Genomic DNA, 139,713 nt, shown 5'->3' on the forward strand with positions numbered 1-139,713 from the left:
CACTACTGGGCATATATCCTGAGAACACCATAATTCAAAAAGAGTCCTGTACCACAATGTTTACTGCAGCTCTACTTACAATAGCCAGGACATGGAAGCAACCTAAGTGTCCATCGACAGATGAATGGATAAAGAAGATGTGGCACACATATACACTGGAATATTACTCAGCCATAAAAAGAAACTAAATTGAGCTATTTGTAGTGAGGTGGATGGACCTAGAGTCTGTCATACAGAGTGAAGTAAGTCAGAAAGAGAAAAACAAATACCGTATGCTAACACATATATATGGAATCTAAAAAAAAAAAAAGGTTCTCAAGAACCTGGGGGAGGACAGGAATAAAAACACAGATGTAGAGAACAGAACTGAGGACACAGGGAGGGGCAAGGGTAAGCTGGAATGAAGTGAGAGAGTGGCATGGACATATATACACTACCAAACGTAAAATAGATAGCTAGTGGGAAGCAGCCACATAGCACAGGGAGATCAGCTCGGTGCTTTGTGTCCACCTAGAGGGGTGGGATAGGGAAGGTGGGAGGGAGATGCAAGAGGGAGGAGATATGGGGATATATGTATACGTATAGCTGATTCACTTTGTTATACAGCAGAAACTAACACACCATTGTAAAGCAATTATACTCCAATAAAGATGTTAAAAAAAACTTAACTTGCCATCAACCTAAAATAGACTGATTATATATATATATATATTATTATTATATTATTATATATATTATATATATATATAAGCTGTTACATGTGAGCCTCATGGTAACCACAAGGCAAAACCTATTAGATAAACCAAAAACAATGAGAAAGGAATCTAAGCATAACACTACAGAAAGTCCTTCAAATCACAAGGAAAGAAAGCAAGAGAGGAAGAAAGGAACACAGTGGAACTACAAAACAGCCAGAAAACAAATAACAAAATGGCAATAAGTACATACCTATCAATAATTACTTTAAATGTAAATTATGATTAACGTTTAAATGTCTTATGATGCAAATGGAAACCAAAAGAAAGCTAGGATAACTACACTTCATCACACAAAATACACTTTAAAACAGACTAATAAAAGACAAAAATGAGCATTACATAATGAAAAAGCAGTCAATCCAACAAGAAGACATAACATTTATAAATATTTATGCACCCAACATAGGTGCTTAACACACCCAAAGGGAGAAACTGACAGCAATACAATAACAGTTGGGGAACTTTAACACCCCAATTATATCAATGGATAGATCATCCAGACAGAAAATTAATAAGGAAACACTGGCCTTAAATGACACATTAGACTAGATGGACTTAATAGATATATATAGAGAGAACATTCCATCCAAAAGCAGCAGTACATTCTTCTCAAGTGCACAGGGAACATTCTCCAGGATACATCACATCCTAGACCACAAAACAAGCCTGGGTAAATTTAAGAAGATTGAAGACATATTAAGCATCTTTTCTGACCACAGTGATATACAGCTAGAAATCAATTACAAGAAAACTGGAAAAATTACAAATAGGTGGTGATTAACAACATGCTCCTGAACAACTAATGAGTCAACAAATAAATCAAAGGAGAAATTTGAAAATACCTGAGACAAATGAAAATGGAAATACAACATAGCAAAATCTCTGGAATACATTAAAGGAGTTCTAAGAGGGAAGCTCATAGAGATACAGCCCTACCTCAAGATACAAGAAAAATCTCAAACAATCTAACTTTACACCTGAAGGAACTAGAACAAACAAAACCCAAAGTTAGTAGAAGGAAGGAAATAATAAAGATCAAAGTGGAAATAAATGAAATAGAGACTAAAACAGACATAGAAAAAATTCAGTGAAACTAAGAGCTGGTTCTTGGAAAAGATAAAATTGACAAACCTTTAGATAAGCTCACTAAGAAAAAAGAGAGAAGGCTCAAATAAATTCAGAGGTGAAAGAGGGGAAATTACAACTGATACCAAAGAAATACAAAGAATCACGAGACTACTATGAACAATTATATGCCAACAAATTGGACCTTAGAATTAGCCCAAATTAAAAAAAATGGATAAATTCCTAGAAACATACAATCTTCCAAGACAGAATTATGGAGAAATAGAAAATTTCAATAGACTGACCACTAGTAAGGAAACTGAACAGTAATCCAAAAAAACTCTCTACAAACAAAAGTCCAGGACCAGATGGCTTCACTGGTGAATTCTACCAAAAATTCAAAGAAGATTTGATACCTATCCTTCTCAAACTCTTCCAGAAAACTGAAGAGGGGCGAATGCTCCCAAATTCATTTTACAAAGCCAATACTACCCTGATACCAAAACCAGACAAGGATACCACCAAAAAAGAAACTACAGGCCAATATCCCTGGGCATAGATGCAAAAATCCTCAACAAAACATTAGCAAACCAAATTCAACAACACATTAAAAGGATCATACACCATGATCAAGTGGGGATTTATTCCAATATGCCAAGGATAGTTCAATACCCACAAATCCATCAATGTGATATACCACATTAGCAAATGGAAGAATAAAAATCATATGATCATCTCAATAGATGCAGAAAAAGCATTTGGCAAAACCCAACATCCATTTATCATAAAAACTCTCAACAAACTGGGTATGGATGGAACATACCTCAACACTATAAGGCCAAATACAACAAGCCCAGAGCTAACATCATACTCAACAGTGGAAAATTAAAACCTTTTCCCTTAATATAAGGAACAAGACAAAGGTGCACAGTCTCACCCCTCTTATTCAACGTAGTACTGAAAGTCCTAGCCAGAGCAATCGGGCGAAAAAAGAAATAAAAGGCGTCCAAATTGGAAAGGAAAAAGTAAAATTATCACTATTTGAGACAACATGATTTTATAGAGAGAGAAAACCCTAAACCATATGATATAGCAATTTCACATTTAGGTACTCATGCAAAAGACCTGAAAGCAGGAACTCAAACAGATACTTGTATACCAATATTCACTGCATTATTCACAATAGCCAAAGGTTAAAACAAGTGTCCACCAACAGATAAAGGGATAAACAAAATGTGTTACAAAGATACAATGGACTATTTATACACCATAAAAAGTAATGAAGTTCTGACTAATGCTCAACATGGATGAACCCTGAAGACATTATGCTGAGTGAAATAAGCCAGACCCAGGACAAATATTTGATTTCACTTATATGAGGTACTTGAGAAGTCAAATTCATAGAGAGAGAAGTAGAACAGAGGATATCAGGGCTGGGAGGAGGGCAGTTATAAAATGAGGAGTTATTTAGTTGTGGCTCGCCTGGCTCCTTAGTTGCAGCTCTCCTGGCTCCTTAGTTGCAGCTTACCTGGCTCCTCAGTTGCGGTATGCGAACTCTTAGTTGTGGCATGCATGTGGGATCTAGTTCCCTGACCAGGGATCGAACCCAGGCGCCCTGCATTGGGAGTGCAGAGTCTTAACCACTGTGACACGTGAGCCACAACTAAGGAGCCCACGAGCCACAACTAAGGAGCCCACCTGCTGCAACTAAGACCTGGTGCAACCAAATAAATAAAATAAATAAATACATGTTTTTTTAAAAAAAAAGAAAAGAAAAGAAGGAGTTACTGTTTAATGTACAGAGTTTCTATTTGGTACGATAAAAAGTTCTGGCAACAGACAGTGGTGATGGTTACACAACACTGTGAATATATTTAATACCACTGAATTCTACACTTCAAAATGGTTTAAATGGTAAATTTTATGTTCACCGTCCACATTTCTGTGATAAATTTCACCACCATTCAAAAAACCTGAAGGATTACAAATAACAACAAAAGGCAGAAACAGTCTTCATTGTGTGACATGCACTAGCACATTCATTCTACAGCTGGAGACAACTTTCAATGTGCACATTCTCAGAGCAGAGAGACAGCTGTGGGCCTTAAAGATGGACCCCTGCCCTGCCCACCTGAGCCTGGACTTGAAAAGTATCCAAAGACTTTCTAACAGGTTCATTGGCTCCACCTTCTGAGGCCACACTCTTCCCAAAGAATGCTGTATCCTATCCTGTCTCCTACACTGTATCAGGGTCTATACTGGAGACCCTACGCTGGTCAGAGAGGCCCTTCTGAAGCTGTCTAAGCATCTACATCATGGAAGAAAACAGAGTGAACTTCAACTTCAGGGCTTCTCAGAAAATCAGCAAGCCTACAGAAGTACTGACCAACCTTTTCCATTCATATTCATGTCATGGCAAAATACAGCTACAGAATCAGTGGAACGGGCACATTTACAACTTTTATTAAAATGCTTCCTTTGCCCATCGTCTGACTCCAGGCCTCGGCTGCTTTTCTTCAAGTCCCAGACTTGTGATGCCATGCTTGCTACTCTAATTAATTTTAAAATTCTCTGGAATAAGTGATAAACATGGGGCTATATACGTATCTGGGATGAGATGAACTCCTTATAACATTAGGCTTATCCCAGTTCATGCCACGAGCAGACACAATGACCTGCATCCTAGCAGGATGGGCTCCTCTCAGATGTCACAGAAGACAGACTAGATTGGTAATGAGAAACTGAACAGCAAGAAACTGCCCTGATCACCAGTCGAGGGGTGGGGGGGGGGGGTGAAGTCTGGCTGTTGACATGGCAGGTGTCATGCCTTTACATACAAACTGACAGCACCAAGGGGAAAAAGTTCCTTAACTTAATAAATAGAAAGGGAATTCTTTAAAATTTAAAGACATATGTACCTTTTTGAATTATGGTTTTCTCAGGGTATATGCCCAGCAGTGGGATTGCGGGGTCAGGTGGGAGGGCGAAGCTGAGGGGAAGTGAGAGTAGCATCGACATATATACACTACTGACTGTAAACAGTTGGCTGGTGGGAAGCAGCCGCTTAGCCCAGGGAGATCAGCTCCGTGCTTTGTGACCACCTAGAGGGGTGGGATAGGGAGGGTGGGAGGGAGGCTCAAGAGGGAGGGGATATGGGGACACGTGTATGCATATGGCTGATTCACTTTGTTGTGCAACAGAAACTAACATGGTATTGTGAAGCAATTATACTCCGATAAAGATCTATTAAAAAATATATATGGGGGCTTCCCTGGTGGCGCAGTGGTTGAGAGTCCGCCTGCCGATGCAGGGGACACGGGTTCGTGCCCCGGTCTGGGAAGATCCCACATGCCACGGAGTGGCTGTGCCTGTGAGCCATGGCCGCTGAACCTGCGCGTCCGGAACTGTGTTCCGCAACGGGAGAGGCCACAACAGTGAGAGGCCCGCGTACCGCAAAAGAAAAAAAAAAAGTACCATTTTATTGATTTGGGTTTTTTTTTTTAATAAATGTATTTATTTATTCTTGGCTGCACTGGGTCTTTGTTGCTGCGCGTGGGCCTCCGTTAGTTGTGGCGAGCAGGGCCACTCCTTGTTGCGGTGTGCAGGCCTCCCATTGCGCTGGCTTGTCTCGTCGCAGAGCATGGGCTCTAGAGTGCAGGCTCAGTAGTTGTGGCGCACGGGCCCAGATGCTCCGCGGCATGTGGGATCTTCCCAGAGCAGGGCTCAAACCCATGTCCCCTGCACTGGCAGGCAGATTCCTAACCACTGCACCACCAGGGAAGTCCCTGATTTTTGTTTCTGATTTTAAAATTCACAAGAGACCTCAGATACTGCCACGTACATGCTTTTATGCATACTTTTTAAACTGAGTTTTCTTTAGAGCTTTAGATGCAAAAAAAGTGAAGAACCCATTTTCCCCTTGACCTTCATAAGAAGAGCAAAAATATTAGAAAGGCTAGTCACTCCTTAAAATTGGCCTTAAGTACTTTTCCTGTGATATACATTCAAAACATGTATTTGACATATGTTTCTTTTTTTTTCATATCTTCATTGGAGTATAATTGCTTTACAATGGTGTGTTAGTTTCTGCTGTATAACCAAGTGAATCACTATACATATACGTTTATCACCATTTCTCTTCCCTCTTGTGTCTCCCTCCCACCCTCCCTATCCCACCCTCCCTATCCCACCCCTCTAGGTGGCACTGAGCTGATCTCAGTGTGCTATGCGGCCGATTCCCACTAGCTATCTATTTTACATTTGGTAGTGTTTATATGTCAATGCTACTCTCTCACTTCGTCCCAGCTTCCCCTTCCCCTTCCCTATGTCCTCAAGTCCATTTTCTACATCTGCATCTTTGTTCCTGTCCTGCCCCTAGCTTCTTCAGAACCATTTCTTTTAGATTCCATATATATGACATGTTTCTTGCTTAAGGAGTTTTCATAAGAACTCTTGCTATCCTTAGCACTTTAAAATTAGGAGGAGGAAAAACGTATCCTTCTTAATCACATCCATCTACTAATTACCTAAACTGTGCAACATTCATGGGTTTGGCCCGGTTTCATTTTTCTCTATAAGCCACTGATCCCATCTTTGGCAGGAAAAAGACCCTGCATTTCTAGAGGCAGCACAACTAATTATACTAGTTTATCTCCTGTTACCTTATCAAACAAATAACCAAAATGAAAATGATACTATGCTAGAAAAGAACAAAAACACAACATTCTCAATTTTATTTGCCAATCAACAGGACCTACAGAGCCACACAGCACAGATGGACCAATTTCTGCCTCCGTGAATTTTAAACTGCCTTCTACAACATTTCTCTGGTTCTGATGAGCCAGGTTCCACAATATGTCGGCTCGTGAAATTCAAGCAACTGTGCCTTCCTGTAAGCTCCTTCGTTCAGCCTCAGCCATAAACTGCACATTGCTGACAAAAGAAACATGAAGTTATTCCAAACTGCCAGCAAGCAGAAACAGCATACGAATGTGTATGGGACGCCTGCAAGTGTTTCTGCTCCTACAGGATGCCCAGAGACCACGGGCCTGCAGCGTCATCCTGAGGGACACAGCATGCGCTGCTATGCCTCTAGGAGTGCCAGAGAGGGAACCGCACTCACACGTTGTGACACCTGTGAGAAACGGAGCACATCCTCCTCTGTTCTCTGTGGTTGAGAAGGACACATGATGAGGGGCCTGGTACACATACCCGTGCACATTGTTTAAAGAACTCCAAGCAGCTGCATGTGCTCTAATCTATGAGGCCCTTGTCATGATACTGTTAGAGAAAAACTGGACTCCTGAGCTCATAGCCAAAGGACGCAGAACAATGTAAGGAGGGTTTTTTCCACCAACCACGGGCGTATGCATTGTAATATATACCTTCCTAACATCAAGTTTATAATATTTCAGAAAACAATAATTGTAGCACACCAATGATTCTTCTGACTTTCTTTACTCAAAAATAAAAGAGGCACAAAAATATAGAACTAAAATGTCCAATATCATCTGAAATAGCAGGTTCACCAAAAGATTTAAAGGTAAACTTGAACTGGTGGGGGGAATTAATTATCATTATTAGAGAGCCGAATGAACTGTTTTTCAAGAAAGGTATCTCAGGAAAACGCTGACCAACGGGGTAGGCGGTTATTCAACCTTCCGCTTTTAGGGGGAACCGACAGGTCTCAGGGTCTCCTGGGCAGCAGGAGCCACTCTGAGAAGGCCCTCTTCCGGATGCAGCTGATGTGGGTCTTCACGGAAGAATAGACCCTTTCTCAGGCTCACCTCCGGCAAAATTAACCCACCACCCACAAGCACGTTCACTTCCAGGAGCAAGTCAGGTGGGCACATCTCAGGACACAGCCGTCTCTAGGCATCACATTTGCTATCTGTAACACATGGCACACGGCTGGTGGCTTTAGAAGACAAAGTGGGGACCCAGGGAGAGGATGCCGGCGCTGAGCACCCTTACGCATCACGCTCCAGAGTGCGCAGGTCCTCCAGGAGCTCCTGGGCCACGGCCTGCAGGTGAGGGTTGCGGCTCTTGGCCATGGCCAGGATGCGCTGCAGGGGCAGGGAGCTGCGGATCTCCGAGGCCGTCCTGGAGAAGACTTCTGGCTCCAGCACCACAGACTGGACAAGGCGCAGCACGTGAAGACACACCTCTGTGTCCGGGTCTAGGGGGAAAGAGGTGACACTTCTGGTTAGAATAAAACCTACAGGGACCTTGGGGCAGAATCCACCCCTCAGGGGTTCTTGGCCTCTGAATGATGGATGTGACAGTTTAGTAAACTATGAGCTGACCCCAAACAGTGTCACTTCCTGATGTAAAAGCTTAGCTCATAAGAGGAGCGTGACAATGGCATCCTCTAGTAACATCCCACCTTCAAATATCACAGCCACATAACTCTAAATGCTGAACTGAAAATATGAGGGCTTTTCATGTAGTTTTCTGTAATTCTGCCCAGTTATAAGCTTGCTTTGAGAGGTATTACTTCCTTGTCACTCCAAGTGCCGCAAAGCCCCGAGAGACCACATACACATATGGCATCTCTTCAGGCCACTGAGTTCCGCAAAGTCACAGCTGCAACACTCAAAGCGAATTCCGTTTTCCCGTGTGAATGCTCTCTGGAGTTACAGAGCCTGGCAGCCCTGCATATACTGTAGCAGCCACTAAAAAGCAGCTGGACTGAAACGACGGCCCAACACAAGTTATAACCTTTAACCGCCGGGGATCCAATTCTCCTCACCACGTCTCTCTCCTGGGAGCCTTTAACATGCCACTGATTCTTGATTAGATATTGTAATTGGAACCAGACTCAAAATCAGTACCTCCTTCTTAGCACTACACTTGAAAAACCTTTTAAGAACCTTTTAAAACCTTTAAAAACCTTTTAAGTGGACTGAGAGAGTAGACTGAGCAAACCCTCAGTGGGAACTGCCACAGCACCAAGGCCCCCGGAGCCCTTCCCCACTGAACGAGAGCTACCAGGGCTCAGTGAAGACTGCTGTGTTGGGAAGCGGAAAAAAAACCCTGTCCTACCCTGGGCCCAGACCGCTGAAGTGCTCCTATTCGGGGGAAGGGGAAGGAAACTTGCTCTGGCACAAAAACTGCCAAAGACACAGGCAGAGCGGCTGCCACAGGGAGGAGGACAGGATCACGGGGAAGGCGCCACTCAGATGCAGGTGGATGGGAGCCGAACCAAAACAACAGAGAACTCCCCTGCGTCCTCCAGCGGCCTAGCAAAAGCAGTCTACGGCAGCAGCGGGAGGGGCAAGAGGATGGAAGGAGACCCCTCCTGAGGCACAGACCCAAAGGGAAGGCCCGCAGCTGGGGTGGAGACTGACAAAGGACTCTGGCAACTCAGTCCTCACCCGCAGCACAAGGAAGGAGAAGACTGGAAACCAGCGGCACAGAGGTCACCACAGTGACAAAACCCACACCAGCCCAACGCCCACACCGACAGCCCCACAGAACAGGAGGTGTAAACACTCTCTGTGTACTTCATTCTCTCCTGCAGAGGTTGGCGCACTGTGGCCCAAGGGCCAAATCCAGCCCAGGAGCTGTTTCTGCACAGGCTGTGAGCTAAGGTTGGTTCTTACATTTTAAAGAGTTATCTTAAAAGAAAACAAAACAGAAGAATAATATGCAACAGAAACCACACATGACGCTCAAAGCTCAAAGTACTTAATAGCTAGCTCATTACAGGAAAAGTTTGCTGACCTCCGCTCTACTGCCCTCCACACAATGCCCAACACTCAATCAGAAATTACAATGACAAAGCAAGGGAAACAAAACCCCACTGCAGTAATAAAGTAATCAGCAGAGCCAGACTCAGAGATAACCCAGATTTAGAAACAATTAGAAAAGGAATCTGAAATAAATACGATTAATAGATGGGAAAGCACTGCTTTAGGGTTCTTGCAGTATACCTGAAGCAGTACAATGTTATTTAAAGATTTTTAATGTTTCAATTGAAAATCTTCAACTAACTGTGATTAATTAATATAATTAATTAATCACAGTTAATTAAAGATTGTATTGTAAACCCTAGGGAAAATACTAAAAAGAGTTTTTAAAATGTAAATGATAAGCCAACAGTGCAGATAAAATAGAATATTAAATAATCCAACAGCGGATAAAAAAGAGGAAAAAAGAAACAACTAGAAATATTTCTGTATTTCTATATACATTAGATGAAAACTGTATAAATACACTGATTAAAAGACAGAGAATGCACAAAACGTCAAGACCCAATTATACATTGTCTACAAGACACCCAAGATAAATATAAAGACACAGGTTAAAAATAAAAGAATAAAATCATGCCATGCAAACACTAATTAAAAGAGGTCTGCAGAGCCTATATTATTATCAGACAAGGTGGACTTCAGAGCAAAACATATTACCATGGATAAGGAGGGATTATAATTGTATAATTACAACTGTATAATTATAAAGAAGTGAATGCATCAAAAAGACACGACAGTCTTAATTAGGCGTGTACCTAACAACAGAGCTTCAAGAGAAACAAAGCACAACATGCTAGAAATCCAAGGCAAATACATTCACAATCAGAGGTTGGAAACTTTAATGCTTTTATTTCCATTACTGATTTTAAAAAAGAAAGAAAATCAGTGAACATACAGAATCCCTGAACAACACTCTCCACCAACTTGACCAAATATACATTCAAGAGGATTCAAAGTACGTTCTGTGATCACAAGGGATTAAGTTAGAAATAACAGAAATATATAATGAATAACAGAAAATAACAGAAATACAAAATAAATAACAGAAAAATATGTGAAAATATCTCCAAATATTTGGAAATAAAACAACATACTTCTAAATAATGTATGGATCAAGAAGGAAGTCATAAGGAAAACTAGGAAATACTTTGAATGAAATGAAAATGAAAACACAGTATCATAATTTATAGATGCAGTTAAATCGCCGCTTATCAGGGGAAATTATAGCACTGAATGCTCATATTGGAAAAGACCAAAGGTCTCAAATTAGTTACCTTAGCTTTCATCTATAAAAAAAAAAAGAAAAAATCAAACCCAAAACATGCCAAAGGAAGGTAATAATAAAGAGCAGAAATCAATACAAATGAGGACAAATAAAAAGCAACTGGGGAGAAAACAGTAAACCCAAAAGGTGACCCTGTTAAAAAAAATCTATAAAATTGATAAAACTCTAGCCAGGCTACACAAGGAAACGGGGAAGGAAGAAAGGACAGACACAGATTACAAATTTGGGGAATGAAAGAGGAGAAATCACTATAGAACCTACAGATATTAAAGGAATAATAAGGGAATATTATGAAGAAATTTGTGCCCATAAATTTTGCAACTTGGATGGAATGGACAAACTGCTTGGAAGACATAAACTACTAAGATTCGTTCAAAAAAAGAATCTCTGGAGCAGGCGACATTAGGCACAATTGAAGATGGAGGTTCTGTCTGGAAAACACATTGGATTAAGCTAAAACATACCCACAAATTCTAAGATGCTCCTTCTTCCCCTCCTCCGTTCCTAGAGTTGGATGAGTCTTCTCTGGGCAATCTGAGCAACCCAAGAGGAAACATCTAAAGATACTGACCTGTGGGTTCCCAGTGAATGGCTGAGAATGGCTGAGCCAGCTCACACTACAGTGAAGTTCACAAGCCCCACTCACATGCTCAGGGCTTCCAATTGGCATTATAAATCCCACCCTTAAACACAAGCACAAAACGATGCATTACCAGACACCTGAGAAGAAGATAATTATCATTTTCAACAAAAACAAAAGGAGGACAAAAGAAAGACTAGGCAATGAGAAGAAAACTTTTTTTAAACTTTATTAATCTCCTCCTCAAAGAGATTTTTTAAAAAGTTGTATTATCCATTAAGCAAGAATGGGATGCTAGTTTTTTAATTCCAAAAAATAAAAAGGCAGCTGGAAATTAAGTGCACGATAGTAGAAATGAAGACTTCAATAGGCAGTATGGAAAATAAAGTAGAGGAAATCTCTCTAAAGCGGTACGAAAGACAAAGGGATGCAAACACTTCCAAAAAAACTGAGGAGGAGGGAATGCCTCCTAACTGATTTTATGAAGCCTATATTGCCCTGATACCAAAACCAGGCAAGGACAACACAAAAAAGAAAACTGCAAGCCAATATTCTCTGATAAACACAGATGCAAAAATCCTCTATAAAATACTAACAAACTAAATACAAAAAATACATTAAAAGGATCATACACCACAATCAAGTGGGATTTATTCCAGGGATGCAAGAATGGTGCAACATCTGCAAATCAATCAATGTGTTACATGACTAATAAAATGAAAGGTACAAATCATATGATCATCTCAGTAGATGCAGAAAAAGCACTTGACAAGATTCAACATTAACTTATGATAATAACTCTCAATAAAATGGGTAGAGAAGGAGCATAACTCAACATAACAAAGGCCTATGACAAACCCATAGCTAACACCATACTCATTGGTGAAAAACCGAAAGCTATCCCTCTCTAAGATCAGGAAGAAGACAAGGATGCCCACTCTCACCACTCGTATTCAACATACTATTGGAAGTCCTAGCCAGAGCAATTAGGCAAGTAAAAGAAAATAAAAGGCATCCAGTTTGCAAAGGAAGAAATAAAACTGCCACTGTTTGCAGAAAAATGATTTTACATAGAGAAAACCCTAAAGAGTCCACACACACACAAAAAAAACTGTTAGAAATAATAAACAAATATAGTAAAGTTCCAGGGTATAAAATCAATATTAAAAGATCTGTTGGGTGTCTTTACACTAAGAACAAACTATCAGAAAGAAAAATTAAGAAAACAATCCCATCTGCAATTGCAACAAAAAGAATAAAGTACCTAGAAATAAATTTAACCAAGAAGATGAAAGACCTGTCCACTGAAAACAATAAGACACTGTTGAAAGAAACTGAAGAAGACACAAAGAAGTGGAAAGATATCCCATGCTCATGTATTGGAATGTTATACATTGTTAAAATGTCCATATTACCTAAAGCAATTCCTATCAAAATTCCAATGACATTTTTCACATTAATAGAACAAACAATCCTAAAACTTATATGGAAACACAAAAGACCCTGAATAGCTAAAGCAATCCTGAGAAAAAGAAAAAAGCTGGAGGTATCACATTCCCTGATTTCAAATTATGCTACAAAGCTATAGTAATCACAACAGTATGGTTTGGGCAGAAAATCAATGGATAGATAGATCAATGGAACAGAATTGAGAGCCCAGAAATAAACCCACACATAATATGGAAAAGTAATTTACAACAAAGGAGCAAAAAACATAAAATGGAGAAAGGATAGCCTCTTCAATAAGTAGCGTTAGGAAAATTGGACAGCCATATGCAAAAGAATGAAACTAGACCACTATCTCACACAACACACAACAATCAATTCAAAATGGCTTAAAGATTTGAATGTAAGACCTCAAACCACAAAACTCCTAGAAAAAAAAGACACAGTACATTCTTTGACATTGGCCTTAGCAATATCTTTCTGAATATGTCTCCTCAGGCAAAAGGAACAAAAGCTAAAATAAACAAATGGGACTACATCAAACTAAAAACTTATGCATAGCAAAGGAAACCATCAACAAAAAGAAAAGGCAACCAACCAAATGGAGAAGATATTTGCAAAGCTTATATCTGATAAGTGGTTAATATCCAACATATATAAAGAACTCATACAACTGAATATAACACATACTCACACACATAAAAACCTGATTTAAAAATAGGCAGAGGAGCTGAACAGACATTTTTCCAAAGAAGACATACAGATGGCCAATAGGCACATGAAAAGATGTTCAACATCACTAATTACTAGGGAAACGCAAATCAAAACCAAAATGAGATACCACCTCGTGCCTGTTAGAATGGTTATTATCAAAAAGGCAAGAAGTAAGTGTTGGTGAGGATGTAGAGAAAAGTAACTCTCATGTACTGTTGGTGGGAATATAAACTGGTGCAGCCACTCTGGAAAACAGTATGGAGGTTCCTGAAAAAATTAAGAATAGAACTACCAAATGACCCAGCTAGTCCACTCCTGGGTATTTATCCAAAGAATAGGAAAACACTAATTTGAAAAGATAGCTGATCTCCTATGTTCATCACAGAATTATTTACATTAGCCAAGATATGGAAACCTAAGTGTCCACTGATGGATGAATGGATAAATAAGATGTGATGTGTGTGTGTGTGTGTGTGTGTGTGTGTGTGTATATATAATATATGTGTGTGTATATATAAATATATACACACACACACAATGGAACACTACCCAACCATAAAAAAAGATGAAATCTTGCCATTTGAGACAATATAGATGGACCTTTAGGGTATTATGCTAAGTGAAATAAGTCAAAGACAAATACTGTACAATTTCTCTCATATGTGCAATTTTTTAAATGAACAAACCAAGCCAAACAAAAACAAACACAGATACAGAGAACAGAGTAGTGGTTACCAGAGGGGAAGTGGGTGGGGAAGAGAAAAATGGGTAAAGAGGGTCAACTGTATGGTGACAGAGGGAAACTAAACTTTTGGTGGTGGGTATGCTGCAGTATATGCAGAAGTCAAAATATAAATTTGCACTCATGAAACGTATAATGTTATAAACCCATAAAAAATAAATAACTAAATCTCTTTTAGAGAAAAAAATTCCTATTGGCATTTTTTCCAGTGTTTGTCATTTTTTTAAAAAATTTAAAAATTTAAAGAATTTTTTTTATTGAGGTATAGTTGATTTACAATATTAGCTTCAGGTGTACAACACAGTGATTCAAATTTTTATAGATGATGCTCCATTTAAAGTTATTATAAAATATTGGCTATATTCCCTGTGATGTAAAATATATCCTTGTAGCTTATTTATTTTATACATAGTAGTTTGTACCTTTTAATCCCTACGCCTATCTTGCCCCTAACCTGCCCCTCTCCCCACTAGCAACCACTATTCTTTTCTATATATCTGTGAGTCTGTTTCTGTTTTGCTATATTCATTCATTCGTTGTATTTTTTAGACTCCACATATAAGTGATAAAACAGTATTTGTCTTTCTGTGGCTGACTTACTTCACTAAGCATAATGCCCTCCAGGTTCGTTATCCATTCATCTGTTGATGCATACTTACGTTGCTTCCATATCTTGGCTACTGTAAATAATGATGCTATGAACATTGGGATACATATATCTTTTTGAATTAGTGTTTTTGTTTTCTTCAGGTATATACTCAGGAGTGGAATGGCTGGATCATGGGCTGGTTCTATTAGGTTGGCCAGAAAGTTCCTTCCCTTGTTTGAACGAACTTTCCGGCCAACCCAATATCTTGAGCTTTGAGGCACCTCCATACTGTTTTCCACAGTGGCTGCACCAATTTATATTCCCAGCAAGCATACAAGAATTCGCCTTTCTCCACATCCCCACCAACATCTGTTATTGGTGGTCTTTTTGATAATAGCTGTTCTGACAGGTGTGAGGTGATAGCTCATTGTGGTTTGGTTTGCACTTCTCTGATGATTAGCAATGCTGAGCATCTTTGCATGGGCCTATTGGCCATCTGTATGTCTTCTTTGGAAGAATATCTATTCAAGTCTTCTGCCCATTTTTTAATTGGGTTCTTTGTGTTTTGATATTGAGTTGTATGAGCTGTTTACATATTTTGGATTTAATCCGTTATTAGTCATATCATTTGCAAATATTTTCTCCCATTTAATAGGCTGTCTTTTCATTTTGTCAACAGTTTCCTTTGCTGAGCAAAAGCTTTTAAGTTTAATTAGGTACCATTCGGGGTTTTTGTGCTTTTGTTTCCTTTGCCTTAGGAGACAGATCCAAAAAAATATTACTATTATTTATGTCAAAGAGAGTTCTGCCTATGTTTTCTTCAAGGGGTTTTATGGTTTCCAGTTTTACATTTAGGTTTTTAACCCACTTTGAGTTTATTTTTGTATATGGTATAAGAAAATATTCTAATTTCATTCTTTTACATGTAGCTGTCCAGTTTTCCCAGCACTACTTATTCAAGAGATTGTCTTTCTGCCATTGTATATTCTTGCTTCCTTTGTCATAGATAAATTGACCATAAGTGTGTGGCTTTACTTCTGGGTTCTCTATTCTGTTCCATTGATGTGTCTCTTTTTGTGCCAGTACCATACTGTTTTGATTACAGTAGATTTGTAATATAGTCTGAAGTCAGGGAGTATGATTCCTCCAGCTCCATTATTCTTTCTCAAGATTGTTTTGGCTATTCAGGGTCTTTCTGTTTCCATACAAATTTTAAAGTTATTTGTTCTAGTTCTGTGACAAATGCCATCAGCAATTTTGATGGGGATTGCACTGAATCTGTAGCTTGCCTTGGGTAGCATGGAAATTTTAACAATATTAATTCTTCCAATCCATTAACATGGTATATCATTCCCAACTGTTTGTGTTGTCGTCAATTTCTTTCATTAGTGTCTTACAGTTTTCAGTGTACTGGTTTTTACCTCCTTCATTTTATTCCTAAGTATTTTATTCTTTTTGCTGTGATTGTAAATGAGATTGTTCCCTTAATTTCTCTTTCCTATCGTTCCTTGTATAGAAATGTAATAGATTTCTGTATATTAATTTTGTATCCTGCAACACTACCAAATTCATTGATGAGTTCTAGTAGTTTTTTGGTGGTGTCTTTTCTGTGTACATGCATCATGTCATCTGCAAACAGTGACAGTTTTACTTCTTCCTTTCCAATTTGGATTCCTTTTATTTCTTTTTCCTATCTGATTGCTGTGGCTAGGACTTCCCCAATCAGTATTTTTATTTGACATACTGGGGAAAAGTGTCAGCTTAACAATATAGAATCTTCTCAGCCAAAAAAGGGTTTATCTTTCCATTTATTCAAGTTTGTTTATCTTCATCAATAGAATTTTCAATAAAAGATTAAAAAAAAAATAAGCAAAGAGATGAACAACAGGAGAAAAAGAAGAGAGGCCCAACACCAAATATTAGATATTCCAAAAAGAGAAAACTGTGTCAGCAGATAGGAGGAGATCACTCTATAATGATTCAGTAATTCAGAATAATTTTTTAAAGATTCCTAGAATCAAAAGATTTGTTTCTAAACTGAAAGGTCCCTTTCAGTTTCCAGCAAAATTGATAAAAGTTACATCTAATACACCAGGCGTATCAACATAAAATTTAAGTTCAGAAAGTGAAACAAAGAGAAAAATCTACAAGTTTCTAGAGGGAAAACACACCATATACAAAGAATCAGGAATCAAAACTTCTCAACACTGGACATTAGAAGATAATGGAAGGTTGCTTTCAAAATTCAGAAATAAAAAGTAATTCTAACCTGGAATTCTATACCCAGCCAAACTCCATTATAGGTGAGGTAAAATAAAGACATTTCAGATATAAGATATCTTAGAAATTCTGTCTCCTCAATTATACTTCAAAAACAAACAAACCCATAGAAAAAGATCAGATTTGTGGTTACCAGAGGCAGGGAGTACAGGAAGGGGGAATTGGATGAAGGTGGTCAAAAGAACAAATGTCCAGTTATAGGATAAATAGGTACTAGGGATATAATGTACAACATGGTAAGTATAATTTATACTGCTGTATGCTATATATGGAAGTTAAGAGGGAAATTTCTAAGAGTTCTCATCGTAAGGAAAAAAATTTTTCTATTTCTTTAATTTTGTATCTGTATGAGATGATGGATGTTCACTACACTTACTGTAATCATTTCATGATGGATGTAAGTCAAATCATTATGCTGTATACCTTAAACTTATACAGTGCTGTATGTCAACTACATCTTAATAAAACTGGAATAAAATTGTTTTAATTAAAAAAATAAAATAAAATAGGGCTTCCCTGGTGGCGCAGTGGTTAAGAATCCGCCTGCTAATGAAGGGAACACAGGTTTGAGACCTGGTCTGGGAAGATCCCACATGCTGCGGAGCAACTAAGCCCATGAGCCACAACTACTGAGCCTCTGCTCTAGAGCCCGTGAGCCACAACTATTGAGCCCACGTGCCACAACTACTGAAGCCTGTGTGCCTAGAACCCGTGCTCCGCCACAAGAGAAGCCACTGCAATGAGAAGCCCACACACCGCAACGAAGAGTAGCCCCTGCTCACCACAGCTAGAGAAAGCCTGTGCACAGCAACAAAGACCCAACACAGCATAAAATAAATAAACTTACAAAGAAAAAAAACCCCACAATAAAATAACCCCTGTCAGACTGGCTAAGGTGAAGAAGGCTGACAGTAGCAGGGGTGGTGAGAATGGAAAGGAGGCAGAAGGCTAACATGCTGTAGGTCAAATTTACACTGGGTACAACCATCTTGGAAAACAGCCCTGCACAAGCTATAGAGTTGAAGACACACTTCCATAGATCAAAACTTCCATTATTTTTTAAAAATATATTTATTTATTTTATTTATCTATTTTCCTTATTGTTTTGGCTGCGTCGGGTCTTAGCTGCGGCCTGCGGGACCTCTCCATGGCACACGGCCTCTTCTTTGCGGCACTCGGGCTTCTCTCTAGTTGTGGCGTGGGTTTTCTCTCTCTAGTTGTGGTGCATGGGCCCAGGGCACATGGGCTCTGTAGCTGTAGCATGCAGACTCCGGAGCATGTGGGCTCTGTAGTTTGTGGCACACAGGCTCTCTCGTTGAGGCGTGCGAGCTCAGTAGTTGTGGCGCGCGGGCTTAGGGGTCCCGTGGCACGTGGGATCTTAGTTCCCCAACCAGGGATCAAACCCGTGTCCCCTGCATTAGAAGGTGGATTCTTTACCACTGGACCACCAAGGAAGTCCTGAAACTTCAATTTTTTTAAACAGACACCCAACAGGAAAATATGCACGATTACCATAGACAGGCACAAGAATTTCTGGTGCAGCATTATTTGTAAAACCCGCAAACCTGAAACAAGTCAAGTGTCCAATCCAAATGGTAAATGGATAAACTCATATAATGAAATATTATACAGCAGTGGTTCTCAACCAGGGTGGGGCACTTAGCCCTGCAGGGAACATGTTTGGTGGTCACAACTGGGGGCGGGGGTGCTACAGGCACCTAGTGGTGATACGGCAATGAACAGGCAACAGCACCAGGAACCTACAAACAAAACGTAAATGAGGACGCCGACACAAAACATGAGACTCCCCTGACGTCAGGTTCAGTGCAGGAGGGAGCAGCAGGGGTCAGGAGGGACAAAGGGATCCCCGCGTGCTGGCGACTTCCCACTCCTCAGCCTGGTAGTTTTAATAAGTGCTCCTCGCAACAGTTCTCTCAGCTTGGCCTGTATGTCTTGTGTATTCTTCTCTAAATATGTTACACTTGTTAAACTTATTTTGATAAAGGAAGGAAGGGAAAGAGGAAGAAAGGGGAGAAGGCAAGGAGGGGGAGAGAAAGAAAAATAACAACTTGCCAAAGTCAATCCAGAGACGCTCTTCCCAGGCCCCCCAACTCCTGCGGTCCACCCCGCCTACCCACTCGGGCCCACACGGATATCTCTCCTCCCTGGACCCCTGCTCTGCTGGGAGTGCCACTGCCTGGCTCAGGTCCCAGCCTGACCACTTGATCCCTGGGTGGCATTAGTAGTGACCTCACAGGGCCGGTGAGGGGATGATATAGTGAAATGCATGTAACAAGCTCAGGATAAGGCCTGGCACGGAGCAAGCACTCGGCAATGTTAGTTATCGTCAGCATCTCATTAAGTACTCTGGACCATCTCAAATCAGTTCTTTTAAGGCTTGCCTTCTGTGATGGTCAATTCTATGTGTCAAATCGACTAGGCTAAGAGATGCCCAGAGCTGGCAAAACATTATTTCTGAGTGTGTCTGTAAGGGTTTCCTTGGAAGAAATCAGCGTTTGAATCCACAGACCAAGTAAAGAAGGTCACTCTCCCCAGTGTGGGTGGCGTCGACAATTCACTGAAGGCCTGAATAGAACAAAAAGGCAGAGGAAGGGTGAATTCGCTCTGTCTGCTTGAGTGGGACGTCCATCTTCTCCTGCCCTTGGACATGGCGCTGCTGGTTCTTGGGCCTTTGCACTTGGGACTGAACTACAGCACTGGCTTTCCTCGTTCTCTGGCTTGCGGACAGCAGATCATGGGACTTCTCGGCCCCCATATAAATCTCCTCATATCTATCGATCTATCTATCCCACTGGTTCCATTGCTCTGGAGAACCCTAATACACGTTCCCTGCAAATTTCAAGTTCTTGAACGTGGGAGACAAGGCAGTAACCCTCAGAGAACCAGAGCCAGGGCTACGCGCACCCCGGATGCTCACTGGGAGTCTCTGCAGACCGGCTGACACTGCGCCTGACACCCGGCACGTGTGCTGTGCAAAGCCTGCTGGTCCGCAGAGATGCACCTGCACCACAACGAGTCCCATTGTATGCAAAGTGCATCCAGTTTCCCAGGCAGGCAGGAGAGCCGTGGTTCATACCCTGCAGAGGGGCCTCTGCTCCTGGGAGCATGGCCCAGACTGACTGTCTGTTAGACCCAAGTCTGACCGTGGACAGATTCTGAGAAGAAATAATGCCAAACATGCCTTCACAATAAGCTACACGCCACGCAGCAGCTCAGCCAGCCAAGAAATGAAATACTTACTTGGTTTTCCTTTGTTGCTTGTAGGCCTTTTTTCCTTAAGTTAAAGAAATAGGTGCCTTGAATATTAAACCATTAGGTACAAATATCTCTAAGGCCACCAGTGTCATCAACTAAAATCTAAGCAGAAGTAACTCAATTCGTGCCGTGTACACTATTTGTTCCAAGTGACAAGTGAGCATTTTAGAAACTCTTTTACTGTTTCACGTCCTCTATGAATCTTTCTGGCCGTCCCTGCACTGCCCCCCCAGCGTCAGCTGGTGACATCTCTCGGCGCTCACAGCACCACCAGCCCTCACCTAAATGCAAACGTATGCAACTCGTAAGAGAAACGACACTGAGGATTTCTCTACAATTACTTCTCTGTGGTAAAGGATTTCTTCCTTGATCCTTCACTGGATCAAGGAAAAAATCCCATCAAAATTAAACAAAATCCAACTTCACAAATCAACCAAAACTTGTTCTCTGATTCTCTAACCAGGAGATAGTTATTGAGCCTTCACGGTTAAGACAGATCAGACTCATGACATTTAATATCACCACAGAAGCCTCATCCTGAAACAGCATTTGAGTCCCTTTAGCACTCGAACATAAACCGAACATAAACCAGCGAGCAAACACTTCTCCTCCTGGCGGGCATCTCAGCACCCCCCTGCCGCCTGGCTCCACCCGCGCATGAGCTCTCAGAGCCCAGCTCCTTGCCCTGTCTTCCCTCAGACAGCGGGTGAAAGACAAGCCTACACGCCTGGGGAGCCTGGGGAAATGAGCAGTCATCTGGATGAGCGAGCAGGGAAAAAGGGAGGGCGAGCGTGCTGTGGCTTGCTTGGAGTCAACTATAAAAAGAGAGCTTGATAAGACATGAATTTCAAGGTGACTACAAAAGGTTTGACCATAGAATCCTGTTAAATTACAAGAACAATTAAAATATAATTCGATTTTTAATTCCTCTCCACGAAAATCTAATCTACTGAATGCAACAAAACCAAACAGAAGGAAACCGGTCCCTCCGTCAATACAGTTCAATGTGGCACGAGAGCCTGGGGGTCAGCAGCTGCCCACTCCCTGGCTCCCAGAGCTGGCTCTCCCTCCCAGGCAGGGCATCTCCAGGGCACTTCAGAGCAAGGAGAGGAACCATCCTACCAAGCTCCAGAACTCTCACAACCCAGAGCCTGCTCTCCACCGAAGCAGTCAGCTGGGAGGGCTTCAGCTTCGTTCCAGAAATACCGTCACTGTTCAGAAGGTTTCTGGAATGCCTCCTGGAATTGCCTTCAGAGCCAATCTGTGAGCCATTCCCAAACATCGGTGTCACTGCCTTAGACGCCGACGCCACGTCCACATAAGGACTCTGACACCCGGGGTGGACTGAGCCAGGCCGCACTGACCTGGCTGCTCATCGTGAGCCCTGCTGAGGAGCCGCTGATGACCCAGCCTCAGGCTCCCCCTGAGCGCCCCCCAGCCGGGCCCTCTCCCCTCCTGGCCTGCAGGCTGCCCCGACTGCAGCTCGGCTGCTCAGGGGCGTGTGACACAGTCGCTCTGGGTTCACGGTCTTCAGGGACCTCGAGGACACCACGTCCTCCGGGTTCTCCCCCCTCGACCCACTTCTGTCGTGCTCCCTCAGCGTCTCCTTTGCTTCCCCCTCCTCTTCCTCCTGCACTGAAGCCGCTGGAGCGGCCCAGGCCCGTCCTCAGGCCCTCTCACTCCCGGGATGACGCGGTCCACGGCTAGGGCCACACGTGCTTCTTACACCATGACGGCTCACAGAGTGGTCTCCAGCCCCAGCCTCTGCATGAACTCGACTCAGAAACCCAACCGTGCACTTCGCACCCCCCTTTGAAGGTCAAACAGGCATCTCGAATTTCACACGCACCAAACTACTGGTTCCTCCCCAAGTCCTCCTAATAGCACCACCAGGGACCGAGCTACTCAGCCCCAAACTCAAGCATCACCCCAGCCCGCCCTCCCTCATATCCCCCTCGCCCCCAAATGGACCCTGAATCCACGCACGTCAATCACCGTCGCCGCTGCTGCTACCCGCAGCCGCCACACCTCCCACCCACACCCTGCACCTGCCCCCCAGCCCCCGGCCCTGGCCCCGGCAGCCAGATGGAGCCCCGTGACCGCCCCTCAGACCAGGGCTGCCCTGCTCTACCTTCACAGCCCACTCCAGGCCCCAGGGGACCCGGCCCGACGGGCTCCCTGACCTCCTTCCTGACACTCCCCTGCACCTCTCCACCACACCACCGCTTCACCCCTATATTCTCACGGCCAAGGCCACCGCAGGGCCTTCCCACTGCCCCTCCGCGGCCCGGGCCGCTCTGTTCGCAGAACTCTGATGGCTTGTCCCCAACTTCACTCAGGTCTGCACTCACACACCCACAGAGCAGCCCCACCTTGTGCCTCAAGGCCCTCACACCACCCCATCTTTCTCTGTATTACACGATCTCCGCCATTCTGCCGGTTGTCAAGTCTTTCACCTGAATATAAGTTCCACAAGGGAAGAGCTCCGTCTTGCTCACTTCTGAACCTGCAGGGCCTAGGGCAGGCTCGGCGCTCGAGGAACACCTGTAAACTACGAGCTTCCCGGGTGCTCCAAGCTTCAGTGCACCCTGCCCGTGGCGCCAGCCGCCAGAGGAGCAGGAAAAGCCCCCAGCTCAGCGGCAGAGTCTGCAGAGGGGATGCCAAGCCCCAGCAGTGTACTTTGTGGGAGACAAAAGAAATACAACCTCTAGTCTCTACTCTCACAACTACTCTGGGATTTTTTTCAATAAAATAGTTCCAGGCTATTAACAAGCAATAGATTAAGAAAGTACGAATATGAGTCTGTTTGTAATATCCACCATGAGACCCTAAAGAAGGAATGATCAGTCTTGGGGGTGGGACGTCTGGAAAGGCTCCCTAGAAAGTGGTTTCTAGTTGGATTTTAAAGATCTGGGAATGTAATGTGTCTAATCATTTATCACATTTCTAATTTTTTCTTTCCAAAATCATGTTATAACTTCAACCTTTACCAATTAAAACTCCCTCCAAATGGATGTGAGCATCTTGACTTCTTCCATCAGCTCATCTGTTTCTGGATCACACTCCAACACAGATTCCTCATTTCCTTCTTTCCAAAATCACTTCTCAACTTTCTCGACACAATACTTTAGACAACAGATCACACACAGAGGGAAGTGGAAAAAGGGTTACTTAGCCCAGCTAGGAATTTGCTCCTTTTCTAAAATATACTTGCATGGCAGATGGGTCAACTCTTACACATATGCAGAGCCTGAATCACAACCAAATGAGTCCCACTTCAACACATGTCAAAATACATGAAAATAAGCAGATGTTAGTAACCATAACAGCAATACCACTGGAAAACAGACTTCTCAAAATGGTATATAATCCATTAAATGGAGGCCACACACAATTTTCACATTTCAAGTTAAATGTAGGTTTAAATCATAAAGCCAGCATAGCCCAGGAGAAAACACACAAGCTCAGGGTTTGGAGTCAGAGGGCCAGGATATGAACACCAAATGTGGTACCTTCCTAACTGCCCAGCGTAAGTAAGGATTTCACATTCTCTGAGCCTTGGTTTCCTGGTCAGTAAATCAGGACACACACCACATCAAAGGGTTTGAGAGAACGCACTAGAGAATGCACGTAAGCACGTGCTGGCTAGAGTGAGGGCTCAGTACGTGTAGCTGCTAGAACTTTGACTGGCTGTTGCACTTCCTTCAGCCATGAGGAATATCACACACCTATGGCCTGACAGAATTTAGGCATCTTATCTGAAAGATCTTTCCAAGAGTTACCTTTTGAGTTATTTTTCTGGAAAGATTAGTTTATGGAAAGTAAATTTTAAACATAAGGGTTTGTGCCAGCAGCTGTTTCTGTTTCCTGTGATTATGCAGTGTGGGGAGAAGCAGTGGCAGGGACATGAAGAGGACGCTGTGAGCTGGATGCCGGGACAGCCTGCTCCTAAGTACTTCTTGAGGAGGAGGATGGCCACAAGCCCAAGGGAGAACATAAAGCTACCAAATTCCCTCATACTGTAATTTTCTTTGATGAACTTTTGCCCTCACAAAGAGGAAACAATATTGAAAGAAAAAAAAAGCAAAAAGCACCAGTGACCTGCGGAACAATATCAAGCTTGTTATTGGAGTCCTAGAAGGAGAGGAGGGGGAAGACATAAAAACATTTTGAAGAAATAATGGCCTAAAATATTCAAATTTGAGGTAAACCACAAACCTACAGATCCAAGCAGGTGAAGGCACATCACAATCAGATGTCTGAAAACCACTGATAAAGAGAAATTCTTAGAGGCAACAAGAGGGGAAAAACGACGTGAGGTAGAAAGAGAAGGTAAGAATGACAGCAGACTCCTGGTAAGAAACCATGTGGACCAGAGAACAGGGGGCAACATGTTTAAAGTAATGAAACCTCAAGTCCCATACCCAGCAAAAATATCTTTCAAAAATAATGGTGAGCAAACACTTTGTAAGACAAACAGAAACTGAGAGAATTCTACACCAGCAGACCTGCACCCCAAGAAATGTTAAAGTGATACCAGGTGGAAACTGAGATCTACACAAAGGAATGAGAGCAGCAGAAACGGTAAATCATGGACCTTTTTCTTCATATCTTTTCAATCTCTTTAAAAGGTAGCTGTTTAAAGCAAAAATGTATTTTGAGGTTTTCAACATACATATGACAATTGTAAGAGAACAGAAAGGGGAAAAAGAAGTCTACTGCTGTAAGCTTCTTACACTACACATGAGTGGTATATTTTGAAGGTGAACTGTGATAAGTTAACATGTGTATCTTATACCCTAGAGTAACCACTGAAAGAAATACTTTGTTAAAAAGAGAAATAGTGGCTTCCCTGGTGGCGCAGTGGTTGGGAGTCTGCCTGCTAATGCAGGGGACACAGGTTCGTGCCCTGGTCCGGGAAGATCCCACGTGCCACGGAGCAGCTAGGCCCGTGAGCCATGGCCGCTAAGCCTGCGAGTCCGGAGCCTGTGCTCCGCAATGGGAGAGGCCACAGCAGTGAGAGGCCCGCGTACCGCAAAAAAAAAAAAAAAAAAAAAAAATCGGACTCAAAATATTTGAACCTCCAGGGTTTGGTAGTGTTCAAATGTTACAGTGTTTATATCACAATGCTGGTAACAGGCCATCAGCCACTGACAAAGTTCACAGCATATGAAAATACAAAGCTTCGGTCAGACCCACGGGTACCTCATCATTCTAGGTGCTAGAGAACCAACGCTTTACCCTGAAATAAGAGCAACTTCTTTCAAAGCCCGCGTGTTTCCATGGAGAAGCCGTAAGCCTGCCGCAAGCACTCCATCGTTCACCTGGGCTCTCAGGCTTCCTTCAGGAATCAAGAAAACACTGGATCTCTCCAGCCGTGAGGTGGGAGGAACTGAACCCCAACTGCTGCAGGACCAAGTGGAGTACTGGCCACCCTGTGCAGGCCTGATGCTTTCCAGAAGGAGATAATGATAAAAACAACTTACCCCTGACGAGCAGTTCACCCCTTACAAAGTGCTTTCACACCCGTTACTGCCTTTTCACTCTGGGGCAACATCTCTTTACCGTCTGCAGTCAAGTCAGCCTGCCAGAGTCAGATGTCCTTCCTCCGTGACTCAGGAGGATGAAGCGGGCTGCTAGGGTCCCGCCACAGAACAAGAAAACTCCTTAAGGAGCCTTCTTCCTGCCTGTGGTGAACAGTGGCCAAGACTGGGGCCCGCTGAAAGGCAGTGGCAGGTCCTAAGGATATTCAAATCCGAACTCAGAAGTCACTTCCAGGTCCCCACGTGCAATCGTGCGTAAGGAGACCAACCTCAGACAGAGCCACCGCCCTCCTGGGTCCAGAGCTCAGTGACTTAAATCTCCAAGTGGAGAAGCAGTGAGGGTTTTGCTGTTCGTTCTACGCCTTTGTGGCCATCCACAGCATTACACGCGCATTCTAAAGCACCACACTCCTAGCTGTGTGGCCTCAGAGAGCCCTACGCTTCCATGAGCCTTAGCATCTTTGTGTATAAAATATACCTGCCGTAAAGACTACACAAAGCACAGTAAGCACAGACTTTGGTCCCGTGGCCGTCACGCAGCGAGTGCACAGAGAACATGCTGTACCCATGTGTGCTCCATTGCTGTTCACCACGGAAGCACCGTGGGTGTGGGCCCCTGGAGTAAAAAGAAGCCAGTCACATATATTTGACAAAACAGTACATAGAAGGCAACCCTCCACTATCACGTCTCATAGATGAAAACCCTGCCTCGGCGATGCCGAACCTTTTAAAGAATGGTATAATTATAATCTGTCTTCCTAAGAATTAAGTACTCTGCGCACAGCCTTGAAAATTAAACATGTAAGTTACTTCTTTGGCTGAGGTTTTAAATCCCATGAAGTAAAGTGAAACATGGCTAACTCCATTTAAAAAAAAAACAACTTTCACTGAACATTATTTGAGGCCAAAATAATGCTTTTAATTATCCTGATGACATCCCCAGTTCCCAATTTTCACTTATTATTAAAAATGTGTTCAGCTGAACCATGTGAAACTGTCATTTTTATAGGTCCAAAATGGACAAATATTGGCAATTCCACGTGGCTCAGCCTAGCCCCAGCCCCACGCACTGTGCTGGTGCCCTGTGTCCATGGATGGACTAACTGAATCCCTGTAACCGCTCCGAAGCAGATGTCACTGTCACCATTTTACAGGTGAAGAGTGGGGGCAGAGGCTGGTCAACGAATTCGCTCGAGATCAACAACTAGTAAGTAGGATTTGCACCCCTAACCTACGACCGGCACTTCTGAACCACATGCAAAGAACTCTGCTAAATCTTCACATTTTGTCAAGAAGAGCAAAGCAGGTACGTTGATGCTGGCAGGGTACGCTTCCAAGGCAATGCAGATGTTACCTCCGACTATCACACCTTCTTTGTATCCCTTCATTCTGCATATCGAGAAACTTGGAACTGATTTAGGAAATGCTGCTGAATTTTACTACAGAAACAGTGAGTCAGAATACTTAGCAAAAAATACAAAACTACAACTCAAACTGGCTTAAGCACTAATAACATTTATGATGTCATATCACGTCCATCATAGAGCTGGGTTCACGGGCTCAATCATGCTATCAAAGACCTGGGTGCCCTCTTCCCCCCACTCCACGCTGCACAGCGTCACCGTAAGGCTGGCGCACTCAGTCACAGGGGGATGCAAGCAGCACGCGGGGCTATGCGCTTCCTGGTTCACAGCCGGTGAGGGAAAGGCCTCTCCACCATCCCTGGGGTCTGGACGGGCCTAGCGTAGCTCATGCATCCACTTCCGGACCACTGACCGTGGGCAGAAGGATGCCACGCACGGAGTGGAATAAGCCCTGAATCCTACACCAATCACTGGCACGATGATAGGACTGCCATGACCGCCTCAGACCACTAACCCCCAACCCTGTCCTACACATCAGTCACCGAGAAGGCGTGAAAACCTCAACATCTGGGTCCCGCTCCCAATCAATTAAATTACAGCCTCTATGGATGGGGACCCAAGCTTGAACATTAGGGCACAGGTAGGTTTGTGCGTGTGTATGTTCTTTTTTTTTTTCACAAAAGCCCCTACTGGAGCTTAGAATCTCTTTCCCGGGGTCATATGGTCCATGAAAGGGAGAGTGAAGCCCTGAGTAACAGATACGAGGGACACGACATGGGGTGCTGGATAAGTCACGCACAGTGTCCAGAATATACAGACACAACCAGAGAAATCATGGGAGAAGGGCAAAGTGGTTCCGACCCCCAGTGCTACAAGCTCAGGAACTGCATCACTCTCAGCACTGTGCAGTGCACAGTTTCACGTCTTGTAAAACAGGGGTAATAATCTTTGCGTGTTATGATCTGATCCAACTGTAAGAGATGACTCAAGAGCCCTGTGCCTTGCACGTAACGTAAGCAGAGCTCTAACGGGCACCTTGCCATGCTAAGTGGGGGGAGGGGTCCCTGCCTTCTGTGCTGCTCCTGAGCTGAAGTCCCGGTGGCCTCCTGGTGCCCTGGCATTGGCCCTGCTCTGCAGAAGCCTCTGTGGCCTGGTGGACATTCTGGCTGGGAGGGTAACGCAGGCAAGATTAGAAGATGCTCAGGTCGTGTACCTTCAAGTTCTAGCCAGGCTCTCTCCTGGAGCCATATGATCTTGGGACATGCAAGTTTTTCTCTATAATTTTAGCACTTAAAATGCTAAAATATATTTCCACAAAATATAGCCCAGCAAATATATGATAAACACTAACTTCCCAATTTTCACCTTCTAGAGGCTTTCTTTTGATTCCTGAATAAACTGGCTTCCAAGATGTTACATAGCTCGTGTTATCAGTAGAGTGTGTTCACAGCTGGAACGTTTACAAATCATATGGGAAATTTCATTAGCTGAGGTTGGATAATCTTATGAAGAACAATAATCCTAAGCACTGGATCCTCCATCAGTGAATTAGTGAAAAATACTTAATGGTGTCTTTTCTTAAAGAATAATGCAGAATTCATACAGAAAGAATGATTATAAAAACTATTCTAATACTAGCAGACTATATTAAAACAAACCGCCAAAAATGAAGCAAGTATCACACTTTAGTAACTACTTTTATGCCAGAAAAGAACTCACCGTTTGAAGATGAACTGCAAGAGAAAATAACTCCTTGCTCAAGAAAACGTTATGGTCACAGTGTGTTGTAAGGTAAGGTATATTAATGCTTGGGGGGTTTTGTTTTGTTTTTTTGTTGTTGTTTTTTGGCTGAGCGCTCGTCACACAGGATTCTTAGTTCCCCGACCAGGGATGGAACCTGCGCCCCCTGCAGTGGAAGCGCAGAGTCTTAACCACTGGCCCGCCAGGGAAGTCCCTAATTCTTATTTTTAATTATTTCCTTTCTATTTGAAATTCAAAACCTGAAAATTAGGACCTGATTACCCTTAATACCCTTAATACCAACACACGAAGCCCCCTTTCGCTAACAAACTCCCGCCCAAGCAGCATTACCCTCGCTGCTGCTCTCCTTTCCCCATCCCCTCCTTCCATCTCCTTTGTCCTTAATTCTGTACTCTACAGAAAATCTTCTCAAAGATCACCAAAGCCTTTTCTCCATTCCTGTTTTCTTGATCTTCAACATATATCTGACACTATTAGACTCCTTTCTTCACAAATGACTATTTTCTCCTTTTTTTAAATTTATAAACCATTTCCATTTACTGTTACACTAAATTCTCATGGCCTCCCTTTGAGGAAAGCAGAGACACATTTGCAGTTCTACGTTGTAGATGACAAGCCTGACTGTCATATAATCTAAAGGACTCGCCCAGAACCACAAACCAGGGAACTGCCAGAGGGGGGCTGGGCCCAGCTCTGCCCTCGCCCTGCCTCTCCTCACTCCGGGCTCCCAGAGACCCCTCCTCAGGGCTCAGGGCTCTCCCCATGGCCCTGGGAGGGCCAGCTCTGCTGCATGACAGTCTCCACACTCCCAGTCCTCTGTTCTGTTACTTCTCTAATAATGACTCCCAAACCCATGCCTCTGGCCTATCACGTGAACTCCAAGCTTCTCATCTCCAAGGACCTGTTGGATAGCTCCCTCCAGATATTTTCTTTTTTTACTGTTACCCCGAACTGAGCATGTCCCACACCAAACTCATCTTTCCATATAAACTACCTCCCCTTTCTAAATTGTGACCATGAATTAATTATGCCTCTATCAGACTAGAGTAAATTTTCGATTGTTCTCAGCTTGTTGGACTTGACATACGTAAGCCAAATGTTTTCTGACATCCTTCAAGATATGAAGTAGTCATTTGACCACTCAATTCTATCAACAGCTAACTGTGTTTCTGGTTAAAATTGTTACATAAGGTTTGATTAATCAAAGAGAACAGGCCCCGCAATATCCTGTGGGGAGGCTGACCTCTTTGTCCTATTGGACCTGAAGGCCAAGGGTCAAGTCAATAATATTTGAGAGTTTTCCGTGGTTTTTTTTTTTTTTTTTACTAGAAAGGCTTCTAGTAAGAGCGAAAGATTTTATCCCATCCCTGGGTACATATCCAAAAAGAATTGAAAAAAGGATCTTGAAGAGATATTTGCATAGCCATGTTTACTGCAGCATTATTCACAATAGCCAAGATAAGGAAGCAACCTAAACGTCCATCGACAGATGAATGGATAGAGAAACTGTGGTCTATACGTACAGTGGAGTATTTTTCAGCCTGCCACAACGTGGTTGAACCTCGAGGACATGGAGGCAGCTGAGTGAAACAAGCCAGTCACAAAAGGACAAACGCTGCACCATCCCCGTATGCGAGGCACGCAGAGCCATCAGACCCAGCGGCTCTGAGCACCGCCTCGCTGGGCCGCCCTCGCTGTCCTGCTCTCTGCAGGCTCAGCTCAGGCCACACCTCTTAGGAGCCTTCTGCTGCGCTCTAGCCCACGTCAAGTCCTGCCGCCTTTGGTTTCCCATTTTACTTAGAGACATATTGATCTAACATTTTCTTGGTATCTTGTTTCATAAATATCGGTCATATCCACCTAGACCATACATTTCCTTTTGGTTGGAACCGGATCTTAGATCTCCACACAATTCCTGTTGTCGAAAGCCTGCCTCTGCCCTGCCCTTGGCCGTGGTCTCCATTCCACGTGCTGCAGGAGCCGCCCTCTGCTGCTCGCGTGTTAGGAGCCGATGTCCGGTATCCCTCAGGCCACTGATGCGTTCTCTAGCTTTCCCCGTGGCCTCCGGCCTCTGTTCTGGATTTGCTTTCCAATTCTTCACTGAACTGAGCCCTGACTGGGTCTCTGAGGGTCTTCTGAATCCCCACCACTTTGCCCAAGCGTCTGGGTCGTTTTGCCGCGACCTGCAAGAAGTTAGTGGCCACCTCTGGCCCAACATTGCCTGGACGCACCTCCTGTTCTGTACACTCCTCAGGTTGTTCACCAGCCTAGGCAGAGGTGGGGTCCCCAAGTTCACTGCTGGTGGCGTGATTGGACCCTGGGCTAGGAAAGTTAGCCTGGACTCAGTTTCCGTGGGGCTGTTCTTAGGTCTGCTTGGCATGCTCCTGGCTTCTACCCTCCTCACTGGTCAGCGTGAGGCCTGGCGGTGCCATGGTGACGATCTCAGCGAAGGGCACGTGGCCTGAGCCAGACAAGAGTCGTCCTCCAGGTGTGTTCTGGCTGGAGCTGCTGAAGAGGAATATTTTTCCCAGTCTGGGCCATAGAACTATGAGGTGTGATCCAGAGCTGCCTGTGGCTATGTGGCTGGCCACTTGGGGAAGTTCATCTGTGCTGTCAGTCGCTGAAGCCGGGTCAGAGTGCTGACACAAGGATGCAAAGAGGGATCCTCCAGCTTGCAGCTGGCTTCACCCTGCCCTTCCCAAAGCTTGGCTGTTTAGGTTTTTCTCAAATTTTGAGTTACTCCAGCATCTTCCGTGAATAGCTCCTCTCGTTTTTCTAAAGTTAGTTTAAGCATCATTTTCCTTTCAGTGAGGAGAGTGTACCTCCGTCCTCTAACTCACACCTCCCTACCCCACTGTGGTGTCACAGTCTCTTTTCCCGTGGCACCAGTCACCTTTTGACACACTGTGTAATTCCCCTGGTTGGTCTGCTTGTTGTTTACTGTCTCTCTTCCACACGGGAATGAAAGCTCCAAGAGGGCAGGGATCTCGTTTGGCTCACAGATGATCCCAAGCGCCTGTAACATGTAGGAGGTGCTCAAAAACACATCTCCAATGAATGAATGAAACACTTCAGTTTGTGTGCAGCTGTCCATCATCTCACACAGAGATGCAACGCTCTTATTTGGACTTTGGTTATATCACAGAGAATATTTGGCATTTGGTTATATATATTTGGGTCATATGCACAGAGAAAGGCTGAGAGGTTTGCATGCTGATGAAAGTTTAGTTACGTATCTTCAGCATTCCTATTAGCCAAATAGGTGGCCTTGCAAGGGTCATGATTCTAGTAAGCTACATCTTTATTATGTGAACAATGATGATAACCATGTGATCAAAAAGCAAAACATTTAAGATGGTTATTTACAAAGATTTTCAATATAACTGTTTTATTATGTTGGTTAAATATTTCTCCTAATACTTTGCATTAGCCCAGTGTTCAGATTGTCAGTGCAACAGGTGTGGTATTTGTCTTTAAAAAAAAAGACCACGGGGCTTCTCTGGTGGCGCAGTGGTTGAGAGTCCGCCTGCCGATGCAGGGGACACGGGTTCGTGCCCCGGTCCGGGAAGATCCCACATGCCGCGGAGCGGCTGGGCCCGTGAGCCATGGCCGCTGAGCCTGTGTTTCCGGAGCCTGTGCTCCACAACGGGAGAGGCCACAACAGTGAGAGGCCCGCGTACAGCAAAAAAAAAAAAACAAAAAAAACCCAGTTTCAACAGAGAGCGCCTCTGAAACACCAGCCTTACCCATGAAGCACACTGAGCCCATGGCAAGGTGGCCTCCACCAATATCTCTGGATTGGAGTTATGCATTGGGGTCATTTTCTCCCAGCTTTAAGAACTTCCTTTCTTGTAAAGAAGGTCTGCTAGCAATAAAATCTCTCAGTCTTTGCGTATCCAGGAATGTATTTCGCCTTCATTTTGAAGACTAGTTTAGCTGGACACAGAGTTCTTGGTAGAAGGTCTTTTCTTTCAGGACTTTGGACACACCATCCCTCCGCTTTAGGGCCACTGTTTCTGACGAGCAGTGAGCTGTCAATCTGTGGTGTCCTTGTACGTGTTTCACTGATTCCGAAATGTTCTCTTGGTCCTAAGTTAGGATGTTTTCAGATGTTCTCTTCTCGAATATTTTTTCTGCCCCTTTCTTCTCTCGAGCATTTCCTTCAGGGACTCATACTGTGCTTATGCTGGTATATGCTTGACGACGTCCTGGAGGTCTCTGAGCTTTGCTCATTTTCCGTCATCCTTTTCTGTTTCTGTTGTTCAGACCAGATAACCTCTACCTAGCGTTAAGTCTGCTGATTCTTCCTACCAGCTCAAATCTGCTGCTGAGCTGCTCAGGGTTGTTCCCATTTCTTAAGCTCTTATGTAGATGTTCAGCTCATTCATTTTCCGCTTTCTTCTTTAAATTGATAAACTTTCTACTAAATACTGATTTAAATGCATTTCATCATTTTTGATATGTAGTATTTTCATTATGCAGTTCAAAACATCTGATTTCTATTATGAGTTCTTCTTTTACTCATGGGTTACTTAATTTCTACATGGAGGATTTTACTAATTCTCTTTTTGTTATTAATTTCCACCTTCACTGTTTTGTGGTCAAAGAAGATATCCCATACGATTCTTATCATCTGAAATGTGAGACTTGCTTCAAACCTCAGAAAATGATCACTTTCATAAATTTTCCATGTGTAACTGAAACAAGTATACAGTTGGAGTCTTCTATGCATCCAGTGGGGCAGACTGGTTGTGTTTTTCAAACCATTCATATCCTTATTGAATGTTTGTTCTTTTTTAGTTATCAAGTATTGAGTGAAGTGGGTTAAAATGTCCCTGATCATGGGGGATTTATGAGACTATATTAGGCAGTGTCTATATAAGTTCAAAATGTTATATCCTGGTGATACAGAATCTGGTGATGAGAATCTGCCTAGTATGTTTTCCTTTTATTCTCAACCTTCATGTATTCTTCTGTTTTAAATGAATCTCTTATAAACAACATATAACTGGATGATTATTTTAAATCCAGTCTGACATGACTATCTCTTAACTGGGTCATTTGGTCCATTTATAGTTGTAACTGTACCTATTTTTGGATTTATTGCTTCCATCTTATTTTTTCATTTTTTCTCTTACTTGCCACCTTTTGAATTATCTTTTACATCGCATTTTATCCTGTATTAACGTTATAGGCATAGAGTCTATTTCTATTATCTCCACGTGATCCTAGAAATTTTCACCTGCCAACTATCAAGGTCTGAAATTAGCCATTGTTTCGGCTCTCGGTTTTGAACAGGGCTGGACCTCACGATGCTGCCGCTCTGCCTATCCTCCTCCCAGTGCACATGCTACCACTCTGCTCTTGGTATTCTACTGTTTGGCTCTTCTGTTCGTCGGTGTTTATGTTGACTTATTGATACATGTGCTACCGCCTCTGATCACTGCTCTCACTTGCATCTCACACTTTCCATCCGAGATCAAGCTACTCCTGAAGTGTATGTATATATATATACATATATATATATATATAGAGAGAGAGAGAGAGAGGGACACCCTTTAGAAGCTCCTACTGGGAAGGTCTACTGGTGACAGACTCTCTCAGTTCTTGTTTGTCTGAAATGTCTTTATTTCACCCTTGCTCTGAAAGCTATTTGTTGGCGGGGGGAGAGAAGCATACAAATTCGTGTTCACAGTTATTTCCTCTCCGTGCTAAGATACTGCACTATTGCTGTGAAGGGGTCAACTGTCAGTCAAAGTGTCAATCCTTTGAAGGTATACATCTTTTCTGTCTGCCTGCTTCTAAGACCTCCTCTCTCTTATGTTCTGGTTTTCATCACAATGTGTCTTAGTGCAGATTCCTTGTCCTTCATCCTGCTTACAATCAGGTGCACTTCTCGAATTCAGTGCGAACAAGGGTGGGGAGCTTCTCTGGCATTATCCCTTTAACGCTGCTTCTGTCCCACTCGCCCTCCCCTCCCTGCCCAGAACGCTGACCGTCCAGTGCCCAGTCTCTCCTCTGTCTCTTGCCCGCTCCGATTTTCCATCTCTGTCTCTCTGTGCTTCATTCCGGATAATTTCTTCAGAACTGTCTGCATCAATCTAATTATCCCTTCAACTATGTTTAATCTGCTGTTAAAGCTGTCTGTTAAATTTATAATTGCAATCATTATATTGTTCACTTCCAGAAATATTATTTGACCCTTTTTCAGATCTGCCCAGTCACTTTCACAATCTCTCACTCTTTACTCATATATTAATCCCTTCTTTTTTTCTTTAAGCACAGTAAACACACTTATTTTACATTGATTTGATAACTCTTAGACCTGAAACCTTCTTTAGGGTCTATGTCACGTTATCTCACTAATGATACTTCCATGCTTTTGTAATTTTTAATATGTGAGCTCTGACTATTGGAACCTTATCTGTATGAACCGGTTGAAGTCAAAGAATCCTCCAGAAAGGATGTGCATTGTTCTCTAAACGAGGACTGCCTGGGTGGTTTGAATTCAGGCTTCGAAGCTGCATGAAAACCAGTCTACAGTGATTAATTCTCAGAGGACATTTTTCCTCCACTACAGCCTATGGTTATTCTCAGAAGAGATTTTCCCCCACTGTGTTCAGTCCCTAAGGTCAAACAGGCCACCTTCCTGTAGTCTCCAAGGGCAGGAAGCATACCTTCAGTCTACCCTGACAATGCTGGTAAGTACCTTTGGGAGTCCCCTACCCGGCTACTCATTTAGGGTGGTAACTGAGCTTTGTTTCCTGTCCCCACACCCTGTTAGGACACGGAAACTAAAGGTCATCTTGACAAATGCCTTCAGAACAGGAGTTAGCTCAAGTCTCTGTTAACCTCTCTGGCATCTCACTTTCACTTGGCTTTTGTGCTCTGGGTGTAATTACTATTTTTCTAGCTCAAAGGAGGGCTTTTAAAGTGTTTTTTATATCTCACCAGACATTTGTTTTCAGTAAGGAGACTTGTCCAGGATCTAGGCCATTATACCCCTGCCTCCCAATTCATGGTCTACAGGGATGGGCTGATGGGAGATCTGCAGGAGGTGACCTGAAGTTTTTAAACAGAACATGAGGGAGGCTCAAAACCTGGTGGTAGTGGCAGACTGTGGTCAGATTATGGATGTATTTTGAAAGCAGGGCCATCAGAATTTCCTTACAGACTGCACGTGGGTATCAGAGAAGAAGGAGACAAGAATCACTCCAAGGTCTTCACAGGCCTGAGAAACTGGAAAAATAGAGCTGCCATCAACTGAGACTGGGAAGGCCGTGGGTAGAGCTAAATGGAGGAAGATTGGGAATTTAGTCTGAACACACCGAGTTTGAATGTCCACTAGCTGTCCATGTGGAGATGTCAAGTAGATAGTCGGATATATGGGTCTGGGGCTCAGGAGAGAGGTCTGGGCTAAAGATATTAATACAAATTGGGTAGAACGATCAATGTTTCATATTACTAGATAAACCAAATAAATGTACGATGGGAAGCAAATGCCTATGTGGCTGTTCAACATTGTAAATGTGAGTAGGAAATGCAGCACTAAAAAGTTACAGGTGTGATCTGAACGCCCGTTTGCATTAACGGTTACATAACCGTTAATGGCCGTCCCTCCCAAAAACACTCTGTCCTCATCAGCTATTTGCTAGAGTTCCGTGCCAGTTCTTCGGCTTAAGAGGAATGTGAAGAATTTGGAGAAAGCCTGGGAAAAAGCCAGCAACACAGTTGAATAAAGGGAAGGAAAATGAAACCCAGCAAAGGTTAAAGGAAATGAGATTATTTAGTCAGGGATGATTAACAGCAACTGGTCCTGTACCCTGGATCAAAGAAGTCCGGATGCTTGAAAGCAACTTGCCACCTTTAGGTCAAAGGAATTAAAAGGAAATGAGCTTCCACTGTGGCATAAAAGATTTAGATTATAAATAAAAAGCGAAACTAACACCTCTTTAACACCTACTATGTTAGGTATTGGCCCAGGCACTACTGCATTTTAATATACACGAAGACCCTTGAGGTAGAAATCCCCATTTTGCAGAGCAGAAAAGAGGGATCCTAAAAGGTAAGTTCCCAAGTAGACAAGCTGTAACTTCAATCTGGGTCTAATGAATCCAAAGTCCATGTTCTTTAAAACATATCAAATTTCCTAACATGAAAACTGACAAATGTAGGAACCAATTATTGAAAGAAGTAATGGAATCTTTTTCCCTAGATCTTTTAAAAGTTAAGAGAGATTCTTATTTTCTAGTATATTTTCATAAAGCAGATCTACCTAAAAGCAAAGAAGAATAATCCAGTTTTGTTTTTTTTTTTAGGTACATGGGCCTCTCATTGTTGTGGCCTCTCCCGTTGCGGAGCACAGGCTCCGGAAACACAGGCTCAGCGGCCATGGCTCACAGGCCCAGCCACTCCGCGGCATGTGGGATCTTCCCGGACCGGGGCACGAACCCGTGTCCCCTGCATCGGCAGGCGGACTCTCAACCACTGCACCACCAAGGAAGCCCCAGTTTTTAAATTCTCTTAGTCCTAAGCAGTTACGACAGTCTAGAATTATGAAAACAATCACACCACCACCGCCAGGCACCGAGATGCACATACTTTTTCCAGAGAACTACTTTTGTTTCTGTTTCCCTATTCTATAATAAAATATATATTCACCTTCCTAAAAGACACACCAAGTTCTATAACAAATTTCAATTTTTAAGTTAAATTAATTCCATGGATAAATCAGGGGGCAACATGCTGGGCTTGGTAGACCTTGTCTTTATTTGACTGTGATAGCAAATAACATCAAGATGACATCTCAAAAGATTTATTAGGCTTTGGGCTGTGCACACTGTCAAAAGAGCCAGTAACTGCCTTCATGAGCAAGACAGCCTGATGGCCCCGGGGCAAAAAGTGGCATTAAGGCAACTTCACCCCAGCCCCCACCGTACAGGACCCGAAGTTCAAGCAGGAACAATCCACCCTGGTCAAAGCGTGCCACCTCTGGTGAGGGTCAGGAACCGACACTCTTGGGTTGCTGGCAACCTAGAGAGCTGCCTAAATTAAAATGAAACTGTAAGGACTGTCACTCGGCCCTGGAACGTTTCTGGAGCACCAGAGCTAGAAAAGGCCCTAGAGAACATTCAGCCTAAGGCCCTCTTTTTATGCGAAAGTAAACAACTGGCAAAAGGCGCTGGAGGATCACTCTGCAAGCTAGCAGAGAGGGGCGCAAGGTTTCAGGATATTCTCTAAGGCTGAGCCACGCCACACCAGGAGACAAGGAAGGGAGAGAGGTCACCGGGAAATAAGCATCCACCTCAGGGGCACTTCCTGCGGAGCGGAGGTCCACAGGGTGGCTGGGAGAAGGGACCTAGAACCCAACTGCCCGGACTTCCACCCAGAAGCTGTATGACCTCAAGGAAGTCACTTCACCCCTGCGTGCTCATTTCCTCATATATAAAACACAAATTGTAATATTTGCCTTATAAGGGTATTTAGAGAAGTAAATCTGTAAATACACACTGCCTGGCACTCCAGGAGTGTTAGGGACCTTTATTTAATTATCCTCGCCCTCTCCCCACCCCCACCCCTGCCGACTGACACCATCTGCTGGCACGTGGCCCACAGCGACCAGCCGGGATAGCTGCCCACCTCTAGCCCAAGACCCACCTCTGATTCCATGGGTTCCTTGGCTCACGTTCTCAAGAGAAAAAAGCTGTCTGGTCAAATACCCAGCCCTCGTGGGCAGGAGGCCTCCTAAAATACAAACACAGCCCTCTCGGCCACCTCCTTACAGCTTTGGAAGATCTGGGGCTTTACCCTACTTGCAAGTTAATAAGCCAGCATGTGAGAGTCTCATGGATGCTGGCAGGAGAGACAACACCCCTGTGTCCAAGGCAAAGAACAGTATTCCTCCACGGCAACGGCCATATCCAGAGGGTCAGCATAGTTCAGTGAGACCCTATTCCACAGCGCCAGGCATATGCCATGGGCTGCATTACAGAAGAGAAAACCCAAACTCAGGGAACCCAAATCCTTCATAATGGGAGTAATCCTGCCAGACCTTTTCCCCAGAGGGAAGCATTATCCCTACTGCATGAGTGTAAACAAACCCACCCTCTGTTCTGGACAGAGACGGTAGCTCTACCTTCATGGGGGTTTACTACAGAAGCAGCCTTGAAAAGACAGCCAGAAACAGAGGAGGTTCGTCCCTCTGCTCTCCCAACAATATCTAAATAAACAGACATACATATACTATTTCATTGGCTGGAAGACTCGGTATTGCTAAAATGTCAATTCTCCCCAAGATGAACTGTTGATTCAACACAATCCTAATAAAAATCCCAACAGGATTTTTTGTTGTTGTTAGAAAGTGACAAGCTGATCCTCAGATTCGTATGGAAATGCAAAGGACTTAGAAAGAGTCAAAACAACTTTGGAAAATAAGAACAAAGTTGGAGGATTTACACTACCTGACTTCAATATTTATTATAAAGTATGGTATTGGCATAATGCTACAAAAATGGATCCACAGAACAAACAAATAGAGTCCAAAAACTACACCCTCTCATATAATGTCATTTGATTTTCAACAAAGGTCCAAGGGCAATTCTGTGGAGAAAGGAGAGTCTTCCAAACAAATGGTGTTAGATCAACTAGGTGGCTTTATGCAAAAAAACAAAAACAAAAAAAACCAACTTTGAGTCATACCACTCAACATATATAAATATTAACTCAAAATGGATCACAGACCTAAATGTAAAATGCAAAACTATAAAACTAATAGGAGAAAACACATTTTAAAAATCCGTGTGGCAAAAATTTCTATACCAAAAGCATGATTCGTAGAAGAAAAAGAACAATAAATTAAACCTCACCAAAAAAATTAAGAACTTCTGTTCTTTAAAGATGCTCTTAAGAGAATGAAAAGACAAGCATCAAACTGAGAGCAATTATTTGCCAACTACATATCTGACAAAAGATGTGTATGCAGAATATACAAAGAACCTCAATACTCAATTGAAACAACCCAATTTTTTTTTTATACAGCAGGTTCTTATTAGTCATCCATTTTATACACATCAGTGTATACATGTCAACCCCAATCGCCTAATTCATCCCACCACCACCACCGCTCCCCGCCGCTTTCCCCCCTTGGTGTCCATACGTTTGTTCTCTACATCTGTGTCTCTATTTCTGCCCTGCAAACCAGTTCATCTGTACCATTTTTCTAGTTCCACATATATGCGTTAATATTCGATATTTGTTTTTCTCCTTCTGACTTACTCCACTCTGTATGACAGTCTCTAGATTCATCCACATCTCTACAAATGACCCAATTTTGTTCCTTTTTATGGCTGAGTAATAACCCAATTTTTTTTAATGGGCAAAAAGGTGTGAACAGACATTTAATCATAGAAGATATATGGATGGGCAAATAAATACAGGAAAAAATGCTCAACATCATTAGTCATAACATAAATGCAAATTAAGACCAAAGTGAGTGAGGTATATCACACCACTCCCAGAATATCTAAAATTAAGAAGAAGGACCATGCCGAACACTGACGAGGATATGCACAACAGAGGCGGTAACTCTCTGCTGGGGCGGGGGCTGGGGGGTGCAAAGCAGTGCCGACACTTTGCAGCACAGCTTGGCAGTGCCACAAAAATACCTACTACGTGAGCTAGACAGTCCACTCCCAGGTGCTGACCCAAGAGAAATGAAAGCCGGTGTCCAGGCAACAACATACAAGAATGTTCACAGCAGCTTTATTTACAAGAGCCAAAACCTGAAGACAGCCCAAATGTCCATCAACAGCCGAATACATAAAGCAACTGCAGTCTCTCCACGTAACAGAGTACTACTGAGTAATAAAAAGGAATCAACTATTCATACACACAGGATGGAGAGATCTCGAAATAATTATGCCGAGTGAAAGAAGAGAGGCAAAAAAGAATACACAGTGCATGGTTCCATTTATATAAACCTGTAGAAAATGAAAACTAACCTGTAATACAGAAAGGAGAAAAGCGATTTTCTGGGAAGAGGGGAACAGAGGGACGGGAAGGAGGGATCCAAGAAGCACAAGGCACCTCTCGAGAGTGACAGGTGTGCTCATTATCTTGACTGTGATGATGATTCTATGGGTGTATAACTTACGTCAAAACTTACCAGTTGTTTGCCTTAAATGTGTACAGTTTATTGCATGTCAATTATACCTCAAAAAACCTGTTACAAAAAATAAGCATTTACCACCAAATGGAACTGAAGCTCAAAAACAGAGATTGATCTGAATTACAAAAAAATAAGGAAAGGTAATTTTTTTGCACACTTGAATGAAATATGTTCCTACTGAAGACATGCTATTAAAAAGTATGATAAACAGGATTTCCCTGATGGCACAGTGGTTAAGAATCCGCCTGCCAATGCAGGGCACACGGGTTCGATCCCTGGTCCAGGAAGATCCCACATGTCGCAGAGCAACTAAGCCCACGAGCCACAACTACTGAGCCTACACTCTAGAACCCGTGAGCCACAACTACTGAGCCTGCGTGCCACAACTACTGAAGCCTGCAAGCCACAACTACTGAGCCCGCGCACCTAGAGCCCGTGCTCCGCAACAAGAGAAGCCACCACAATGAGAAGTCCGTGCATCGCAACAAAGAGTAGCCCCTGCTCGCCACAACTAGAGAAAGCTCACATGCAGCAATGAAGACCCAACGCATCCAAAAATAAACAAATAAATTTATATAAAAAAAAAGTATGATGAACAGATTGGGACAAAATTTTAGGTTAAATTGGTGGTTAGGGAGAAAAGCCGGAGAAACAGTAAAGACAGCTTTTTATTCCAAAGAAAACAAAAAAACACATCAGATGGATAGATAGATAGACAGATGGAACTTCAGAGCTGCAATCTCTCAGATTTCTTTTTTCCCCACGTTGCTTAACGACGGGATTTCCCTACACCTGATGTTCAGAGCCACAGACAGCATACATAGTGCTGTATCGTTCACAGTGAAAGGGACAGGTTAAAGCCACTTATTAGCTGTTTTATTAGATAATTTTTCTTTGTGTCACAGAATCATAACTAAATTGAAAGCGATACTTCAGAAACAGAACTAGAAATAACAGCATACCAGTGAGTTTTCTATAATTTGAAATCTTTTTTTAGGAAGGCATGAGAACACCTTGGGATGAACAACCCTCATCTCTAATACTTTACGACCTCCTCCTGCCACAGGGGAACAGGTGTATAAGGAGACGCACAGGTAAAGCCCATCCTTACCGCTCAGAAGCCACCACAACAAAGGGATGAATCCTGGACTCTCACTAATGTACTTCAAGCCTTTCAAATTGATGCTCACGTTGTACAGGGACATCAGCATTAATCTGAAATGTAAAAGAAAATGGTGTTGACACGCTGCCCCTCCATACTGCGCCACCCTAAATATATCTCCTGGTTCATAGGACCTTAGCATATTTAGGGGTGCCCTCATGCCCTTACACTTCAGATGTCCAACTCTAACACAATCTGGATGACAGGTATAGTAAGCAGAAGTATGTAAAATATTTGTCTCTGTGAGGCTACCTGAAAATGGGAAACTTCAGCAATACTGCCACGTAACACCACCTCTTATAACTCACATAATCAAGAGACACATATGCAAAGTGGGCACAGGGAACCTCAAAACCATATTCATTGAGTAACCCCTTTTAGTACCAATCCTGCATTTATAGACAGATAACCCTCCATTCATAAGTATACTGTACTCTAAAAGTTCAATTCACTGTTTAAAATTTAATCCTACCTTTCATTCAGTGAATGTTACCCATGATGCCTGGGTGGCCAGGTCAGGCCGTACCATCCTGTTTAATCCACGGCAAAGGGATGGAGAGCACCACAATCCAACCACCCCTAACAACCAACGATCCTACTGACCTGGAGTTAAATAGGGTCTTACAAGTGGTCTTGGGAACTGACCACAACTAGTAATACAGAGTCGAATATTATTAAAAACTGGAAAACTATAGGACTGGTTTCTGATAATACTGCTGAATACAGAGACCCCCAAAACTTCATACTGTACAGTAATAGAAAAGGCTACACAAATATTTTGCAAAGTCTTGAAAAAATGAATGACCTTGTAAGAAATGAAGGGAAAACATCTCTAATCGGGAACATAGTGAGAGCTCAAATTCAGAAAGGTGAGCCCTAAAGATGACAGATTCCAGAGACACAGAATGTCAGTGTTAGTGCCTTTGTGCAGAGGGACAGAAAGAAAAGCCTCAGACCAACACAAGACAGGACTTCAGAGCACAGACCCCTTCAGAAAGCCAGGAAAGAGTGAACTGTCAAGCTTGGCATGATTGCGTACTTTCTGTATTGCCTGAAAGTCCACAAGCCAATAATTTTAATAAGAAAGTAGACCTGGGATGGGAGCTGCTCCCGCCACCCGGCCACAAGAAACATTCTCTTAAAGGAAAGGACCCTCAACTGGGTCCTCAAAGAATTCTCACAAATACAGTGCTACCAATTTTAAGTTCATAATAAAAATCACAAAACACATGAAAAATAAGACCTTAAAGTAACAGCACAAAGAACCAATGACAGAGTCAGCATAAAAAAAATTATCAGATACTGCAAGTATCAATTACCAAATAGAAAACAGCTATGTTTAATAGGTATAAATAATTCAAAAAAGAAATTTAAAACATCATCAAGGAGCTACTGAGTATTATAAATAACCAGGCAGCTCAAAAAAGAACCCAGTAGAACCTACAAGAATGAAAACTTTAATAATCAAACTGTAAAACTCAAGGGTAATTGACACCTGGGAAAGGAGAAATACTAAACAGAAAAGAGAGCTAAAGAAGGGCTTCCCTGGTGGCACAGTGGTTAAGAATCACCTGCCAATGCAGGGGACACGGGTTCGAGCCCTGGTCCGGGAAGATCTCACATGCCGCAGAGCAACTAAGCCTGTGTGCCACAACTACTGAGTCTGAACTCTAGAGCCCGCGAGCCACAACTCCTAAGCCCACAAGCCACAACTCCTGAAGCCCAGGTGCCTACAGCCCGTGCTCTGAAACAAGAGAAGCCGCCACAATGAGAAGCCCACGCACCACAACGAAGAGTAGCCCCTGCTCGCCGCAACTAGAGAAAGCCCGTGCACAGCAACAAAGACCCAACGCAGCCAAAAAAGAATAAATTAAATAAACTTTTTAAAAAGAGAGCTAAAGAAATTGCAGGAAATGGAGCAAAGCTAGGGAGGAGGAAGCCCAGAAAGGCAGCTACCAGACAAGGGGAGCACTAGCGAGCATGCAGAATCTGCCCAGGCTGCGGCCAGCTCTGACCCGGCCACCGGACGAGGCAGACACTACCGAGCCCAGTGGAGAGTGAGAGGAAACCACGGAACGAGGCACAGATTTGGCACTGACCACCTCGGGGGGGCCAGGGTTTAGGAGTCAGGAAGAGCCTGTCAGGACAAACACCAGTTCTCTTCAGGAAAAGGTACCAGAGCCCAGAGCCCACAGCCCATCTCCTGCAGTGTCCTATGTGTGCACAACTGAACATTTAACCAGCAGGGCCGGCGAGGGTGAGGAGAACAAGGCACTTGCTTTGGATGCAAATAAAAGGGGTGCCAAAAAAGCTTAGTAACCAAGGTTTTTAAAATATATTGTAAAGCAACTTTTAAAAATCAGAACTACTGCAACAATTCCATAATAAGCAATATATCAAAATTTAAAATCGAGATGGGATCAGTAATAGTACTATACCAAAACATACTAGAGCCTCAGGCAAAAGGAAAATCAATAATAGCGATTTAGTCCATTAATAAGGGATCGATTAAATTATGGTACACACATACATGCATGCCATGGAAAATGTTTATTACAGTTTTCTGTTAAAATAGCTGGTTTTGGGCTTCCCTGGTGGCTCAGCGGTTGAGAGTCCGCCTGCCGATGCAGGGGACGCAGGTTCGTGCCCCGGTCCGGGAAGATCCCACGTGCCGCGGAGCGGCTGGGCCCGTGAGCCATGGCCGCTGAGCCTGCACGTCCAGAGCCTGTGCTCCGCAACGGGAGAGGCCACGGCAGTGAGAGGCCCGCGTACCACAAAAAAAAAAAAAAAAAATAGTTGGTTTCCCCACTAAGCTTTGTTTGTCAAAAGCAAGCTCCACGGCTGATTTGTCTTCACAGACACGTAGGCTGGTACAGTACCCGGGACATGGTAAGTGCTCGGGTTCAACATGGAAAGTGAACCAGCTCCCAGCGATTGAGAGCCTCAGCAGGGCAGCGTGCGGAGACGGTCTGTCTCTCCTCCTATTTCCATGGGCATTTTCAAAGTCAAGGCAATGCTGCCGTCCAGGAAGAGAACACCAGACTAGCACCCTTGAGAAGAGTAATGCCCAGGTCTCAAATTACGATTTTCAATCTCGCCACAGGCCACAAAATGAGCCAAAATTACAAATGTTTTCAAGTTTTCCTGACAATTCTTACAGATATCCAAAATCTATGCACTAGTAACCATTTAATGAGTTATTAAGGGATGTTCAAATGTCATATTCATGAGGAAAATTCAACACATTAACGAGAATTTTCTGAGATCTCTAATCCAGGATCTCAAGAAGAGAAAAGTTCAGATCACCAACACAGATAGTTGGAATTCCTCAAAATTCAATGTGTTTCCTATGCTGCTTTCAGGCTACAACAGCAGGAGTGAGTCACTGCAACAGAGATCGCATGGTCCACAGAGCCTAAAATATTCTATGTGGCCCTTTAGAGGAAAGCTTGCCAACTCCTGCTTTAGATAATGAAAAGAAAATAAGCCAATCTTCTCTAGATCTTAAGAGGCAAAGTTAATATCTGGGTGATGACTGAAATATGGGGCAAACTCCAGATAATATGTCTAGTTGAAATTCTTCATTGACTGCTGTTTAACTTTGAGGTGGCAAAAACACAAATTGACAAATGTCTCTAAAATTTCATATTTGGTCACAATCAGCCAACATTAAGAAGCTAAAATGAGGGACTTCCCTGGTGGTCCAATGGGTGACTCTGCGCTCCCAGTGCAGGGGGCCCGGGTTTGATCCGTGGTCGGGAAACTAGATCCTACATGCTGCAACTAAGATTCCGTGGGCCACAACTAAAACCCGGCGCAGCCTAAATAAATAAATATTAAAAAAAAAAAAAGAATCTAAAATGGAACAAAACTAATTGCCATGGCCATGGTGCCGCCTGACCTCGTGTTACTGCCAGGCTACATCTTTCTGAAGACGAAAGAATCCTCCAAGGTCACACCGCGACTTAGCAAACAACAAACCCTGAACCACTTCCTGTTTCTTATGCAAATACTTTCTATTCCAACATTTCCACTCCAACCAAAAGCACTCTGTAGGGCTTCCCTGGTGGCGCAGTGGTTGAGAATCTGCCTGCCGATGCAGGGGACACGGGTTCGTGCCCTGGTCCGGGAAGATCCCACATGCCGCGGAGCAACTAGGCCCGTGAGCCACAACTACTGAGCCTGCGAATCTGGAGCCTGTGCTCTGCAACAGGAGAGGCCGCGATAGTGAGAGGCCAGCGCACCGTGATGAAGAGTGGCCCCCGCTTGCCACAACTGGAGAAAGCCCTCACACAGAAATGAAGACCCAACACGGCCATAAATAAATTAATTAATTAATTAAAAAAAAAAAAAGTATGAGTTCAACATATGCCCTTTAAAAAAAAAAAAGCACTCTGTAAATAATGTATCAAAGTTCCAACTGTCAGGTCAAAAGAGACCGCCCATTCAATTCACTCTTCTGCTACTTCAGTATTAAAAGGAAATGTCATTTCCCAAACTACTGTAGTACTAGGAGTCATTTGTTTCTTCCAATGACAAAAAAGTAGGTAAATTCTGCTTCCCACCATGAACCTAAGCAGAAGATACATTATAAATGGATTCATGGGCTGCAAAAGAGCAATCTCCCCATCTCTGCAGTCTTGAGAATTTGAGAGGCATCTGACGTTGATAATAGGAGGACTGAAAGCAATGCTAAAATAAAGGTAGTAGTAAACTTAAAATGCTACGCAAGTAACTCTCCTTGAATGACGAGGCCCTCTCTCCACCTATATACATGAGGCCTGCGCCTGGAGGCTGAGCGGGCTCTCCTGGTGAGACGTCAGAAAGCCACCCCCCAGACAGTCTGACGTCCAAGGCTGAGGTGCTCAAAGTAAAGGTGATGCGAGTGAGCTACCTTGTTCTTCCTTGTAAAAGAAATTATAAATTGTAACCTAGAAGCAACAAAGAATAAACACACCCAGTACTTCAAAACAAGCCAACCATAAAAATAAACCAAAAGGCATGACTTGTGATGTCTACTGACCTGAAACAAAACCCACAGATCAGTCATCCAAAACTGACTAAAATCTAAATTAGCCAAATTAGCACCATCAAGTAATTTTAAGGAACAAAGAGTAATACAATTCTTAGAGAAGACTGCACATGTTACATGAGAAAGCAGCAATTGGCAGAGCAATACAGTCAGACACTTCAGACCAAATGACGGACGGAAACTCGCAGTTAGAGGTCCACCAATTTTTTTTTTTTTTGCGGTACGCGGGCCTCTCACCGCTGTGGCCTCTCCTGTTGCGGAGCACAGGCTCCTGACGCACAGGCTCAGAGGCCATGGCTCACGGGCCCAGCCGCTCCGCGGCATGTGGGATCTTCCTGGACGGGGGCACGAACCCGTGTCCCCTGCAACAGCAGGCGAACTCTCAACCACTACACCACCAGGGAAGCCCCCCACCAATTTTTAAAGAGGATATAGTAACTGACTAGTGAACATGCTTGTTTTAGACTCGGACCCCCTCCCCAGTCAAGTCAGAGCTTAAAAATCTGTGGCCTGTATGTGCCATACGCAATCCTAATCAAGTACCTTAGATTAATTTTTATCTACTACTTAACAGAGAAGACACACAAAAAGACAACACGACACCCACCTCCCTGGTGAAGAAAGAAACCTCCTCACCATAGTCAAATCCCCTTCATGAACTCCGTCTGAACTCGGACTTCAGGCAGGTGGGAACCACTATCTCATTTGCTACGGGAGAGAGGTGTGCATCTCCATGTACCTTTACAGCAAATATACAGAGCCTGACGGTCCTGTCCTCCACACTTGTATCAGCAGCGCATACCGCAGTAATCTTCCCCACCACCGCCAGAGGTCTGTCCGTGTTGATCTGCATAGCTCAAACGTATTTTCACTGATGCGTCCCAACATACTGATCACAATTTATTTCTCTATTCTCCAGCTGACAGAGGTTTAGGTCAGTTCCTAGTGCGTGCTGTAACAAACACAGCTGCTATGACATTTCTGCACACGTGTCCTGGGGTTTATGGGTAGAACTTTCCCTGGAGTAAGTATGCAGAAGTGGGTTACCTGTCCCAGGCCTGTGTCAATAGGACTGGTAAAATCCTAATGAAGGATGGGCAATGAGACAAAGTTAATGAGAAAGTTAAGTGCAAAAGAAACCAGGGAGAATTTAAAAGGCTGGAAGTAATCCTAACTCCTGAAATCCAGATCTCCGATGAGAAACAAAAATTGTGTTTGTCCAGCTCTTACTGAGCGTCAAGGAGAACGGCAACACCAGTGTCACACGACAGCAGTGGGGAAACAAGCCACAACCAGGAGTTTCTGAGGGTCCATCGTACCAGGCTCAAGGCCAGCACGACACCTGGTGGCCCTCAGAATCCCAAGATCAGGGTACAACCCCAGACACGCACAGAAACTGCCTGTACCAGACGCTCTGTGCGCCAGGCTGATGCCCCGTGGTTGGAGGTGGAAGGAAAAGGACCGATGCTGGTGAGGATGGGGAATCTCCGGACACTTCACACCCCGAGTGCTGGCTAAGTAAGAAGAAATGCACAGAGAAGAGGTGGACAAGAGCCCCTGCCAGGCAGCACTGACTTCCCTAGCCTTGGCAGACGGAGCCTGGCCTAGGGCCGGCCTGGGGTTGCCCACAGCCCTATCAAGCGGCCATATGGAGCAGACACCTGAGAGGCTGATGTGAATGTTAAAAATTACCAACAGAGAACACAGACCTGGTTGGTGTAGCAAGAAGGTCATCCCCTTGAAGATACGGAAGCCAAGGCTTGCAAGATACACCACCACAGCAAGCAGCACCCCAGCCCTCCTGCTGGCAGCAGAAAGCACCTTGAGAGGCCCTCAGGGCCAGATATTGGAAGTGTCTAGATTTGGAGAGTTTAAAAAGGGTCTTCCAAAACAAAAGGCAGATAAACTGGAGCTATCGAGAAATTAAATGGCTGAGAAGACATAACCCTGAAAGAACTCACAGAGGCCAAGTCACAACAATGCCCCACTTGTCACCAAAGAGGTGGCCCTGGGGCCCCTCGGTAGAATCAAGTCTGTTATAAAGGGCCACTAACCCCAAGGGCCCATGGGGACTTCAAGGGAAGCAAAAGGAACAGGGCAACATAAGCCAGCCCTTCATTCTGGGAAAACGTGTCATGTCGTGGAAAATCCAAAGCCACCCAAATCCTAGCAGAGCTGGAAATGCTCTGATATGGACCCTAGGGCGCCGCTGAAGGTGATCACAGCACAGCTGGGAGAAAGTCAGCTGAAAAGGAGCCAGTGGAAGGGAGAACTTGGAAATGCCTAAGCAGGAGATGACAGCTAATTGAGCAAAATCCCAGAGGGCAACTAATCAAAAGCACAGCTAATCAAAGCCAGAGGTGGAAACCCCAAAAGGCCACATGAGAGAAGAAAGTGAGGGTGAGAGGGTATACACAAGTGAGGCAGAGAGACGAGAAAGCTCAGGCCCACAGGCCTCGGCTCTCCCTGGGGAGCAGGAAGGAGAGCCACCTGCTGGGATAAGTGCCCCTGCCCCACAGAGGGCCGAAGAGCAGCGCAGGGGTCGGAGTCACAGAGAGAGTCTGAGTCTGACCCGGCCACGGTGGAGATGAAAGTGGCACCGATAAGGATGCAGAGGAGGGTTCCAGGGGGACTCAGGACCAGGTGAGGGTGAAACGGCATGACTCTGTGCATCTGAAACCTTCTCCTCAAGCATCACCACAGCTAGGAAAGGAGAAGGTGGATGGCCGGTCCAAGGTCAGAGCATCAGGAGATGGTGGTGAGGGTCCAGGTTAGCTGGACGGAGGGGAGGCCATGGAGGAAAGAGAAGCAGTAAGCAGCAGGAGTCTCAGCGAGGTTCGGGGAGTGATGGGAGGAGGGAGCTGAGCAAGAGAGCATGTGTCTAAGGACCACGACGGGCTCTCCACCTCAGAGGCTGGAAACCCACGTGATGATAAACCCAGGGCCCTCTGTATGCTGTTGTAATAATGAACGTGTGTCATAATGTATCTGTCCAAATCCCCTGAATGGACAACACCCAGAGTAAACTCTTAGGTAAACTATGGTCTTTGGGTGACTGACATGCCAAAGTAGGTTCACCCTCGGTAGAAAATGTCCCATTCTGGTGAGTGACGGTGATAACAGGGAAGGCTACGCATGGGGCGTGGGGGGGACAGGGGTATATGGGAAATCTTTGCATCTTCCTCTCAGTTTTGTTGTGAAGCTACAACTGCTCTAAATAATTATTTGTAAAAACCCCCATCTCTGGGTCTGAGGCACCCAAGCTGCTGAAAATGGGCAGCCTTTGACCATGACGGTGGCGAGGAAAGCAAAACCCCCAAGAAAAAGGCAAACTACAGTCAAGGTGTGGAGAGGCCAAACGGAACAGGAGGTTTGCTCGCAGTACAGGAAGGGTCCTAGCTCTGGAGGACTCAGGCTGGACGCTAGCAGCGATGGAGAAAGTGGGTATACAGTGGGCATATCAGAAGGCGGCCACAGAGAACGGAGCGGCAAGACCTGCCTCAGGCCGCTTTGCACAGGGATCCCAAGATGGGTCTGAGGCTGACAGCCCGCACACGGCTGTGCTTGGGGGTCAGATGGAAAACTGTCAAGTAAGCAAGTAAATGTCTCTGCAGGTGGATTGGGAAGAAGACCAGAATTTTAAGAACCACCAAACCAAGAGTTTACCACTCAGCCCCCAAACCCAGGGTGGCACGAACCACACAGAGAGAGCACCAGGAGAAGCCCTCTGCTCAGGCTCGAGGAGTAGCAGCGGGATCTCGCAGCAGTGACCGTGCTGGCAATGGGAGTCCTCGGGTAACTCAAACTCTGTGGAAAGGAAATGTGATCCTCTGAACTCCTGCTTCTTGCCCTGGACTGGGCCTAGCTGCAGAAACATGTGACCTCAGGGCATATAAAACCTCAGCATTGGGCTTCCCTGGTGGCGCAGTGGTTGAGAGTCCGCCTGCTGATGCGGGGGACATGGGTTTGTGCCCCGGTCCGGGAAGATCCCACATGCCGCGGAGCGGCTGGGCCCGTGAGCCATGGCCGCTGAGTCTGCGCGTCCGGAGCCTGTGCTCGCAACGGGAGAGGCCACAACAGTGAGAGGCCCGCGTACCGCAAAAAAAAAAAAAAAAAGGCTCAGGAATGTGACCCCACAAGGTCGTCTACAGACTCCTGGCCTCACCCCAAGCTATGCATGTGTGGATCTGATCATAAACAGCATATCTAAGACTCTGAAAACTAAAATATCGACTATCATCCAGGTCCCAAACAGGGACATACATGAGGGGCAGAGCACCAGGAGACGATGGTGAGGGATCAGCCTCACAGCAACAGCACTGCAAAAGCTTCTTAAAAATGGAACTGAAAGGAGTTCCCTGGTGGCCTAGTGGTTAGGATTCAGCACGTTCACTGCCGTGGCCAGGGTTCAGTCCCTGGTCAGGGAACTGAGATCCCAAAAGCTGTGCAACATGGCCAAAAAAAAAAAAAAAAGGAACTGACATGGAAGCCACAAACAGAGAAGGCTCGTCAGAACTTGTGACCTGAACCCAACCAGGCTGACCGCTGCTGAAACAAAACATCAACACCTCCCATAAGATTTAAGCAAGACCCAGGGTCTCAAAACATAATATTCAAATGTCCACAATACAACCCCAAAATTACTCAGCCTACAAAGAAACAGGAAAAATCCCAACTCACGTGGGGCAAGACAACCAAGAGATTCCAAGGCCAAGATGACACAGATGTGAGAAGTATCTTACAAAGACTTAGAGAAGCTATTTAATGAAGTGCTCAAGAACTAAAAGCAAACACTTGAAATAAATGGTGTGGTAGCAGAATCCTAAAATGGGTCAACGTTTCCTGCCCTAATCCCCGAGACCGATATATAACACCCCGGTCACATTAAGTTGCCTGGTCAAGGCAGTGAGACTCTGCAGATACAATTAAGGTTACTAATCAGCTGACTCTGAGTTAATCAAAAGGGAGTTTATCCAGTTATGCCAAATATAAACCCGTGACCCCATCAAAAACTGAGCTGGGCTTCCCTGGTGGCGCAGTGGTTGAGAGTCTGCCTGCCGATGAAGGGGACACGGGTTCGTGCCCCGGTCTGGGAAGATCCCACATGTCGCAGAGCGGCTGGGCCTGTGAGCCATGGCCGCTGAGCCTGCGCGTCCGGAGCCTGTGCTCGCAACGGGAGAGGCCACAACAGTGAGAGGCCCATGTACCGCAAAAAAAAACAACAAAAAAAAAACAGTGAGTTTTCTCTGGCGGGCAAAAGAGGAGGAAATCCAAGAGGTTCTGAAGTGTAAGAAAGGTTCGGCAAGCTGTTGTGACTTGAAGATGGGGTGAGGTTACGTGATAAGGAATTCAGTCAGCCCTGGAAGCTAAACGTGGCCCCGCCTGACAGCCAGCAAGGAAACAGGGACCAGAGTCCTATCAACGCAGGGAGTTGGATTCTTCCAGCAACCTGGATGTACGTGGAAGAGATTCTTGTGCAGAGCCTCTGGAAAGGAGCCTTGCCTGGACAACCCTTGATTTGGGCCACTTGAGACCCTGTAGGTAGCCCAACCAAGCCCACTCAGACCTCTGACCTACAGACCTTGAAGGAGGTGTTGTTTCAGCCAGTAAGTCTGTGGTAATTTGTTAAGCACCAGTGGAAAATAAGTCCGGATCCTGGCTCCTGGAAGTGGGGTGCTGTCAAAACCATCACCTATTCTAAGTTCACCCTGAAGTTCACCCATGATAGCATCTGGGACTCAGTGATTGCCCTAAGGTGGGAACATTCCTTTTGTTTATATTATTTTCCTAAAATAGTATTGAATAGAGAGTGTATCCCTTAATTCTCCGGGAAATTTGTTTCTTCTATTTTTTAGAGCTACAGTCAAATTAAGTGCATTTGCTTGAAAAAGGGGCCCAATCAGCAAATTCTAACTACTATGTAAATAAACATGAACTTTTAAATATCATCCACCGTACACTTTGAGTTTGGTGCACTGTCCCGGCTTCAAGTCTCCCAGAAGCTGCAGTATGGTGTCCAAGAGCACCCGACTTGAGTTAACCAGGAATTCACGACCACTTGCTACGGCAGCTACATCTGCAACATAAAGATGAAACAAAGCGTCAAAAGTCTGTCCAAGATAGAGGATGTGTTGCTGTCCTTCTCCTAGCAGACTTAATGAACACACAGAATGGTTATCCACAGAGCTAACAGCCCAGACAGGGTAACTGACAACCACAGCCGTTACTAAAACGGTGAGTGACGTCCGCTGTGATTAGCAAATGCCTCAGTAGTGGAACAGAGCACTGGGTCTAAATACGTCTGCAGCCTGAGCACAGCACAGCAAGTGGACACCAGGCTCCAGAATACTGGATTAAACAGCTATGGGCTGTCAGGGTCCAAACAGAAGGTAGGGGCTGATTATTTATCTGGGACCAAGGACACTAAAATCCACTTTCAACCCTGGGAGTGAAATCCTAATGACTCTAAACCAGAATACCAAACAGATCATGAGGTCAAGAGAGAATACAAAAACTGATTCCAAAAAGAAATTTTTCTAAATTGTACATCCTGCTGTGGGTCAGCAAGTATCACATTTCTTCATGCTTGAGGCCCCACAGAACCAGCATGGGGACCAGACCAAGTCACTACACGGACTCCCATGGACACCGCTGCAGATAACACTGGCTCCATCACATTCCCAAATACCCGTGAGGACACGTCAGTGATCCAGAATATTTATGTATGTGTCGGTAAGATTTTTCTTTAGCTAGGTCTAACAATAAAGCATGATTCAAAGTGACTAAAATTTCTAACCCAAATGAGCCGGCCAGGGTGGAGACAAGAAGGGCAGCAGCATCCTCGTTCTCCTGACTTCAGTGGAAATGCTTCCAGTAATTCACAGTTAAGTGAATCTCCAGCAGAGATCCTCTACAAGTTTAAGGAAGTGTTCTTCTATTTTTAGTTTGCTAATAACTATCGAGAATGGAAGATTAATTTTATCACTGATTTGTTCTGCTTTGATTAACGGTAACCTAATGGCAGAATATAAAATTTCATCTATGCTACCAGAACAACTTTATGAAATCAGATCCTGGACATTCCTATTTATTTTTGTTTATCTGAGCTGAGGAGGATCAAAAGAGATATATTAAAGTTTCCTAAACCTAACAGATTTTTCTTCCCATTTCTGCTTGTCCTTCCAGCACTTTTTGCCTCTTTCCTTGCATTGGTGCTATTTGGTATATAATTTCATGACAGCTATAACTTTACTGAAGACAGGACCCTTAACTGATACAAATGTAACCTTCTGTGTTCAATGAATTTGAACCTGATGACTCTATTTTCTACCATATGAAACACTCTAGTTTTACTAAAGAAATACTTGGGGGGTATGAAGCATTTGGCATCATAAACTCAAAGTCATTTTAAGGTAGTTTTTTGGGGAAGACATTCTTCATGTTATGACTACATACGGGAACTCCCCAGTGAAACATACATTCTAGCTACATACTTTAGTAGTTTCCAGAGACGACATCCCAGCAAACCACGGCTCTTGTTTGCAGACCTTGGGTTGTTCCTGCCCTAAGACTCCAGTGTGACCAGCAGAATGCAGCGCAGCTGCTGCATGACTTTCAAGGCAAGATAGAAAGAGCCTGGCAGCTTCCACCTCCGTCTCTCGCCACTTGCTCTAGGAGCCCTGGGTCGCTAGGAAAGAAATCTGACTCTCCTGAGGCTGCCGTGATGCAGACTACAGAAAAAGCACACAGTTGGAGAAGCCTGGGACTACACTAGGATAGGAAGATGTCCCACTAGCCCCCAGCTGTTCCATCCCTCAGCAATTTGAGTCACCCCAGCTGAGGCCCCAGACAGCAGAGTAGCAGCAAATCCTCGCTGCCAAGCCCTGAGAAAGTTGCAGGTTCCGGAGCAAAATAAATGACTACCGTTGTTTAAAGACAAAGGTTGGGGGCAGTTTGTTACCTAGCAACAGATAACAGGAACATCACTAATATATCACTGAAGAAAAAAAGTACCCTGTATCAGAGCAGGAAACAACACCCAACAGAACACAACAAATGTACTGGTAACTGAAGTCCCCTATCATGTATCCAGTATTATAATAGCAAATGCCAATGCTGCATTCCAAGCAAACTATGAAGTAAAATAAACGTGAATAAATTCCTGCTCAGATAGCTCCAGTATTTGTCAGTCTGTCTGGGATGCTGATGAGTCAACCATAGGACTACAAAGGATTGCTGGTTTAATTTTCTGTTAAAATGTACTTTTTTTTCCCTAGGTTCATTTTTCTTTAAAGTTTATAAATATTTCTAGAAGTTACCATAGTAATTATATAATTTAAGGAATGAAACTAGTGTGAATTATGTATGCTGATAAAAAATATAAAGAGCTGAGGCAGATTATGTCTGATAGTTTTGCTTTAGGTTGTAACAATTCTGTCTTATTTTCGACAATAGAAATAATAATAAGGTACTGGCATAATGACAGTCATACAGATCAATGGTAGAACTGAGAGACCAGAAATAGACACTCAAATTTATGATCAACTGAGTTTCAAGAAGGGGATCAGGACAATTGAATGGAGAAAGGATAAAAAAGTAATCTTTTTAACAAAGGGTGCTAGGACAACTGAATATTCACATGCAAAGAAATAAAAACTGGACCCCTACCTCACACCATACATAAAAATTAACTCAAAATAGATCAAAGACCTAAATGTATAAGCTAAAATTATAAAACTCTTAGAAGAAAACACAGGAGTAAATCTTCATGTCTTTGAATTAGACAATGGTTTCTTAGATATGACAACAAAAACACAAGCAACTAAAGAAAAAACACACTGGATATCATCAAAAATTAAAACTTTTTTGCCTAAAAAGACACTCTCAAGAAAGTGAAAAGACAACTACAGAATGAGAAAAGTTTTATATGCCTGATAAGGGACTGGTATCTAGAATATACAAAGAACTCTTATAACTCAATAATAAAAAGACAAATGACAATTTTTTTAACATCTTTATTGGAGTATAACTGCTTTACAATGGTGTGTTAGTTTCTGCTGTATAACAAAGTGAATCAGTTATACATATACATATGTCCCCATATCTCCTCCCTCTTGCATCTCCCTCCCTCCCACCCTCCCTAGCCCACCCCTCCAGGCGGTCACAGAGCACTGAGCTGATCTCCCTGTGCTATGCGGCTGCTTCCCACTAGCTATCTATTTTACATTTGGTAGTGTATATATGTCCATGCCACTCTCTCACTTTGTCACAGCTTACTCTTCCCCCCTCCCCGTGTCCTCAAGTCCATGCTCTAGTAGATCTGTGTCTTTACTCCCGTCTTGCCCCTAGGTTCTTCATGACCATTTTTTTTTTTTTTTAGATTCCATATATATGTGTTAGCATACAGTATTTGTCTTTCTCTTTCTGACTTACTTCACTCTGTATGACAGACTCTAGGTCCATCCACCTCACTACAAATAACTCAATTTCGTTTCTTTTTATGGCTGAGTAATATTCCACTGTATATATGTGCCACATCTTCTTTATCCATTCATCTGTCAATGGACACTTAGGTTGCTTCCATGTCCTGGCTATTGTAAATAGAGCTGCAATGAACACTTTGGTACATGACTCTTTTTGAATTATGGTTTTCTCAGGGGATATGCCCAGTAGTGGGATTGCTGGGTCGTATGGTAGTTCTGTTTTTAGTTTTTTAAGGAACCTCCATACTGTTCTCCATAGTGGCTGTATCAGACAATTTTTTTTCTTTTTATTTGGTTGCACTGGGTCTTATTTGCAGCTCGCAGGCTCATTAGTTGCGGCTCACCAGCTCCTTAGTTGCAGCACGCGGGCTCCTTAGTTATGGCATGTGAACTCTTAGTTGCAGCATGCATGTGGGATCTAGTTCCCTGACCAGGAATTGAACCCAGGCCCCCTGCATTGGGAGCGGGGAGTCTTACCCACTGCACCACCAGGGAAGTCCCTCAAATGACTTAATTTTGAAATGGGCAAAGGACTTGAATAGACATTTCTCCAAAGAAGATACACAAATGGCCAATGAATACATGAAAAGATGCTCAATATCATTAGCCATCAGGGATATGCAAATCAAAACCATGACAAAGTACTACTTCATACCCACTAGGGATGGCTATAACCAAAAAACAACTTTAAAGTGTTGGCAAGTATGTGGAGAAGCCTCATGCACTGCTGGTGAGAATGTAAAACGGTGCAGCCACTGTCACAAAATGGTCTGACAGTTCCTCAGATGCTAAAAGCCATATCATACGACCCAGCAATTCCACTCCCAGCTGTATAGCCAAGAGCAATGAAAACATATATCTACACAAAAACTTTTACACAAATTTTCACAGCATCATTATTTATAATAACCAAAAAGTAGAAACAACCCAAATGTCCATCGATTGATGAATGGATAAATGTGGCATAGCCAAACAATGGAATATTATTCAGCCATAGAAAGGAATGAAGTACTGGTACATGGTACGACATGGACACCTTGAAAACACTATGCTAAATGAAAGAAGCCAGTCACAAAGGACCCCATGTTATATGGTCCCAGTATATGAAATGTCCAGCACAGGCGAATCCATAGAGACAAAAAGTAGATTGGCTGCCTAAAGCTAGAAGAATGGCAGGATTGGGGAATGATGGCTGAGGCGAGCGGAGCTTCTCTTCGGGTGATGAAAATGTTTAAACATTGACTGTGGAGACGGATGCACAATTATATGAACGTACTAAAGCCATCAAATTACATACTTTAAGTTGGCAAATTGTATGGTATATTTTTATCTCAATAAAGCTGTTAAAAAGTAAATATAGTGATAATAACAGTGGGGATATGACTGTCATGTTCAGTGGATTACTCAGTCTCTACTGCTCATCCTGGACCTGTTCTCTATAAACTGCTCTTCTGAAGCACTCACACTACATCACGTTTTTTGAAAGAAACATAAGAAAGTTTCCTCTATGAATACTGTGACTGACTTACTGTTTGGTTTTTGTTTCTTTGCATTTGCTGTGGTACTTTCTTATCAAGTCAGTGATTTGGCTGTCAGGGTGGGGGAGTGGGCCAAAGGCCATGGGTAACCTCAGTCTGGAAACCGCCTCTGTACACTATGTATGGAAACCCCCTTAGAGCTGGAGGGAATGCCCAGGCCCGCTGGGAAGTGGCTCCCAGAAGCCAGTTTCTCTCCCACTTACGTGACCTGGCTTCTGTGGTGAGAAGTCAGGCTAGAGAGAAACACCCTGTAACCTGAGGGCCAGCTGAGAGGGGTGAGTCTACTGTCCTTCCCTGTTTGCTGCTGTCAGTCTGCAGTGTCAACGTGACTCCCGGGAAGTGTTCCCATACCGCTTATAACCTCCTTGCGCTTTCACCTGCCAAACCTGCCTCACCAGGCTGGATAAGTTTCCACCATGGAGTGAGCATGCTCTGACTGTTAGGACACCCAGTCACAGAAAAAATCAAGGGCAAGGCCTATGGTGACAGAGTGCCACTGCCAGCCAAAGGCTATCACCTGTCGACCCACTATGAAGGAAACAGCTCCAAGCAGAACCCCCAACTTTCCTACGGCTCATCTACAAGCATAATTCCTGTTCTTTCCATTTGTTCACATTCTTTCCCTTAACATGCAACTGCACTCTCAGGAAAGAAAGACTCCCAGCATCTTTTGCTTCTCCCAACCTGTAACTGTGACTCTGAGACCATTATCAGAAAGATACTCCTCCCTTCTCTGGGACACAGCCCCTGCAAAGTTTAATGGACAGATGTTTATTTTGTAAATGGAACAGATAAAGAAAAGGCACTACAGAAGGATAATTTTTAGAAGTCCCAGAAAATTCTCCTATACACAAATTAGAGCCGATCTGAATATTATTTGCCCATATACTATGTAAGATTCAAGAAATAACCAAAGAATTAACTATAGTCCCAGAATCCTGGTTCTATGGACAGAGTTAAACAACTGGGGCAAAAGCCAAAAGACTCCAGATGATTCTTCTCATCTTTACCTCATCTTCTCTAGAGCTAAAGCCACGGAAGGCCATAGGCCACCAATGACCAGCTTAATAGAAAAAGGACTAGTAATTCCTTGTACCAGCCCCACAATCGCTTAATGCTACCTGCTTAAAAAAAACTCTAATGGTTGAGGATGTGGATTTGTCCAAAATCCGTGAACAATTCCTCTTCTCCGTCCTGCCTGGAGCCGCTTCTCTACAGGAACAGATTAATGCTCAGGTCTCTTTAGTGTCACATTCTATAAAATTGGCCGATTTACTTGCCTTCACCTAGAAAAAACAACAATTCACCCTGAAAGTCATGTCCCCAGGGATTCACTGAAGTTCTATCCTGCTTCTTTCAAGTCTTAATTCCAGATCTTAAGGATACAGTGGAGTTCTTTGTGGGGTCCTTCTGATCCAACACATACGTAACCTCCTCTTACATTCCGTTAGTCTGGAAAACTCTAAGGCTGACTGTGTTTATCTCCTCACTGAGGTTGCTAAGAAGGGAGATGAGCTTCCAAAGAAACACTCCAATTCCCCAAAACAACAGCTCATTATCTAGGCCATACTCTGGCAACTGAAGGAAGGGCATTATCTAAGGAAAGATTACACAGTAACCCAAATTATCCAAGACAAACCACTGACAGACGATGAAGAGAATTTCTGTGATTAACTGGATATGGTAGATGACAGATACCAAGTTCTCCTGAATTGGCAAGACCAGTTATACGACTAGACTAAATCAAACATGCCAGAAGCATGCCCAGGGGACAGAGAAGCCAAAACAGCCTTCAGCAATCTCAAAATCTCTCTCAACAATTGCCTCTAACATCCAGGAGTATCATAAACCTTTCTGTCTCTGTACATGATGGGTTAAGGCGGTGCTCTAGGGCAGTGGTCTCCAAGTGGCAAGGGAGGATGATTTTGCCCCCAGGACACAACTGGCAACATCTGGAGACATTCTCAGTTGTCACAACTGGGGGTTGCTTCTGGCCTCTAACGGGTAGATTCTAGGGATGTTTCTGAACTCCTACAATGCACAGAACACTCCCCATAACACAGAATTCTACTGCCGAGGCTGAGAAGCTCTGCTCTAGGGACATTAACTCAATGACACGGCACACACCAAAGACCCACTGCCGCTCAGAGCCTGTCACCTGATCCAGGAGGCAAGGCTCACAGCCCCCTTTTCTCAAAGCAGCCGCACAAGTCCAGGGCTGGGGCAGACCTTAGTCATCATCTGGGGTCTAAGACTCTTTTCTCAGAAGATGAAGCTGAGGGTCACAGAGTCAAGAACACAGGGCTGGCCAGTGGTAGAAGCAGAACTGGACACTGGGCCTCAATCCCGCCCACCCTCCGCACTGCTCCCCTGAGGTGGAGGAGCCAGGAGCAGTGCTGCTTGCTGACCCAGGGCGCTCTGCTGTCAACTCTGTGGGACTGTTACGTCCACAAAAGATAAGCTGGATCCAGTCCTGCCATAAATTATCAACAATCAAGAAGTAATCTGGGGGAGCTCCCTGGCGGTCCCGTGGTTAGGACTCGGTGCTTTCACTGCCAGGGTCTGGGTTCCATCCTGGTCGGGGAACTAAGATCCTGCAAGCCACGCAGTGTGGCAAAAAAGAAAAAAAAAAAAGGTAATTTTGATTCTGTAATCATTACCTAACATTGTTTGAATGAAGAAACCCAGAATTAAGAGGCAACGAGTGCAATTATGACTTTCAAATAGTCAAAAAGTAGTTCGAAAAATAAGTTTTCCACTTGCAAGCTAAGCAAGTCAATCTTCACAGGGCTGTGATAATAATTTGCCATCTTCTTTTAAGTTCTATATCTGTCCACTTATAAAAGTTGTTGGAGGGACTTCCCTGGTGGCACAGTGGCTAAGAATCCACCTGCCAACGCAGGGGACGGGGGTTCGAGCCCTGGTCTGGGAAGATCCCACATGCCGTGGACCAACTAAGCCCGTGCGCCACAACTACTGAGCCTGCACTCTAGAGCCTGCGAGCCACAACTACTGAGCCTGTGTGCCACAACTACTGAAGCCTGTGTGCCTACAGCCCGAGCTCTGCAACAAGAGAAGCCACCACAATGAGAAGCCCGCGCACCACAACGAAGAGCGGACCCCACTCGCCGCAACTAGAGAAAGCCTGCACGTAGCAATGAAGACCCAACAACAAAGACCCAATGCAGCCATAAATAAATAAATAAATAAATAAATATTTTACAAAGGAGTTGTTGGAAACAATCGCATCCCCATGTCAAACAGGACCTTGGTTTACAATGTGTTACCACTTCACCATAGCTCAGTAACATTCACAAAATGTGTAAGGTAGTCAGAGCAGGTATTACTGTTCCACTTCGCAGATAAGGAAAATAAAGTCCAGAGAATTTACATCCTGGGAAGTGGACTAGCTGGGCCTGAAAATTATACTATTTTAATCTATTATTAAGAACAGTGACTATGGATGAGTAAGAAATTTCATAATTTCAATGTTTAAACAAATCCTTGACATCCAGTTTTTGCTTAGGATACAGTAAACTGAAAAGAGCTACACCTCCATTCTTTAAAAGGGGCAGTTTAGATAATTCAAAAACTCACAACTTATCTCGAACACATCAGAGTTGAGGCTGAAGGTCAACCAACTGATATGAAAAATAAGAAAAGGCAGGTGCTGCAAGGAGAGCTGTGAGGCAAGCACTTGCTCACCTGTGGCAGGCGCTGGAGGCCAGATAAGCCAGCCAGAAAACTCAGCTAAGAGGTGTAGCAAATTGCCAGGCGAGCGGCTGCCTGGGCTGCTGGCGGGCAGAGGGGTTGGCTACAAAAGGAAGGGGAGGGCAGATGGGGAGATGAGGCGGAGGTAGTGGAACTGTTCCAGGTCTTCACTGTGGTGGTGACATGACTGCATGCACTCGTCAAAACTCACAGGACTGCAAAAAGGTGAGAAAAAAACTGTGATGGGTGAGTTTACCATAGGTAAACTTAAAAGAAGAATCGTTGTTTTAGAAGGCAGAGGATCTATCTGACGGCTAACCAAGGTGTCTGCTGTACTGCCTACTCCCCGTGGGACAGAGTCTTGGTATCTGACACGCATAAGGCCCCAACGCCTCTGCAGAGCAGCACGAACATAGTACGTAATCATCCCTTACGATTCACCAGCGCGTAAGGGGAATGTGGACACGCCCACGACCAGGCAGGGAAAAACAAAGCCAGGTTGAGCTTGTCTGCTGGGCAACAGGCTGGCAATTCAAGCAGCTCAAACTCACAACTCAGCAGAATGAAAAGTCACATACATCATAGACCTTTGAGGTCACCTGCAAATAGCAGAACATCTAACCATCAAATCTGCAAATACCTTCTGCTAAAAAAGAGACCTTAAAGGAATATTGAAAGGTGGAGCAGTGCAAGCCTCCACCAGCTGAAGGCACTATGACGAAAGTGCATTCTGCAGTCCTCCAGCGGATAAAGTGCCGGGCTAAATCAGGACTGGCTGAACACCGTCCGGGTCTCAACCTCTGCCCCAGAAGAATAGCACCAGTTTCTAAGGGATTATGAAGAAATCATCTACATGAGATCTACTTCGTGAGGATTTCAGTAGATGAAGAAATGTAACATTTCCCCTCTCATTAACAGCAGAGAACAGCATAGCATACAGCAGAGATGAAAAAGCAATGTAAAAAAGTAAGTCATAGCTCTATATTTAACTATTTCATTGACTTAGAACAAAAAGCCTTAATACTCCCTAGTATATACCACCTCCTACTATTTGAAGATATTCGTGTTAATTATATAGCCACCTGGCTTTATCCTTTACAGCAGTTTTGCCACAGAATTCAATCTAACTATAATCTTTGGGAAAATTTTACTAAAGAGACAATTTAGGGTTTTGGAATTCTTTAGTTGCAACACCAAAACAACAGCAAGAGTTTAACTTAAGCTCTGCTTAAGGCTTTTACTTTAGCTAGACATTAGTAAATGATGATGATTCCAAACAAGTAGCTAAACTTACAGTTTTGACTTCTGTCCACGTAGAGAACTGACCAGAATGTGCAAACTCACCCTGTGCTCCTAAGACTACTCGTTGCTACTCACCGATACCTATCAGAATCACCTGGAGTAATGTTCCACAACATACACCTGGTCCCTACCCCCAATTTACCGAGTCAGATTCTCCAGGGCAGGAGCCTATTTGAAATGTTCCTGAGAGGTGTTTATGCACACACACCCCGACTGTGATCACTGCTCTGGAACTCACTTCTGAAAGTCACTACGTTTGAAGAGAATTACTCACTTGTTACGATTCCAGCCAAAGCAAAAACAAACTGATTTTCATCAGAATCCAGCTCCTTGACATCCCCATCCAGTGACTTCACAAAACTCTCCATTGTTTGACCAGTGATGTTGAAAAACTTCAAAGCTTTACCCTGAAAGTTCAGAAATGGAAATGTCACACCCTTTCACAAATACCAGTAGGAAAACACTTTCAAAGTGCAGGACACAGAGGAAAGACTCTGGTTTTAATTACAGAAGCAATATTTTTAAATCTATTCCCTCATTAAAACTTCCCAATGAAAAGATCAGAAAAAAAGAGGTTTGGGGCATGTAGAAAAATTACCCTGAAGACTGATATAGTAAAATACATGAGGGAAACAGTTCAAATTTATACAATGATAGAAGTACTGGGTTGAATTCACCCAAAAACATACTAGAAATATAGTAGAAAAATATGTTCTCTATTCTAGGCATGAAACCAGAGGTTTTCAAACCTTTGGCAGAAATTGTTTTTCAAATAAAATCTTAACTGAAACCACAACATGTAAAAGACAGCAACAGGCTCATCTGACAGTTTCAGTCTTCATTACTTGGCTCCCAGAACCTTGAAAGCACTTCCTTGGAGGGGGCAGGGTTCTAAGGAATAGTTTGAAAAGCAATGCACTTACACATGTCACAAGGGACCTGCATGGGGTGATATCAATATCCTAAGACTGGACTGTGGGGATGATTACACACCTCCAAAAATTAGCTAGAAAGCACTAAATCGTACACTTACAAATAAGTGAATTTTATGACACGTAAGTTATACCTTAAGAAAGCTCGGTAAACTTTAAAATACATTTAGTCCCTCCACTGTTTTTATTTCTGCAAATGGTGAGTAACATACCACTGGCCTCCCGCCAACCATCCGCCCCTGACGGATGGTTTGCCATTCAGGACCACTCGATTCTCCCAGAGTCAGATAACAGTCCTCCCGGGCTCCTTCTGTCCTCTCCGCCAGGGACACCACCCTGTCACAAGTCCTGCCTCACCCACACAGCTCTCCACTTCCCATCCCCTATTCTACTGGGGGGCGGCCTTCCACCTTCCACGCAGTCTTACTGGCCAGTCTCCACACCCACAACCCCACCCTCCCTCCATCCTCACCCACTGTCAGGTTGAGCTGCCCACATTCCCCTCCTGTCCTATCACGTTTTCAATCAAAAAGCCTTGAGGAATCCCATCCTAGCACCCACTGGACAGATCATCAACCACACTGACCCTCCACCCTGTGTCAGGCGACCCACACACCGTCCCTATGTCTCACTCCAGGTCTCTGACTGCTCTACTTCTCCCCTCCTGAGGGACCCTCTGCACTTCCTGCCACTGCTGCCTGTGCAAGTTAATCAAGGTTCATTTAAAATCTCTCTTCCTCTGTGAAGTTCCTTGATGTCTGTGTGCACTCACATGCTATTAACATATAACATTCAGGCAATTAAATATTATATTACCCCTGGAATAACACACGTAAAGGCACTTTAAACTTTGTTAAATGCATATAATGTCAAGTAATAATACTGAAGTGGAACTATCTCCACAAACACCATACAGATTCTGGGAGAGAAGGGATCTTATTTCATTCATCTTACATATCCCCCAGAGACCAGTTACTGGGGGCCCTACACAGATGGTATTCCAAAACTATCTGATGAACAAAAGAAATGGATCTAGTCTGTAGGCGCCTTAATAGCTGCACTGCGTCCTCTAAGTTGCACAAGCACGACTCAACAATGCCCTGACGGCCCGCGGGCGTGCTTACTCCTCCCAGGATGGCTCTGACCACCTCCTCACTGCTGGAGACGCCCCACAAAATGGTGCAGGCCGCTGCGCCCATTCCCGTGCAGTACTCTGCCTGCTGCAGGAGCTGCTGCTTTGCTTCATTCAGCTGCTGTCGGAGAGCCAGCTTCTCCTGAAATCGGAACAAAATAAAATCAGAAAAATGCACAGCATTCAACCTCAAAATCCCTCTATTGTGTTTCCTCTTTCAAAGGTATTTTTAAAGAAAAGAAATGCACATAGAATATAGTAAACAGTTGGTAAATGTAAACTAGCCCTTAGAGAGGCATAATGCATAAGTTTTTTAAAAACTTCAGAGGCAAAAATAACAGCCACAGAAAAGAACATACTACCGCATTAGAGTTTATAAACACTGCCAAAGACTTGAATTCATCTTCTCTGAAGTAAGACGGATGATGAGGCATTTCAGGTCCCACGTGGCTGTACCCAGGACAGCACCAACTAGGACACCCGAAGAAAGTAACAAGCCAACACAGCAGTCCCCACACAGAGCAGTATTTCTAATAAAGGTGCCTGCCGCTGCCAAGCGGCTCACTCCACTATAAAAATGCCATGTGACACAGCCAAGACCAGGCAGGAAAGACAGGAGCAGAGGCAGGAGAGGAGTGAGAAGGAAGGGCCTCCCTGGCGTGCCCTGAACCAGCAAGCTAAGCACCAGCGGAACAAGAAGACGGAGGCCAGGCAAGATTTCTCAGCCTCCCACCAGCACTGGGCTTCTGAAGCCAGGGCTCTTAACAAGTGAACTGTCCCGCTGATGTCACCTCTGACCACACAAGCACTCCTAAAGGTTCACCTACAGGTGGGTCTTGGGTGATGTGGGGCTTCCTGCCCATCCCATCTGTCAACACCAGTTTCACTATTCCTTGTTACCTGAAGTTCCCTTAAAAGATGAGAGCATTTCCTTACTTAATAATAGATAAACTCAAAAATACAAAAACCTGGTACTTCCCTGGTGGCACAGTGGTTAAGAATCTGCCTGCCAACGCAAGGGACCTGGGTTCAAGCCCTGGTCCGGGGAGATCCCACATGCCGCAGAGCAGCTAAGCCCGTGTACCACAACTACTGAGCCTGCGCTCTAGAGCCCGCCAGCCACAACTACTAAGCCCTCGTGCCACAACTACTGAGCCTGCGTGCCTAGAGCCCGTGCTCCGCAACAAGAGAAGCCACCGTAATGCGAAGCCCGCGCACCGCAACGAAGAGTAGCCCCCGCTCACCGCAACTAGAGAAAGCCTGCACGCAGCAACGAAGACCCAATGCAGCCAAAAATAAACTAATTAATTTTTTAAAAAAGAGAGATCTATCCCTCTCCTGTAACCGTGCCTATGGCCTTAAAAAAAAAAATACAAAAACCTAACTTCATTTATACCGAAGTAAAATTAGCTCAATAGCCCACCAAGTTAAAGCATATGAGATGTTTTAGCTTTTTCTTCTACAGAGGTGAGTGCAGGAAAATTAAAGTAGAGGGGGCTTTTCGCCTAGTGGAGAAAAGGGAGCAGCGGACCACAAATCGAACTCTGTTGACTTTGTAACTTGGCCTAGGGTGGCATTCATATCTACCTGGGGACAATGCATTTGGTAATCAGAGCTTCATACATATAGTCACATTTACTTTAGGAGAAAAGTGGTCACTGAGCCTATGACACATGCTAATACTGCTTTACATGATTTATTAACTCTGGGTTTCTAATATCTGGCTTCATCACAACAGTTGCCTAGATTCCTAGATTTGCGCTTCAGCCACTCAAGCCAAGGTGACATATGCAAAAACTGTATCACAGCATTTCCTTCAGAATTCTGGCTTTTCTCACAGTTGAAGCAGGCTGCATTCTGATTAGTCCGGTTACGGGGGCTCTTCTCTAAGATCAACAAGAACTGTTGAGAGTAACCGTCAGAACTGTCTTCTATGATCACATTTGGTGGTTACAGGCAGAAACGCCCTGACACAGGGCTGCACAAACAGTACAATAATATCAAGAGGAACTCAAAGAAAATAATTCCATTCACAATAACACCAAAAATGAGAATATACTTAGGAACAAATTTAAGAAAATTAGTTCAAGCCCTGTACAGTAAAAACTACGAAGCATTATTGAGAAAAAGTAAAGATCCGAATAAATGGAAGGAGTCACCATGCTCAAGGCTTGGAAGATTCAACATTGGTAAGAGGGTAGTTTTCCCCAAACTGATCTACAGATTCAACACAATCCCTATCAAAATTTCAGCAGGCTTATTTGCACAAAGTGATCATCTGATTCTAAAATTCATATGGAAATGCAAAAATACAAGTTTGAAAAAGAAAAGCAATGTTAGAGGACTAACACCACCTGATTTAAAAACAAAACAAAACAAATCTACAGAAATCAAACCGCTGCGGTAACGGCATAAGGATAAACACACAGATCAATGAAACACTGACACGTGTGGCAGCTGAGTTTTTAAAAGCTGCCAAGGCAATTCAAGGGAAAAAGTAGTATTTTCAGCAAATGATGCTGAAACAACTGGATATTCGTACATGAAAAAAAACCCTCAAAATGAGTCACAGACCTAAATGTAAAATTCCTAGAAGAAAACCTCTGTGACCTTGCGTTAGGCAAATGTTTATTAGATATCACAACAAAATCATACCATTAAAAAATTAAAACCATTAAAAAATTATAAATTGATGGGAATTCCCTGGTGGTCCAGTGGTTAGGACTCAGTGCCTTCACTGCCAGCATCCGGGAGCTAAGATCCCGCAAGCAGCACAGTGCAGCCAAAGAAAAAAAAATTATAAATTGAACTTCATCAAAATTTAAAACTTTTACTCTTCAAAAGACACAAGTAAGAAGGTAGAAAGACAAGCCATGGACTAAAAGAAAATATTTCTATATCTAAAAAAAAGACTTGTATGAAGAATATATAAAGAACTCCTACAACTCAAAAATAAGACAAATTAAATTAAAAATAGGCAGGACTTCCCTGGTGGCGCAGTGGCTAAGAATCCGCCTGCCAATGCAGGGAAAACAGGTTTGAGCCCTGGTCTGGGAAGATCCCACATGCCACGGAGCAACTAGGCCCGTGTACCACAACTACTGAAGCCCGCACGCCTAGAGCCCGTGCTTTGCAACAAGGCACCACAATGAGTGGCCCCCGCTCGCTGCAACTAGAGAAAGCCCGCACGCAGCAACGAAGACCCAACTCAGACAAAGAAAATTTTTTTTAAAAAGGCAAAAGATTTAAATAAACATTTAACCAAAGAAAATAATATGAATGGATAATAAACACACGAGAAAATGTTCAAGAAAATTAGTCTTGAGGAAAATGCAAATTAAAACCACAATGAGATACCATTACACCCACTAAAATGGCTAAAATCTAAAAGACCAAAAATACCATGGACAATCATAGGCGAAAAAAAAAAAGAAAAGAAAAAGAAAATAATGAGCCTCAACGTTAAGTTCACATCTTATACAAAAATTAACTCAAAACGAATCACAAACAAAATACATAAAAATATAAAACTGTTAGGAAAAAAAACAGGAGAAAATCTTTGGGACCTAGGGTTAGGTGAAAAGTTCGTAGACATAACACAAAAAGTACAATCCATAAAAACAAAAATCAACAAGTTGAACTTCATCCAAATTTAAAACTTCTGCTCTGTGAAAGACCCCATGAGAAAGAAGAAAAGACAAGCCACACACTGGGAGAAAATATCTGCAAACCATATATCCAATAAAGGACTTTTATCTAGAATACATTAAGAACACTTTAAATTTAACAGTTAAAAAAAATCCAACTAGAAAATGGGCAAAAGACACAAACAGATATTGCACAGGAGAGAATATATAGACAACAAATAAGTACATGAAAAGATGTTCAACATCATTAGCCAACAGGGAAATGCGAATCACTACAACACATCTATCAGAACAGCTAAAATAAAAAACAGTGAGAACACCATATGCTGATTAGGGTGTGGAGGAAGTGACTCGCTCATGCTTTGCTGGTGAGAATGTAAAAGGGTACAGCCACTCTGGAAAACAATTTGGTAATTTCTTACAAAACTAAACATGCACCTGACACGGAACCCGGCAATCGCACTCTAGGGCATTTATCCCAGAGTAATGAAAACATATATTCACACAAAAACCTATACACACATGTTCACAATAGCAAAAAAAAAGGAAACAACCCAAATGTCCTTCAATGGGAGACTATTTAAACTGTGATATTTCCATACCCTGGGATGCTGTGCAGCGATCAAAAGAAGCAAACCATTAATACATGCAACAGCTTGGAAGGATCTGAGTGCAAAAAGTCAGCATCAAAAGGTTATAGGCTGAATTAGCCCATTTCTATGGCATTCTTGAAATAAGAGAATTAGACAGATACCGTGCGGCAACTGTATACATCAGTGGCTGCCAGGAGGCAGGCGTGGGGAAGCGGCTGGGCATGGGTGCACCGGGGTAGCGCGACGGGGTCTCTGTGGTGATGCAACGGTGCTGTGTGTTGAGCGCGGAGGTGAGTTCATGAATCTACACGTGATAAAACTGCACAGAACTATGCTCACACACGTAAGCAAGTGCAGGCAAAACTGGTGAACTTCAAACCAGTCTAGGTAAAACTGCTGAAACCTGCACAAGCACTGTGGGTGGCCCCGACGTCAGCCTCCTGGTCTCCCTAAACTGTAGCTGTGAAAGCTATTTACCACTGGAGGAAGCTGGGGAAAGGGTATTGGGCTTCCCTGGACTTTCTGCAACTTTCTGTGAATCTATAATTATTTCAAAAACTGTCTTAACTAAAACACAAACTGGTTCGGGTGACAGTTGTACAACTGCATAAATCTACTAAAAATTATCAAACTAGACTTTTACAACAGATGAATTCTATGGTATACAAAATACACCTCAATAAAGCTGTATTTTAAAAAGAAACAATAATCAAACTCTGATATATTTACCTAAAGCGAATACTCATACATAACAGGGTAGCAAGCACAAAATTTTAAAGATTCCTGTAAAATCTTTGTGTAGTTCATTTCTGATTATGGTAACTGAACTATCAGTTAATTTTTCTTTAAAAACTTTCCTGAAATAATATACAATGTTTGCAACAACTTCCCATTTATCATCACAAAAGCAACTCTTTCCTAACAAATTAGAAATAAAGATAATGAAAAAATAGCAGTCCATATTTAAGTTAGTTTACTGACTATGAAAGATGCTGCCCTAAGAAAACACACAGAGAGGATGAAGCCATAGGTAAGCCGGGGAAACATGGCTCCTTAGAGAGGCGCTGTGACGGGCGCATCAACGGGCGCCGTTGCAGACAACGGGCGCTGTGACTCTGCCCGTTGTCTGCAACAAGTCCACGCGCACGGGGAAGCAGGCCAGGCACTAAATGCTGTGGCAGCAGAGACGCTGCGGAAGGCCTCAGCTAACCCTACAGCAGCAGCACAGCCCTTCAGTAGTAACTCAGACATCCTCCAACAGCTCCACTGGCGCTTTCTTCTCTTGAGTTCAAAGGCTGCTATTGCCAGGACTCTCCCGGCCCACCCCTCAGATCACAACAAGGCCCAACTAGGCCCAAACTGACCCCATTAGACTGTCACTGAGGAAACACCTCAACGGAGGGCACGAACCAAGCTTTTCTTGTCCCAGTGACGAACCTCTAGAAGGTTAGGCGCTGCTTCTCACCCAGCATCTCCTTTACAATTTTGATTCCACACTTTGTTTTCTGAGCTTTCCTTACATGCTGGATTCAGTGATGTCTGCCTTCTCCTTAATGACTTTTACCCCACCTGAAGTACTTACTAGCAATACTGTAATTTAGTATCTAGCCCTGGATTCTTTCCTAGTTCCTCGACTCTAAAGTAAGCTTCCAGAGTCCAGCCTCACGATCTGTACAGACCTGGGCAGAAAAGGCCACAGGAAAGGGAACTGCCAGTTCCCTACAGCAGGAAGAGACAGGGCCTTGTCACAGCAAACTTGCAGGGGCTCCAACCTGTGTTAAATTGGCGGGACTATTAAGCAGGAGACTTAACTGGAAATAGGTAATGGTTTAACCTAAAAGATTCCCACATCTGAACTAAGGTCGAAGTGTCTGGGCAATAACATGCTGATGGTCTGACGCTACTTCACCACAGCCATTCCCTCCTCGATTCTGGCACCTTCCCTGAGTGCCTTATTTTTAAGCCTTACATCTAAAATGCCAGCCAAACATGCATTTTCTCCTATGCTTATCAATTTAAAATATAGGAAGTCTAAGATTCTGCCCAATTTGGGCTTCAACTTAACAAGGACGTCTTGGTATTTTAAGGAGTACAGAACCAATGGATTGCATTGTTCCCATTTATCAAATTGCTTCTTGCCTGCTGGTCAACTTCCTTCAGACAATGAAACTTTTAGGTCCAGACAAATTAACCATGCGTCCACCTTAGTGTATCATGATCTGAACAGAACATGACTGAGCTAGAATTTCAGCTTTCAGTGTGTGACACTCAACCTAACTCAGTTTTGAGACTAAAACTCTTTCCCTGGTCTTCTCTACGTGCTCAGTATTAAAGTCTATACAGTCCATTTCTCCATCCATCTGGAAAGATGTTGTTGAGCCATGTTTTTCAAGGAGAAAAACTACCGTGGCTTCCAGTTCTTTGATGAAACCTCAGATGCGTGGCCTTCTGGCCAAGTGTCTGCAATTTCATATTGCTGGAGCATTCACTGTATCTCTGGGAGCTGCAGCTTTCTATAAGTTTGCTGTGGCTGAACCAAGAAAGAAGGCATATGCAGATTTCTACAGAATTTACGATTCCATAAAAGATTTTGCCGCGATGAGGAAAGCTACTGTCTTTCAGAGTGCAAAATGATTTTGGAATGTAAAGAATGTCTTTGGGTTGATTTCCACGGCAGTTTGTCACTTACCTGTGTTCCTAAACTATGAAACTAAGAACTATGAATATCTGGGTTAAGGAATAGTTTTTCTTGATAAATAAACAATTAACAAATACGTGGGGGAAAAATAAAGGCTATACAAAATCCATCGGTTTTGGAAAACCTCCACTGCAGCCACAAACCTTCAGAACTCCTCCACACAAGGAGGTAGTGTGACACAAAGCTTAGCACACGGCAGTGGGGCCTGGGACCAGCCTCCTCTCACTCCGGCAGGTTAACAGCACCTGCTGATCCAGCTGTGCTGGGAGAAACAAGTGAGATGCATGGACGGCTGCTGACCACCTGCCAGCACACAGTTAACAACACATCCTGGCTTGTCACTAGTACTATTACTCCTTTACTATTCAAAAATAAAAATTCAAGCTCCGAATATCAGCAGAAGTGGTAGAAGAGTTCTAGTTTTATAGAAGAGGAAATAACTTATTCCATGCAAAAAAATGTATAATTTTCAAGAAATATTGTTAGTCTCCCCAAATATTAAAATGAAATATAACTGTTTTTTTCTAAAATATCAGGAAATGATGTGTGAAGTTAATTACAAATACTTCTATTTAATATATCTATCTCTGATTATAAATCCTTGTATGCATGATTTTTTCAAGATTATTATGAGTTTTAATAACTTGGATCGGGCTTTTAAACACTGAATTAACAGTAAGTGACTACCAAAAGGCACCAAGTAAATAATCCCCCACATTAAATGGTTGTAAAATCCAAATGATCAACTATTTTCCAGCCCGTTCAGAATAAATACATGTGAAAATGCAGCGTCTTGAGGCTTGCGGGCTGGGCTGTGGCCGGCGCCACTCTGCGGTCACGGCCGCGGCGCCGGCACTTCGCAGGGACCCTGTGAGCGGCGCACCTTCTTCTCGCTCACGCTGTCCTCTTGCACAGACTCCAGGCGGGCTTTGAAGTGCTCACAATCCATTCTCAGCTGCTCTAACTCTTGCTCTTTCCTTTCCAGATCTAGAAGAGACAGAGGAATATTCAGTATTTCAAATCACTAATCTCTCTGAGCATCCATTTTGCTTGATCTTCTCCTAGGAAAACCTGATCTCTTAGGTAGGATTATTCACATAACCAGTCCCTGAATAACCAATGTTCTAACAGTCCTGCTTTTTAAGTTTTTGTCCGTTTTTTGCCCATGGCAGAAAGCACCTTTTTGTTTTCTGTTTTCTGTTTCTGAGACTTCATTTTACTGCCAGACTTGCACTCAAGGTTTTAAGAAAGCGTGTTATTTAAAGGATTGAAGGCAGGGCTGAGCAGCCCGACTGTCTCATGGCACAGACTTGTATCTGCTCCATAAAAAGCAGAAGGCAGCTCAGTGAGGAGACGGTGCCAGCCGGGCTGATTCACAAAGCTCGTCTCACCACGGGCAGACTGACTGCCCAGGAACAGCTGCTGCCGCAGTCAATGGAGAAATGAAAGCAGCGGCAATGGAGACAAGAGGTGGCCACAGTGAAAGATGGGAGGTAGGGAACGCTCCCTCTCTACCACATTCGTTCAGGTGATGACTCAGAGGGCCAACAAAAATCCCAAAAGACATCCGTGCTAATAACTCTGAAATCAACCGTATTGTCAACTCTAAATAAAAAATATGCTACAGAAATAGTGACATTCAAAAAGCAAAGAAACAGGTGCTTTAAAGTTTTAAGTGCCTTGACTTCAAGGACTAAGATATCATCCGTTTTAATGCTAACATATACCAAGATTTGAGCGGGGGCTTGTGCTCAGAGCTACTGGTGTAACTTCTTAATTAAAGTAGCGCTGCTTGGGGACGGTGATTCTCAAACTTTACTGTGCATCAGAATCCCCTGGAAGGCTTGTCCAGGCACAGCCTGCCGGGCCCCATCCTCAGTTTCTGCCTCTGAAGTAGGCCTGAGGATCTGCATTTCTAACAAGTTCCCAGTGAGGTTGATACTGCTGGCCTGGGAACAGAGTTTGAGAGTGACTGCTTCAGGGCAACAGCCACATCTCTCACCACCAACAAAATGAAATCAACACACAGCCCGCAAAGCAAACAACGGAGCCCAGCCCTAGGGATGTAAACTAGCGGGAAAAATGGAGGGCCGTACAAGGCAGCCTGCCCTGAGAGCGCCTCACAGGGCAGATGCTGGAAAATGGAGCATCGCTCCACCCTAGAGAAGCGGCTCCCAGACACTTCCTCCAACGGACAAAAGAGAAGGGGTGTGGCTTTATGACCTAGGGGTCTGGGACAGCAAGGAAAGCCCAGACGAGACACTGGCGGTGGGGGTGGGGGGTGGGATCAGTGCTAAGAACAATGCAGGCATTCCAAAAGCTCTGGAAAAATAAAGGGAGGCCTACATTTTCTAGAGACCCTATGCCCTAGAAGGGAGATTAAAACCTAAAGCTAAATATTCAGTTAACGATTGTGAAACAGCTGGCAAAGCTTCTCTTAAAACGAGTTTCTTAGAAACTGGGGTGGGAGGTATTATGCCACAACATGACTTTCACTGGAATTCTTAATTTTGTCCCACTAATCCTGGCCACCCAAGAAACCAACTATATCAATCAAGTGCTATACTTTGAAAAATACGTATCTGCCTTTTGTAACGATGTTAAACTTATGAGTGAAATGTGAACTGCAAATGGTCACAGACAAAAAGAAACAAAATGAACAAAAACTGAGATAAAATCATTGGTGGCATAAAACTTTTTCTTTGCAGTTAATTTTTAATTTTTAATTTTTTCTTCTATTACTAAACTGTATATTACTCAAACATGGTAAAGAAGACAGGAAACAACACGGCTCACGTGTAAAAATATGTAGGAATTAATTATGACCACCCAAAAGACTCACTATGGTAATTTCATAATCTCTCACTCTATATAGCTGCTTATGACCTCACTGTAAGTTAACATAACAAAGGGACGGGGTTAAACCATCCCACTCTACCCCCCAGAATTCAAAGGCAGTATCAGGGGTGTCAACCCACCCACCCCAGGCTCTCCAGGAGGCAGGTGGTGGCTTTGTGCTGTACAAGGCCACCGCCTTGTGGCGAGAAGGGAGCACTGCTGCCACCTCCCTGCATTTTCAACGTGGCCCACACGGCATGCCTGCCGCCTAAAGCATGAGGGCAGGGATCTTCACGTGTTCTGATGCATCTCACGAGCCTAGAACAGTACACGGCACCGAGCAGGCACTTTATAAATACTTGTCACGTAAATGAATTTCACTTCTTTATACAGTCCAGCTAACCCCTGGATAAAGAAAATAACTCAGCTATTTTGATTGTATGTCTTATTCCTCTACAAGAGGATATATTGCTTTTGCAATTTGTTTTAAAAATCAGGGACAGAAATAATACCTATGCAGTACATTATACATGGTCAAGACATTACTTTACCCAGCCTCAGTATTAGAACGAGGAAGAGGCTGCCACCCAGCCTAGACTGTAGTTCAACTGCTAAGCTTTGGCATTCAAAACGAAGGAGAAATCTAACTGAGTAAAAGGGTGGCCTAGACAGACTATCAGTATATAGAAACAACCTAAATCACAGGTCAGTTCAACATCTATATATCTTCTGAAACTTAGAATCCTTTTTTGATAGCTTTAATAACATGAGAATGACTATCAACTTATTCACGGGACGGGTAGAGAGAGCCATAAATGAAAAGCGGGGTGACTAAAACCCAGCTAAAGAAACTTAAACTATAAAAAAAGGGATCGATTTCTCCTACCCTTTACCACCTGGCATGTTTATAATACATTATTAATTGTAATATTTAATAAATTATCAGATATTTCATGTAATAAGAAAAAAATATGTTTTTAATCAAAATAGCTCAGTAAAGAGTCTCAAATCCAAACTAAGGGCTTTTTCATAGCCATCAACTTTTACATTCTTCTCACTAATAGGTTTAGAAAAGAATTCAGAATTAGCTACTGATGGAATCCATCTTTACTATGAGCTGAGACTTGGAGGGTATGTTAGTTTCCTAGATCTGCCATAACAAAGTACCACAGACTGGGTGGCTTAGAACAGAAATGTATTCTCTCATCATTCTGGAGGCTACAGTTTGAAATCAAGCTGTTGGCAAGGACACGCTCCCTCTGAAATCTGTGGATGAAGGATCCTTTCCCGTCTCTTCCACCTTCTGGTGGCCCCAGACGTCCCTGGGCTTGCAGCAGTGTAACCCCAACCTGCCTCTGCCTTTGTCTGGCCTCCTCCCTGTCTCTTCACATTATCTTCCCTCCGTGTACTTCTGTCTCTGTGTCCAAATTCCCTCTTTGAAGAAGGATACCAGTCATACTGGATTAGGGCCCACCCTAAAGACCTCATTTTAACTTAATCGGCCTGTCAAAAAATGTAAGTTGAAAAAGTGAAAAGATGAGAATATTCCGGGATTCATTTAAACACAAAAAAAACCCCTCAGTTAAAGAGTTTAAATGCATTTCCAGCCAAACGACACTTTAATTAGCTGTCAAATTTTTAAAACAAACCAAAGGGAGTGGGGGAGGAGAGTTGGAACCAGAATATGGAAATAGAAATTTTTTTCCTGCGCTGCCAAAAATCTGCTTGTTTTTCTAACGTAAAGGCCACCGGAGCACTCTCAGAAGAGGAAGGAGACGTGTGACTAATAGGAATCCGTCCTGTGCTGGCACCGCCACGTACTTGGCTCTACCTTTTCACACCTCCACGTTGCAGCTCCTCAGTCTGCCCGGGAATTATCACGGCAGAGGATCTGATCTTATCCTTTTTATATCCCCACATCGCCTAGCAGAGCTTGACACACACCAGGCATACAGTGAATACCTACCTGATTGACTTTCAACTGAGTTCTATCGCAGAAAACTAAGATCAACCTTGCTGAACTCAAACGAATACTGTTAAAGTTATTTCCCAAACCAAAGAGTCAGGGACTTCTGCTTTTCATTCACTGGCATAAAATACAATGTTAACAACTGGGTGGTCGATAGTGATCTGTCCAAGTAACACACGTCTCCACCCTCCACCTTGGCTACCTTTCTGCTCCTCAGTCCACTAAGCCCCAAACAGCAGTCCATCTTCTCCCTTCCCAGTCCCCTGCATTCTGGACAGTCTCCACGCGCCCTTCAGATCCACTCTCCAACCTGCTCTGTCCCGAGGGGTAAAAGGCTGAACCCAACCTCCACAGCGACCGGCTCCCCTGCCTGCTGGATTTGAACAGTGGGTCCCCACAGGAAACAAGGACAGGAGGCAGGGTGGGACATCAACTTACCCACTGCATTACCCCTGCCAGGTTCAAGCAGCAGTGGTTTCCTCCTCTGAGCTGAGGCATGGTCCTGCCCAGCACCCACCCTCCTGCCAGTCTGGCCGCTCGCTGGGAGGCCACAGCGCCCCACTCTTCCAGGTTCTGGGCCTTCGCCTCCCTTGTGCTGGTTCCCCAAACCCTGCCCACCTTGGTCTGTCATCGCTTCATGATATGCTCTGTTTACCCTTTCTGTTTCCTGCCAGGAGCTGGACTTGATACACTCTGGTATTTATTACCTCATATGGGCCACAATAAACCTTTGGTCAAATTAAATAATATCTTCTTGGCACTCACTCTTTAATGATTATCCCACTCTCTAATAATTCTCTGTCTAGTTCATATTTCTTCTTTTTCCTTTTTTTTTGGTGGCTGTACCACGCAGCTTGTGGGATCTTAGTTCCCCGACCAGGGATTGAACCCGCGTCCTCAGTAGTGAAAGCGCGGAGTCCTAACCACTGGACTGCCAGGGAAGTCCCTAGCTCATATTTCTATGGGCCAGAATAATTCTTCTCTGAGTTGAAACAGAGATCCCCCTCTCTTCTCATTAATATCAAACTCCTGGGCAATTAATCTCAGAACACCCCACAAATGTTTTAGAAATCACTTAGTGCAGCGCTTTTCAAACCCCACTGCTAAGAACCCAAGTGCCTCAGGGATGCTTATGGTTCTGTAAACATTTAATTAGTATTTCCATCTTACAATATGTTTTTCGCTGTTTTATTTGGAAATAATTTCAAACTTACAAAATGTTGCATGAATAAAAATAATACAACGAATACCCACATACCCTTTACCCACACTTACATACTGTTAACACTTCACCACATTTGCTCATCATTTGGACCATACACAAGCATACACACAGCACATTTTTTCAGCCAGTTTCGAGTAAGTTACATATATCATGGTCCTTTACTTCTAAATACTTCAGTGAACATTTTCCAAGAATAGGGATAATGTCTTAGTTACCCAGTATACACAGATGTCAACTTGAGAAAAATTAACATACCTTTACCTAATCTACCACAGACGTTAGAATTTTGTCAAATGATCTAAAATTGCCCTTTACAGCATCTTCTTCCTTCAAGGTACAGCATCTGGTCTAGGATCAGGTATCGCATTTAACTGTCATGTGTCTTTAGTCTCCATTAATCTGGAACATCTCCATAGCCTGCGCTGTCTGTATGACATCACAATACATTTTTAACAATTTAAAAATCATAACAACATACATGGAAGAACCATTTCCAGCTAGCATGGTGGTGCAGCAGATCAATCCTCCCCCCAAGAACAAGTAGGAAAGCAGAATTTGAACAAACCAGAAAAAAGTTGTTTCAAAGTATCTGAGAGTTACCAAATCACGTAGGCCTTGAGAGCCGAGACCTAGAGAAGAGGGAGCTGCACTGAAGTGAGCAAGCCCAACTTCCCAGCCCACTCTTCCCCAAGGCATCTGCATATTCAAAAGCAGCACAGGCAAAGAGGCAGCAGAGCTAAGCAGAGCATCTCGCCACGGAGTACAGAGCTACTAGGCAGCCGAGACCTAGGGCAGGCCATGATCCTGGAGGAGAGGGAAGCACAGGGAAAGCGCAGAGGGGCTGCAGAGGGAGGCGGGCGGGCGGTGAGTGGAGAGAGACCAGGAGGCCAGGCAGAGCTGTCATCAACCTCATGGCGCTGGAGAGGTCAGAACGGAAGGTCAGCGCACTTCCCTGGTGCTCCAGCGGGTAAGACTCTGCGCTCCCAGTGCAGGGGGCCTGCGTTTGATCCATGGTCGGGGACCTAGATCCCACATGCATGCCGCAACTGAGAGTACGCACACTGCAACTAAGACCTGGTGCAGCCAAATAAATAAATATTTAAAAAAAGAGAAAAGAACTGAAGGTCAGGCAGGGTCCACCTAGATGGAAGGACTCTGGGAAAGGACTCAAGCTCTCAGTTAGACGCCCCTGAAGAGCTAAAACCCTAAGAGGGAGAATGAACTAGACACAGGCCAGCTCGAACTCAGACTGAAACCAGCCGTGAACCAGCTCAATGCCTAACTGGATTTAGGTGAACTACTCTGACTCCATTCTAACTGACTGAGAGAAGCCGGGGGAAAAAGTCCTTGCTGGAGAAAAATATCAAATCCAGAGCCTCTACACACTTCACTCTTTAAAATCCATTAATCAATAAAAAAAATTACCAGAACTACCAACAGGAGCAACAGACAATACAAGCAGATCAACAGGTGATCCAGACAATGGATTTATCAGACTCAGACTCTGAAATAACTGTGACTGATATGTTCCAGAAATAGACAACAAGAGAGTTTCATCAGGGAGCTGGAATAAACAACAATCTAGTAGAAAATCAACACAAAAACTAATAAATACTAGTATTTAAAAATAATTTTAAAGTAAATAACAGAGCTAATAAAGAATTGAGAATCAGACCCACATAAAACTAGCTACTACGACAAAAGACACTGTAGCTCAGGAGGGGAAGACCGCCCTTTCGATAAACGGCACTGGGTCAGTTGGCACAGATGGCTAGTGGCTATTTTTATTTATTTAGTTAGTTAGTTTTTGCGGTACGCGGGCCTCTCACTGTTGTGGCCTCTCCCATTGCGGAGCACAGGCTCCGGACGCGCAGGCTCAGCGGCCACGGCTCACGGGCCCAGCCGCTCCGCGGCATGTGGGATCTTCCCGGACCGGGGCACGAACCCGTGTCCCCTGCATCAGCAGGCGGACTCTCAACCACTGCGCTACCAGGGAAGCCCACTAGTGGCTATTTTTAAAACAGATGTAGACAGCATAGATCATACAACACCTTCATCACCACAGAAGGTTCTACTGGACTATGCTCACAGAGGTAAGGTGCTGCTGTACAGATTTCAAATTACACAAAGTAACTTCTTCTCTCTGCTAAAAACCTAGTCAAATATCTCTCCAGTATATCATGGCTGCACTTCTTTGCATTCATTGCTGATATGCACTCTACTAACATTTAAATATATTTATTTAAACAAATATTTTAAGTTAAAACTAATGTTGCAAATTTTAAAATGTCAGTAATGACACTGTAGTTTATGTTTGGCGTCAACACGTAAAATTAAATAATTCCAACGCCTCTGAGACTCTGAGTGAATATCTGACAGACTGCCAGTAAGGTGGCAAGTTGTTTTTAAATTATATCATTTAACATCTCAAATGCAACATAATTCATTTGGAAAGTGTCTTCTATAAGACAATGAAAATTTAAACAGGCTGAGTGACTTTTCCATCATCTCTCTCCAAAATGAACACCTACCAAGAAAGGCAAGAAATTCTTAGACTTGGTGACTTAGTTGTGAAACAAAAATATCTGACCCCTCTGATTTCAAGCTTCAAGATCAGTTTAATTGAAAACTGTCCTCATGTTACAAGGTGAGCTGTTTAAAACATTTCTCATTTGCAATTCCTTATCTCTGGGATTTGTCTTTTTCTTGCTACTTAACAACCACAATTAAAAATAGAAACTGGACACTGAGGATGGTACTGCAACCGTCTTCCAAAATGTCTAACATTAAATTTTTGTTTTCATCAAAACACCTTCATTGGGGACTTCCCTGGTGGCACAGTGGCTAAGAATCCGCCTGCCAATGCAGGGGACACGGGTTCGAGCCCTGGTCCGGGAAGATCCCATATGCCGCGGAGCAACTAAGCCCGTGTGCCACAACTACTGAGCCCGTGTGCCACAACTACTGAAGCCCGCACGCCTAGAGCCCGTGCTCCGCAACAAGAGAAGCCACCACAATGAGAAGCCCGCGCACCCCAATGAAGGGTAGCCCCCGCTCGCCGCAACTAGAAAAAGCCTGCATGCAGCAACGAAGACCCAACACAGCCAAAAATAAATAAATAAATTCTAAAAAAAAACCTTCATTGTACCCACTGATTTTAAAAGTAAATGTTATAAAACTGAATTTTTAAAATAATTATGCAGGAAATACAACATTCATTTATTTTACATATTGAACAACCATATACTATATAAAATTTTACTTTTTTAAAAAAAGCAGGATTCTCCCAGTTTAAAACAAATTTGTGCCATATGCTGATGTAGTAATACCTCCTTCACTGTTGGAAGAATGTGCACCAGAAGGGATGACAGAAAAGGGGGGTGAGCTAACTTTTACTGAGTACAGTTGAGCCCTGAACAACACGGGAGTTATGAGTGCTGACCCCACCCCACCCCCCAAAGTACAGCTTTGCAGTCAGCCCTCCACACCCGCCGCGAGGAGGGCTGTGCGGCGCTGCAGCATCACGGGGACCCGTTTACTACACGAGTGTCCAGGGCCCCTCCACCTGAGGACGTCCTCGTCCTCTCCGTGGAGGGCGACCCAGCCCCGCCTGTACCAAGCACGTGCCAAAGGGGAGCTCACTGTAACGCTTGATGCCTCCAGTGAGGCAAGCGCGGCTGTCCTCGTTCTAGACAGGGAAACAGTGGAGACGGCCCACAGCAGCAGTGCACAGACCACTCCTGCATCCCCGTATCCCCCCGCTGAGCTCTGCGCCCACCTACGGAGCCTAACCAGACCAACCATTTCTTCTCACGTCCTGTCCACTCCATCCATGCAGCCACAGTCCACACTCTAACGTCAAGTCCAGACCTTCCTTGATGAGCACTTTACCATTAATTTTTCTTCACCTTCCAACCAAGTCCTCAACCTATCCTAACTTAGATGCAAAAATCATTCCCCTGAAAATGTCATTTTCATCACTATTTTGAAGTCATTTCCATGTGCTAGTTTCCAACGGCCTCTGCTTTCGAAGTTAAAACAATAATCCGTGGTTACTCTGCCTTCCTTAAACTGCTCACATTTACTGACATCTGCTATACCCCGATCTCTGCTCCACATGTCAAGCAGAGAAGCTAGCCGGTTAACCCACGAACAATCCTGCTCACTCCCATCTGTGACTTTCACACATGCCTTACCCTAGCCTAAAACATCGTCCCACTTCCCTTCTAATAAATCATGCCTCTGCCCTCAATGCTCATCTATTCCCCAAAGATTCCCAGGCAACACCCTTGTAGGATTATTCCGAACTCCACCACCTACTGCCCAGTTTCCCAAAAGAAACTCAGTTACCGTGCTAGAGGCAGAATTAAGTCCCATTCACGACCTGACACCCATCACACCACCCTAAGCCCTCTGGCTGGCTTGTGCAGCCTGAGCCCATCCAAACCATCCAAAGATCCACACCTATTCTCCTAGAGAAACTTGCCCTAAAGTCAGGTGTGTGGCTTCCCTCTCCCTCCTCCCTGCCTGCATCCACTCCTACGTTGCCCTTTCTCATTGCTTGAGACGGGAGGCACACAGCAACTCTGACACTGGTCAAAGCCAAGAACTGTCCTGGACCACAGGCCAGTGAGAGGGAGGATGAACCCACATGTCAAACAGCTCTCGCTGCCACCGTGTGATTCTTGGATTGACTCTAAGGGACCCCTTTTCAAAGCGATGGCTCATGTGATCCCTCTGGGAAGACAGGCCCTTGGGAAGGCCGAGGAAGGGCCATCAGACCTAGTCCTCACAAAGAGATAAAGGGGCGGGGGGGTGATTTTTGTTTTCTTTCATGTCACCTGAGTGGTAAGAGCCAAGGAATTCCCTGGTGGCCCAGTGGTTAGGACTCCGCACTTTCACTGCCGAGGGCCTAGGTTCGATCCCTGGTCTGGGAACTAAGATCCCACAAGCTGTGCAGTGCAGCCAAAAAAAGAAAAAAAAAAAGAATTCAAGAGCCAAAATTAAGTGAAAGATGCCTCTTAGGAGGCCACCTTCTAGGCCAGGCCTCAGACCAGAGAAGCAGAAGTCTTCAAGGGCCAGCTCGTGCTCAAGGTTCACAGTGAAGCCGGCCACAAGCACTGCGGTCCACTTCGACCCTCCCTTCCTATACACCCGGTGACCTGCAGCACACACTAGCCTCACGAGATACCACTGCAAATTTAAAAAAAGAGCATGCAGGAACGGGAGGCTGGGTGGTCCCTTAGGACCAAATACTCAGCCAGGCACAGAGAATATAACGGGAGACCCTGCCCTTCCACCAATTTATACTGTAAGATGGGACTAAAACCATTCTGTCTGAAGGAAAAGTACAGGGTGCTATGACAACATCCAACAGGAAGACAAATCTTGTCTAGGCAGTCAGATAAGGAAATGAGTCTGGGCCGGAGGCTAAGTCCAATAATACAAATCCTTTCAAGCCACGGTACAGTTTTAAGGTTTGGGGTGGTAGGGGGTTTGGGTCAGGGTTTTGTTTGTTTTTTGGTCTTTATCCTAAGAGCAAAGAGAAGCCACTGAAAACTGACTTAAGCAGGGGAATGACATAATCAGACTGAATTGTTAAAAATTACTCAGGCTACAGTATACAAAGTGGACTGGCAAGTGGCAATGAGATAATGCTATCAGGAGCAGAGATTCAGGCACAATGACAGGGGCCTGGACTCGGTGGAGGCAGTGGCGATGGAGGTGGTGGATGCATCGATGCGGGGAAACGTACAGGACTTACGGGGAGACAGGCCGGGGCTGGAAGGGGAGAGAACAGTGAGAGGAGAGGTGGGCAACAAGGAGGATCCCAGGTCTCTGCCTGGATGGTGGTGCCCTGGGGAGGCTGGGAAAGCCTGGTGTCCAGTGGGGTAGGGGCGGGATAGCATGAGTCAGACGTGAGAAAGTAAAATTCGCCTGCTCTGAGAAAGTGAAAATCTGTCCTGCAATTTGCTGGGCTGGGATAACAGACACAGAAAGCTGGCTGCCAAGTTAACAGGAAACAGCATTTCTCCCAAGGACACACTGCAAGGGTAAAGTGTCATGATGAACCCTTCTTTCAGTGGCTACTGATTTCTTGTTCAGAGAAAGTTTACTCTTTAAAATCCTAGACTATCAGAAATTGTGCTGTTTGGAATTATACTAGTAAGGAGGAGGAAACACCCACTCTCGCCTGCAGGGTTGCAGTCACTGTGACACAGAGCAGAGCCTTGATAGCCAGCTAGCTGCAGAGCTTCAAATAAAGGATTTCTAGACCTGATGTACCACCATCTACCTAAATTTTGTAGTTTTCAATGAAGCAGGACCTGGGGCCACTGCAGTGAGACCTGATGCTGACCCCTTCACACACAGACCCACTCTGCTTGGAGCCCATGAAATCACAGCTCCATGTGCACTCCACCTAAACTCGGCCCTGCCTCAAATCCTACGGCAACTCTGTCCTTTCCTTTGTTGGCAAAATGCCCACAGTCCCTCTGGTGTGTGGTCTCCCTCACTGCAACGAGCCAATAATCTGCCCTTGTCAGAATACAGGTCCTTCCTGATGGCTGCAGGCTGATAACACTAAGACAAACACTTAGATTTTTTTTTTTTTTTTTTTTTTTTTTTGCGGTACACAGGCCTCTCACTGTTGTGGCCTCTCCCGTTGCAGAGCACAGGCTCCGGACGCGCAGGCTCAGCGGCCATGGCTCACGGGCCCAGCCGCTCCGCGGCATGTGGGATCTTCCCGGACCGGGGCACGAATCCGTGTCCCCTGCATCAGCAGGCGGACTCTCAACCACTGCGCCAACAGGGAAGCCCCAAACACTTAAAATTTGAAATGAATGTGAAACAAGCGAGAAGAAATGCCAAGTAGGAGTTAGATACAGGGCCCTGAGCCTGGAGAAGTCAGGCTAGATAAAAACCTATGAGACACTGGTATCAAGATGGCAACTAAAGCTATGTGTGTGCCGAGGTTGCCCACGGAGAGGCCACGGAGGAGACAAGGGGGCCTACGCCTGAGCCTCGAGCACCTCCACGAGCTGAAAGGCTGCTGCAAAGAAGGCTGACTCAGCAAAGCAGACGGAGAAGATCAATGGAAAAGAGGTGATGGTGTGGCTGGGGAAGACCAAGGGCTGTGAGGCAAGATCTCCTAAAGCCTAACTTTGATCAAGTCGCCATGGACTCACTTGTGGGCCTCGTTTTTGTAACCACCAGCCTGATTCTGACAGAGGACTAATCTCCAAAAATTGACTTGCGCTCACCAACTCATGAGAAGACCCTGACGTATTCTTCAGAATGCCAGTTCATTAATTTTCAGTGAGAAATACAACTACTCAGCAGGCTGACATACTCAGCTGCTGATCAGCACTTTGCTTCCCGAAATGAGCACAAGATCAGGACTAAGAAAATTAAGAAGACAACGACCTGGGGCTATGGTAACCAGTGACAGAGGGCACACCTGGCAGCATCCCAGCAGGAAACAAGGGAACCCTGGTGTGGCCTTTATGGAAAGGACTACTTACAGGAGGGACAGCAGGGGTCAGAGACCCAAAAGGGATGGGAAGGCACCCAGGGACTAGCAGCAGCCCTCCAGCTGAAAGAACGAGGAGGGGAAACAGCGCTCCTGGAGCCCAGCGAGAGCTGCGGGTGGCTCCCGGGTGCGAGTCACAGCTGTGGAGGAAGCGGGGGGAAACACCCCACACTCCTTCTGCCCACTGACGCCTTCTATCGGTGAGCACCCCTGGCAGCCTGCAGGAGCCCACCTCGCAGGGCACCCCACTGGGCAGAGAGCGGATCTGAGGATTCCAAGAGAGAATAAACAGGCAGGGAGCCATGGCAACCATGAGCATTCTCCCCTCTAACTGGACATGGCTGCCCCCTTGACCAGATGCTTTTCCACACACCAGAAACTTGTACTGTTGAGTCCAGATACCTTCTTGCCTGGACTAGCGCTAAAGACATGACCTGGGCCTCCCAGAGACACCTCTTCTAGAGGCTAAGCAGTGATGGCAAACGATCAAACACAACGGTAAGTCAGCCTTAACCCCTGCAGGCTGACTTGATAGTAACTCGGCCTCAGTCAGGCAAGTACTGAATCAATCCGAAACAGCTCCAAGAACCTCAGCAGGGCTCCTAGACTGATACCTGACACGATGGCTGAGCTCAGATCTCAGAATCTGAATGCACAAGTCCTAGCAACTTAAATCAGGGCTAAAGTTGACCCGTTCCTCCATGGAGAGAAGTATCTCTACAGACACAGCTGACCCCCTGCAAGGCTGCTGCATGGCGAGATCCTTAAGTGACACAAAAGAGACTTAATTTTTGGAATAGAGCTTTTAAATGATAAAGCATAAAATTCTTCCGCCAAAGATGAAAGGGGGAGAAAGGAGAGCTGGTAGCAGATACTCAGAAAGTTGGCAGCCCTTTTCCCCAACACAAATTTGCACACAGCCAAGTTGCTCATCGTGGGCACCTCCCTCCCTTGTCCCTTATCAGACTCTCCCAAACGTAATTATGAAGACGATAACAGTACCTTAAAGGTTATTTATAGTCACCTCACAGCTACGGAAGGCAAACCTGCTGAAACAGACTGCTGTCACCACCAGACACTGCTACAGATGAAGTAACACTCACTTTTTTCTACAATCTTTAATTTCTGGAAGCTTTCCAGCACTTCCCCGTTTAGTATTCTGGGTAAGAAGTCCCGTATTTGCATCACTTCAGTTGTCAGTCGTTCCAGGTCCTTCTTTCTGACTTTAACAAATTCTTCTTTGGTTCCCATATGCTAAAAGAACAAGCACACCTTAAGATTACTACACTTGTCCTCAGATGACTAAAACCAGCAGCCCAAGTGAGCCTGCCTCCTCTTTAACACCTCCTGGGTTCACAACTGTTTCAAAAGCACGTCTTCACCTAACGTGCCCTCCACTATGTACATCACAGCTAGAGCGGTGAAGCCCCAGCCTTCAAGGGACGAGCCAGGTTTTCCAAGCGCAAACGAGGCCCTACTGCTGAAAGCCCAGGGAAACGCCAGCAACTTCTTTTTAACGCTCCGCCAGCGCCACGCTAATCACGAGGAAAATGAATTTCACTGGATTCCTACTGGGTGCGCCAAGCCCCTTGCTGGCCAGCGCGCTTCGTGTTCACCACAGCCCTCAAGGCTGTCCCGCTGGGAAACGGGGGCACAGGCAGGCTAGGTGACTCTCAGGAACCCCAGGACCAGGGGACACCAGCAGCCCGGCAACCGTGAGGCCGAACAAGCCCGACCCGGCGACAGGCGACAGGGCCTCGCGGGCGGGGACACAGGAGGCACAGGAGCACGCCCACCGCCCACCGCTCAGCCTCCCAGACCCGCACGCGCGGTTTCCGGAGATGGGGTCGCCGCCCCCCATGCCCGGCCCAGGCCACGTTGTCCGCAGACGACGCCCAGGGCCCTCCCGGGCACAATGGGCAAGGCCCAGGCGGGCTGCGGTGCGGCTCAGCGTGGGGGAGCAGAGGGCGCCACAGCCCGGGCCCGCGGACGGCAGGCGGCCCAGCGCCCACACTGACCCGGCAGGTCTCCTCAGCGCCGCCCGCCTCCCCCATGGCGCCGCAGCCTCGGCTCAGTGCGCCTGCGCGGCGGCGCGCCCTCTGACCCTCACGTCAGAAAGCGCGGGAACGCGTGCACGCCGAGAGTCGGGCACGCAGAACCGTGAGGCTGGGGCCTCGCAGAGATTGGGCAGCCTTCTCGGCGGGAAACGCGGGTGCTCGGTCGGCAAGATCCTGCGTTGGCTCTTCTGGCTTAGCCGGGATTGTAAACTTGTTAACTGCAAAGCAAATGCACAGTGAGACCCACGTGTAAGTGTCCTGTGAAGTAAATCGAATCAGGCCTCTTCTGTTTGTTGGGGGATGTCAGACCAAGGGGCGATGCGTTCAAGGGAACCAGCACCCGCGCTCAGCCCGAGCTCCATGAGCAAAGGCCGAGGCTTTCCGACCACAGGCTGCTCGGGAGGTCTGCCCCGGTAGGGGGCCTTCGTGCAGCGGGCTGCTACGTAACTGAGACGACCACCATGAACTGGGAGACATCACCCAGTCCATTGCCTTGCCCCTACACGCCCACAGAGTTCGCAAAACAAGGTGCAGCCTGTGCATTCAAAGGTACCGGTTCCCGCACAACTACGACTTCGTCTGTCTGAAGCCGGCCGCAAGCCGACACCGCCGAGTCCCCGGCGTGCGTGCCCTCCAGGCCCGCGGACGGACCCACAAGCTCACGCTCCCAATCCTCGCGGCAGGGACACGGGCACTGGCGGTCGCCGGTCGGAGAGGTGAAGCCCGGCCGCCGCTAGGGCGGCCGGAGAAAGAGCTGCCCGCAACATCCCGCCAAAATCCCCAAGGGCGGCCTCTCTCCCCCGCCTCCACACCGCCCAGGCGGCCCGAGGAGTCCAATGCGATTAAAGACTCGGTGCCGCGTATCCCGGGGACCAGCTGCCGATCGGATGGGGACTGCGTGGAGTGGGCGCAAAAATGCTAGATGACGTAACACTGGCCATCCGTCTCTTCCTGGCCAACACCCAACGCCGGCTAACCTCGCAGTCAACGGCCCTGAACTTTGGCGACCGAGAGACTGCGGAACCGGGCAGGCGCGACGCGAACCTGAGCTGCGGGGGCCCGCCCCCTGCCCAGGCAGCCGCGCTTGCTCTCAGAACGCGCTGCGAGCGGCGTCCGGCGCCTTTGTGATGCCATCAACCCGCGCGCCGCCGCCCGCCCCGCTGCCTTCTGCGCAGTCGCGGCCCGGGCAGCACGGCGGCTGGCGCTCGGCGGCGGCGGGCTGCGGCCGGGGATGCTCCAGCGGGTGCGATGGCCCCCGCCATGCAGCCGGCCGAGATCCAGTTCGCTCAGCGCCTGGCGTCCCACGAGAAGGGCATCCGGGATCGGGCGGTGAAGAAGCTGCGCCAGTATATCAGCGTGAAGACGCAGAGGGAGACAGGTGGGCGCCCGGCTGTCCGCCGCGCACATGGCGGCGGGGGCTGGGGAGCCCCGGCTGGGCCGGGGCGTGCGGGGAGGGGGGCCGGGCCGGGGGAGCCGCCGGCGGAGCGGGGGGGGCGTGCGGCACCGATTCGCACTCCTGCATGTGCTTCTGTGTCCGCTTCCTGCCGGGTCTCGTCCGGTTCTACGGTTGAGGGACTGCGGCCGACAGGGTTAGGTGGTCTGCCGAAAGTCACAGCGAGTGGGGAAGCTGAGAATTAGACCCGTTCTATCCGATCCCATGTTGGATCAGCGGACTCTCCTGCTTGCTTCTGGTGCGCTCTTCATTGAGTTACGTCCTCACTTGACCAACATCTTTAGGTGCTGGGGTTACAGGAGAGAAGATAGAAACCCTACCCTCGAGGAAATTGTCCCGGGAAATCCAGGGAGGAATAGATAACTGAAACAGAGCTCGTATAAGTGAGGTAAAGAAAACGAAAACCAAGGAAAGAGAGAGTTCCTCTATACAGGCTGTTCCACAGGACTCTCGGGGTGGCGTTCAACAGGTCTGAGAGGAGGCGACAGGGAAGAGCTGGAAGGTCAGTAAGAGAGGGTGAGGGTGTTAACAGATGAAGTTGGACAAGTAGGCAGTGGCCAGGTCACACGGGGCTTTTGTGGTTTGGATTTTAACTTCAGTGGGGAGCCATTGACGGATTTTGTTACCTGATCTGTAAACCCTTGAAGGCATGAACTACTGTACGCAGCGGAGGTTTTTATTGCACTAAGATAAAGTCTGATTTGTTTATTGCTAGTATTAATACTTTGAGTCTATTTGAAAGAATTGATATCATTTATCCCTGTACTGACATCCTTAGTTTGTTTTATTTTGACAAGAAATCACGAAAGACTACCTAGGAAAAAGAAAATACAGTTTCATGGGAAGTCTGCTAGAAAGAGGAATGAAGCCAAGCTTTCTGACTTCGATTCTGTTAGGGGTCTCCCCGACAGATTTAAGTTATTCTTATCCCATGTATGCTAGAGGTTCCTATCCTTAACCTTCTATCCCAGACCTTTGCTGTTTTCAGCTCAGATATGCCCTACTCACCTGATGTCTCCACCTGCACGTCCTCAAACTCAGAATGCCCAAAAGTGACTCATTTTCTTCCCTCCAAAACCTTCTCTTCTGGTGCTTGTCTGCTGCCCGTGGTCTTTTTAATTTTTGGCCGCACTGCGCGGCATGCAGAATCTTAGTTCCCTGACCGGGGATCAAACCCACACCCCCTGCATTGGAAGGCGGAGTCTTAACCACTGGACTGCCGGGGAAGTCTCTCGTGCTCTTTTATTTTGGTTGCCAGTTTCCATCCTCCACTCAGACTCTAGCTGGACACGTGCGTGGCCTGGACTACTTCTCCTCATCCTCTCCCTGCACCCTGCATCCACTGTCCTTTGGTCTTCCCTGTCTCCTCTCCTGAATTACTCTGCCCTGACTGAAGGCCCCTCCATCTCATCTAGACTTATGCACTTGCTTACTTCCTGGCTGATCTAACAACTCCATTTGTGCCCCCCTCGAACCCATGCTCCACAAACCAGCCTGGGCTCATCTTCCTAAAACAGCTGGATCACATCAGCACCTTCCTGGAATTCCAGGCCTGCGGACCGTGATCTGTCCTCTCTTTCTCCCCACCTCAGCCCCATGTGACTGCTCCACACTGATTCCTGGTGTACAGCACACCATTTGTCACCTCTACCTTCGCTTCTCCTGGTCACTCAGAAAAGGTTCCCAGCCTTGATCCACTCCCAGCATTCCGTTCAGCATCGCTTGCCCCTAAATTCCTTACCTATCACCTCACCCTGCTCCTCTGGGATTTGGAGATATCCAGTATGTCTCTGTTGTGGCACTTAGCTACACTGTTTCGTATTATCAGTAGATGTGCCGTTCTCCCCCCAAAACACTGTAAGCTTCTGTCTGTTTTCCTAGCCGGAAGTAGGCGCACATCCAGACGTACGAGGGCCTTCCTGTGTACAGGAACAGAAGAGGGACCAGATGCAGTACATTCGGGCTGAGGCAGCCAGACAGAGCCTGGTGCTCAAACCCCTTTGGTGAACAGGCTCAGGGTCCGAAATGCCAAGGTGATGCTGGGGGAGGAGGCCGGGGGTATGTACCAGTGCCCGGGGTCCGGTCTGGTTAGCGCCATCCCACCTGAGTTACTTGTCCTGTACTCCTTTTCACCACCACGCCCACACTGCAGGGAATGTAGCGGGCCTTCCAAAAAGTAACTGCAAAGTGAATGTCTAGACAATGATGATGGGACAAAATAAAACTATCTGCCACAGCTGTGCTCGTCAGAATAGAAACACAAGTTTGGAAATAACTTGGCCTGACGGCGAATCTCACTGACAGACCCAAGTTTTCCGTGTCGTCTTCGGCATAGTAAAGGCAGTCTGAAATTTTACTCTTGCTGTCTGTTAGCAACATAGAGAGCTTCGTGATTTCCAAAACAAATTGAAAATCTTTGTAGAACTTAAAGCCACTCAGTGTTGCTCTGCTACTTTAAGTGTTCCTGTTGATCACTCACAGTTGTAGAATAACCATGGTTTTATTCACAAGGACTCATTTCGTCCCTGTTTATTCGTTCATATATTCAGCAAACGTGTGGAGCGCCTCCTCTGTGCTATTACTATTTCGTGCACTACTCTTGGCACTGGGAGTGCAGCAGTGAACAGAACAGACAAGCATCTCTGCCTCTTTTATCCATTCTGCAGCTTTGAGCATTTAACATCCAAAATTGGGATAAATTTTAAAATCAACCTTGTGACAGTTTCGTTTGCGTTCCTGCTTTCTCTTGGCGCACGTAAGATAACAGTACACCTTATAGTTGATGGTGTCTTAGAGCCAATGGCAGTAATGGGGGAAACAAGTGTTTCTTCGTACTGGCAGGGTTGGGGTCTCTCAACTCAGTAGTTAGAGAAACGGGGAGCTATGGCTGTTTCCACACAGGTGTGGGGTCACGTGTTACCAGCTAAGCTGCCTCCTGGGCTGATTCGTGATGAGAGGAGCTGTTGGACTTGCTGTATCCACGTCTCACTTTCATGTTCACCTCATTCATTCTGAAGCAACTAAACCTATATAATTGTTAGAAACTTAGTTGTATTAAGTTTAAGAAACTCAGCCCCCAAGAAAAAAAGGCAAATCCAAAAGCAATTGTGGGACAGAACTGCTTCAGATGTGTCGTACTTCATCTTCAGGGTCTTGAAGGAAATTAGATGATGAGCATTTCTCTGTTTTGCTTTGCATGCTTCAAAGATTGGTACCTTGTTTTTACCAGTTAAATTCCTGGGTGAAAATGAGGGATTTATATATATAAATATGTATATGTATATATATATATATATATATATATATATATATATATATATATATAAAACGTTGGAAACAGGTGTTTTTTAAGGGAGACGCGCTCTACTAGGCTATCGGTAGAGAACCTGGGACGATCACAGTGATACCCGCCCACCGCGTAGTGCTTTGCTCTTACAATGTGCTTCCCGTTTGTACACTTAGTTTTGACCCTAAGCATGAACCTGACACGTGTCACAGGTGACGAACAGGAGGCTCAAGGCCTTTCTGGGAGGGACAGCCGGGAAGGAGCGGACCAGGGCCTACCCAGTGCTTCATTTCCGCTGTACTTCGTTGCTCCACGTAGGATGAAAGTCAGAGTACGCTTTCACGTCCAAGCCCCTTTCCCGCCCGCTGTCCAGGATCTGCTCTCACCTGTTACTTTGCCGAAATCTGCCGTTTTCCCTCACAAAGGCCTCTGTAGTGCCTCCTAGCACACCTTTGCCCGGTACAGGTGTGGGTTATCCAGCGACGCTTGAGTGCCTCACATGATCACCTAGAGGTGGTTTGACATGCTGCTGCCCTTAGAGAAGCCATCCGGAGATGAGTACACACTGTGCTCTTTTTAAATGAAGAGGCTTCTGAGCTTCAGCACACACACCTGTGCGTTTCTGTATCACACATGAGTGTTGTGTAAACACACACAGGAAAGATGCCACCAGGCAGAGAGCAGTGATCCCGGGGGGGCGGGGGGCACTGGGTTTGGGAAGCAGTGAATAAGCCACTTTCAGCTGTGTACTCTGATATAGTATATGACTTTTTTGCCATAAATGTTCTTATTGGTTAGGACTCTTTTTCAGTTGGAACTTGACAGAATATCCAAGTCACACTAGTTTTCAGGGGAAAAAAACCAAAGCATAGCTTTATGCAGACGCTCCACTGATGGTACCAGAGCCCAGCTTCTCTGCAGACAACTCTGCTGCCCCCGATGCTTCCATCCTCAGACAGGCTCCCAGCCGTGTGGCAGGGTCCAAACCGTGCCTTCTCCGCAAGTCTCCCCGGAGAGATCAAGAGTCTTTCCTAAGGCCTGAACAAGACCAGCAGTGGGATGGCCAGCCCATTCTCGCGCCAGCCCCGTGGGCAAGGGGATTCCTGCTGCTCTGGCATAAGCCCAGCTGGCTGCTTGCCGCCACGTAGGTGAGCCCTGCCCAGCCCTGCCCAGCCCTGCCTTGAAGGGGGGCAGCCCTGGAGGGGGAGACCGTGTAGCTGCTTGGTAAAAACAAGGATGCCCAGTCCCAAGCCTCACGCAGGAACTGGTGTCATTTAAGTCCTGTTTCATCAGTGGTCGTGCTTTTCCAGTTTCATTATGATGAGTCTTCTAAACAGTAAAAAGAAGAAAGAAAACAGCCCGTGATAACATTTTGATAATCTCATGCAGTTCTTTTTTTCTTCTTTTAATTAAGGAATATTTCAAGTACATAATTTCAAATATCAGTACTTTGCTTCAGTATTTATTAATTACCTGGCCGGGTTGTCTAATCGGCCCACTTCCTCCTTCCCACGAGATTCTTGGGAAGCAAATCCCCAGCATCTCATTTCATCTTCTGACACCTCAGTGTGTATCTCTAAGATAGGGACCCTTCTAACCTAACCACAGCACCATTATCACACCTTATCTGTTGAGTTTTTCCCATCATTCCATAGATTCTTTATGACAAATCAGAATCCAGACAAGACCCACCCGTTGCCTTTGATCTGAAATTCCAGCAGGCTTATCCACCTTTTTCTCCCTTGCAGTTTATTCATTGGAGGAACCGGGTCATTTGTCCTATAGTTTCCGACACCTGGGGTTTTGCTGGCTGCGTCCCATGGTCTCATTTGACATGTTCCTCTGACCCCTGTATTTCCTGCAAACTGGTATTAATAGTTAAGATTTGAAGTGGTATAGATTAGCTTTTTCGTTTTTGAGAGAATACGTAACAAGTGATGCTGTGTTCTTCGTATTGCATCACGCGGGACATCTAATGGGCTTGGGTGTTGTTGGTCTGATTCATCCATTGTAACGCTCCTCGATATTTTTTCACCTAATGTTTTAGCAGCCATTGATGATCTTTGCCCAGATCCAGTAATTCATTAGTCTTAACACGATTGGTTGTAAACACAGGTGACTATGACAGTTACTACGGTCGTGACTGCAGTTGGCTGTGCGCTGGTGGAACTCATCACTTACACTGTAGCTGTGCAGTCAGCTGTGGCTTATCTATTACAAGATGGGGAGGAAACCAGTTGGCACATCGTTTGCCCGACCCCTAAAGGAAAGGCGCTTTAGTAAACCAACGTTACTGTAGTTTCTGGTGAAGTGAGAGCCCATCACAAAGATCAAAATGCACTATAATGAAACTGTTGGTATGAGAAAGGTCTTTAGTGACTTGGAAATCAATACCTACAAAGCTCTAAAGCGTACTCTGAATAAAATAAATAACCCTCATTCTATCGCAAGGGATCTCTGTCACTTTTAACTTAGTTATGCTTTGGAGTATCGAAATCGCATCGATTCCAAATACATACTTGTTTACGTTCACCTAGTTTATCCTTTGCTGCTCCACAAGATTCTTCCTAGTACCTTCCAGTGAAATGTTAATAATGGCCATTTGTAACAGGCATCAGGCTTGAGGATTCTGTTTGTTCTCCATAGGCTTGGAAACTGCAAGGGCATACACTTACCTGATTTTGTGGGTTCTTATGTTACTCAGCAATTGTTCCCGGACACCTGGGGTCCACCCAGGAGACAGAAGTCTGTGTGCAACGTGTGGCTTGGTCATAGGCGGTTCAGGCAGAGGTGGGGGTCTTGAATAATTAGTGAGAACGAGGCTGACCAGGGTGATGCCACTTAAAACAAGACTACGCTTGCCCAGTAAATGAAAACTGTAGCCAGGAGAGAGGGAGATCTAGGTACAGCCGAACGTACGATCCTTAAAAGGGTCATCTTTGCAAAACTATCCCAAAGCTTTGCCAGTTTCCTTGGGCTGGTTGTACGGGACTTCAGCAAATCCCTCATCTTCTGTAGGATTTGCAATTTTGCTTTGCAAGACCAGTGTGCAGGGTGAGGTGCTAGTTTTAGGCAGAGGGCCACTTGGGGGAACTCGTAAATGACCACTGAATTAGTTAATGTTTTGTTGTGATGACATTTGCTTCTTTCCTCAGATAATAAGAACACGCCACCACTACCGCCCTGCCCCATAGCTGATAAAACTGCCTAATTTATGTGTGTTTGTTTTGTAACAGCAAGAAAATGTATGCTTCAGATTTAAAAAGACATTTGCAAGTGAAAGAATGAAAACGTATGCAGTATTATTTTCACGGCTTACGTGGCAGTTCTAAACTTAGAAAGGAAATGTTTGGACTCTAAAATAAGATTTTTATGCTGTTTTACCCTCTAGGAGGTTTCAGCCAAGAAGAACTTCTAAAAATATGGAAAGGGCTCTTCTATTGCCTGTGGGTGCAGGATGAACCTCTTCTACAGGTAACCTACAGCTCCCTTTGTCATATGACAGGTGGATAAGAGACCTGCCCATTTTGTGCTGTATCCATCCCTAATGTACAGAAACAAACTGAAAACCATTGCTTCAAGGGATCACTTTCTGACCTCTTGTCCATATAGAAAGGGATGCAAGCAGTGAGGTTAATTAACTCTTCAAAGAGCAAAGAAGACACATAAATTAGATCTATTATTTCTCTGTCACAGTTTCATAGGTTCCACGGTAGGTTTTATTTACATTACTTATTTTAAAGTTTCGGTTATATCTTTTATTATTTGTGGTCAAAAACAGCATGGCACTAGTCCAAGATCGTGTGAGCTACCCCGGCTCCAGGCCCACCTCTGCCACAGCTAAGCGGGTGCCCGGGACTGGGCGGCCCCCATGCTGGGGGCAGGGTCTTTGTAGAGTGAGCAGCGGCCCCAGATCTGATGGCCTCACCCGCAAAGGCGGTGGAGACTTGTCCCTGGTGCGCGTGCTCACCCGGACCCCTGTCTGCCGAGCACACCGAGCCCCGCCACCAAAACCATCAAAGAAGATGGTTTAGGCTCTTTAAGAGCTCTGTTCTGACGTGTAAACCAGGCCTACCTTTGTAGCAGTAGAGGGTCAGCCTTAGGAGATGCTCTTCGCAGCCCCCTGACACACCGTGGGTAGGTTTTACTCGGCTGGGTTTTACCATGCAGCTTTGCCACTTCCCCTAAGCTGTGTAATGACTCACTTTGATTTATTGCCTTTATTCCACTGAACATGTTTTGAGTAGGATAGCGGAGCAAAATATTTTCAAGTTACATTCAAAGTAACAGTAACCAACAGCTTTAGTGGAGGAAGAAAACAGATGAAAACAGATAAAAGGGAATATCGCTTGCAAGTCTGGGAGTTCATTTAAAATGCGTAAGAAAGACTTGAGTCCAGGTAGTATCGACAGGGATTGTTCTTTCCTTCTGTAACTCATAAACAGTTATTTTGTTGACACTCCCCAAGGCAGGTTTCTTCATAGACCGAGACACCAAATTCTCCCCAGCGAGCTTGTGTGGCTCAGCAGGACGGGCTCTTCCCGTGGCATTGGATGCCCTTAACCTTTCCCACCACCCTGCCTTTGCAGCCTGTCTCTGAGCAAGCCAACGAGAGGACTTCCTGGTTCCACACGGAGCCTCGTGGAGTGACAGTCCCGGTGTCTGCCTGCCGGCCACTCCCCCTCGTTGGCACCTGTGTTTCCATTACTTGGGGGTTTGGATGGAATCTCAATTCAAGTTGTATTTTGACAGCCAGGACTTGCTGACAGCCAGTGCGTTTCTTCTGTAGGTCATTTGAGCGCATAGCTGGAGGTGACTTATGTAAGCGTGCGGCTTAGACAGTTCTCAAGGGCATGCTGAGTTGGCACAGCGGTCCGTCGAAATTGGGAATTTCACATTTGACGAAATCCAGATATCCAGATACACTCTTCTTAGTGGAAGTGACATTGAGAACAGGAGCTAGAGACGCCCCTCCGCTCAGGCCGCGATGCTGTCGTCTCAGTGGTACCGCGTAATAACCCCGATGTTTCTCCCCAACCCCGCCTTTGCAGGAGGAGCTAGCGAACACTATATCCCAACTCATCCATGTTGTTAACAGCTCAGAGGCTCGTAAGTCCTGATGTTTTCATGACTTTCAACACTTCCTTGTTCATCAGATTTGGTAACTTGCCTAAGAAATCTAGTCAATACTGTTTCTTCTCCTTCCTTCAAAGTTTCCGTTTTCCAATGGGCTAGCTTCACGCGAACCTGGGCTGCTAGCGTGTAAATGTCAGGCGACAAACCGTCCCATGGGGAAACTGTTAAACACGCTGAGAGGGTGACGGAGGAGGTGTCCTGTGGGACACCACATTTGGCATCTCAGAAATTTCAAAAAAATATTTTAAGAAATAGCAGTCCTCCAGAGTTTCCAAATCCTGAGTTACTTTAGCACTCTTAGAGGCTGTGTGTGAACATGCTGGTGTTTGCAGTAACCTCGGGGTGTAGAGGATGGCTTATCCCCCTTAAGACTAGAGCCATTTAAGGTCATCACGGGTAACAAGCTGTAAAGTAACCCCTCTTGACCAAAAAGAGTAAACAAAGGGAGGAATTAATTATTTCTGAGACATTCAGGCTTTGATAAGTTACAGAGGAAGAGGAAGTAGAATCCGCTTCTTTTGCTCAGCCCTCCTCAGAACACAGCCATCCACTGGCCTTATTAACCCTCAGTGGTTCCCTGGAGTTTAGCAGGGTCTCAGCTGACCTCGTAAGGACCAGAACTACACATGGAGTATACCGTAGCTTTTCATATATCAGGAGAGAATTGTGCAAAAAGAAGTAAAGCCAAAAAACCAACTTATTTGGGGTGAAAACGTGCCGATTTCATGGCTCAGAAGAGAAAGCTAGAATGTTTTGTTAGACCTCACCCAGCTGACACCGAACATGAAAAAAAAAGCCGAGTTTCTACGTGGATCCCCCAAGAGTTCATCAGAATTAATGGCTTTGGATTGACCGTTAGGCAGAGATGGGCTTTGAAAAGGGCCAGTAGCTGTGGCTCAGGAAATCTTTCGATTTTTAACAGAAACGTGGCTTGGCAGTGGATGATGAAACACTCTCCAGACAGCACTCGAGTTGAACATTAAGATATTACCAGCCTTCCTGTTACTAAAATAAGCTTTTATGTAAATGTAAAAGAAGTTATTGAGCGTACTTAGTTACTGACCAGATTTTCTAGCTGCCCAAGAATTCTTGAGAAGACTGAATAAACAATCCTAGTCTGTCTCCCTTCGTTACTTTCTTGCTGTGTGGTAGCATGGTACCCTGTAAAGCAAGCGTTCAGAGCCTCTTGTTCACTGCAGAGCACCTGTTCATCCAGACCTTCTGGCAAACCGTGAACCGGGAGTGGCCAGACATCGACGGGCTGCGTCTGGACAAGTACCACATGGTGAGGGCAGGGCCACAGCCCCTGTACTCGGGGCCGGGGGCGGGCGGCAGCTGGCGGACCGTGCCAGGGTTGGTTGGTGCAGTGCACGGTAAGGCGACCAGCGGAGCACATTGGAAGATGCGCTCAGAGCCGTCTGTTTTGTTTGCGCATCCTTAGTTACCATCTTTTTGTTCTAGAAGCTAAATATGATTATTGCGGAAGCTTTTTCACTTTGGGGATGCAGGCTCTACCCGTCATCCTGCTCAGCTGATGAGTATTTCTCACTTTCCCTTTCTTTGTAACGAGAGTTGTCTGTCTCTGTAGCTGATCCGTCTGGTCCTGAGGCAGTCCTTTGAAGTTCTGAAGCGAAACGGCTGGGAAGAAAGGTTGGTAAACTATACGGGTTAGCGTTTGGGGGCCTTAAAACTTTGAAGGCAATAGTGTGGTTTCAGGTCTTTCAATTAACAAGTTTGAATTGCCTGGTCCATGCCTTCCACTCTGCGTACCAAGAGCAAAACATCCTTACGCGTGAAGAACTTCAAATCCAGCAGATCTGAGCACACGTGGCAGTTAGCATCTTATACTTGTTTCAGTGGTTGTCAAACCTTTTCCGCCTCGCACTGCTTGTTAAGCAGGGGGGCACGAGAGCGTTGCCGATTTCTCTGGGGGAAGAGAGGATGTTGGCAGCTGGGGTTAACAGAACCGTGTGTGTTGCTTCCTGTAGCCGAATCAAGCTTTTCCTGGATGTCTTGATGAAGGAGATCCTGCATCCTGAGAGTCAGTCTCCGAACGGAGTGAAATTCCACTTCATCGATATCTATCTGGATGAACTGTCCAAGGTGGGAGGGAAAGAGGTAAGAAGTGGGCAGACGCCCTGTGGCAGTGTACCGTGGCCACAGCTGCCCCGAACAGGCAGGGCCTTGGCCCTGCCCTGAATGTTCTGTGAGCTGGGGGTGGAAATGCTGTTGGCTGGCGCTCAGGGTTACCAGCCACAGTAGCAGCGCGGGTGGGTCAGCCTTTCTTCTGACGTAGTTCTTCGCGCATCTAGGAATGTACCATAAGCAGGTGATGGGTCATGTGGATAAAGATTTATGCAGTGAGGGTGTGCACGGCAGTCTATACAACAGAACTGAGAACAGCTTATGCAGTCCAGCGAAGGATTGTGTAACATGAGGAAATGCTTGTGATGTCGAGTTTTTAAAAAGCATTGAGGGGGGACTTCCCTGGTGGCGCAGTGGTTAAGGATCCGCCTGCCAATGCAGGGGACACGGGTTCGAGCCCTGCTCTGGGAAGATCCCACATGCCGCGGAACAACTAAGCTCGTGCACCACAACTGCTGAGCCTGCGCTCTAGAGCCTGCGAGCCACAAGTACTGAAGCCCGTGCCCCTAGAGCCCGTGCTCCACAACAAGAGAAGCCACCACAATGAGAAGCCTGCGCACCGCAACGAAGAGCAGCCCCCGTTTACCACAACTAGAGGAAGTCCGCGCACAGCAACAAAGACCCAACGGAGCCAAAAATAAATTAGTTAATTAATTATTTTTAAAAAGTCAGTAGGGAGACTTCCCTGGTGGTCCAGTGGTTAGGACTTGGCGTCTCCAACCGCAGGGGGCACGGGTTCCATCCCTGGTCGGGGAGCTAAGGTCCCGCAAGCCATGAGGTGCAGCCAAAAAATAAAAATAAAAAGCAGTAGGGAAAGGAGGCCACAGACAGAGCTGGGCACGTGGGTGGCTTTTTAAGTATATATTCGTCTGTGAACAGACAAAGGGCGAGAAAGGAAATACACAGTTTTCAGCACGCCGGTGACGATCTGAATTGGGATTAGGAGCAGGGGTTTACTCTCTTCTTCCACGAGGGTTCTGCGGTGAACATTTGATTTTTAATTCCTTCACCTTAGTGTCTGGGAGTGTCTGAGTAGGACTTCTCTGTGGAGGAAGGAGTATGTGTTGGGAATGCTGGGAGGGGCAGTCTTCTCTGGTCACTGCGCCGAGATGCCCAGCGGGCTGGATGGCGGCCATGACCTTCAGCGGAGTGTGTTTCGGGTGTTGTGAGATACGTGTTGGTCTGATGCAGGCTGTGTGAGAAACGTGAATGGTTCCTTTCTCGAGGACACATCAGAAAGGAGAAAGGCTCTTTTTCCCCCTCATTGTTTTTCCTCTTTCTAAATTACAGCTGCTGGCCGATCAGAACCTCAAGTTTATTGACCCATTCTGCAAGGTGGCCGCCAAGACTAAGGAGTAAGTAGTCCGCGTGTGACTTTACTGCTTCGGTTGGTGCTTCGTCATGGGAGGTGGTGGTAAAATTGTAGGTGAAGCATGGCGCACAGGCCCTGCAAAGCTAAGAACAGCTGCGCGGCGTTGGAAGGAAGCTCTGAGTCGTGGCTGGGCCCCCAGCGGCTCCAGGAACCTCGCCCTCCCATCGCCCGGGCTTCCTCCCACCCCCGGTCCCTCCGCCTGGCACATGGCGCCGAGCTGGCCCCTGGCGGCTGCAGCTGCTTGGCACGGGGGTGTGGTTAGAAACGCGGGTCCCCGGGGGGCTGGACGGGGTGTGTGGTGACTTCCTCCACCTCCCGGCCCTCTGTGCTCCTTTAGGGAACCAAGTCCAGGCCGACTGTTAACCACACTCTCTCTGCTGTGCTTCCGCCCTCAGCCAGACTCTGGTACAGACTATAGCTAGGGGTGTTTTTGAAGTCATTGTAGATCAGTCTCCTTTTGCACCTGAAGAGACGGTCGAGGAACAGAAAACCAAAGTGGGTGACAGTGACCTCTCTGAGGAAGAGACGTCTGGAAATGAGATGACGTGGAGAAAAGCAATCAGTAGAAAGAAAACAGGTAACAGAATTTACTTGAAAAGTCTTTCTTAGGTAAGGTTCACTCAGAGGAACACTTTTTAATACATTTGTTGCCAGCTCACTGACTACACCCTGGAATTCATCAGAGGTGCCTCTGCCTCGGCCCCCGCCTGAGAAAGGAAGTAGGGCTGTGTTTAGACACTCGGGTCCAGGGCCCCTGCTTACACTGGGGCTCGTGCACAGTTCTGCAGTTCCCAGGGTCGCAGGGCTTTCTTCGAGGGTTTTGTCATTTTCGTTGCCGTTGCTTTGGGTTTTGTGTGTTTTTGTTGTTTCAGCTTTTTTTTTTTTTTTTTTTGGCTGCGTAGCAAGGCTTGTGGGATCTTCGTTCCCCGAACAGGATTGGACCCAGGCCCTCGGCAGTGAAACCACTGAGTCTTAGCCAGTCTTAACCACCTGACTGCCAGGGAGTTCCCTCGGCTTTTCTGATGTGTTTAAAAATCTTAAGGTGGCCTTGTGTCTGTAAGAGGGTCCCCGACGGGAGACCTGATTTACTGTTGCATTGGGAACGCATGCTTGTCCTGCAGCTCACCTTTCTGTCTCCGAGTTCCTCCAGGGTCCTTTTCTTCGGGTGTATAAATAACCACTGTGGATGGACCCTGTTCTCAGCGCTGTTTGTATCCGTGGGAATTGCGTGGGGCATTTACAATGCAGCCTCACCAGAACTCACGTTGGTTTTCAGCATCTTGGTGCCACGGTGTCAGGTAAAGGGCTAGTTCAGGTTGTACCCACGCTTTTGCAATGTTCTAGAGCCACTGAAAAGGAAAGTTTTCAAAAACTAATACAGAAAATATAATTTAAAAAAATTTTTTATAGCAGGACCAAAAAACTCTGTGTAGAAGGTGCCTGATTTGTATATTTAGACATATGCATATAAACACGTACGTATGTATCTGGAAGGATGTACACCAAGGCGGTAAGAGCTAGCCCTGCGTGGCAAAATTGTGGGTGATTTCTATTTTCTTTGTACTTTTGTCTGTTTTTTCTAAGTTTTCTTCAATGATTATATATTGTTTAGTCAGGAAAAGACAAATCTTTGAAAAAGGAAAGATAAGATATTCTGATTGTAAGCTCAGCACGAGTGACAACTCACTGAACGGCCTTGAGCACGTTTTGACTTGGCCCTGGCCCTCTCCTTCCGCCATGTCTGTGTCTGAACTAGAGCCGTTCCCCCTCTTCCCTGAGCGCTTCCCAAGATTCCCCCCCAGGTTCTTCATCAGATGCTTGTGGGGCCCGCCAAGTCTTCTCCGGGCTCTGCCCTGAGGCCACATTCCAGAGACGGGACACCTTTGAGAGCTTGTGTGATTCCAATGGTAATTTCTACCTGCTTCTCCATGAGCTATAATGCTCTTTGGATTATTTCTTAAATGCCAGAGTCACGTCAACATCAGCCTGTTGTGTTTCCTGAGGCGGCCCCCTGAGAGTCAGTGTGCTACTGTAGAGAGTTCACCACGGCCTCAGCTTTCCTGAGACTAGGGACAGACCCCGTCTGCCCTGCTCCCACTGGCCTGAGCCCCGGCCCACAGGTTTCCTGTCCACCTCCACTGCACTCCACAGTGGGGTTTTGTCTACGAGGTAATTAAAAGGCAAAAATGTGTGATTTCTCCCAGGTGTTTTTTGTTTTTTGTTTTTTTAGTGTCCCAGGACTAAAAATCCAAAACATCTTTGGGAGATTTTATAAATGTACTTGCAGGGTTTTGTCTGTAAAGAAATGTTCTTTTTGGGACTTCCCTGGTGGTCCAGTGGACAAGGCTCCGAGCTCCCAGTGCAGGGGCCCCAGGTTCCATCCCTGGTCGGGGAGCGAGATCCCAAGTGCCTCAGCTAAGACCTGGCGCAGCCAAATAAATAAATAAATTTTTTTTTTTTTAAAGAGAAGAAAAAGAAATGTTGTTTTTCACTAAGAGGCACCTAATTGGATGGTGGGTGGCTCCTTTGGGGGTAGCCATGGCCATGTATTTGAGTTGTGTCTGTGGATGTGTTCCTTGATAGCACTGGGCAGATATCACTGCAGAAAAGAGGGAGTCGCTGAGGAAGGCGGACGGGGCGGCGGCGGAGGCGTGGAGGACGCCGGGCTGCTCCTCCAGGTTGGTAGCAGGTGTTGCTTTTTGTAGAATATGGGTGTGCTGTGGAGCCGCCTGGCTGCTGGGGAATTAGGGTCAGAGCTGATTAAACCACATGCCTAATGCGTAAGGTTTTCTTTAATCCCTCAGTCACTGGTGCCTTTCTTGTAATGAGCTTATTGGAGACAAAGAGATTTAAGTATGACGGCAATTTGAAAGATGTCAGTCTTCGTTTTGGCCTGAATTACTAAGATCTGCTCTGTTCCGTCCAACAAAGGGAGCCCAGTGGTACTTTTCAAATAAAGGAGGCTCACTACGATACCAAGTACAAATGGAACATCTAGATTCAGTTTACAGAACAGCATAGCACACCCAGCTGAATTCTCAGAAAGAAGAAATAGAACAAATACAGACCAGCTTCTTCTGAGAACAGATAGAAGGAGGTTTTCAAGGGCAGCGCCTAGCTTCTGGCTGGCAGGCCTGAGGCGTGCCGTGTGCACCGTCCTGTCCGGGATGCTTCCAGGGCCCCGAGCTCTGGCTTTCCTGTCTGGTTGATGTGATTTCCAAGTCAGGCAGCGCTGTGCTTCGGGCTGATGTTTAGCTTTTCTTCTCACGTAGTTTGACTACAAGGCAGTTGCCGACCGACTCCTGGAAATAACCAACAGGAAGAACATCCCTCCCTTCAACAGGAAACGTCTCTCCAAGCTAATCAAAAAGTAAGTGATCGGGGAAGAAGGTTTCACCTGATCATCGTTCGTGTTCAAGTCCGGCCCTTTTGTTTCTTGCCATGAGATGAGCTGTCACCATGCTTCCCTTTTTTCTCGGTCCTATAATATTATTACTCATAGACTTGCAGTACCCACACATAAACTGAAAGATTCTGTAAAAACAGCCGCTCCCCTGCCCCTCAAGTTCATTCTGCAGAGGCAGCTAAACCCACCTCTTAGCTGTTCCGTGATGATGTAGCAGGAAGCCTGTGGAGAACGTGTAACGTCTGCTAATCAAGAAATTGCAGTGTGGTTGGGATAGCGGTTCAGCTATTTCCCCCCCCCGCCCCCCAGCTCCCACTTTGTCTGCCAGAGGTGTGGTTGTGACACCATCACCACCACTCAGGTAATTCACTGCGCAGCCCCGGGGCTTGTGACTCACGGCAGGCAGCAGCTGAACTTGATCGCACACTGAGCCGGCCCAGTTCTGAGCGCTGCACATAAATCGTTTCATGTTCAGGAGGGCACCACAGGGCGGCTTCTGTCACTGCCCCACCTACAGATGAGTTAGCTGGGGCACGGGGAGGCGACCGATGGCCCGGGCTCCCAGCTGCCAGACGCAGCTGGACGCGGGCCTGTCTGCTGCCCAGCGCTGCCGTGCAGCCCACGCGCCCCCCCACGCACACACCTCCTCACAGCACCTGCCACCTCACAGCACACGCCCCTCACAGCACTCGCCCCCTCACAGCACACGCCCCTCACAGCACTCACCCACTCACAGCACACGCCCACCCCACACACGGCCCCTCACAGCACCTGCCACCTCACAGCACACGCCCCTCACAGCACTTGCCCCCTCACAGCACACGCCCCTCACAGCACTCACCCACTCACAGCACACGCCCACCCCACACACGGCCCCTCACAGCACCTGCCACCTCACAGCACACGCCCCTCACAGCACTTGCCCCCTCACAGCACACGCCCCTCACAGCACTCACCCACTCACAGCACACGCCCCCCACCCCACACACACACACATACACACACGGCCTCTCACAGCATTTGCCCCCTCACGGCACACGCCCCCCCCCCCCCACACACACACACACACGGCCCCTCACAGCACCTGCCACCTCACAGCACACGCCCCCTCACAGCACATGCCCCCTCACAGCACACCCCCCCCCCACACACCACACGGCCCCTCACAGCACCTGCCCCCTCACAGCACACCCCCCCCCACACACACACGGCCCCTCACAGCACCTGCCCCCTCACAGCACACGCCCCTCACAGCACACGCCCCCCCCCCCCCCACACACACACACACGGCCTCTCACAGCATTTGCCCCCTCACGGCACACGCCCCCCCCCCCCCACACACACACACACACACGGCCTCTCACAGCACTCGCCCCCTCACGGCACACGGCCCTCACGGCACAGGGCTCACACTTCTTTTTGTTCTAATACATTAGTCGTGTAGAGCAAAACACGGCTAGGCTGTGTCCACTTGGGAACAAAGCAGAGAGTGCAATGTCAGAGAGATGTAAGCTTTTTCAGCCTTCAGAAACAAGAAGAAGATTTTAATTTCTCCGTTTCATTTGGGTGTGCCAAGACACGTCTTGAGATCCTCGTGTCGTTGATGATATGATGACACTTGAGGGAGTTTTGTCCTTTGTTTCTCGCCCTTGCCTCACACCACCTTCCTCTTCCACCTCCCCTTCTAGGAAAGAAGGAAGCTGAGTTAACAAACCCCCAATATTGCTTTACCCTCTAAGCTTCTGTATGTAAAATGGAAAACAACAGGGTCCTACTGTATAGCACAGGGAACTATACTCAACGTCGTATTATAAACTGTAGCGGTAAAGAATGTAAGAAAAGAATGTATATGTGTGTATAATTGAATAACTTTGCTGTGTAGCAGAAATTAGTAACGTTGCCTATCAACTATACTTCAATAAAAATATATTGATAATAAAACATTCAGCTGTACACTTTAAATGGGTGAATTGTTTAGTATGTGAATTATATCTCAATAAAGATTTTGTTTTAAGGAAAGACAGGTATCACTTATATTTTAAAAGGTTAGTGCATATGTTTACAGGAGACAGAAAGACAGGGTTTCTCTAGGAAGCTTTCTTGTTTTCTGTTTCAGATTCCAAGATCTTTCTGAAGGTGAGGAAAATGAGAAGATTATAATCGGTGATGTTCTTAATAAGCGTGGACCCCACAGAGGGCGGTTGTGCCAAATATTGAAAAACAGGACTGAGAGACATGAATTGAAAGCATGAGAAATTAGCCTGCTCAGCTGAGCAGAGGCCCTCGCAGGAACCCGGCGTTGGGCCTTTTCCAGCCCGCCGCCCACCCCCGTCCAGGCCAGCGCGGAGCCAGACGCGGGCGCGAGCCCCTGGGGCGGGGTGGATTCTTCATGAAGAAGACAAGCTGATCCCTCAGAGTCCCTTTCATTTGCTGTGTGATCAGTCGTCCCCCAGGGGAAGCTGCTGCCTGTGAGCTTGGTTACATTTGAGCCAAGTGGATGGTCTGCTGCCCCGTCCCTCGTGCACACAGGGAGCTTAGAATTGGAGGGCCTTGCAGACCTGGCTGAGGTGTGGAGGCCGTCACCCCAGGTCTGCAGTCCCTTGCCTCAGCTGAGAGATCCACAAAGCTTTTTTAAAAATTTTTATTTATTTATTTTTGGCTGTGTTGGGTCTTCGTTGCTGCGCCCGGGCTTTCTCTAGTTGCGGCAAGCGGGGGGCTACTCTTCGTTGCAGTGCGCGGGCTTCTCATTGTGGTGGCTTCCTGTTGCAGAGCACAGGCTTCAGTAGTTGTGGCTCACAGGCTCTAGAGCGCAGGCTCAGTAGTTGTGGCTCGAGGGCTGTAGAGCGCAGGCTCAGTAGTTGTGGCGCACGGGCTTTGTTGCTCCGCGGCATGTGGGATCTTCCCGGACCAGGGCTCGAACCCGTGTCGCCTTCTTTGGCAGGCGAATTCTTAGCCACTGCACCACCAGGGAACACCCCACAAAGCGTTTTTAAGTCTGTACTTCCTGTGTCCCAGCTTTCGGGTTGGGGTCGGAGGAGTAGTGAGGGCCTTATGGCAGAAATCAGTGTTAAAACTCTACCCACGTGACGTGGGGAGGGGCATGGCTCGGAGGCCCTGGGGACAGAGCGGTGCCGGTCTCAGAAAGCTGACCAGAAGGGGCTTTGGTGTCCAGCAGGCAGTATCTCACACCTCAGTTTTGCTGAGGACGCTTCTGCTGACGAAGATGACCAAAGCCTCAGTCAAGGGAGGCATAAGAAGAAAGGGAACAAACTTCTGGAGAAAACGGACATGGAAAGAGGGAAAGGTGAGCCGCAAAGACCGCAGTCTGTGAGGGCGGGGGTGAAAGGGGGGCGGCGCGGGGACTGCCTTTGCCGTCCACACGGGTCATCGCAGAGCGGAAGCCGTCGCTCTGAGGGGCTGAGACAGAAAGTCTGTCCGAGTGTTTTGCTGTTTCCTGTGGAACCACGGTGCAGCCTCCCTAAAGTAAAGGCATTTACTGACTCCTAGTGGAGAAAGTGGGTGGGGACAGGGGGATGCTGGGTGGACACTGCCCTTCGGAGCATTTGTCTCATTACTGGGCCTGGGCCTGCAAATTAGTAGAAATCGGAATACTATTTCAGATGCATTTATATCAAAGCAGGGCTTAGGAAGGTTTCCGGCCACAGCCGGGGCAGGGAAGAGGTGGGGCCGGGTGAGGAAGCTCGTGGGGCCCGAGGGCGCAGAGGAGGACCTGTTGGGAGACCGTGGGGACCTGCCCTGCGCTCCCCCACGAGGCTGGCCAGGTGGCCTGGGCACCGGGGTGCTCTCTGACTGGTTTGTGTCTCTAGGAGCCAAGTTCTCTGCTGCCGAGGAAGAGGAGAGCGCAGGCAGTGTTCCAAAGAGAAAAAGGAAAAAGAAGAAGAAGAACCACCTCCGGCCTGAACACTTGGGGCCCGGTGGTGAGGCCACGTGCCCGGAGCAGAATGGCAGCCGGCAGCCGGAGGCCGGTCCCGGAAGAGCCCAGGAGGCGAGTGCGGCTGAGCTGGGGACGGTGGCCACGTTCTGCCCCCGGGAGCAGAGCGGCTCGGAGCCCGCCTCCGTGCACAGCAGGAGGAGACGACTGAGGAAGAGAAGCCTGAGGGTCCAGGTGGAGAGCCCGGAGGCAGCGGCCCTGGCTGGCGGCGCCCCGGTCCTGAAGAGGACGCGCGAGCTCGGCGCCCTCCTGGTCAACGGCGGCGGCCCGCCCACGCTGGCCTGGCCCCTGCCCCTGCCCCCTCCAGCGAGCCCAGCAGACAGAGGGGACTGCCCTGCCACCCTGCCCCAGGGCGGGAAGCTGAAGAAAAGGAGGAGGGAGTCCGGCGGCCATGACCTCCACAACCTGTCTGCTCAGAAAGCTGCCGTTTTGAAAAAGAGGAAGAAAGTGAAAGAGATGTCAAAGTGGGCGGAGCACAGAGGGGTCAAGCTCGTGCAGGCCCTGGTAAGGCGGCCGGGCCCAGGGCAGGGGGCTGGAGCTCCCGGGCGGGAGTGTCAGGGCCGTACCTGCTCAGCCGCATGCATGGGCAGGACAGGGGACAGCCAGCCCCGGGCCCAGGGAGCGGTCATGGCTCCGGACAACCTCTACCAGGGAGCAAGCAGTGACCCCTCTGTGGCTTCCTCTGCGTCCCCCCAGCCCCCACCCCTCTGGCTCCACGGAGGCCAGGGCGGGGCCAGCCTCAGTCTGGGGACCTGTCCCTGTGGCCAGTCCCAGCAGATAAACAGGCAGGTGTGTGTCTCCATCACACGCTGATCTCGTTTTTCTGTTTCACCTCGTGGCCAGTCCTGGCAAAGGCAGAAGCCCCAATTCTCTTATCTCACTGATGTTTCCAGTGAAAAAGCTTTTTGTCCACTTGGATCTCTAGAGCCACCTATAGACGGGGACCTGGGCTCTAGGTCTGCGTCTCACACCCTCCTCTCTGGACGTGCAGTGCGTCTGTGCCAGTGGTCGGCAGGCGTCGCCTCCCTAGCACACAGCCCGCCAGCGGTGCCCACGCTGACCTGGCTGCTTCTGCCTCTCGCGGCACAGCTGAGGAGTGTGACGGAGACCTCACGGCCTGCAGAGCCGGAATCGTTTACTCCCTGGCCCTTTCCAGAACAGGCTAGCTGACCCCTGCCCAGCGTGCATATCTGCATCTCCTGCTTTGCAGCAGTTATGACATCGAGGCCCTTGTCTACAGAGCTTGTGTGGACTGGGTTACTCGCTGCTTCCGGGCCTCACAGTGCAGGATCCCTAAGTGGGTCCGTAGCCAGTCTGAGCCAGGGAAGCAGGGCGCGCAGACGGGCTTCAGGAAGTCTCTTCTCACCTCAGACCTTCCCTGACTGCTGTGTCAGCTGTGTCGCCTTCTCTGGGCTCTGCGGCCTCTGCCCTTCACCCACTATCACTGATGCTCTTTCTTCACTAAGAATATCAGAGGGATTTCCTTCTTCGGGTCTCATTTCTCTGCCCCTGGTAGCCCTCCTCGGAGAGGATTGGAGGGGCTGCTAAATGAGTCACAGGGTCGGGGGAGGTTTTCCTCCCCAAGGGGTGGCGTGTCTTGTCCATGTGTGCGACACCGTGGGTCCTGGCCAGGAACACCAGGGACTTGCCGAAACCACCAGTGGGCTGCCTTGGGCTTGCCAGACCCCTGAGACCCCAGGAATAGAGCGGGGCCCGCCGTGGGGTTGTCAGCGTGAAACATCCAGGGGACATTCCGTCTGCCTGTCACGGACCCACAGAACCTGGTGGCCTCACTCTCCCTCCCGTGCCAGACTGTCCGTGGGCAGTGATGTCTGATCAGCAACGAGAGAGTGAATTACTGTGTGGTAGATGGTCTCTGAAAGGCAGAGATCTTCAGAACATGGGCATAAGTTTGAAGATGGGTAAAAATGGTTCTCGTGGCTGAGAAGGTAGACCTCTGGCCGCCGGCATGGTGCCAGCGTGGGGAGGCGGGCGTTCGTGTGTGTGTGGCGTCTGCTCAGGAAACGAGGTGTTCGCACACCTGGAACAGGAAACGGGGGGCTTGGGGTGAGCTGGTAAGTGGGTCCCGCCTTGTGTCCGCTCGCTTCCTGCATTCACGGGGGGGTGTGACCCCCGTCTCGCCCCTCTGCACACAGGGGAGCGGTGGGGCGCTCAGCCCTTTGAGGAAGCAGCTGAGGACTCAGAGGGACTTCGTGAAGTTTGACGCCTCCTCCTCCCCGAAGCCCCTGTTCTTCAGGAAGGCCAAGGGCAGCGGGGCCACCACCTCGCCAGGCCCCGGGCTGCAGGTACCCGACCCCCGCCCTGCCGCCCGCTGTCCCTCTGTCCCCCGGCCCACCACGACCACCCGAGGCGCAGACAGGGGCTCTGTGCGCTGGCCTCGGGCCCCACTTCTGGCCTCTGCCGCTTCTCGCGGCGTGCCAGCCTTGTTCAGGCAGCCATTCCGGCCCCGGCAGCCCGAGGGCTCAGCAGGGAGCTTGAGGTGTGGTCGGTGACACCGTTCCGCGTCGGCGGGACTGGGGTGCCGTGTCCGAGAAGTCGCAGGACTAGGCAGCGAAGGGGGGGGACGGAAGCTCTGGAGAGTCTGGGTCCACAGATCTGCCTGGGACACGAGGGGAGCGGTCAGAGCGTGTCGTGGTGGTGGGAGAGGGTGGTCACTGTTTCAGGGCTCAGGAAGGCAGGGCCAGCTGTGCCGGGTGCCCAGGCCGGGCCGCTGGGGGTGCGTCCAGTCCACGTCCAGGAGACAGAGGCCCTGGCGGAGCCCTTGTGGCGGGTGGGCTGAGCTGGCCTGCGCGGACACCCCCGGCGAGCTCACATTTAAATAGCACCCACTCGAACTGGCAGGGTGGCCGCAGCCTGTGTTTCTTTTAAGGAATCTTAGGGATATTTGTTCAATGACTCAAGACTCACACAAGCCAAGTCCCTCTCAAAATGTTGATATTAAAGCAAAAATGGTATAAAGTAGAATTATGGGATTCACAGATTTGGGATTCTAAGAAGGATTCGATAAAGTGCTTCATAATGCAGAGTGGGGACACGTCTAGGAATTTGTCAGATAGGAAGCAGTTACTTAATTTTGATGAATTGTTAGAACATCCAATCCGCTTGGAGTCCTCCTGCACGAGAAGTTGGGAAGTGCCCGTCCGTTGCCCCCAGAAGTCAGGTTCCGTGACAGGAGCGGGCCCATCGCTCCCCTTACGAGGTCACGGCGGGGCTCTGGGACGAGGTGGATGGAGTTAATGGTGAGCTTCCTCTTGTTCCCGGGAGGTTTCAAACACCGTGATTTTGCTCTGCTCTCCTCCCCGGGAACCCAGTGACAGGCGGTTACTGCAGAGCGGGGCTGGCCCGCCAGTGCTGGGCCTGCGACGCGGCCACCGTGGGCTCTCGGGGCAGCTGGGCCGTGTCCTTTGCTCCTTTCGGTGTCGTTTTCTTCTGCAGCCACACAGGACGCCGTCCAGCTCCAAGAAGGTGACGTTCGGGCTGAACAGGAACACGACGGCGGGTGAGTCGGTGTCCGCTCTGCGGGGCGGGGAGGGCCTGGGCCCGTTGCTGGGCTGCTCCCGGGGCGGCCGGGAGAGCCTCGGCTTCCAGGCCTGCCTGCCCTGATTCTGAAGCCCTGTCGGCCCGCCACCTGGCGGTCTGTCCTGCCTCCGCGAAGGTCTGCAGGCTGCCTGCCCGGGGAGGGGGGAAGAGGGGCACACTTGTCCTACCGCTTTCCATACGGGTGTGATTCACTGGCCTTGCTTTGTCTTTCAAAGGAGGAAACCAAGGTTTTTACAAGTACATAATGAGTTTAGGTCCTGGCTGTTTTTAGGGACCACAAGTAAACGTGTATGTGTGCCTGCGTGCGTGTGTGTGTGTGTGCGTGCACTCGCACGCGTGCAGAAGGGTGGGGCTGTCTGGAGAGGACCTGTGAAGCTCTCATCTTCAGCGCTGGAGAAAATGGGGGGAACAAATCCACCAGGAAGGAAAGGCTCCTTCAACTGTCTAAACCTGGGGTTCATCCCAGACCCAAACCGGGGGTTCACCGAGTGCCCATGTTCCGTAACCCCCCCCCCCCACGCGACCTGGCCCGCCTGGCGCTCCCCCCACGTCCGTGCAGGTGGCCTCAGGGCGTTTTCCGAGGAGGATGAAAGTCATCCGAGGGAAGGAGCCTCACTGGTGACTCCATTTCCTCCCGGGCTCTCGGGCCCTCTCTGCGGGCCTAGCGAGGGCGCCACCCTGCCTGGGAGTGAGCACGCAGCTTGGGGGCCTGCGGGAGCCTGCGCTGCCGGCAGGACAGAGGGAGGCGTGCGTACCCTGTTAACCTGTGGCCTTGCTTTCATCCGGGGCAGAATTCAAGAAGACGGACAAGAGCATCTTGGTCAGTCCCACGGGCCCCTCCCGGGTGGCCTTCAACCCTGAGCAGAGACCCCTCCACGGAGTGCTGAAGACCCCCAGCAGCTCGCCGGCCAGCACGCCCCTGGGGACCAAGAAGCCGCTGACCGGCACGCCAAAGAGGAGGCCGACGGCTATAGACTTCTTCTAGGGTAGTCAGTCCTTTCACAGACTGCTTTTGTACAGAGTATTCTATAAATTATAACGTTTAAAAGTGGGGCCTTTTTATTGTTTTATAAATTCCCATGAGTTGTGTGTACGAGGTTCTGGGTGAGCCGCGGGGCCACGGGCATCTGGGTTGAGCTGCTGCTGCAGACGACGTTCGTGCTCGAGCTCTCCGCTCCCCGGGTGTTCCCAGCCGTGGGTGACCTCAGGGCCTCCGGCTGTGGCGGCGAGGCCCATGGGCTGAGAGCACGCTGCCCGGTGCCCCTGCACTGATGCGCGCGGTGGCATCCCGGGGCTCAGTTCCTCGCCAGCCCCGCCCAGCGCGTGTGGAACCGCCAAGCGAGGCTGGTTTTCTGGTGGTCTTGGGTCTAACAGTCTGTCTTTTTTCTTTTTCAACGCATGTAGGGCTTTGTTCCCGTGTTCGGGGGCGTTTGGCAGTTTGGGGTAGAGGTGACTCGTAAGCACATCAGCAATACCGCGCTTTTTCTACGCGCTCGCAGGGCGTGCTCAGCGGGGCTGACCCTGCGAGTCGGGGGCACTGGGGCGGAGAGAAGAGCCTCTGCCCTCGGGGGTCAGACACTTCCTTCCCTCTGCCTTGGCCTGGTTTCCTCCCTGGCTTCCTACCTCTGGGCCCGCCTAGGGTGTCCTCCCTGGGCGCCCGGGTCCTCGTGCTGTGTGAGCCGCACCCTCCATGGCTGGCGGCCCCAAGAGCAGCTTGCCCATCTCCAGTCCCAGCTCACGTCTTCAGAGGCGCGGCCGCCGTGTCTGAAACTTGGGTTCCTGCTAGAAGGCAAAAGAAGCAGCCTTTAAGGATTGTCTCTGCTTATTTATTTGTTCGTAGCTCCCTTTTTTCCAATGTCGAAGCTTGCACTTACAGATTTTTATAAAGCTCTAATTTTAGTTAATTACAGCAATCGGGTGGATGGCGCTCAGACTTCAGTTGGAAACACAGAAGTGCAGCTTAGAGCAGTGCTGGCGAGGCGACTGATCTGTCTTGGGAAGCTGTGTCTGTCCCTCGAGCCTGAGTGGCAGGTGGGACACAGACCCCGCAACCTTAGAGAAGGCCCTGGGGCCCCTCCCGGCTCTGTCTGGAGTTTACAGCCCTAAGGAGGTGGTGCAGAATTTGCGGGGGACGTAGTTTCAGCTCTTGGCTCAGGGGGCCTCGGGCCTTCTCCCTCCCCCTGTGCAGGAGCCCCAGTTTCTCACCACAGCCCGAGCCAGCCCCCTTGGCTCCTCCCCAGCACAGGACCCCGGCGTCGCCTTGGCGGTCCCAGCTGCGACTTGGGGTGACGGCCTCACTGGGGTTGCAGGGCTGATGTGACTTTGGTTTCCTCGATCACGTGATCAGGGTGGGGTCCTCTGCAAAGACCACAGCTGACAACTTGCAGGTCAGGTGGGCCGGCCTGCGGGGGCCTGGTGAGCAAGGAGGGCGTGCGAGCTTTGCTCCTGGCCCGCTCTCTAACAGAGCTGTATCATAATCAGGCCGCGAGCAAAGCAAGCCTCAGCATCGTGCTGTTAGGTAGTCATAACCTTGTGGTGGTGGCGTGGTTTGTAGTGTGCTGCCTTCGATAGGATCCATCGAAACCAAAACTGATGGTGTGAAAAGGTTAGGTTTGAGTGCTCAGATGTTTTTAACTTTTTGTTTTTACAAAAATTGTTTCGTTATCCTTGGCCAGATTATTTTTCTAACAATTTTTATTTCAGCGTTCAGGATGGGTCATGTAGCCCAATGGGCCGTATAATCCAACGATGTTAAGATGTCTTAGCAAGACCAACGGCAAAAACGGCTCGTTGGTCCTGCAGTTGAGGGTGGGGGCTTTCTTCCTCGCTCTGATATGTCATCTGTCGCTCCTGAGGCCCCAGTGGGGCGTCCTGGACACGTCCTGCCTGGGGCCCGGAGCCCAGGAGTGACAGTGTGTCTTGGATTCCATCTCTCCTTCTCTGATTCTGTCCTGACTTACTCCATTTTGTGGGTAAGCTCAGAAGGTTTACTGTGGCTTATTTCTAACGCCTAAGTGTTGGCAACAAAGAAAGAAAAAATACAGTTTTTTAAAATTCTCATTCCATACACTCCAAGAATGTATCACATAAGGAAAATGTCTTTACAATACCAGTTTTCTATTGGATGCATGTTATTTTCCTAGCTAAAGTTGCCAGGGGGACTTGGAAGTCCAAAAAGGGAAATAATTTAAATTAATGCTGGTGATCTTACAGTCTTTTGTAAAGTGATCATCTTGCCTCTTACCCCATAGGACTGATCAGTTTTGTACAATTTGGTATCACACTTTGCAAATGTATTATCCTTTCTAACTTTTGCTGAACTGAAAGCACAAAGAAAAGCATAAAGAAAATCGGGGAGCGGTTGCTGGTGTTGGAAGGAATGTGGAATTGAACCTGTCTCTTGGCTGGTGTGTGTGCGTTTTCTCTGAATTTTCCTGACTGCTGGCAGGGCCTGTTCGTTTACAATCGTTTTGTACCCGTGTCTGCAGGGTTTGTCAGCGCTCGTCAAAGCCAAATCCAATAAAACGTCAGTCTTTGCCCTCAGATGTGTACTTGATCTTGACTGTCAGCGTACGTAAAACTACGCCTCTTTGGGAGCTATTATAATGCAGCCGGGGTTCGCTGACACTGGGGACAGTGGTAAGTGTTTGAGAACAGGCATCTCTGGGCACCCGTCCTGTTGTGCGTCCCCTGCCCGGAGCCGGCAAGGGGGCTTGTGGCGAGGCTCGCCCTGCGGCTGCACATGGACACCCCCACTGCCAGGCCTGAAGCACCTGCTCCTCAGGCCTCGGCCTGTGAGGACGGTTGCAGGGGGCGCCGGTGTCCTGGGCGGGGCCCCCCACCTCCACCGCAGAGAGGTGCCTGCCGCTGTTCCTCTTCCCCAAGGGGAGAGGTAGACGGCCCTGTCTCGCCAGGCAAGCAGAGCACCGCCACCTGCTCTTGGCCTTGGTATACACGTGTTCCCCGAACAGACGCTCCTCGGTCACGGTTTGGATCCCAGAGACGTCCACAGAGGGTCACTTAACCCATAAAATAACACCTGGAACACCCATGAGACCCCCCACACCCTCATACGTCCTCCCCGACCCCCGTCTCAGCAGCAGGACCACGAGATGCCTGTATCCACCCGTTCCTCCAGCGATGGGCGTTTGGCGCCAGGCTCTTGCTGATATAAACGGAGCTCAGATGTCAGCCAAGCTTTCCAGTCTGCCTGGTGCCAGTTGGGACTCCTCCCCGAGGTGAATGCGAAGTCCCAGAGGGTCTGTGTCCTCGGACGCCCACACCCGCTGTCTGCCTCTGCCAGTGTCTGGTTCCCCATCCCTTTAGCTGAGTGTGGGGCAAGGGGCCTGAGCCCGGCCCACCCCTCCTGAGATGCTGCAGGCACCAGGGAGCCAACCTGTTCCTGAAGGTTCGGGGTTAGGGGCAGGGTTATGTCACTCAGCCACCACTACCTAAAATCACCTTGAAACACGGCGGTTCTCAGAGTGGGGTTCCGGGGGGTCTCTCACCGTTTCCATGCCCTCACCCACAGACCCATCCATGTGTTCAGCTCCTTTCAGCACCCCCTAGCATGCTCAGTGCCCTCCCCTTTCCTACGTGGCAGACGATAGCCCTGCAGGAGCCACCCTCCTTAGAAGACAGACTTCGGAAGTTCCCTGGCGGTCCAGTGGTTAGGATTTGACACCTGGGCAGGGAACTAAAATCCTGCGAGTCGCGCAACGCGGCCCAAAAAAGAAGGCTGCGAAATGGGTATCTTTCCCTCCGGTACTAGCAGTGTGTATCCTCTATAGCAAATCACTCATTCATTCAGCAGATGCTGGGTGCCTGCCGTGTGCCAGGCCGTGTTCTGTGCTACACGCTGCAGCGGCAACAGTCAACACAGACCAAGTCGGTGCCTGACGATGCTGACCCAGGGGCCGGGGTGAGGGGGGTGAACAAACAGATAAAATGCATGCCTGTCACCTGGGGACAAGAGCTCCATGTGGAAAAAAATAAAGCATGTGGGACTTCCCTGGTGGCGCGGTGGTTAAGAATCTGCCTGCCAATGCAGGTTCAAGCCCTGCTTCGGGAAGATCCCACATGCCGCAGAGCAACTAAGCCCGTGCACCACAACTACTGAGCCTGCGCTCTAGAGCCCGCGAGCCACAACTACTGAGCCCATGTGCCACAACTACTGAAGCCCATGCGCCTAGAGCCCATGCTCTGCAACAAGAGAAGCCTGTGCACCGCAACGAAGAGTAGCCCCCGCTCGCCACACCTAGAGAAAGCCCGCGCACAGCAATGAAGACCCAACACAGCCAAAAAAGTAAAACCGTTTTTTTTCTTAATTTACCTGACTCTGCTAGGAAGAAGGAAACATTTGAACAGAGACCAAAAGAGATTGAAAAGTGAGCCGTGGTATGTGAAGAAAGTATAGCCCGCAGAAGGAGCAGCCCGTATAGAGGCCCTGGGGCAGGTGCGCATGCAGGGAATTGAGAGAGCAGCCAGGACAGCCGGGACCTGTAGAGCAGTCGTGCCAGGAGCTCAGGGAAGCCGCCCCCAGGAGAGACCTGACGAGCTGGTCACACTTAGCAAAGAACCATTCAGAGTCCCTGGAGATTGATCGAAGGGCTTAGGACAAACTGAGGAGCGTTTGTTTGACCATACGTACAGAAGCTCGTGAGAACCGTGGAAGCCGTGGCGCTGGAGCTGGGGCCGTACCCACGCCTCACAGGGATGGCTTCAGTGTGTCGGCGGCCGCCTGGCGGTTCCCACCTCCCTGCTGCCCTGGGGTGGAGGAGCTTTTCCTGGGAGACTTGGCGGCTGAAGAGTAACCTTTACCTGCGCTGCTTCCACAGCTCCAGGGAGCACAGGGAGGGCCAGGGCTGCTGGCGTGCTGGTGTAGGGGCTCTGCGGGTAGCACCTTCTAAACCTCGGACAGAGGGGGACTCTGCCGCTCGGGGCAAAAGCCTGGGTCTCTCTCCGGCCCCAGGAGGTGTAGGACCTTCTGCCGGGGGGCCCTCTCTCCTGCCAGGCTCTGTGCCTTACAGATATCCCCGCATCCGGTCCTCAGCGTCCCGGCAGGTACATTGTGATGAGTCCCTGTCACAGACAAGGAAATGAGGCCTGGAGACACACGTGCAGAGCAGGGCTCTGATCCCAGCTCACCTGTCCTGCACGCCGCCAAACCCTGACTCCTCAGTGTGGACCCCAGCCAGCAGTTAGGGGTTAGTCGCCCCCAGGCCCGGTGAATCCGTACCAGGGGATTAGGGCACACACAGTGGGAGGAGCCCTGGTGCAAACAGCAGCGTCAGCGCAGGACTCTCGACGCAGGAGGCTCCTCGGCAAACGCGCTGACCTGAGTCGACCCCAGCTGCAAACCCACGGAAGCAGAGGGCTTTTCTCTGCGCTGCATCCACCAGGTCCGAGCTAGGGAAACCCCGCCAGAGCCCTGGGCCTCAGCCCTCCCCTCAGTCTTGAAGTTTTTGAGCTACGTGAGAGCAGAACAAATAACCCCACAAGCTCCCCGAGAGCCACCGTCTGGAGTGAAGTGATGCTGACATTGGCCACGGGTTTGTTGATGCTCTTTTGGACTGAACCCTCTCAAATGATATCCCAAACACCCCAGCCTGCTCTGCTGGAGAATGACGTTCTCTGTAACCACATCACTGCAGTCCCGCCAACCCAAATGAGATCCCCAACGTCCTCTGTCACAAGCCCACGGTCAAATTTCCCCCCAGTTGTCCCCAGACATGCTTTTTCTAACCAGGAAATCAAGGATCACACGTGGCATTTGCTTATTGTGTCATAAAGGTTCTTTTTCTGCAGCATCTCCTCCCTTACGTTTTTCTCACGACATTGGATTTGGGAAGAGTGTGTCTAACCTTGACCCTGCAACTCCCAGGTAGACTGTGATTGCTCTGGGGATGGTCTCGCAGGGGTTGTGACCTTTCTGCTTGGTCTCGGGACCCCAGGGTGGGAAGCCCAGCAGTCTGACGGCCCCGGCATCGCTGGCCAGGTGAAGCCTTGGATTGATGGGCTGGTTGCCGTGATCTCCAACATCAGCCTTCCAGCTTTCTCAGGAAGCTGATACAGGGAAAGGCTTTATTTTCAACTCCGGGCAAGGATGAGTTCCCCTAGCCCAGAGTCAGGACTGGGTCCCCAGAGCACAGGCTGGTTTTCTCTGAGACCCGGGCCCAGGGGCAGCCCAGGACTGGCGCATGGTCTGGCCCAGTTCTCTATCTCTGGGGAAACAAACCCAACGAGGAGGCCAGTTCTCACCCGGCCAGGTGCTGAACCAGGCACCGTGGGGACATGGCAGACCCCAAAGAACATCATCTCCCCAAGAGGTCCTGCCTCCACATGCACAGATTATCACCTGATTTTCATCTTTCAGCTGTGGATCCACCTAGGACGTCAGATAAATTCTGGGCTTAGCACACGGGGCAGCAGGCCCGGACGCGGCCGGACTGTGCAAAGAGTCAACGGAACCCCGAATAAACTTGATTATTTCACCAGCACCCTGACTAAATACACGAAACATAAGCCAAGTCAGAGTTTTGTTTACAAGCACAGCACGAACGCAGAGAAGTGACGAGGCTCAGCTCTGTTTTCTGAGCCTCCTGCTGGAGCCAGGTCTGCACACTCGGGTAGTGACCCTGCTGGGGGTTCGGAAGGTGGGAGAAGGCCCAGCTTCCACCCTGCGCCGTCACCACCCCCGGCCACGTGCAGAAGCTCAAGATGGCCCCCGAGCTCCCTCGCGGAAGAAAGGGCCCGCAGAGGCTGGCAGAGGGGAGGGCCCTCTGTCTCCCCCAAGACCACCTCGCCCTTCCTTCCGCAAGAGCTGGGAGCCAGGCGGCAGGCGGGCCTGGTCCTTACTTGACTTACAATACAGACGGGCCTTTCAACCGGCATGTCGGCTCCCAGCCTGGTCGAGGAGCAGGCCCGAGGCCACTCCCTGTGGGGCTTGTTAGATCAAATTCATATTTTATGGTAAGACAAGAAAAAGTTAAACAAAAAGTTCTGCCCTTTGGCGTCCTCTCCCCCGCACTGTGCCTCGTGTATCCGCGTTAGGAGTCGACCAGGGCTCCCCATCGACAGAAATTCCTGCTCGGCGAAGAAGAGCAACATTCTCCCAGCATCTACAAGACAACCCCTTAGAGATGACCTTCCTTCTCGGTCTTGTAAGGGACCACATGGCCCAGCACAATGATGCTTAGACCTGGGTTACGTAAAGTGTCAATAATAGGCCATTTGACGTACAGCCCTCCGTCTCAAAAACCTTACATATCTGTGCCTTGACTTCTAATGGGCGTAACAGTCCTCAGAGCTTTCTGAGATGCTCTTCCCGGGTTAGAATCCTCAAATTTGGCTCAAAACTTTCCATTTCTCTCTTAGATTGACTGATGAACTTTTTTGGCAACAGGATTTGGGGGGAGGTGACAGGTGAGGGGCTTCCAGAGGGGGATCCCCTTTGGGGCCAGCGGGTGTATGCACCTCGGCACCCTCTGACCTTTCTCTGGGAACAGCTACCCCAAGAGGTCTGTCCGCACACTGCCCACGAGGACAGGCCTGGCTGCCGGGGGCTGGCGAGGGCAGGAGACGGGGCCTGCTGTGTGCGTGGCAGGGGGGCTTGCTCCAGTCCCGACGGCAGGGGCTGCAGGTGGGCGAGACTCTGGTTGACTCAGCCGTCCCCCCTCTGCGGGTTCTGACGGTACATTTCCCTTTGGGGAAGCAGCTCGCACTGAGCCCCAAACTCAGTCCATGGAAGCCCATGGAAGCAAGTGGCAGGGGGGCCGGGCCGCCTGCGTTTTGACTCAGTTCAGCCTCGTGTTCGTCAGATGCCTGGACAACCCTTTGTTCCCAGGACTCGTGGCCTCTGAGGCCCCATCTAAAACGACTAATTCCTCCTGGCATTAGTCACCGCCAGCTGACTAAGGCTTCAGGCCGTCAATCTTTTTCTTTTTTTTTAAACATTTTTATTGGAGTATAATTGCTTTATAATACTGTGTTAGTTTCTGTTGTACACCAAAGTGAATCAGCTATTAGGTATACATATATCCCCATATCTCCTCCCTCTTGCGTCTCCCTCCCACCCTCCCTATCCCACCCCTCTAGGTGGTCACAAAGCACCGACCTGATCTCCCTGTGCTATGCAGCTGCTTCCCACTAGCTATCTATTTTACATTTGGTAGTGTATATATGCCCATGCCACTCTCTCACTTCGTCCCAGCTTACCCTTCCCCCTCCCCGTGTCCTCAAGTCCATTCTCTACGTCTGCGTCTTTATTCCTGTCCTGCCCCCAGGTTCTTCAGAACGATTGTTTTGATTCCATTTATATGTGTTAGCATACGGTATTTGTCTTTCTCTTTCTGACTTACTTCACTCTGTATGACAGACTCTAGGTCCATCCACCTCACTACAAATACCTCAATTTCGTTTCTTTTTATGGCTGAGTAATATTCCATTGTATACATGTGCCACATCTTCTTTATCCATTCGTCTGTCGATGGGCATTTAGGTTGCTTCCATGTCCTGGCTATTGTAAATAGAGCTACAGTGAATATTTTGGTACATGACTCTTTTCGAATTATGGTTTTCTCAGGGTATATGCCCAGTAGTGAGATTGCTGGGTCGATGGTAGTTCTATTTGTAGTTTTTTAAGGAACCTCCATACTGTTCTCCATAGCGGCTGCATCAATTTACATTCCCACCAACAGTGCAAGAGGGTTCCCTTTTCTCCACACCCTCTCCAAGGCCGTCAATCTTGAAATCCTATTAGTACTTCTCAACCTAGGATTTTAAGAATAAAAGTTGACAACATACTCAGCTGACAGCTCGCGGGTTTGAAGCCTGTTTCATCGGCACCTTCCCTCGGGCGCCGCTGGTAGCCATCACAACGCAGATGCCCTGGCCCGTGGCTCAGACTGACAGTGACTCCAAAAAGATAACAGATTCTATGCTCAGACTTTTCCCCAATAACTGGCTTCCTGTCCGTGAGAGGAGACATTGCTCTTTCTTCCCCAGGAGCAGTTCTGCCAATGCTATTTACTTTTTTTTTTTTTTAATTTATTTTTGGTTGCATTGGGTCTTTGTTGCTGTGCACGGGCTTTCTCTAGTTGCAGCGAGTGGAGGCTACTCTTTGTTGCGGTGTGCGGGCTTCTCTTGTTGCGGAACATGGGCCCTAGGCACGCGGGCTTCAGTAGTTGTGGCGCGAGGGCTCAGTAGTTGTGGCACACGGGCTCAGTTGCTCCGCAGCATGCGGGATCTTCCAGGACCAGGGCTTGAACCTGTGTCCCCTGCATTGGCCGGCGGATTCTTAACCACTGCGCCACCAGGGAAGTCCCAACGCTACTTACTTTTAACACAGTTAGGTTGGCAGCTTTATCGTAAATGATGGTTGCATAAATACATCATGAAATCTGCCAATGAAAACGCTGCAAAGAATGGGGATGAGCGCGGATGGCACTCGGGTGTGTTATGCCACAATTTTTTCCTAAGGTGCTGGACAGAGTCCCCCTGCTTTGCCTTCGGAACCATCGAGCTCCCCACGCTCAACCACAGCCTCACCTACCCCGTTCTAACTACACAGCTCACCTTCTGTTCCCCAAACACGCTGTGCTCTTTACCCACCGGGCTTCTGGGGATCCCGTGGCTGGGAGGCTTTCCCGCTCTTCCTGGCCAGTTCTGAATCCTGGGACCCCTTGGGAATGTGCTGTGGGCTCCATGGGCACCTCCCAGATGAGTGAAGACCCCCACCCTCGCCTCCAGCTTCCATGAACTGTTTGAATAGGTGCATCTGAGATGACTTCTGGGAGCCCGGTGAGTCCATGAAATCAACCTCAAATCATCCCATTTCATCCCCCATGTTATTATTATTGTTGTTGTTGTTGTTGTTGTTTAGGAATAGAAAAGAGTTTTATTTGAGCCAAAGTGAGGACTCTAGCCCAGAAGACAGTCTCCCGGATAACGCTGAGGAGCTGCTCTGGAGAAGCGTGGTTTCCTCTCAGAGCAAAGAACGTCAAACGTGTCAGGGATACATTCCTTGAAGGTTTCAGAAAAAAAGTAGGTCAGCACGTACACAGCGAGTCAGCACGGCCTTGGCACCTGGGAAGGGAATCTTATCATGGAAGGAGGGCCAGCTTTGGCTTTCCAGGAGGGAAGGCATTTAATCTTTAGTTTTAATATGGATATTCTTACCTTCTGGTCACTGTGCCCTTTTCTTTCGTAATTAAAGCAGATGTACAATACATGTTTTAGGCCACAAATAGGCTATTCTAGTTAGCATAAACTTCAAGTTAACTCATGTATAAGGCAGAGTGACTTCCCATACATCAACGTGTGAAAATTTCTTCTGTCATTTCCCCCCTTTGGGCATAAATTTTTTGATAGAAAGCATTGATAATTAACATATTTGTCCCCTGATGCTAGGGTGGTTGCAGGCTGACCTGCTCCATAATGTCCCTTGGTGCTATGACTACTTCTTTCTATCTTCTTCCTGTCTCTCTCTCTCTTTCTTTCTTCCTTCCTTTTTTTTTTTAATAGGAATAGATTTGCCTCGTTATCCTTGTTTGGGGTAATTAATTGAGGTAGTTGACAAACACAGTGATATATGCTGTCAAGGAAGAATTTTACAGGTTATACACATTATCAATCATATCCAGTTATCACACAAACATTGTATGTGTGCTTTTAGCAGTAGACTGAAAGCAAGCTGGGATACATGTCATGAATAGCTTTCATCCCCCATATTATTAAACCCACGTTATGCATTGAATCGTGTCCTCAAAATAATGCTGAAGTCCTAACCCCCAGCACCTGTGTTTGTGACCTTATGTGGAGACAGGGTCTTTGCAGATGATCAAGGTAAGATGAGATCGTTAGAGAGGGCCCTACTCCACTATGACCGTGTCCTTATACAAAGGGAACCTGTGGACACAGACAAGGCACACAGGGAGAACGCCATGTAAAAACAAAGGCAGAGGGACTTCCCTGGTGGCGCAGTGGTTAAGAATCTACCTGCCAATGCAGGGGACACGGGTCCGATCCCTGGTCTGGGAACATCCCACATGCCGTGGAGCAACTAAGCCCATGCGCCACAACTACCGAGCCTGCCTGCTGCAACCACTGAAGCCCACGTGCCTAGAGCCCGTGCTCTGCAACAAGAGAAGCCACCACAATGAGAAGCCCGTGCACCGCAATGAAGAGTAGCCCCCGCTCACCGCAACTAGAGGAAGCCTGCACGCAGCAACAAAGACCCAATGCAGCCAAAAATAAAAAATTAAATTAAAAAAAAAACAAAGGCAGAGATCAGAGTAATCCTTCTACAAGCCAAAAAACCCCGAGATTGCCAGCACACCACCAGACGCCGGGGGAGAAGCCTGGAACAAATTCTCCCTCAGAGGCCTCAGGAGGAACCAGCCCTGCCCACACCTCGATCTTGGACTTCCAGCCTCCAAAACTGAGAGAGAACAAAGCTCTGTTGTTTCAGCCACCCAGTTTGTTATAGCAGCCCTCAAAACTCTAGACTCCACTTTCACAGCTGAGGAGACTGTGGCAGAGAATGGTCGCGTACGTTAGTGAGTGGTGAGGCTGGTTTTGAGCGCAGGCCATGGCATAACTGCCTGTCTGCATTCCCTCTTAATGACGATGTGCTGAAATGCATCAGAACAAACTGGCCTGCGTTTGGGACGGAGCCAGGTTTGGGAGGCGAGCTTCTCAGGATCCTGTGTCTGAGGGGAGGAGGTTATTCCCGAATAAAGTATTTCCTCCTGTCAGACCCAAGTCCCCGTTTATAACAAACACTGAACACCTCCATCCTGAAATGAACCTGCTACATTCATATACTTTAAAAATCAATATTATGCCCTGACTATGATATAAAGGAGAAATACATTTATATCTCCATCAACTGATCTCGACATGTACATGCATGGGTGAGGGCCACGCTGGGGCTGACACACAGACCCATCAAAACAAACAGTTACAAAAGCCACAGACACAGATACAGACGCGCGGAACGGACCACTCAGGTCCCACCTGACATTGCCACTGGAAACATGATTTCATGAGATGGTGAGCAACTCTAGGTAAAGGTCAAAACAAAACAAAATGTAATCTGTCAATTTGCATGGCATTTGTACTCCTGGAAGATTACGTTAAAGCCATGCAAAAATGTCTTTGTGTTTATATTGGTCAGCTCAGGCGGCCAGAACAGAATACCACACACGGGGCAGTTTAAACCACAGACACTCATTTCTCACGGTTCGGGAGGCTGGACGTCCAGGATCTGGGTGCCAGCACGGATGGGTTCTTTGTAAGCCCCTCTTCCTGGCTTATGGATGGCCATCTTCTCACTATGACCTCACATGGTGGAGGGAGGGGGGAGAGCTCTCCAGTGTTATAAGGACACTAATCCCATAGGATCAGGGCCCCCACCTTATGACCTCATTTAACCTTAATTATTTCCCTGGTGCAAATACAGCACACTGGAGTTTCAGGACCTCAACATATGGATCTGGGGAGACACAGTTCAGCCCATACAGTGTTTAGATGTAAAACACACTTAGAATCTAGATGAGGCTCATAATTTTAAAAATTTTGCACACTTGAAAATGTGCCAGGATCTTTTGTGTCTGTGAGACCCCCCTGCACTTTGCTGGATAGAAAGCACCCCGAGCTGGGTTCGCCCAACTGAGCACCACTGTCCACAGGAAGTCACCGAAGACCCTTCTGTTGGGAGGTCGTGGGGTGCGGAGGATTTTTCTAGGGTGGACCTGGAGATAGTTTTCTTTTTATTTGTCCTGCTTGGGGATCACTGTGTTTCTTCAGTTAATGGGTTGGTGTCTTTTGGAAGCTTCTCAGCTACTATTGCTTCAAATAGTGTTCCCACCCCATCCTCTCTCCTGTCCATGTAGGACTATTTACTCATGTACTGGGCCTTCTCACTACCCTCCACGTGTCGCTTAAGCTCCTCCTATGGTTTTTATTTATTTATTTATAATTAAATATTATTGGAATACAGTTGCTTTACGATGTTGGGTTAGTTTCTACTGTACAGCAAAGTGAATCAGCTCTATGTATACATATATCCCCTCTTTTTTGGATTTCCTTCCCACTTAGGTCACCACAGAGCACTGAGTAGAGTTCCCTATGCTATACAGTAGGTTCTCATTAGCTTCCATGGTTTTTTGTTTTTTAATATTTATTTATTTAAGCTGTGCTGGGTCTTAGTTGCGGCATGCAGGATCTAGTTCCCCCACCAGGGATTGTGCCCAGGCCCCCTGCATTGGGGGCACAGAGTCTTGCCCAGTGGACTGCCGGGGCAGTCCCCCTATGGGTTTTTTTAATTTGTTTTTATAAGTATATTTCATTTATTTATTTTTGGCTGCTTTGGGTCTTCATTGCTGCGCGTGGGCTCTCTCTAGCTGTGGCAAGCGGGGGCTACTCTTTGTTGCGGTGCGCGGGCTTCTCATTGCGGTGTCTTCTCTTGTTATGGAGCACGGGCTCCGGGCATGCGGGCTTCAGTAGTTGTGGCTTGAGGGCTCTAGAGCACAGGCTCAGTAGTTGTGGCGCACGGGCTTAGTTGCTCCACGGCATGTGGGATCTTCCCAGACCAGGGCTCGAACCCATGTCCTCTGCATTGGCGGGCGGATTCCTAACCACCACGCCACCAGGGAAGTCCCACCTGTGGTTTTCAAAAGCTCTGTTTTCTCTGTGTGCTGGGCTTCCCGTTCATTCATCATATGCCCATGTCCAATCTCCCATCAAATCCCCCGCTGACTTCGTTTCAGATGTTGCCTCTTTCCCACACGGTTCTCATACCCAGCTGGCAGTCATTTCCTTGGCACACATTTATACAAGTATGGTGTGGCGATATGCATGCAGATTCTCACACACGTGCACACCTTTTAACCCCAAAATTCCACTGTTTGGAATTTGACATTAGGCAATACTTAGGAGTGTGTGTAAAGGCTGTGCAAGTTTGCACTCCCAGAGCTGTTCATAACTCAGGGGCTGAGTCTATAGTTACCCCATTGGCAAAACTTGGGCGGAACCGAAATTGGCCTGGGAGTTCCACGAAGGCTGTCCCTCTAATGTTGGGACAGGGCGCTGTCACTCTGGTCAGTGGCCAGAAGAAATGTCTGACTTGTGTTTCCAGGCCACACTGCTCAGAAAGGACACAAGAGACCGGCTCAGCTGGCCTGTGCTCCCCTCGGGCAATCGGGGGAAGGGAGAGGAGCTTGGGGGTGGGGTGGGGGGAGGCGGCCCCCTTCTCACCAGGGACACCAGCCCTGGCCCAGACACAAGCCACACCCACACCCACTGCTTTTACTTTTTTTTTTTGACTGAAGTATAGTTGATTTACAATGTTGTGATAATTTATGCTGTACAGCAGAGTGATTCCATTATACATGTTTCTATATAATGCATTCCGTTATGGTTTATCCCAGGATATTGATTATAGCTCCCTGTGTTACACAGTAGGACCTTGTTGTTTATCCATCCTATAAGTAAGAGTTTGCATCTGCTAATCCCAAACTCCCACTCCATTCCTCCCCCACTGCACTCCCCCCTGGCAACCACAAGTCTGTTTTCCATGTCCGTGAGTCTGTTTCTGTTTTGTAAATAAGTTCATTTGTATTTTTTCTTTTAGATTCCACACATAAGCGACATCATATGATATTTATCTTTGTCCGACTTACTTCACTTAGTATGATAATCTCTAGGTCCATCCACGATGCTGTAAATGGCATTATTTCATTCTTTTTTATGGTTGAGTAATATTCCATTGCATGCATGTAGCACATCTTCTTTTTATTATTATTATTATTTTTTTATTTTGGCTATGCTGGGTCTTCATTGTGGTGCACAAGCTCTTCGTCGCAGTCTCCTTTCTAGTTGTGGCGAGAGCCCACAGGCTCAGTAGTAGCAGTATGCGGGCTCTCTAGTTGCAGCGCGCGGGTTTAGTTGCCCTGAGGCATGTGGGATCTTAGTTCCTGGACCAAGGGTTAAACACGCGTCCCCTGCATTGGAAGGAGGACTCTTAACCACTGGACCACTAGGGAAGTCCCTGTACCACAGCTTTATCCATCCATCTGTTGAAGGACATTTAGGTTGTTTCCATGTCTTGCCTTTCCTTTCTTTAATAGGTGGTTTCACTCTCTTTTCTTAGGCTGAGCACTTGGAGTTGAATTCACGCAGCTTAAATGAGACTCTACTCTTGTGAAGAAGTGACAACCTAAACATCCATGAACTGAGGCAAGGATGGGCTGAAGAAAAAACCATCTATTTGAGCAAAATACAGTCATGAAAAATGATGATATAAAATAATTATCGATGTGGAAAGATGCGCACAGTCATGCATTAATGAAAATGGTAGGTTATCAAATAGAATGAGAGATCGGACTCTTCAACTCAAGAAAAACATAAAAATTCTAGATTTAAATCAAAATGTTACCGATGGGTCACAGAATTACACACGATTTTTATTTATAAACTTGTATCGTTTTAATTCATAGATCTTATTTTTTTAGAATAGCTCTAAGTTTGTAGAAAAATTGAGCAGATAGTACAGAGAACTTTGATCCACCACCTGTCACATACACAGTTTCCCCTATTATTAACCTCTGGAATTAGTGTAGTACATTTGTTACAGATAAGGAACCAGCATTATAACATTGTTATTAAGTGAAGTCCATAGTTTACAATAGGGTTCACTCTTGGTGTTGTACATTCTGTGGACTTGAACAAATGGGTGATGACACACGTCCACCATTTACAGTCTCACATAGAGTAGTTTCTCTGCCCTAAAAACCCTCTGCACTCTGCCTATTCATCCCTCCCTGCCCTCCCCGTCGGCAACCACTGATTCTCTTTTCCTACCTGTGTAGTCTTACCCTCTCCAGCTGTCACACAGTTGGAATCATACGGTCTGTCGACTTCTCAGATTGGCTTTTGCCACTCAGCAATGCCTTCAAGTTTCCTGCATGTCTTGTCTTTTCGTGTTTTGATAGCTTATTTATTTCACTTCTAAATAACAGTCCACTCTGTAGACATACCTTGGTTTTTCTATCCACTCGTCTACTGAGGGGTGCCTTGGTTGTTTCCATTCCTGGCAATTGTGAATAAAGCTGCTATAGGGACTTCCCTGGTGGTCCAGTAGTGAAGACTCTACACTTCCAATGCAGAGGGTCTGGGTTTGATCCCTGGTCTGGGAACTGGGATCCCACATGCTGTGTGGCATGGCCAGAGAAAAAAAGGCGGCTATAAAGTCTGTGTACAGGTTTCTGTGTGGACATAAGTTTTCAACTTATTAGGTAAACATCAAGGAATGCAATGGCTAGATCGTATGGTAAAACTATGTGTAGCTTGATTAAGCTTTATTAGCCAAACAGTGCTCCAGAGTGGCTGGACCAGTTTAGATTCCCACCAGCAAAGAATGAGAGTTCCTGTCGCTCTACGCCCTCCTCAGTATTTGGTGTCGTCAGGGTTCTGGACTTCAACTATTCTAAAAGGTGATATCGTTGTTTTGCATTTCCCTGATGACATACAATGTTGAGAAATTTTCACATGCGTACCCTCTTGGGTGAGGTTTCTGTTCAGATCTTTTGCCCATTGTATTTTATTTATTTATTTATTGGCCACACCACGATCCTAGTTCCCTGACCAGGGATCGGACCTGCGCACCTTGCAGTGGAAGGGTGGAGTCTTAACCGCTGGACCGCCAGAGAATTCCCTTGCTTATTTTAATTGGAGTGTTTGTTTTCTTACTATTGAGTTTTAAGAATTCTTTGTGTATTTTGGACACTGGTCCTTTATCAGTGTTTTATAAGATTTTCTTTGATGGTGGGACACAACACACTGACACTCAGGCAGATGAAAGGCTGGACTCTCCATTACTTAGAGGTCCAAACAGGAGTAGGCTGCCACACAGGGCCACACAGAGGTTGCACCTGGGGACATCAGTAGACTGACGTGACCAAGGAAAGACGCAGTGAGCTTGAAGCTATGTCCGTAGAAACCAACTGAAATGCAGAGAGAAAAAGGAATGAAAAACATTGGACAGAAGATCCAAGGACTGTGGGACAACTGCAAAAGGTGTAGCACACACACAGTGGAAACACCAGGAGACAAAAGAAAGGAACAGATGAAATAACTGAAGCTACAACGGCTGATACCTTTCCAAAATCAATGACAGACACCAAACCACAGATCCAGGAAGCTGAGAGAACACCGAACAGGATAAACGCCAGAAAAAACTACACCCAGGCATATCATGTTCAAACTGCAGGGAGTCAAAGACAGAGAAAACGTTAAAAGAGGTCAGAGGGAAAAACCACCCTACCTACAGAGGCACAAGGATAGGGATTACATCTGACACATCCTCAGAAACGACACAAGCAAGAGGGTGGGGTGAAACATCCAATGTGCTCAAAGATAAAACCACCAACGAGATTCCGTATCCAGTGAACTCTTCCTTCAAAAGTGAAGGAGCAATAAAGACTTTCTTTGACAAACAAAACCTGAGGGCATTTGTTGCTGGTAGATCTGCCTTGCAAGAAATGTTAAGAGAAGTTCTCTGGGTATCCACTCAGAAGCATTTCTGGGTCTTTTCTTCCTCCGCTCACTTGGGACAGCAAGCTGGGGGCTGGCCTCCCCCTTGGTCAGGCAGGCTCCGGGAAGGAAGGAAGGAAGGAGAGAGAGAGAGAGAGAAAGGAAGGAAGGAAGGAAGGAAGGAAGGAAGAAGGGAGAGAGGGAGAGAGGGAGAGAGGGAGGGAGGGAGGGAGGAAGAAAGAAAGAAAAAGAGAGAGAGAAAGAAAGAGGAAGAAAGGGACAAAGAAAGGAAGGAAGAAAGAAAGAGGAAGGAAGTGGGGAGGGAAGGAAGGAGGGAGGAAAGAAAACAAGGGAGGGAGGGAGGAAGGAAAAAGAAAGAAAACAGTTTTGAAAGAATGACCTCCCTGTGCATCTCTTTTCTAAGTTTGGATTTTTCCTTGAAGGATTCAGTTTTCTTTTTTCTTTTTGTTTTGCTTTGAATGTCCTTTTCTTAAAAAATTTAAAAACAGCTTTATTGAAATATAATTCAAATGACAGAGTTCAACCATTGAAAATGTATATTTTGGGACTGCCCTGGTGGTGCAGTGGTTAAGAATCCGTCTGCCAATGCAGGGGACACGGGTTCGAGCCCTGGTCTGGGAAGATCCCACGTGCTGTGGAGCAACTAAGCCCGTGCGCCACAACTACTGAAGCCCGCGCGCCTAGAGCCCGTGCTCCGCAACAAGAGAAGCCACCGCAATGAGAAGCCCGCGCACCACAACAAAGAGTAGCCCCTGCTCGCCGCAACTAGAGAAAGCCTGTGCGCAGCAACGAAGACTCAACGCAGCCAAAAATAAATAAATGTTTATAAATTACAAAAAAAGAAAATGTACATTTTGATGATTTTTAGTATATTGACAGAATTGTGCATCCGTAGAATAATCTAATTTTAGAACATTTTCAGCATAACCCTTCAAAATCGTGTCCGTATTTAGCCATCACTCCCATTCTCTGCCCAAACCTCAGCTGTGAGCAACCACTGATCTGCTCTCTGTCTCTATGGATCTGTAGAGTTGCCTATTCTGGACGTTTCGTAGAAACGCAGCCTACAGTCTGTGACCTTGTGACGGGCACCAGTGTTGTCTGGGGAAAAAACTCCTCTGCCACCAACCCTCCCGTCTGCTCCGAAGGGCGGGGCCTGGGCAGCGTCCCGCGGAGCCTGAGAGCCCCAGTCACAGACACATGGACCACGGTGGGTGCCGCCGGGTGCTGTTCCCGTGTCGAGGAGCCTGCGGGCCAGTGCGGATGCCCTGCCCGGGAGGCCGCGCCTGCCTCTTGTCCGACGGGCGCCCTGTGTTGGTGCCCCGGGAGCTGGACAGCAGGAGAGTCAGCACGGGTCAGAGGAGGAAGGAGGCCAGGCTGGAGCTTTCGAGAAAGGAGGAAAGTCACTGGGAAGAGGCTGGGGAAGACGAAGGGGAGGGAGGCTGAGGATGCAGCACCAGAGACAGCATCCTGGGTCCCCCTCCATCCGGGGGCCTCACAGCTGGGGAGACCCTCTGGAGACTGGCTGCCCAAGAGGAGGGAGCACAGGTCTGAGCACCAGGCCACCCCAGGCGCTCGGGGCCTCTGCTTGGCGTGAGGTGTCCAGGCCCCGCCTCAGCTTCCCAGCGTCTGGAATGAATCAGAGCCCCCGGCCACACCTCTAGCTTTGTGTTTTGTTCTAAATGAACGTTGTTTTACCACCCTCGGCTTGTCACTGGGTTTGTTCTGCTTAATTTTGAGGTGTCAGCTCCTAGAATGGAGAATTTGCTTTCATGACGTTGGATAACGCAGTGAGCTTGCTTGCCTTGTCCTTTTATTTTGCAGTAAAGTACACAGAAAGTAGATTGACCACTTTAACCATTTCTAAGTGTACAGTTCAGTGATATCAAATATAGTCATAATGTTGGGCAACCATCACCACTGTTTCTCTCCGTAACTCTTTTCATCTCGTAAACCCATTACACGCTCCCTCCCCATTCCCGCCCACCCCAGCACCCACCACTCTACTTTCTGTCTCTACGATTTTGACTAATCTAAATACCTCACGTATGCAGCAATGAAGACCCAATGCAGCCAATAAATAAATAAAATAAAATTTAAATGGAGTAACTATGGTTCAGGCAACCAAAATGGAGCTGGTTGGCCAGGGTGGGTGTGGCTTCAGAAACATTCCTGCATCACTGAGAACTTGAATTTTTGAACTGTATGAAACTCAAGCACACCACAAACCATTTCCAAAACAAAAGCTGCCGGCAGCTGCCGGCGGCAACCTTGTCGTTTCAAAGTGCCCCCATTTCTCAACTGTGCAATCGTTTGGAACCCCAGCCAATTATTTTTTTTAAGATGATTTGATTTTTTTTTTACCTAGTGATCTATTTATTTATTTATGGCTGCGCTGGGTCTTCGTTGCTGCGCGCGGGCTTTCTCTAGTTGTGGCGAGCGGGGGCTACTCTTTGTTGCGGTGCTCAGGCTTCTCATTGCAGTGGCTTCTCTTGTTGCAGAGCATGGGCTCTGAGAGCATGGGTTTCAGTAGTTGTGGCACGTGGGCTCAGTAGTTGTAGCTCGCGGGCTCTAGAGCGCAGGCTCAGTAGTTGTGGCACACGGGCTTAGTTGTTCCGTGGCACGTGGGATCTTCCCGGACCAGGGATCCAACCCGTGTCCCCTGCATTGGCAGGCGGATTCTTAACCACTGTGCCACCAGGGAAGCCCCCCAACCAATTACTGTTTAACAAGCGCCCTTACTTCTAGCCAGATCCAGTCCTAGTTCTTGGCAGACAAGTTTTGTAACCTTGCGGTTTGGGGACTTTACAAACCTCCCCCATTTTGTAGTCCTGCAGAGCACAGTTCAAGCGCTTCTTGAATCTGTGTCTCCCGGGCTGCAGTCCTAGCAAAGCCCAAATAAACGCCTCTTTATTTCAACCATGTCTCCATTCTTGGAATTCTTGGTTAGCACTCTAAAAATCCAGCTTCTACAATTAGGTCAATCCCTTTTATTTGCATATATAACTTCTATAAAACTCTAGGGAGACGTTACACAAGTTCTTATCTAAAAATATCTCATATGTTTTTTATTTTCCAATTTTCAAGGATTCTTTAAAAATACAGATGCCTAGTCCTGACGAGTCTGTGCTAATTATCACCAGCTGCTGACAGGAGTGTCAATTACACACCTTCCTAGAGTATAATTTGGCAACATATAAGTAATCTAAGATAAACTACCCTTTTACCTGTCATTCCACTTCAAGGGATCTCTGCTAAGAAAGTAATGAGACAACAAGGTCCTACTGCACAGGACAGGGAACTATATTCAATATCCTGTGATAAACCGTAATGGAAAAGAATCTGAAAAAGAATATGTATAACTGAGTACCTTTACTGTACAGCGGAAATTAACACAACATTGTAAATCAACTATACTTCAATAAATTTAAAAAGTAATAAATTTATAAATCTTTTTTTAAAAAGTAACCAGAAATTCACACAAAGATTTACTTACAAGTAAGTCCAATGAAATATTTATAATACTGAGAAGCTGGAGACAACCTGACTATCAAATAATAGAGGATTAAAGAAATTCTTGTAACTCCATATGATGGAAATAACGTAGCCATGAAAGACTATGGAAAAATATTGGAGGACGCCATTGATAGCATGAAAATATGGCTGATTCGCTTTGCTGTGCAACAGAAACTAACACAGTAATGTGAAGCAATTATATTCCCATAAAGATCTATTAAAATAAAAAAAGAAAAGATAATATTACATATACACATAGTACATTACAATCCCAATGTTTAAAATATCTAACATCAATGTTTCTTGAGCACTTACCATGTATCAGACACTTACCAGGTATCATGTAAAACCAGGCAGATATGCATAGAAATAAGGCCAGAAAGCTACACACCCTCAAGATAATGGGGCTCTGAGGAGTTTTGGGTTTCTTCTTTGCAGTATTTGTAATCTCCCCTAGCTTTCTACAAGTTTCTCTTATAACTAGAGACACAGTGAATGATGTTTAAGAAACCCTGTGGGGCACAGTGCATAGAAAGAAACGCAGCCGTTGCAGCAAAGTTAATCCCGAACCATCTAGGACAGCAAACGTTGCTTCCAGTTCGATGGCAGGAAAATCCAAACGCCCGCGCAAGATGAATTCACAGTAAAAGACAGAATTCCCTGCTCTCTCTCTTTTCTTTCTTGGTGAATCATTTGTCCCAAGAGGCCCCTTGAGGATCTAAAATTCTTGGGTTTGGGCCCAGATTTTGAATCTTTTCTTAATTAGAGTATCACTAGGGAGAGAGAGGAAACACTTCCCATGAAGGCTGGCTGGGAAGAGGGTAAGGCTTGAAGTTATTTCTGTGGGTGGGGACGCTGAGCCGTGATAACCCCTCCCAGACTAGCACTGAAACTTAGCGTACACACCCATGATCTCCTGGGGGAGGACTGTCCAGGTGGCCTGCAGCTGTCTCAGGTGGAGCCCGAGAGGCTGTCAGAGGGGTCAGCTCAGTGACCCGAAGACGGCGACACCCGGACAGCCCAGGAAAGAATCTGGGGGATTTTCTAGTGTTTTGAAGACACTAGCCCGAAGTGTTTTAAAAGTTCAGAAAATCTTGGCTATTCCCAAGATTAAGCAAAAAATAAGTAAATAACCTACTCTAATGAAAAGAAAACGAAAAAAACAAAACTTGTAATCTAGGCTTCAGTTCAGCTGTTGTCTCTTAAGACATTCTGAAACTGGGAAACATCCCATAGCCTGTTCTCAGAAGGACGGAGCAACTTTGTAAATATGGAAGGATTTCAAACTAGATTCTTCATCCCATAAAAATGGCTCCCGGAGTCCATTAGTCACGAGAGCAAGTGGACTTTTCCACCAGCTTCTGTTCCAGCAGGGCCAGGGGAATCCTGGATAAGTATCAAAGAGGAAACTCTTAGTGAACACTCACACACGCCAGGCCCTGCTCTCAGCTCCATGTGGGCCAATCTGCTGACTCCCCGTAACATCACTTGGACATGGTTACTATGATCACGTCTCTGCTTGAGGAAATGGGGAAACTGAGTCCAAGCGTTGATCTAACTTGTCACTCCGAGGTGATACGCCCGTCAGAGGCGCTGGGATCCAACCTGGGATGTGTGGCTCTGAAACCCACAATCCAGATTGGACCTCAAACCCACTGTCTTTTAATCGAGATCACACGCCTGGTCTCAGGACTTAATGAAGCTCAGGGTCTTTATGTCTGGTCACAGAAAGAACTCAGTGAGAGACAAAGTGATAGGTACGAAGTGGTTTTATTTAGAGAGACACAATGCATGGACAGAATGCAGTCTGTCTCAAAAGGCAGGAGGGACGCCAGGGCATGGGGTCATCCGGCAAGTGAGAGCAGCCCAGGGAGAAACACTCCCCACAGGGGAGGGTGGGCCATCTCAGAAGTCGAGAGACCCTGAAATACGGGGTGCTTAGTTTCTATGGGTTGGATAATTTCATAGGCTAAGGAGTGGGAGGATTATTCCAACTATTCGGGGGAAGGGGTGGAGATTTCCAGGAATTGGGCCACCGCCCACTTTTTGACCTTTTATGGTTGGCCTCGGACCTATCATGGTGCCTGTAGGTGTGTCAGTTAGCATACGCTAAGGCATCACAATCAGTTTAAGATGAGGCTCAAGGTCTCCTGGAAGTCAAATCTTCCACCGTCTTGGACCTAGTTGGTTCTAGGCAGGTTATGTCGAACCTCAAGGACTATGTCATTCTTTTAGAGGTTGTGCCCTGCCCCGTTCCCTCCTGTTTCAGCTCCAGAGTCCAGAGCTCACCCTAGCGTATTAACTCCATTTTCTTAGGTTCTGTATTCTTTTTTTTTTTTTGGCTGCTTTGGGCTTTCATTGCTGCGCATGGGCTTTCTCTAGTTGCGAAGAGCGGGGGCTGCTCTTCTGTGCGTGTGCGGGCTTCTCATCGCGGTGGCTTCTCTCCTTGTGGAGCGCGGGCTCTAGGCACGCGGGCTTCAGTAGTTGCGGTGTGTGGGCTCGGCAGATGTGGCTCGCGGGTTCTAGAGCGCAGGCTCAGTAGTTGTGGCGCACGGGCTTCGTTGCTCCACGGCATGTGGGATCTTCCCGGACAAGGGCTCGAACCTGTGTCCCCTGCATTGGCAGGCGGATTCTTAACCACTGCGCCACCAGGGAAGCCCAGGTTCTGTATTCTTGATGCTGCGGCATCTGGGCCTCGCTGAATGGGGGAGAGACGCTCCTCCCAGTGCCAGCCCATTCTTAGAGATGGCAAACGTGCCTTCCACCTGCTAACTCAGCAATCCAGAACCCAGGTTCCAAACCACTCCTCTGCCTGGCTTACATGGTGGGAGGCACTGTCTCTCGGCTGTGACTGTCCCAGGGCCAGGAACCGCACAACCAGAGACAGCCCCGATGCCCCAGAGCTGGCCACAGTCATTCAAATGAGTCAATATTCAGCCTGCTTACCTGCCTCGCCTTGGCTTTCTCACAGAAACAGCAATGAAGATTCCTGCCTGGGGTTTCCCCCCGCCCCCTTCTGCTTCCGGACCCAACCCGGTGCTTCCCCACATGGCCCTGCCTGGCGTGGCATTGTCACCCGAAAAACTGGGTCCGCCTCTTGGAACGTGTGGAGTCAAAAGACACAACCAAAGCAGAGCTAGAGAGAAGGAAGGATTTATTATGACTTGCAGCAAGTAAGGAGAACACAGGGGATTTCCCCAAAGCACTGTATCCCTGAACAGCAAAACTGGGGAAGTTTTAAGCTAAGGGTACAGGCACGTTCATGAAGGGGCTTGGGCAGAGGAGAGTTCAGCTTAGAACTGGGGTCAAGGCTGACAGAGTCCAAGCTTTAGTTGATTAAAGTCACGGGGGTCAGAAGAGGTACAACTGGTTTATTAGCTTTGCTATTGTTACATCTCTTGCTTAATAATGGTTTGCTCCTGCATTCTTTTGTTCCGTTAAGATCATTAATTGCTGAGACCTGCTCAAGGGCAAGCACTGTGACCAGGCTTTTGTTACGAAATGGTTTAGACCAAAAATGGCTTCTCTTGTGTCCAGAAAGCTGTGCCTGCTTCTCTTTCTCTGGGGAACCCCCCCCCCCCCCCCCCCCGCTTACAGTACGCCCCCACCTCTTAGGAACCGTGAGTGACAAACTGTCTTTAGTGGCAAGTGTCTCCTGATCTGTCGACCTCACCCTATCTGAATAATAATACAGCCTACTTTTTTTTTTTTTTTGGCTGCGTTGGGTCTTTGTTGCTGCGCGCGGGCTTTCTCTAGTTGCGGTGAGCGGGGGCTACCCTTCGTTGCGGTGCGCAGCCGTCTCATTGCGGTGGCTTCTCTTGTTGCGGAGCGCGGGCTCTAGGCACGCGAGCTCGGTAGTTGTGGCTCGTGGGCTCTAGAGAACAGACTCAGTACTTGTGGTGCTCGGGCTTAGTTGGTCCGTGGCATGTGGGGATCTTCCCGGACCAGGGATCGAACCTGTGTCCCCTGCATTGGCAGGCGGATTCTTAACCACTGTGCCACCAGGGAAGTCCCTTGATCTTTTTTAAAATTATTATTTTTATTTTTTGACCACGCTGCTGCACGGCATGTGGGATCTTTGTTCCCCAACCAGGGATCGAACCCGGGCCCTTGGCAGTGAAAATGCCGTGTCCTGACCACTGGACCGCCAGGGAATTCCCTTAGCTATTATTAATCAACAATTAATTATTATTAACTATGATGTGCTTCCTCTTTAAATTCTGGATGGCTAAGACCCTGCCCCCTTCCTCACTGTCCCAGGCAGAAGCCGGGTCACTGCATCCACTGTTCTCACCAGGCTAGAGAGGTTTAAACTTGCTGACTTGGGTCACCAGAGGGACAGAATTCACTGTGTCTGCAAGGGTGAAACCCCAGAGGCAACAGGTTGGGAGTGAGAGATAAAGGGCAGGGTCATGACCACGGAGCTTGAAACCCAGCAGGACCCTGTGGGGTCCCCCCAGGCACAAATCTTTTCTGTGTCCCCCATTTCTGGTTTGTAGGAAATAGGCTTCATTCGGCCTCCTAGACCTTCCTGAATATCAAAGAGCAGATTCAAACAGTTGCTAATCAGGGGAGTAATGAATACAGAAACAAAGGAGGAAAATCAAGAAACTATAGTGCAGCGATTGAAGCAGGATCCTGGTTTCTCCTCAAGGGACAATATCTTTGAGTTCTTCTGCAGGAACTAAGGCCCCAACCAGGTGAAGGATGGTAACTTCAGGCTGAGCACAAGATCCCTGGATCACCCCCACCACCAACCCCCCTTACCTCACCACCAATCAATCAGAAGGAAGTCACACACCCTACAGCCCTCACCCCACATTTTGCCTATAAAACTTCTCCTTGGAAACCATGGAGGAGATCAGAGTTCGAGCACCGGCCACCGCTCTCCTTGTTGGGCTCTGCAATAAACCTTTCTCGGCGCCAAACTCCAACTTTCCCGTTTGTTTGGCCTCACTGTGCATAGGGCACAGGAACTTGCCTTCAGTAACAGGCTGGGCTCCCACCACGTGGGTTTGCCCTTGCCTGCAGGTTCTGAAAGAGGACATTGCACAGGGGTGGTGCAGTGCACACTGGCCAGGTGGCCAGGCCCAGAACACCCTGAGGCAGAGGGCCAGCCACGTGTCAGGGGTTGGGGAACTGGGCTCCTGGGGGTCCCC

General features: G+C 47.0%; 2 protein-coding genes across 12 annotated transcripts; one reads left to right on the forward strand and one right to left on the reverse strand.

Moving 5' to 3' along the window:
- Positions 1-6,103: 6,103 nt before the first annotated feature.
- Positions 6,104-89,255, reverse strand: HSF2BP (heat shock transcription factor 2 binding protein). 6 transcript variants are annotated; one of them, XM_073804558.1, is made up of 9 exons: positions 89,150-89,255; positions 88,134-88,390; positions 87,219-87,369; positions 73,436-73,539; positions 65,607-65,756; positions 63,825-63,957; positions 53,476-53,593; positions 42,435-42,538; positions 6,122-8,001 (listed from the first exon to the last, which is right to left on the reverse strand). In XM_073804558.1, exons 2-9 carry the CDS (start codon positions 88,167-88,169, stop codon positions 7,793-7,795), a joined length of 1,005 nt encoding a protein of 334 aa, XP_073660659.1. In that variant the 5' UTR covers positions 88,170-88,390; positions 89,150-89,255; the 3' UTR covers positions 6,122-7,792. The 6 variants fall into 6 exon arrangements, with proteins under 6 accessions (XP_073660662.1, XP_073660659.1, XP_033712060.1 ...); XM_033856169.2 differs by having other exon boundaries at positions 88,726-89,220; XM_073804560.1 differs by lacking the exon at positions 88,134-88,390 and having other exon boundaries at positions 6,123-8,001; positions 88,726-89,219.
- A 35-nt stretch (positions 89,256-89,290) lies between these two features.
- RRP1B (ribosomal RNA processing 1B) lies at positions 89,291-116,026 on the forward strand. Of its 6 annotated transcripts, XR_004526465.2 has the most exons (17): positions 89,291-89,550; positions 96,303-96,385; positions 97,963-98,020; positions 99,247-99,332; positions 99,636-99,697; positions 100,036-100,165; positions 101,483-101,547; positions 101,960-102,141; positions 104,148-104,242; positions 104,837-104,934; positions 107,087-107,106; positions 108,143-108,274; positions 108,798-109,426; positions 111,079-111,228; positions 112,032-112,182; positions 112,379-112,442; positions 113,275-113,349. XR_004526465.2 is itself a non-coding variant. In XM_033856165.2 (16 exons), the coding sequence occupies exons 1-16, from the start codon at positions 89,421-89,423 to the stop codon at positions 113,466-113,468; spliced, it is 2,175 nt and encodes a 724-aa protein (XP_033712056.1). In that variant the 5' UTR covers positions 89,304-89,420; the 3' UTR covers positions 113,469-116,026. The 6 variants fall into 6 exon arrangements, 5 of the variants coding, with proteins under 5 accessions (XP_033712057.1, XP_033712056.1, XP_004314759.2 ...); XM_033856165.2 differs by lacking the exon at positions 112,032-112,182 and having other exon boundaries at positions 89,304-89,550; positions 108,146-108,274; positions 113,275-116,026; XM_004314711.4 differs by lacking the exon at positions 112,032-112,182 and having other exon boundaries at positions 89,305-89,550; positions 113,275-116,026.
- Positions 116,027-139,713: the final 23,687 nt, after the last annotated feature.

The sequence above is a fragment of the Tursiops truncatus genome, chromosome 4, assembly GCF_011762595.2.
Source record: "Tursiops truncatus isolate mTurTru1 chromosome 4, mTurTru1.mat.Y, whole genome shotgun sequence".
NCBI lineage: Eukaryota > Metazoa > Chordata > Mammalia > Artiodactyla > Delphinidae > Tursiops > Tursiops truncatus.

Bases quoted from the DNA above. Each gene is read 5' to 3' on its own strand.
- RRP1B (XM_004314711.4), top strand. From the start codon at position 89,421: ATGGCCCCCGCCATGCAGCCGGCCGAGATCCAGTTCGCTCAGCGCCTG. The intron at 96,386-97,962 runs GTAACCTACAGC...CCGCCTTTGCAG, and splicing joins AGGATGAACCTCTTCTACAG to GAGGAGCTAGCGAACACTAT. The intron at 104,935-107,086 runs GTAAGTGATCGG...TTTCTGTTTCAG, and splicing joins CTCTCCAAGCTAATCAAAAA to ATTCCAAGATCTTTCTGAAG.
- HSF2BP (XM_073804558.1), bottom strand. From the start codon at position 88,169: ATGGGGGAGGCGGGCGGCGCTGAGGAGACCTGCCGG. The intron at 65,757-73,435 runs GTGCGCCGCTCA...TTCCGATTTCAG, and splicing joins ACAGCGTGAGCGAGAAGAAG to GAGAAGCTGGCTCTCCGACA. The intron at 53,594-63,824 runs GTGAGTAATTCT...TTTATGTTGCAG, and splicing joins TTTGGCTGGAATCGTAACAA to ATGTAGCTGCCGTAGCAAGT.